This window comes from Saimiri boliviensis, chromosome 2 (assembly GCF_048565385.1).
Source record: "Saimiri boliviensis isolate mSaiBol1 chromosome 2, mSaiBol1.pri, whole genome shotgun sequence".
Classification (NCBI taxonomy): Eukaryota; Metazoa; Chordata; class Mammalia; order Primates; family Cebidae; genus Saimiri; species Saimiri boliviensis.
Genome location: NC_133450.1, coordinates 198,428,656 through 198,572,834, shown reverse-complemented (window position 1 = coordinate 198,572,834; position 144,179 = coordinate 198,428,656). Strand labels below are relative to the sequence as shown.

The following is a 144,179-nucleotide window of genomic DNA, read 5'->3' as shown; positions in this document are numbered from 1 at the left end:
GCTAATAATTACTCAGCACTCAGGACATCCTGACACTACTCAAAGCTCTTTTTGTATATTAATTTTTAATCCTTAAAACCACTCTATGTGGCAATTTTTAGTATAACTGCCATTTTACAGTTGAGGAAACTTAAGCAGAGAGGTTAAAATAACTTGCTCAAAGTTAACACAGCTGGTAAAATAAAGAGCTGGTATTCAACAGCAAGCACACTGGCTTCAGAATATCTACCTCTGAAGGTTGTTGTGAGGATTAGATGGGTTAATATATGTAAAATGTTCAGAATATGTAAAATGACACACAGACTTTATCTATTACTTAATGTAATAGATAAAGTGCTTACTGTTCAAAAAAGCTGAAGGCCACAAATTAGGTTGGAGCTAAGGTTTCCCAGGTCAGCCTGACTCAAAACCCAAGCTCTTCAGGTTCCCATTCTCTCTCCCAGAACTGAGAATAGACCAGCTGCATCATCAGCTTGAACTGACAAACCCAGAGACAATTCCTCCTCATAAACTGTCCTTATAGATATTCTCACGTCACAGGCATAAACAGACTGTATGGATAAGCTAAGAAAGTGTTAGCTAATAATGGAGTCTTGAAAGCGGTCTTTGGTTTTCTTTTCATTTTCAGTTACTTCTTTATTTCTACCTCCTGAAATTATTTCTGCAGTGCCTTTATAAGTACTTATTTGATTCATACTTGAATTTTTTTCCTGTTTTGGCCTGAGTGCCTCCGTTCCACATGTGGTCAGTTTCTTCATAGAAGAAAAAAATGTCAAGTTTTACATCATCCTTTCCCTGGAAGGATAGCTCCAAGCTGTCTTCTACCTATGGGAAAGATAAAAACCTTCACACACTGAAACAAAGGAAATACATTTTTTAAAACTTTTTTTTTAAATAAAGAAACAGATTCTTATATTTTACATATACAGAGTATTCATTCGAAGATGTACTTTTTTTCAAATTAAAGCACCTCTGAAATTGAGATGCATCAGTAACATATCATTTAATTTCTTAACTGCATCTAAAATAATGTTGTTTCTTACAATTGATGGTAACTCAGAGTAAATGACTTATGGTAATTATCACTGCAGGAAAAAAAAAAAAAAAAGAAATATCCTATTCCAGAGCAGCTTTCCGACTAAAGAAGGAAAAGAACCAAGGAAATATTATTTCCTTTAATAACCAAATAAAATTATCAGGAAACAAGTCTCTCATAACAATCAATAAATAAATACTTAAGTAAAGAGGTATTCCTCATAGCCACATAAATAGGTTAGGTCATTATATTACACACACGGAAAAAAGAAAAAGAATTCTAAGTTAAGATTAAAAAAAAATAAAGAATTCTGAGAACATTTCCCTAAAGAAAACTTACCATACAAATAATTACATTCCCATTGGACTTGGTACATCTGTCTGCCACAGCACTAATCACAGAATAATTATTTATGCAGTCTTTCCCCCTCCCAATTAGAAAGTGAGCTTCTCAAGGGTAACAACTATCATTTATTCATCTTTGTGTCACAGGTGCAAAGGACAGTGCCAGACTTAGGTTTGCTGAATAACTAGAGCTCTGTTACTTGACTTTGACCTCAGTAAAATATTTTATTTATATTTTTTAGTAAAATAGAATAATTATTTATGATGGAAGAAAAAATTTTCTGGTGACTAAACATATTTTTACTTGCTTACTGTAAGATAACACCTTTCTGGGAAGAAGCAAATTAAGAACAAAATGATTGCAAGAGATCATGGGCTTATGGCATAGGAATCAAACTGTCTAGAGGGAGATTTCATTTAGACTACAATGACTTATCCCTGGTTGACCTCTGAGCAAACTACTATAACCTAGGACATGTAAGATGAACAAGAAATTGAAGTACTTACTTAAAATGATTCAAATAATTTCTACCCCTTAGCAATCAATGGAATATTTTATGTTGATAATGACATCTGTAAAATTAAACAACTCATGAGAAACAATGTAACTTCAGGTAGGGTGGGTGGGATTCTTACTTATTATATTAATTGTATATCATATATATAGATTTTATATTACATTGTTGCCTAATATAATAGCAATAAATTCACCAATAAGAGTTCAAGATCCTTCTTTTCTCATCATTATTAGTTGGTGCAAAAGTAATGGCAAAAACCACAATTACTTTTACACTAACCCAATAGAAAGCCAGATTTTCTGGCTTTTCCCTAGATAGTGCAGGAATTACAAGTGGTAATAGGCTTCTGCTGAACTCATCCTAGTCAGTACTGAGTGATAAAATTATGTATGCAGCATTCTTAACCAAATCTGAGTTGTTTAATTTAAGCTTTACAATTGAGATATGTTACATATGAAATGAAGCCACCTTTTGTTACTGACCTTCCCAAATTTGTGTTTGAGTGGAAGTCCTGCATCCTGAAATGCTAAAATAATATCAGATTTGTAATCTTGTATAAAAATTCCTAGGTCGACATCTTTGCTATAAGGAATAATGTTGCATTGTCGATACCATCCTAAAAAGAAGATTAAATTTTTTTAACAAAATTTAGGTTGGAAAAAAATAGTTATTACAACAAATAATATTTGTAACAATCACTTTTTTTCTTTTTTAAAAAAGACAGAGTCTCACTATATTGCCCAGGCTGGACGCAAACTCCTGGCTCAAGTGATCCCCCTGCCTTGGCCTCTCAAGTAGCTGGGAGTACAAAATGGATTTTATTTCATAGGATTAGACTTAAGGTGCTTTACCAAAATTATTTTTAAAAATTAAATCTCAAACTAAATGACTTTGTTGGAGTAGACACCTGAACCTTCTATCTATGTATCTATTTTCACTGTCTGAGCACTCTCAGCTTTCTCAAAAACTTTCATGATATATTTTAGTTTCTGAATAAACCATTAGCTTTAATAATAAGTTGCGGGTGAGAATGTTTAATTAATCTCTAGTGATAGAGGGGGCCGTTAAGATATGCAAAATATATTTTTGCATATCTTTTGCTTAACCAATGTATTTTTCTTGAGTAATCATTTGTAGAACCTAGCAGCTCTCAACAGTGACTACCTAATGAGTCATATGAAACAGAAAAGCAGTAACAGCTTCAATTTTCAACACACTGCCAAATGATATTTCTAAGTGTCTACCATGTATGTGTTCTCAGTTAGTTGCTATAGCATTGTTTTAAAGAAATAAAACATATACCTTAATATTATTAAGGACTCCTGGGTCTCCCGTATGATCTTCCTAATCATTCCATTTCAATTATTTCAAAAGTAAATACATGACTACGATTATCCTTATAGACATTGTTACTGGTTAATATTGTTTGGAATTCTAAAATAATTCTATTAAAGAATTATAAACCATTAAAAATAGGTTTCTTAAATATCATCTAATACAACTCCCTCACAAATGCCCTTAAGTCAAAAAAAACATGGGACTAAAAACTCAAAACAAACCATGTCAAATGACTAAGAAGTATCTTTGATGATACACATTATAAAACAATTTTGTTTTTAAAAAATTAAACCTTAAAGCAAATATCACATAATGTGAGATATGTACTTTTTTTTTTTTTTTGGCTTATTCTAGTAGTAAGCTCCTTGGCAGGAAGAACAGTGCAAATTCTCAACAAAGGCTAATAGATAGGATAAGCATATATCCCAGTTTATGCCTGAACATAATTAAAGGTGCTTCCTTTCACTCTTAAGTCTCTTAAAGTGAACAATAAATTAGATGGCAACCCTATTAAGGCAGGAGTTGAATTAACTTTTGTACAAATATGGTTATAATAAAGAAAAAGCAAATACAGCTATAATTAACTATCATGATAATCAAAAGATAACAAAAACAAAACAAAATTTAAGATTATAAATAATTCTAAATTCCAAAGAAGTTTAATTTAACGGACAGTGGACAGAGACCCAGAAATCACTCACAGATTTTAATAGCAACTTGTTTAAGGACTATATAAAAGTCTGTATATTCATGTCAGACGAACAGTGATATCCAATTAGTGATACTAACAATGACCTAGGAAAGGTTGATGGAAGACTTTAAGACACTCCCTTCAATGTTCCTCTTATTAGAAACATTTGGAGCAATGCAAGCTGTTTGTATGGCACATAAGTAAAGAAACGAGGGTTTTAAATAATTATTTTAAAAGGCAATAACAATCTTTGGGATGAAATAATAAAATGCTAATTTAAGGCTTATCCGAGAATCAACTATAGTAGTCCCCACTTAGCCATGGTTTTGCTTTTAGGAGTTTCAGTTACCTGTAGTCAACCACAGTCTGAAGATATTAAATGGTAAATTTCAGAAATAAACAACTCAGAAGTGTTACATCAAATCTTTCAGGACTCAGCCCTAGCCTCGGCGAAACATTCCTTGATTTGCCCAGAAGTTTTCAATAGTAGTCTAACACTACATCGTAATGTTACATCCTTCATCTTAACATGCAAGCATTTTATCATCTCACATCATCATAAGAAAAACAACACTGAGTACAGTAAAATAATATTCTCTGAGAGACAGAGAAATCACACACAACTGTTATTATACTATTGTTAAAATTGTTCCATTTTATTTATTGTTGTTTATCTCTTACTGTACCTAATTTATAAATTAAATGTCATCATAGGTATGTATGCAAAAGGAAAAAGCCGTGTATATAGGGTTCAGTACTATCAGAGATTTCAGGCATCCACTGAGGGTCTTGGAATGTACCACCCATGGATAAGGGGGCACTATTGCATAGTCTACGTGTTCTGATACAAATTTTATACATGCTATTTATAATTTTTAGCAAACACAAACATGGCCTAATATTCTTTTTTATATTTCTCAAATTAATTTCTTTAAAGAAATCAATAGATCCTTGCTGCATGCACTCATGTTTATTCTGTCTATAAATATGACACTTCAAATATCACTGATGTTTTGTCATCTCAAGCAGTAACTCCTAAAGACAGAGGACAAAATGACAAAAAGACAAATGGAAAGTCATAAGAATTTTACCTAGACAAGTCCCACTGCTCAGCCAGAATGGTACTCCCAATTTGTTTAATGTTTTCGCTGCTAGCTGTAGTAATTCCTTTGCACTTTTCCGAAAGGCCATGGCTTCCACAGTGTTATCATCAAGGTACTGCTACAGATATAATAAATAGTCAGTGATTACAGCCATTTCTAAATTTCTAGGAAACTTTCTGTGGCATCTGAATTAAATTTGAAAATTAACCCCAGGCTGGGCATAGTAGCTCACACCTTTAATCCCAGAACTTTGGGAGGCCAAGGCAGGTAGATCACTTGGGGTCAGTAGTTCAAGACTAGCCCTGCCCAGATGGCAAAATCCCATATCTAGTAAAAATATAAAAATTAGCTGAGACTGGTGGCCTGCACCTGTAAGCCCAGCTACTCAAGAAATTGAGACAAGAGAATCACTTGAACCCGGGAGGTGGGGGTTGCTATGAGCCAAGATCACACCACTATACTCCAGCCTGGGCAACAGAATGAGACTGTCTCAAAAAAAAGAAGAAGAAGAAGAAGAAGAAAAGAAAAGAAAAAAAGAAAAAAAAAGAGAGAAAAAAAAAGAAAATTAACCCCATATCATCTTTTTTCTATTATAAAAATCCCATTTTATAGTTACTTGTTTGTCCCACATTAAAATAAGCATGTAAGAGTAAATTCTAGGAGAAATTAAAAGGGAAAGAATAGAACCAGGATTTCCAAAGGATGAGACATCCTTTTATCAGCTCCCTCCTCTACATCACAATTTAGTACCTGGACAGTCAGGATAAAATAAGGCTAATTATGAGAGCTACAAACAGCTGAAACAAAATGAACTTAATAATGTTTTCACCATTCAGTGATTCTATTAGTCTTTAGAGACTGTGTAGTAGGGTAGAAAGAGCCTGAGATTTTGAATCAGATGATCAAATCTTGTATACTTCTTTTTAGCTGTGACCACAGGCATAATCATATCAGAAGAATATAAGCTCTATGAGGAAAGTGAATTCATTTTATTATTATGTCTCCAGTGGGTAGAATAGTGCCTGAATATTTGCTGAATGAATGAGAGAATGTAAGAATAAACAAATCTCTCTTATATCTAATTTTCTCATTTGTAGTTTAAGGGTAACTATTATACTTTGCAGGATTGCTGTGAAGATTAAAGGAGAAAAATGTCTTGCAAATTATAAGGTCATAAAATATTATCATTTATTCATCTTGCTTTTCTGATTCTCTTCATTTTTAGAGTATTCTGGAGCTGAGGAAAGCACTGTAAATTCTATAGGGATGCTTCACTACTTATGGGACAAAATTTAAACTTCTTGTCCCGGTGGACAAAAACACTGTGTTCTGGTCCCTGACAACTGGGGTCCAGCCTCATTTGCACAGTCCTCACACTTCATATCATAACTTTTAAATCCCCAAATATACCATAATAACTTGTAACTCCTCAAATATACCACAACGTTTCAAGCCTCCGTACTTTATATACGCTGTTTCCTTTGTCTGATATGCCCCTGACCAACAAAATCTTTCAGGTCTCAGCTCCAACCTCTGAGAAACATTACTCGTTTTTCTCAGGAAGACATATGTATTTATTCTTCCAGTTCTTATTAAGGAAGTGTTTCTCTTCAACCTTTATAGAACAAAGAATCATGTTTGGTTCTAGACATACAAAGACAAATAAAATATCTTTTTCCTTAACAAGCTTATAATAGTTACTACTTGTAAATACCTTTACTATAATTCATATCATATTTAATCCTAATCATCAATTTATTTATATTCCCTCCAATAGACTGTAAAGATGGTTCTCTGAGGGCAAATACACATCTCTTCATCGCTGTATCTACAGGTTTAGAATAGGACCTGGCACACAGTATCTGAAAAACACATACTGATGAATGCGCAAATGAATAAATGATTGACTAAGCCCCTCCCATGCCTGCAACATTCTAAAATATCCTGTGATTCTTTTACAATACAGCAGGCAAGAATATAGATCCCAGATGGACTATATAGATCTTAAGCAAAAAGTACCCTACCTTCAGGAAGAAGAGTTTCTTGCAGATAAGTCACTGTCTACAGAATATACAAATTACACAGGATCTCTTCTTTAATTTGAACACAACCCTTTCCTCAAAGCCATAAGTGCTCTTACAACATGTGACTGGAATGAGAGACATTCTAATGCTTGCTATAGTGGGAAAAGCCTGGAGTTAAGAGGTAGAGATCTAGGACTCAGTCCATGCTCCACTAACAATGACAGTGTAACTGACATCTTAAAACATCCCTTTTCTTATCTGTTAAAGAGAATCCTTGCTTTATTACACAGAGTGACCGAAAGGATTAAATAGCAGATATGAAAATTTTGTGCTCTACAAAAACATCAGGTCTGACAGCTACCTCTTGCTGGTATTGTCCCCATATCGACATACTCCCACCCCGATATACCTTTCCTAACATGACACTGTGACACTCTCAGAAATTCCACCTTCTCTTTCTTTCTTTTCTTTTTTTTTTTTTTGCCCAGGCTGGAGAGCAGCAGTAGTGCGATTTTGGCTTACTACAACTTCCACCTCCTGGGTTCAAGTGATTCTTTTGCCTCAGCCTCCCAAGTAGCTGGGATTACAGGTGCATGCCACCATTTCCAGCTACTTTACGTATTTTTTGCAGAGACAGGGTTTTGCCATGTTGCCCAGGTTGGTCTCAAACTTCAGAGCTCAGGCAATACACCCGCCTCGGCCTCCCAAAGTGCTAGGATTACAGGTATGAGGCACTGCACCTGGCCAGAAATTCCATTTCTTAGAACTGATCCTAGTATGTGTTAAACTGCATACATGCATACACCTATATACCGTAAACATCTATTATAAACTTTATATACAGTATACATACTTTTTTTCGTTTAAAAATAGCTTGTACAAGATGAACTAAACACTTAAATGTAAAACCCAAAACTACAAAAACTCTGGAAGACAACCCAGGCGATACCATTCAGGACATAGGCACAGGCAAAAATTTCATGAAGATGCCAAAAGCAATCGCAACAAAAGCAAAAACTGACAAATAGGATCTAATTAAACTAAAGAGCTTCTGCACAGCAAAAGAACTATCAACAGAATAAACAGGTAACTAAGGAATGGGAGACAGTTTTTGCAAACTATGGTTTGCAAATCATAGATATTAGGTCTAATATCCAGCATCTATAAGGAACTTAAATTTACAAGAAAAAGCAAACAACCCCATTAAAAAGTGAGCAAAGGACATGAACAGACACTTTTCAAAAGGCATATATGTGGCTACCAATCATATGAAAAAAAGTTCGACATCACTGATCATTAGAGAAATGCAATAAAAACCAAAACGAGATACTACCTAATACCAGTCAGAATGGCTATATAAAAAATAAAAATAAAAAACGCCAGATACTGTTGAGATTGTGGAGAAAAAGAAATGCTTATACATGGTTGGTGGGAGTATAAATAGTTCAAGCACTGTGGGAGACAGTGTGGTGATTCCTCAGTGGCCTAAAGACAGAAATATCGTTTGACCTAGCAATTCCATTATCAGGTATATACCGAAAGGAATATAAATCATTCATTCTATTATAAAGACACATGCATGTGGGTGTTCCCTGCAGCGCTATTTACAATTCCAAAGATATGGAATCAACCTAAATGCCCACCAATGATAGACTGGATAAAGAAAATGTAGTATATATACACAATGGAATCCTATGCAGTCGTAAGAAAGAACAAGATCATGTTCTTTGCAGGAACACAGATGGAGCTGAGGCCATCATCCTTAGCAAACTAACACAGGAACAGAAAACCAAACCAAATACTGCATGTTCTCACTGGTAAGTAGGAGCTAAATGATGAGAACACATGGTGGACACATAGAGGGGAACAACACACAGTGAGTCCTTTTGGATGGTGGAAGGAGAGAAAGGATCAGGAAAAATAACAGGTACTAGGCTTAATACTTGGGTGGTAAAAGAAGCTGTACAACAAACCTCCACAACACAAGTTTACCTATGTAACAAACTTGGGCCTGCACCCCTGCACTTAAAATAAAGTTAAAAATAAAATAAATAATTATATAAAAATCCAAGTACAAATCTTAGAAATACTATTCCTCTAAAAAAGACTAAATTAATATTCTAATTTAAATATCATGTTTATTTAATTTTTCCTGTTCAGTCAATAAATGGGGACACAAAGCCCAAGAAGAATCTTGGAATCCAAAACCACAAATTTTATGTCAAAGAATAAGATGACAGAAGGTACCAACTTTTATTGTAGCTAAGAAAACTAAGGCTCAGAAAATTGTCCAAAATCTTAGAGCAAATTAGCAGAAGTAAAACAAGAATGTTGCTCTCTAGATATTCCTGGGTCAGGTGTACAGGTATTCCAACTTTCCTTTTGGTTTTTCACTGATATTCCACAGGCTGGGGCTCATTAATTACCTTGTAATGGTTTTTGCTGAAACAAAATCAAATTCAGGAATATGTATATTATTCTAGTTTCGAATTGCATAGTAGATTAAGAAAATAATTAAAAGTAAATAATGTCTCCTTCCTTTCCTGAACTATTCGATACTAAAACCAGCAGATCAGGCAGAGCAAGAAAGGTATTTGTGCAAAGGGATTGCCTGGTATGGGGTGTCAGAGCCTGGGCAGGTAATGAGGGAATCCACATGAAGACAGTAGGTGGGTGTCCAGGGTGAGAAGTCAGAGCCCAAGCAGGATGAGGAGAGCCTCCCTGCAGAAGAGCAGCCAGGTATGGGAAGTCAGAGCCTGAACAGGGTAAGAAGAGTATCTCTACCTGGGTGCAGCTCAGCAGGGGATAGCAATGCCCAGGTAGGGTGAGAAGAACAACCATGTGGTGGGGCTAGGGAGGGGAGGACACGTTACATACAGGGAGACTGAACAAATAAGCAAACATTAAGGACAATGGGAGTCAAGTTTCTCATTATTTGAGAAGGGAGTCACAAATATGGAAATGAACTCTATGGTGTTTAATTGGAACTTACAACTTGACTGGAGATATCAATGTGAATTCACAGGTTTCAATAGATAGATACAGAAATAAATACACACAAACATACACACCCTGTCCCTGCCCACTGAGAGAAACTGTCTGCAGCAAAACCCAAATAGCAATGGGTATACCTGGCATCTAGGTCTTGGCTTCTAAAAGGAAACAGGACTTAAAGAAATGCCTGATTTCAGGGTAAAGGTAGGAAAATTACAAGATGAACCCAGAATAACTTATAGTGCCAAAAAGTAATAAAGTGTTCAAAAAATAACTGAGACAAGTCAAAAAGACACAGAAAGCATTGTGAAGGAGTTTCAACTGGCCAAATATGGAACAACCTGAAGATCAAACTAAATAATGAAAATAATGGACCCATTGCATAAAATAGAAAACAATGAATGTATACTGATATGAACAAATAAACTGAAAATGTAATGAGGAAAACAATATTTACATCGTTTTAAAGTAACTTCTTGCCAGATGCTTATTATTACAAAGTGAAAAACAGAAACTTCATAGTGGTGAAGATATGAAATTTCACAGACAGCATTTTAATCAGGTGAACAATGTGAATATCAGTAGTAATGGGACAAAACAAAATTATGCTGTGCCCAATGAGACGTAATGAGAACAGGGCACCACTTCTAACCTTCTAAAGAAGTATAACCTAAATCTAACACGAGGAACCCCCAGACAAACCCCAAACGAGGGACGCTGCACAAAACATCTGGCTTGTAATTTTCAAAAGTATTAAAGTCATGAAAGTAATAAAAGAACTGAGAAACTGTCCCAGACTGAAGAAGACTAGAGACAGGAAAATTAAGACAACATGTGATTCTGAATTGAATCCTTTTATTACCAAGGTTATTACTGGGACAATTGACAAAGCTTGAACAGGGATTAAATAGTAAAAATGTACATGTTAATTTTCTAACTTTAATATTAGGACATGTAGAGAATGTTCCCCTTTTTTAAAAATAAATTTTTTGAAGTTGTGGGGCATCTGGTCAACATGTTACTACCAAGTAGTTCAGGAAAAAAAGCTATTGGTAGTGTACCTGCAGGCTTTATGTATTTAAAAATGTTTTTAAAAAAATTATTTAAAAAAAAAAAAGGAGACTGCTTTATAAGGTATATTAGATTAATTCATTGATTTACACCAAGCATTGTATTTAAGACTGTTTGGCGCCATCAAGTGTTCAAACACATGTACGTTCATTTTAATTTGAAAACTGACCCTACTGGATCTTTTCTTTGTACGGTAGATACTGGGCCAACACAGGCAAATAAAAAAAGGAACATGCCTGTTATCAAGAAGTTCATAAAATTTGGTAAGAGGAAAAGATAGATATTCATAATTCACTGTGATAATTGCATAACAGAGATGACAACCAGAGCAAACTCCCTTAGGACAGGAAGAGTCGTCAAGTTTAAACATAAAACTCCATCTCTTCTACGTCCTGTTACTATGTGGTGGGGATATGTCAGGCAGTACTTTTCTATTAAAGTAGCCCCATCCACACGTGGTTTTTCAGCTTTTTATTCATGAGGCTGGCTGCATAAATTTCCGAGCTACACAATGACTTAAGGAAACAGGGCAAGAAGGCGCACTTGGGCTGTCAGGACTCAGCTTTAGGTGCCAGTATACTATATTAGAAAAATCTGATTTGTAGGTCTTGGGCACTTGACAGTAACATACTTCATTGTGTTTCTTCCCTCGTGGATATAGCTCTTTTTGGCAGGGAACCCCAGAAAATAAAGAGCAAGTGAAAGAATTAGGGTACCAAAACCCCACTGTAAATTTGCCTGTTTTTACTGTATCTCTGTGTTTCATGTCATCTCTTAGAGCTGGATTTTCATGCCTTTCAAAATCATGTTTATATTCCCAGGGCCAGAAGCCTGGGAATATTTAGCTTTCACTAAATGTGTATTGAATTGAAAGCTGCAGTAGGAGAATAAAGTTTTAAAAGTACTTAGTCTTTGTGTAGCATTTATCTTCAAAAACCTTCATAAATGCAAAAAAAAAAAAAATTCAATGCCAACTCTGAAACAAACTATATTTTCATGAAGTCTTTTCTAAATCTACATGATCCATCTTCTATAGTGGCTTTATCCTACTTGGACTGAGAATACCCCATCTTTTACAAAGTTAATGGGCTATCTTAACTAAAGGCAGAAGCCAGTGCTAAATTTATTAAGGTTATTCAAATAAAACAATAAATAAATACCAATTCACTTAGCAAGTAGTTTTTTAAGGTTAATTTTTAATCTACTTTTTAAAAAAACTGAAAGAAAACAAGCCAGAAGAAAATAAACACATCAAAAAAAAAAAAAAGTTTACTTTTCCATTTTCCGTAAGTCCCTTCAGCTTACCATCCTCAAATATTAAAAATAATCCCAACATTTTCTTTAATTTAAAAGTACACATTTGGTTGTCTCTAACCTGAAAGAATGCTCGAGCTTCTTTATACCTACACTCAATAAACCTAGAGTGTGGCATTTCTTCTACAAAGTGCATTGGATCCTTTGGAATGAGAACTTCCAGTCCATCAACAGTAACTTGCTGTAACTCTGGCCTGAAAACAAAAGTTAAGATTTATTAATGGGGGGTCAGGAGAAAGAGGAGGGAGAGCAATAGGACAAATACGTAATGCATGCAGAGCTTAAAATCTAGATGACAGGTTGATAGGTGCAGCAAACCACCATGGCACATGTACACCTATGTAACAAACCTGCACGTTCAGCACATGTAACTCAGAACTTAAAGTAAAATAAAATAATAACAATAATACAAAATTTATTAAAAGGATTTAACCCAGAATACTGGCAACCTCTTAAAAATATCAAACATTAGCAAAATACCTAAACATCAAGGATCTTTTCATCAATTACTTCAGCTATCAATTAGCAACTTTAATAAGACCTTGAAAAATCTAACATCAAACAATGGTTGAGTTTTAATTATTTTGGTTAATGTGTTTATATATTTATATATTTGCAATTGTTCATACATACTTTGGCATTTTAAGCAGAAAGAAAAGTTATGTGACATAATTTTTAATTATCAGTTTACTTTTAGAGAAGCAAATGTTTTTAACACTTAAGTCACACAAGTTAAATACAATGGCCTGAGAGTCTCATTAATGGGTAAAATGCTAATCTGCAAATCTATCTTATGCATTTTGCATCCCATACTCTAAAAATATTATTTGAGAGTTTTCCATTCCCATTCGTATAAAATTTTACAATGCACGGACAGTTTTTATCTGTTGTCACACATTTATGTTTAATAAGTAACTGACAATTTTGAACTTTACTGAGTTATAAAACTTTGAAATAAATTCACAAAGCTTTAAAAAACTAAAAGATAATGTCTCCCTAAAGAAGGTTATTTGAAATACAGAATAAGAAAAAGAAATGCAAAAAACTGGCAAGAGAACAGTGAGTATTAAGATTTTGACTAAGGCCAGGCATGGTGGCTCATGTCTGTAATTCCAGCAGTTTTGGAAACCAAGGTGAGTGGCTCATGAGGTCAGGAGTTTAAGAACAGCCTAGCTGACATAGTGAAACCCTGTCTCTACTTAAAAAAAAAAAAAAAAAATTAGCTGAACATGGTGGCAGGTACCTGTAATCCCAGCTACTCAGAAGGCTGAGGCAGGAGAATCGCTTGAACCCAGGACGTGGAGGTTGCAGTGAGTTGAGATAGCACCATTGCACTCCAGCCCAGGCAACAGTATGACTCCGTCTCAAAAAAAAAAAAAAAAAAAAAAAAAGATTTTTGACTAAAATAAGAGGAGCCAATAACAAAAACAAAAGCAAAGTATTTTTCTCCATCTCTACTCATTTTTTTGGTCATTTTATTTTGAAAATATGGCTTGGTTCAGAAAAATTTTGAATTTTCATACACAAAAAATGTAGAAGACTTCAGTTTTGAATATCTTTTTCAGTCGTTCTGAAATATGTGACTTTAAGTACTAGTAAGAAGGCAATATCACATGATTCTAGAGAGAAAAAGAGAGAGAGAAAACGTGTGTGTGTGTGTGTGTGTGTGTGTGTGTGTGTGTATAAAGAAGGCAAGAATAAACATACTCTTACACTTCTCAAGTGTAACAGATAAGCATTGTCTCACTAGATGTTGCTGAGAAGGAGTTTTTAATGTGAAAATCCTTACAGATATTTACTGCTACCTTTACATCAAGATTCTGCTATTCAAAACAGATTGTAACATCGTTATTACTGATTTCAAAAGGAGAATAAAAAGGACAATTCTAGGTTAGAAACTTCATACTCCAAGTATAACTTCAAGAATGTTTTTAATCCTGTAATTTTTACTATTACAAACTATAGCTAATCAAATTTTACTTAAGATTTTTCAAATAACTGTTTCTCAGAAGAAGCATTTTTATTATTGTGAGAGCCAAAGATAAATTTTGGCACACAGTTTTAAAAAATATACAGGAAAGTACATATAACACAAAGGTACAAAATAATGAATTATTAAGTAAACACCAAAGTCTCCACCACAGAAATGAAATTCTGCCAGCTTCCCTGTAGTTCTCTGTCTAGACTTCTCTATCCAGTCTTTTCTGGTAACTCTTCCTTAGTCTTCTTAATACTTTTACTATAAAGGTATACATCCATGAACATAATTTAGCCTGTGTTTGAACTTTTATAAAAGTAATCATAGTATTTACATTCTTTTGTGCCTTGTTTGTGTCATTCAGCATTGTAGGATTCATCCACAATGTGCACAGACTTCTAGTTTATTTTTCTCTGCTGTGTAATACTTTACTATATGAATACCAAAAATTATTTATTCTTTTATAGTTTTTGTTTTGTTTTTGAGACAGAGTCTTGCTCTGTTGCCCAGGCTGGTGTGTTAGTGTCACAATCTTGGCTCACTGCAATTTCCATTCCTCCTGGGCTCAAGTGCTTCTCCTGTCTCAGCCTCCCCAGTAGCTGGGATTACAGGTACCCACCACAACGCACAGCTAATTTTTGTATTTTTTGTAGAGATGCGGTTTCACCATGTTGACCAGGCGGGTCTCAAACGCCTGACCTCTCCTGCCTTGGCCTCCCAAAGTGCTGGGATTACAGACAGGAGGTGCTGCGCCCGGCCGATCCTTTTATTGTAGAAGGACATCTGGGTGGCTTCTAATTTGGAGGCATTAAGAACAATGTTATTATAAACACTTAGATAAGTTATATAGTAGATTTCAATACTCAAACATAAAAACACTGCAAGAATTCATGACTGAACAACACTGATTTCACATTTCACTTTTTGACTCTGAACTTACCTGTCAAAAGCTCCTGGATAACGACCAAACCGTAACTTTCGGAAGGGAACAAACTTCCTGTCAATGTGTTCTTTGAGTCTCAAGTGGCCATGCCAGAGGTAGTTGCCACTCCTATCATGAAAGACTACCAAGTGGATCGCATGAGTGGCCAATCTGCAGATATAGTGCAGGGGGATTTCAGTTCCAGAAAGTGAGTCTATCCCATCTAGGCGGGGATCTTTGCTCTCAATCTTTATGCACTGAAATCCCATATTCTCAGCTATCCGAAACCAGCCTTCCTAGAACCAAAGAAGCATCAAACATCAAGAAACAACATTTAAACATTGAATATTTACAGTCAAATACTAGGAGCAAAACTAAAGTAATTCTTATATTGAACTGAGCCATATTTTTGTGCAAATCTGCTCTGTAACAATATTTTTAAATGAGGGTGATGGGCAGAAGGTAGTGGTGGGAGAATAAAGGAAAGCAGCAAAAATACAAAGTATGTAGAAGAAAAGATACAGCCAAAGACTCTTTTTATGGGCTGGGCACTGTGGCTCACTCCTGAAATCCCACCACTTTGGGAGACAGAGTGAGGCAGATCACTTGAGCTCAGGAGTTTGAGACCAGCCTGGGCAACACGGTGGAGCCCCATCTCTACAAAAAACACACACAAAAAATTAGCCGAGTATGGTGGCATGTTCCTGTAGTCCCAGCTACTTGTGGGTCTGAGTCAGGAGGATCGCTTGAACCTCAGAGGTCACGGCTGCAGTGAGTCAAGATCGCGCACTGCACTCAAGCCTAGGTGTCAAAGTGAGACCCTGTCTCCAAAAAAAAAAAAAAAAAAAAAAAAGACTCTCTTTATGAAAATTAATACAAATCCCTTCCTTGGAATGAGAATGCTCATGTTAGTGTTTCTTGAGTAGTTTCTATAAAGTAAATGTTGATTTAAGAACAGCGCTTAAAATTAAACTTGGAATTCTTAATTTAACTTTTATAACCTTTATTTTCAGAAGTACTTCAAAAAAACAGTTCTTTCATCTCATAGTTTATATCCCAACACCTTAAAGTACTACCATAATAGAACACCACCATAATGCAAAGCATTAGAAAGTAAACAAACATAACATAAGACAAGGTTCATTTTCCAACATCATTTGTTTCATTATCAAGTGTAATATTCCCTTTTTCCCTTTTCTTTTTTGGTGCACCTAAGAAGTAGAAAGCACTGATTGAGGGTGGGGTTAGCCAATTCAGAGAAAGACTATTGAATAGAATAAAAGAAAGGCATTATCAGCTGATAAATCAGGAAATATTTAAAATGCTAGCCAGATCTTGAGAGGAACGTGACCTTGGGTTATAGGAGGAAAGACCGGCAGAGAAAATAGGCAGAATTATGATATGGTTTGCTTTCTTGTAACCATCAACAAGAGAAGTAAAAAAGAAAATAGTTGTTCTGATCAACTGATATAAAGGCCTAGGTCAAGGCTGTGCTGCAAAAGTCCACTCCCAGTTTGCCTTGGCAGAGGTTTGCTCATTTTATGGTAATGACATTAATAAAGAAAAATCACATGCAAATGGAGCCTTTCATTATTAGATCTAACAATCTAATTAGCTCCACACTGGGGGATGTTTTCGAGGGTACAATTCAAGGGCTCTTGAATCTCCTGAATAGTAGGACGTCATATATATAAAAGGATAAACTTGAACCCATGTGCTGATTCTGGGCATGACTGAGCTTTTGCTTCTTCCTCTGACTATGGTAGTATCAGTTTTGCCAATTGTAGCATATTCCCCTTCTTCTAAAATAATAGTTCTCGAGGCAAGTGGGACTGTACCCAACAGACATTTTAGAAATTTGTGGGGATATTTTTAGTTTATCATATTAATAAATTGGCATTTAGAGTCCTAGGCCAAGAACACTAGACATACTATAATTCAAAATATGAAAATCTATCCTGTGTACTAAATTTCAAGTGTCCTGTCAGATAATCACATAATGAAAAACTTGTTTATAATTGTCTGAGCCTTTATTTTTCAGGAATACAATAGTCATGTCAATGTAGAGACAATTTTACTTTTTTGTTGTTGGAAACTTGCTCACTACTTTGGAAAATCATATTACCAACAATAATGCCATTCATAGTATAAGTTTATATTTGTCGCTACTACATTCTGTGATCCTACTTCTAAACACAAGCATCTGAATTACTTTATTATGTCTTTCAGTATAGTCATGCTGGAACATCTGCACACTGAAATACACATCATTTCCTTTTATTTCTACGTTATATTATAGTTAAGACATTATATTGATTTGGGGAATTATGTATATAGGAAGGTTATAATTTCCATGAACTTCATTTGGGGAAAATAAAGGGATATTATAAAATATTTTTTGTAAAAATTATTTATGAGCCTTGTAGGCTTTTTCAATGAGATACCAAACAGTTCAACAGAAATGACCTAAAAATACTGATACTGAGGAGTCTCCCCAGGCAAAAAAAAAAAACAGCATCCTTCTTCTCGTCTTCCTGCTGTGAACATGGATGTGATATCTGGAGTTATGAGAGCTATCCTGTGATAATGAGGGAAATGAGTAAAGAATTTCAGAGATACAAGTTCTGACATCAGTGGCTAGCTAAACTAATATCAATAGCCACTAACCTTTTAACCTCTCATTACATAAGAAAAATAAATCCCCTATTTGCCTTAGTGATTAATTGTATTGTTTTTTAAAGCTGAAAAATATTCCTGATACAATTTATGAAGTGTTTTAAGAAAATTTGTTAATGTTTTACTTTTTTTTTTTTTTTTTTTTTTGAGACGGAGTTTCGCTCTTGTTACCCAGGCTGGAGTGCAATGGCGTGATCTCGGCTCACCGCAACCTCCGCCTCCTGGGCTCAGGCAATTCTCCTGCCTCAGCCTCCTAAGTAGCTGGGATTACAGGCACGCGCCACCACGCCCAGCTAGTTTTTTGTATTTTTAGTAGAGACGGGGTTTCACCATGTTGACCAGGATGGTCTCGATCTCTCGACCTCGTGATCCACCCGCTTCAGCCTCCCAAAGTGCTGGGATTACAGGCTTGAGCCACCGCGCCCGGCCAATGTTTTACATTTTAAACTAGCCTAATACCATACTATTTTGTAAAAAGAGACATATTCCATTATCTGAAAGCAAATCACTTACCTCATTCTTCCTTAGGTGATACTGCAGTGCAAATGTAGTAAAGTCTCTTGGAACACAGAAAAACTTGCATTCTGAAGTGGAGCCATAAGAAGTATTTTTGACTTGTTCAAAGTTCTTGTTAATCAATTCCAATATCAAAGGATCAATAAGAAACACTGGTACATTTTGGCTGGATGTTAGCATAATAAATTTTTTAACTGCACGCTGTTTGAAAGAAAAAGAATTTTCATAATTTCAATAAACCAACAAAATAGCCTATTTATTACATTTTTATTCATTCATTGTATAAGAATGTATAGTATTTAACCAATAGATACATGCTTATCATTGTGCTAAAAAATATAAACAATTAAATAACACATATGGTCTCTGGTCTCAATAAGCAATCTTCTAAGAAAGATGAATACTTTCAACATAAGGTAAAATATGCTATAATAAAAACATTTACAACACGTGGGCTGGGTGTGGTGGCTCACACCTATAATCCCAGCACTTTGGGAGGCTGGGGTGGGTAGATCATGAGGTCAAGCAATCAAGACCATCCTGGCTATCATGGTGAAACCCTGTCTCTACTAAAAACACAAAAATTAGCTGGGTGTGGTGGCACACGCCTGTAGTCCCAGCTACTTGGGAGGCTGAGGCAGGAGAATCACTTGAAGCCAGGAGGTAGAGGTTGCAGTGAACTGAGATTGTGTCCCTGCACTCCAGCCTGGTGACAGAGTGAGACTTCGTCTCAAAAAAAAAAAAAAAAAACCAAAAACAAAAACAAAGCAAAACGAAAAAAACATATACAACATATTATAAAAGTACAGACCAGAAAGCTACAAATTTACTGTACATCAAAAGGATAAGAAATTTCAGAGGAAGTGGTATCTGACATGAAAATGTGGGGCCTTACAAAATTATTCTCTTAGTATTAGCTAAATCTTTTCAAGTAAAATTCAGAGGAGAACTATTTGTCAGCTTTTAAAAATCAGTATTGTTAATCTTTCAAAAACAAAACACAGTTGTATGTACCATTTTTCTTTATATCTGTAATGCTACTTAATAATCCTTCGAAGCAAAAGACTCAGACCGAAATACACTGCCTGCTTGATGACTGCCATATATAATGTGCTTTTCTAATGCTGCAATATTTCAAAATATAAATCTGCTGGATAGTAAGTCGGGTCCCCTACTGAAAGAAAAAATTTCAAAAGCAGAATGAAAACAGACTAAATCACACTTAGGAGTAAGTAATACCTAAGAGCCGCAAAGATAAGTATCTGGCATACACTACTGCCTAAAAGCCTACTTCAATGAAAGCAAGACTTAATTTAAAAAAATGTTTGCTGATCAAAAAGGTGCTTCATGAAATTAAGAATACATTCTTATTCAGAAAATCTAAAGGAACTCATAAAAATATGTACAAGATAAATAAATAGATAAAATATTAAGAATTTTAAAGAAAGGATGAGATAAAGCTAGGAATCAGTCTCATTATTTGTTTTTAGTATAGAATATTATGCAAATGCCAGGAATGCAATAATCACTGCCTTATAGCGTTTTATTAATTCAGTGTGGGAAACAGCTAAGTAAAAAGCCTGAATAAACAATGTTACACCAAAAATTCAACTTAGATGACACAGACAAATTTCTTTAAAAATGCAACTTAACAAAACTATCATAAGATGAAACAAAAAATTTGAATTGCCCTATACCTATTAAAGAAACTGAAATTGTTAGAAAAAAAAACTGCCCTCAAAAGAGCAAGGAAAAACTTCAGACTTAAGAGCGTTCACTGGTGAATTCTATCAGTTTTAAAGAATAATATCAATTCTACAAAAACTTTCTTAGAAAATGGAGCAGGAGAAAATACTTCCTATCTGATTTTATGAGGCCAGTGCAACACTTAATAGCAAAACTTCTCATGCCTGAAATCCCAGCACTTTGGGAGGCCGACGCAGGTGGATCACCTGAGGTCAGGAGTCGATACCAGTCTGACCAACATGGTGAAACCCCATCTCTACTAAAAATACAGAAATTAACTGGGCGTGGCGGCATCCACCTGTAATCACAGCAACTTGGGAAGCTGAGGCAGGAGAATCACTTGAACCCAGGAGGTGGAGGCTGCAGTGAGCTGAGACTGCACCACTGCACTCCAGCCTAGGCAACAACAGAGACTGCACCTCAAAAAAAAACCTGACAAAGACATTACCGAAAAAAGTATAGACCACCATCCCTCATGAACACAGATGCAAAAATACTTAATAAAAAATAAGAAAATCAATTCTAATAACTAAAAAAAGATTTAAAAAGGAAAGTAAATATCATGACCAAGTAGTATTTATCCTACAAATGAAAAGGTACTTTAGCATTTAAAAAATCAACCAATAAAATTTGACAAATCAACAGAATAAACAGGAAAAACTAATATAATTTAAATACATAAAAAGCATTTGACAAAATTCAATATCTATTCATGATTTAAAACTTTCAGCAAATTAGGAATAAAATACTTCCTCAACTTGACAAAGGGCATGAACAAAAAATCTATTACTGAGTTGAATGAGTTCTTCATATATCTTTGATACCATTCCTTTGTGAGATACATGTTTTACGAACATTTTCTACTCTGTGACATCCTTATTCATTTTCTTAATGGTGTTTTCTGATGAGTAGAAGTTTAAAATTTTAATAGTCTAATTTAGCTATTTTTTTGTCTTTTAGGGTTATTGCTTTCTGTGCTTTATACTAGGGAAAAAACAAGAAAGAAGTGGTTTTGGAAGAAAGATGAGATAACAGAACTACTATATAAAAGGTGTTTAAATGTTTGTTGAATGGATCTCAGCTTGGTGTTAAATACAAATATAATGAACACACCACTTCATTATCATTATTAATATAAATCAGAGTACATCAGAGTCAAGGAGAGATTCTATAACTCACCTTCTAAACATATCCTCCAAGTTGTTTTCAATACAATCATTAATGCTCCTGGAAAACATGTCCAATTGATTCTAAATCCAATTAATTCTAAATCACTATTATCTGATCTTCAGTAATTCATTTTGTTTATAAGAATGAAAAACATCTTGTTGAAAAGAAGTTAGGCTGAGACCATAATAGCCTATTCATCTGTCTCTGTATTAAAATTTTATTAAAACCTAATAAAATTAGGCAGGACTTGTTCTTAGTAAAAGGCTAGTTCCTAATTATGATCATTTTCTTTTCTAAGTCCTCCCAAGTCATCTGTTTAATAACTCATTAAACATTGAGCCCTAGAATTTTACCAGGGCTCAATATCAAACTTATTGATGAGATTTCACCTTTTATTCCTTCTAAAACTTTAGAGTGACAGTATGTCAGTGCTTCTCCCTTCCTGTGATTTTGCAAATATAGTGATTCATTGACCACATTCACCATTTTTTTTAGTCCCCTCAATGTAAAAGAGTATAAAGAGAACTCACTGAATGTGGTAAGCTGCTCTTCAACTTTTTGCTTGTGTACCATGGAAGTAAAGACTTTGAAAAAAATCCATTATTTTCTCCCACCTCAAGGATCATCTCTTGAATGAAAAGGAGAGAGTCAAGCTACCCTTTTCTATTAAGCTTTACATTATTCACAAATTCCATTTTAAAATGTATCAGTGAACCTGTACCTACTCTGACTGCTCTATTTATGAAAAGGTTTGGGAATGTTTTCAGAATGTTGTTGGTTAATACTGATAAAGGAAAATCTTTTATACTACCAAAGCTACTACAGCTTTAAATTTTTTTCTGAAATTGCTCTTCAGTGTACAGATGAAGCCTCCTAGTAAATGGCAAATCTGAAAAATTTATGTTTCTCCAAGTATCATCACATCTTATAATGTTAAAATTTATGACAGATCACCCCTGTTGCCTTTGGCTGTTAAATACTGAATTTTGAATCTCAGCCAATTATTTTAACCACAGGATGATAAATCTGGTCCAAGTATTATGTGTATTCATTTCCTAAGTAAGGTTGGGATGGAGGTAGAGAAGGGCTACAGAGAAGCATAGAAAATACCCCTTTTTAATTTAATCTAAAATCTTTAAAACTGACTGGGTAGTATAAATTCCAAGTATATCATGCTTACCTTTATTTTCAGAATACCCTAAATTTACAGAGTAAAACGAATGCTATTTTTAACAAATTAAATTTTACACTGATACTTATAGAGAGCTGAGGAGACTGATAACAGGATATCCCAGACTTTACTTTTTAAACAGCAGTTCAAATCTACTTAGTGTTAGCAATGATCTAAAAAGACCACTGCTTGTGATCTTTTTTCAGTGATCTGAAAATTCACTTCTAATTTAAAGCCTTCCACATCTCTGGTTATAGAGAAGCCAAAGACTGAAGTGTATCAAGAAATATCTGGTCATTCCCATAATGTTTACTAATAGAATAAAAGTTGTTTTTTATTAGTAACACAGCAATGTTTTTCTTTCTAAATTTAGTTTTAAAACATAGGAAAATATATTCAGTCAATGTGCAGGTTCTGAAATTTGTAAAACAAGGATATATTGTATATATTGCTGGTTTCCCCTCATCTTATAAAGAAATTATGTTGAATAGATTTTTATTCCTGATCATTACTTTTCCCTTACTCAAATAAATCTGAATCACATGTTCATTTATTTAGGGAAATACCACAGCTCAGTGAATGAGGGTTTTAGAGGTAGACAGAATCTGGTCTTAACAAATTATTGGCCAACTAACCTTAATCTCTCTAAGTAAACTGAGAGTAACAATATTTACTCACTTTTAAAGTTTCCTTAAGAACTAAGTAAGATATTGCACATAAAGCACTTAGTAAAGGGCCTGTTCCTTACCTGCTACTACTAACCGGACCCCCACCACCCAAGGTAGCTATTATTATCGTCGTCATTCAACAAATAATTATGGAGTAAATGAATGAACTAAATGAACATTACGATTGAAAAAGTTCTAATTTATTCTACATACCCACTGTATGCTATCAAATCCAATTCGGCTTCCTTTGGATTTTGACAAACCAGCTGCATTCTAGGAAGATAACAAAAGAACTTTTTAGTAAATTCAAAGCCCAGCATGCAACATTACATTTCAGTTAGGCATGAGATTCAAAATATAATTAGCTCATAATCATTAAAAAGCATTATCCAATTATCTATTTTTCATGAGCTAAGAATTCTACATTTTTATGATATAAAAATCCAAGATGGAAAACATGAATAGATTTGTAGTAAGTTAATTAAGTTATTAAATAATAAGGTAGACATGGCCAACATCTCTGAACCAATTAATTTCCATCAATGAATGGCAAACTCTTTGGAATTAGGGTTTGTCTGTTTAGGTCTTTATCTGTAATTTCAACATATCTCTATATATAAAATCAGTGTTTGTAGATCCTAGCAAAGCGAGAAAGTACAATAATATTTATTGAGGAGCTTGTGTCAGGTACTGTGTTTGATACTTCCATATATGAGTTATATATTCTCACTGACCCCTCACAAAATTCTACAAGGTAAACATTAATTTTGCAGACAGCACCAGTATGCATACTTTACCTAACATACATCATAATTTTGAATTTTGAAGTTTTTATAAAAAACATTTCAGGTCTAGAGCATCAGAAGAAAGAAAATTATTATGAGTTTTCATCTGATAAGCCCCAAAATACTTTGAAGTAACAGGAGAAAGAATGTGAGAAAAAAGGAAGAATATTTCAAGCTTAAAGAAGATCCAAGTAAGTTTCATATGCCTTGTGTGCATACTTTATCTATAAGCTATAGATAGGAGGATGCTGAAGAACAATTAGAGTAGCCTCATCTTAAAAATAAAAGTGGTCCAAGTTCCTAAACTCGTTTCCCCACTAAACCTCACATTCAAGGGCAGAGACCAAGTCCAATCCATCTTTGTATCACCGGTAGTACCTAGGATAGTGCGTGGTGATTTGTATAGCTTAGTAAAGGTTTGTTAATTGGAAGGAGAAAGGAAGGGATGGAGAGATGAATATACTAAGTAATTAATGCAGAGCCAGATTTGGTCTCTCCTCACAAGCTCTGCAACTTAGCCAATTACATTTTAATACTGAGGGATGTTTGAGAAAAATACAACTGTAATCTTCAAACTTGAAAAGAGACTGCAAACATTGTAACACAGCTACTTGTTCACCTTAGTCCTACGTTAGATTAGAATAAATTTCTGAGCTGTTTAATTTGTTGAGTTTGAGATAAGCAAATTTCTAGTGAACTAACATGTTATTTTTATAATAGCTTTAGTAAGATATAATTCACATACCACAAAATCTGCCTTTCTAAAGTGATTTTTAGTATGTTTAGAGTTGTGCAACTATTACCACTATCTAATTCCAGAATATTGTAATCACTCCAAAAAGAAACCATGTTCCTGTTAACTGTCACTCCCTTTTACTCCTCCACTCAGCTGCAATCATAGCGCTAATTATCTTCTCTGTGGATTTGCCCATTACGAACACTACATAAAAATGGAATCATACATGTAGCCTTTTAAATCTGGTTTTTCATTGAGCATGATGTTTTCAAAGTTCATTCATGTTGTGGCATATAACAGTACTTCATTTCTTTATATGGCTAATATTCCATTGTATATTCGTTCATTAGTTGATGAACATTTAGGTTTTTTTTCCAGCTTTTGGCTATTATGAAAAATACAATCACAAATATTCATGTTTTATAATCACTCTCTTGTATACACTGACAACTTATCTCTGACTTCATTTCACTTGCTCAGCAAAAGCCCAACTTTCTACTTACTTGGCATCTGCAATTGTGTAGCTAATGTGGCTGCTAACTGATACTACTTTATTATTATCATTATTACTATTATTGAGACAGGGGCCTCTGTCACCCAGGCTGGAGTGAAGTGGCATGATCATGGCTCACTGCAGCCTCAAACTACCAGGCTCAAGTGATCCTCCTACATCAGCCTTCCTAGCAGCTGCAACTATAGGCATGCACTAACACAGCTGGCTAATTTTTGTATTTTTCGTAAAGACAGGATCTCACCATATTGCCTAGGCTGGTCTCAAACTCCTGGGCTCAAGCAATCCACTTGCTTCTACCTCCCAAAGGGCTGGGATTCCAGGTGTGAGACATCACACCTGGCTGATGTCACTTTAAATTCATGACTACTAATCTCAAATGGGGCTTTAATTCTGCCCAGAAATCAGACTACATTCCCCTTGGGTATTACCTGTCTCATTCTCCTAGATTACTTTTTTCTCTTCTTGTCTCTAACATCCCTATCCTATCTTTCAACTATGGCATTGCTTTCGATTTCACTGAGAAAAAAGAAATTAGAAAATAATTTTCAAAAGCCCCACCACATCTTCCCACCTACTATGTAAGAATTATATCCATATAATACACCTTCCCTTCTGTCATAACAGATGAATTGTCTATGTTCCTATCTAATGCCAGCCTCTCCACGTATGCACTAAATCCCATCCCCCTTGACTGGACAAAGACATTGCTCCAGCAATTTTTCTTTCTCTGATGGATCATTCCCATCAATATACAAACATGATTATTATTTACTCCATCTTAAAACATATACTTAAAACAAAAAACAAAAACTTCTTAACTCCTCTTTTCCCAAAGAACAACTTTCTGTCCCCCACTTTACAGCAAAACTCCTAATGGGTTGTCTCTTCTCATTGCCTCCAATTCCTCTCCTCCCATAAATTCACTTCAGCTTAAATTCACTCTGCTGAGCATTATCAAGATCACCAATGACGTGCACACTGTTCAATCCAATGGTCAATTATTAGTACTTATCTTATTTCATCTACCAAGAATTGCTGACAACTTCTGTCTCACTGAAACACTTCATTCACTTAGCTCTCTGTATCACCATATTTCTGGTTTTTCTCTATTTCTCTCTTCCAACTTCCCCGATGTGTTGGAGGGTCCCAAAGCTCAGATGTTGAGACTTTCTCTCTCCCCCTTTAAAAATCTATATTCCCTTCATTTGTATCTCATCTAGTCATATGGCTTTAAATACTATCTATGTGTTTCCAATACTCAATTGATACTCCCAACCCATTCCACCCAGACTTATATACCCAATTGTCTATTCACCTTCTTCATTTGAATGTCAAATAGGCACCTGATATGCTTTGAATCTGTGCCCCACTCAACCTCATATTGAATTGTAATACCCAGTCTTGGAGGTGGTGCCTGGTGGGAGGTGACTAGATCATATAAACAGTTTCTCATGACTGGTTTAGCACTATCCCTTTGGTGCTGTTCTTGTGATAATGAATAAGTGAGTTATCCCAAGATCTGTCTAGTTTTTTAAAAGACTGTAGCACCTCTTCCCTCTCTTCTTCCTGCTCCAGCCATATGAAGTGCTGGCTCCACCTTCAACTTCTGCCATGATTCTAAGTTTTCTGAGGCCTCCACAGAAGCCAAGAAGATGCCAGTAACATGCTTCCTGTACAGCCTGCAGAACCGTGAGCCAATTAAACTTCTTTTCTTTATAAATTACCCAGTCTCAGGCATTTCTTTATAGCAATGTGAGAACAGGCTAACTACAGAAAATTGCTACCAGAAGAGCAGTACTGCTGTAAGGTATCTGAAAATGTGGAATTAACTTTGGAACTGGGTAATAGGCAGCGGGAGAGTTTGGAGGGCTCAGAAGACAGAAAGACAAGGGAAAATTTGAAACTTCCTAGAGACTTGTTGAATCTCGTTGAATGGTTGTGACCAAAATGCTTATAGTGATATGGACAATTATGTCCAGGCTGAGGAGGTCTCAGATAGAAATCAGGAACTTAACGGGAGGTGAAGCAAAGGTCACTTTTGTAATGCCTTAGCAAAGAACCTGGCTACATTGTCCCTGGCCTTTGAGATTTGTGGAACTCTGACCTTGAGAGTTATAATTTAGGGTACCTGGAAGAAGAAATTTCTTTTCTTTTTTTCTTTTCTTTTTTTGAGACAGCGTTTCACTCTTGATGCCCAGGCTGGAATGCAATGGCACAATCTCAGCTCACTGCAACATCCACCTCCCAGTTTCAAGCAATTCTCCTGCCTCAGCCTCCCAAGTACATGGGATTACAGGCACCCACCACTACACCCAGCTAATTTTTGTATTTTTATTTCACTTTGTTGGCTAGGCTGGTCTCAAACTCCTGACCTCGTGGGAGGCCTGCCTTGGCCTCCCAAAGTGCTGGCATTACAGGTGTAAGCCACGGCAACTGACCCGGAAGAAGAAATATCTAAGCAGCAAAGAGTTCACAATCTGGCCTGGCTGCTTCTAACAACCTATGCTCATACATGTCAGCAAAGACATGACAAAATTGGAATCTATATTTAATAGGGATGCAGAGCATATGAGTTTGAAAAATTTGCAGCCTGGCCATGTGATAGAAAGGAAAAGTCCATTTTCAGGGGAGGAATTCAAGCAGGCTGCAGAAATCTGCATTAGCAAAGACAATGTGAAGGCATTTTAAAGACCTTTAAGGCAGCCCCTCCCATCACAAGCCTGGAGACCTAGGAGGGAAGAATAGTTTGGTGGGCCAGGCCCAGTGCCTGTCACCCTGAGTAGTCTCAGGACACTGCTCCCTGCATTCCAGCTGCTCTAGCTCCAGCCATGGGTCAAAGGGGAAAAGGGGGTGAAAGGTTCTTTGCTAAGACATGACAAAAATGAGCTTTGCTTCACCTCCTTTTGCTTCAGAGGGTGCAAGCTGTAAGCAGGTGTACACAGTGTAAGAGTTGAGGCATAAGAGCCTCTGCCTGGATTTCAGAGGATATATGGAAAAGCCTGGATGTCTAGGCAGAAGCCTGCTACTGACGGAGCCCTCATGGAGAACCTCTACTAGAACAGTGCGGAAGGGAAATGCAGGGTTGAAGCCCCCACAGTGAGTCCCCACTGGGGAAATGCCGTCTAGTGGAGCTGTGAGAAGAGGGCCACAGTCCTGCAGACTCCAGAGTGGTAGATCCACCAGTAACTTGCATGGTGCACCAGGAAAAGCTGCAGGCACTCAATGCCAGCCCATGAGAGCCGCTGTAGGGGCTAAACCCTGCAAAGTCACAGGGTCTAAGCTGCCCAAGGCCTTGGGAGCCCACCCCTCATATACGTCTTCCCTGACATGAGATACAGAGTCAAAGAGATTATTTTGGGCCTTTATGACTTAATGAGTAACCTACTGGGTTTTGAACTTGCATGGGGCCTGTAGCCCCTTTCTTTTGGCAAATTTCTCCCTTTTGGAACAGGAGTATTTACCCAATGATGGTACCCCCACTGAATCTTGGGAGTAGCTAACTTGTTTTTGGTTTTACAGGCTCATAGGTGGAAGGGACTTGCCTTGTCTCAGATGAGACTTTGAACTTTTGAGTTAATGTTGGAATAAGTTAAGACTTTGGAGGACTGTTGGAAAGGCATGATTGTACTTTGCAATGTGAGAGGATCATGAGATTTGAAGGGCCAGGGGCAGAATAATATGGTTTAGATCTGTGTCCCCACCAAATCTCATGTCAAATTGTAATCCCCAGTGTTGGAAATGGGGCCTGGTGGGAGGTAACTGGATTGTGGGGGCAGTTTCTCCTGAATGGTTTAGCACCATTCTCTTGGTGCTATTCTTGTGATAGGGAGTGAGTGAGTTCTCCTACAATCTGGTTGTTTAAAAGTGTGTAGCATCTCCCCATTCTCTCTTTTCCTCCTGCTCTGGCTATTTGAGGTGCTGGCTCCCCCTTCACCTGCTGCCATGATTGTAAGTTTCCTGAGGCCTCCCCAAAAGCTGAACAGATGCCAGCCTCATGCTTCCTGTACAGCCTGCAGAACCATGAGCCAATTAAACCTCTTTTCTTTATAAATTATCCTGCCTCAGGTATTTCTTTATAGCAATGCAAAAACAGATGAATACAGCAACTTAAACTTAACAGGTACAAAAGAAAAAACAACCTGATTTTCACCATTCCTCAAACTGCTCTTCCCAGTCTTATCCATCTCAATAAACAGCAATTTTGCCATTCCAATTACTTAAGACAAAAATACTAGAGTTATCCCTGATTCTCTTCTGTCACTCTAATACCCTACATCTAACCCATCAACAAATCCTGAAAATTCTTCTACTTTCCATTTCTCACCAACTCTATCATCAACTCTCTTGTCCAAATCATTATCATCTCTTGTGTAAATTACTAAAATAGCCTTCTAATTGGTCTCTCTGTGTATTAATCAATTTTTGTGCTGCTGTCAGATCATGTAACATAGCTCAAAACCTTCCTATGTTTGCCAGTCTCACTCAGGATAAAAGTCAAAGTCCTTATAATGGTTAACAAGACCCTACGTAATTGGAAACTCTGACCTTACCTATTATTCTCCCCATCACTCATTCATCTACAGCCACATTGATCTCTATGCTGTTCTCAAAATGGCTAGACATATTCCTGCCTTAGGGCTTTTGTACTTTCTTTGTTTTCTACCTAGTATGCTTCTACTCTAGACTTCAAAGTACTCATTCTCTTTGAACAGTCTGTCTTCTATTTATAACAAAATTTCCATCCTTCTTTACCTGAAGAACTCCTACTCATCCTACAAGACCAACTCAAATTATTATTTCATGCATGAAATATTCAATAACAGCCTTTCCAAGTATGTTATTCAGCAGTCCCTCTTCCCTGTAATCTTTGTACTTACCTAAGCTTGAAGGATCAAGGTTAGGAATACTGGATGTTCCAGTTTTACAGGGCCTGAAGATTATGCCATTTCATTAGTGCCCTCCCCTGCCAACACTTTTTTTTTTTTTTTTTAAGATGGAGTCTCACTCTGTCAACCAGGCTGGAGTGCAGAGCCGTGATTCGACTCACCGCCACCTCTGCCTCCCGGGTTCAAGCAATTCTCCTGCCTCAGCTTCCTGAATAGCTGGGATTACAGACATGTGCCACCATACCCAGCTAATTTTTATATTTTTGGTAGAGATGGGGTTTCGCCATCTTGGCCAAGCTGGTCTAGAATTCCTGGCCTTAGGTGATCTGCCCACCTCAGCCTCCCAATGTGCTAGGATTACAGGAATGAACCACCGTGCCCAGCCATTGGCCCTTCTTAAAAACAATGTAAAAATATATTTTACAAATGTTACAAAAGCAAATAGCTTTGTAAATATATTCCTAAGGCCCTTAAAAGGTCCCCGGAAGTGAGGGGCCCTGAAGATTAAATTTCATTATCTTAATGTTTAATCCATCTTGGGAAAACAAGAGTTAATGGCACTCAGTGGCAGCTATAATGGCTGCAACTATAGCTATAGAAGAGTAATGCAGTCACTGTCAACCAATGACCCTACAAGTAGAGAACCAAGAGAATAAATAATCTGACCTTTCTTTCTTCCTAGTTTCCAATCTCCAGCTGTATCCCATTAGCTGAACCCAATTGGAAACCAAAGGGCAAGAGAGCTTAGCTAATATAAGCCATAAAGGTCAGCCTCCCCAAGCACAGAGTATGCTAAATAGAGAATTTGGAGAGCTAACATCGAGCATACCCAGCAAGCTATGCTAAGAAGTTTGCTTCTTATTCCATAGGTATACTATGCAGAGAATAACTTGGATCAGATCTGCATCTAAGAAAAACATCTCTGACAACAGTACAGAAGAAAGATTACAAAGGCTAAATACTAGGGAACAGAAAAGTTATAAAGTGTGATTTGAAAAAAGAAGTAACATATATTGTTGTGGTTTGTTTCTTTACATTTCTTAACCTCTCTCCCCTTCACCCCTAAACTTTCCCAATTTGTGAGTTTTCAGACAGCAAGGATTGAACTTCATTCATCATTTTGTTTCATAGTCTATTTTGTGCTTGGTACATAGTAAGCTTTCAACAAATACTTGACAAATAAACAGCAAAATGTTCTGAAAGAAATGCCATATAGTTAAAGTCAATAGGTTAAAAAAAAAAGCCTGAAGATATTCTGACACACTGCCTATGGAATATTTGGAGTAAAAATTTAGGGGAAATGAATAATTGAGTAAACAGATGGAATCAGATGCCAACAACAACTGGTAGAAAAAGTCTGGTAGCAACTGAACTCTAGTGATAACGGGGCCAAAGAAAGATATACTATCAAAGAAAAAGCATCCAGAAAATAGGAGGTAAAGATTTAAGAGAAAGCCCTATCATTTTTGAAAGGCAGTATCCAACCATGTTTCTTACAGAAACCCCTAAAGCAACTTCTTAATTCAGTATGATCATTAATCATGCTCATATAGAATCAAACAGTAGTACTTTTAGAAAAAATTAAGTCTTCAAGAACTAATCTTTTTCAATTGCTTATAAACTTGCAAATAAGGATCAGAAACACTGACCAGTGCAAATTCCACAGCCCTCCAGGTAGCCTTGCACTTCTGCCTCTACACATTTCTCCTTTCAGTAGAAACATTCCTCTTACATTTACTCCCAAGCTACTGAAGTTCTTAGATTGATTAGTGAATCACTCATTAATGTGACTTGAAATGGTAGAAAAGCTGTGATTCTTAATAATCAAAACTGGCCAGAAAACCTACACAGCCTAATGTTTGAGAATAAATAAAAAGAGTAAAAAAAATCCTTCAATTCTAACGAAAGAAATCATATCACATTTTTCCTGGATAATAGCAGGAGTGAGAGAGTGTGGTAGAAAAAGTGGGGCAGTAGTATTTATTAAAGTTTACCATATTAGATCAAGCTATCAAATATAATATTCTTCCTCCAGAAACGACCTATATATTATCCTTCAGAGCAAAATGGAAGGAGCCCAAAAGTCAAGAAAGATAAAGGGAAAATCGTATTTCTTGCATAATTTTAGCAAATAACTGACCAACTAAAAATATTCAAGTCTTTGTTGCACATGATCTAAATGGCTACAAGACTAATTTCCATTTCTAATAATGACATATAAAATTGTTCACTGTGAATGATTACTGCCAAACTTGAAATCCAGAGTCCCCTTTCAATTCCCTCCTCCCTCCTTCTAACCAAACATACATAGGCTACTAAATATAATGCAAAATAAGATACCTTAGCACCCAACTCTATAAGTGGGCTCCTAAGTAATACACACAGCTGATTACTACAGGCACTGGTGCTGCTTATTGGACTAAGTCAAGAACAATAAAAAGGCTTGAATCAGTCAGTGCCCAATACAAACATAGTTCATTGGCTTTGTCTTCCCTCCACATAGGCATCAATATTTTACAATTTTCTGTTGTGCTACAGCATTCCTTAATGCCATCTCATTTCATGTCTTATCACTCTTATTTCTTTTGAACAAATTTATATTTACATGTTGGAGTAGCTGTATGCATAAATACAAGTTTTAGGACCTGATTGGCAATCTTGAACTTAAGAAACTCAACATACCTCAACCCCAGTTAACTTGGTTCATGAAAAAGTCAAAAATATAAGCTTATAGGGACATTACAATAATTTAATACAATTTTATTTATCAAACTGCAATGGGAACCTTAAAAGTACTAGAAAATATAAGTTACTAATCTACCATGTAGCAGACAGTAAGTCAGATATATCATATATATTATGTTAACCAGCAATGTTGCTATTAGACCCATTTAAAGAAACCGGGGCTCAAAGAAGGTAAGTGACTTGCTGAAAGCCAAACAATTACATGAGGAATTGAACTCAGGACTATGTAGCCCCCAAACTAAAAAATTATTGCCTCTGCCATGTCTATCAAATTATGTGTTTCTTGAGTAGGGCCTGTGTTCTATTTATCTCTGTATTCCTAAGTAAACTGTGTAAGATGAGTGATCAATAAATACCGATTAAACGAGCACACGCAATTATGATCATACTATCCTGTTCAGTGCAAAAACAACAGTGAACAATGAAAATTCTTTGGGTCCTAGAAACATGTCCTTTTCATGTTGGTGTGAGCTGCAAGCCAATTATTTGAAAGCTGAAGCCCACAGACAGTGCTCACAAAGCCACCACGCCAAAGGAGTTTGTATTTCAAAGACCTGAAGAGTTGTTTTGGAATCTGAGGAGTCAACTCTACCCATCTATGAAATTGTAGCAGACCCAGTAAATATACTAATTATTTATCTTCAATGCTAACATGATAACTGGATTACTTAAATCCCATTTGGGGGATCAAAAAAAGCTAGGCTTGTCTAACCAGGTAGGACCAAGAGAAATTCTGTCGTAAGGCCCTAAAAATGGTCAGAAGTAAGACTCCTTAAACTCCAAAGTAGCAAATATCCCTTCTACCCTAACCAATGAGAGATATTAGAGTATTATTTCCTGAAAAGCCTTAAAAGTTTTGCAGTCCTTCTTACCATAGTGCTGCAGGAATTTACTGCTACTAAATTTGGGTTGGGATCAAAGATAAAATCAATTTTTCATCCCTTTCTCTAACACATAATCTTAAGTGTCTCTCAAAATCACCTTGAAGTTCAAGGATGGCTTAGAATCTTGGTTTTTATGTTGATGATGCTAACCTATAATTGCACACTGATCAAGACTATGATTCTGTACTCTTTGGTTACCAAATCAAACATTTAATTGAACTAGAAATAATTTTTACATGACTTGACTTTATTTATCTGAGAATATCCCACAAAGCACTACTCATTGAACAAAAGAGTAATGCAATTTAGATATATTCAGTAAACAAAGTTAACTATAGTTCAGGGTCTCTTCCTATGTCAGAAGAAAATACATTAGAAAACTGAGGATGCATCTATACTTAACTAAAGTTTGAGTTCAAAAATGCTGTGTATAACTGAGATCTAGAAGTTTAACAAAACCCCAAAAGCTTAAAAATTTTCCACAACGACATTGAAAAAAATTTAAAAGTTGGTATCCTTAGCATCTAATTAGTCTATCCTTACTATGCTTATTTTACATACATACATATTTATTTATTTTTTGAGGCAGGGTCTCCCTCTCTTGCCCATGCTGGAGTGCAGATGTTAGCTCACTGTAACCTCAAACTCCTGGGCTCAGAGGGATTCTCCCACCTCAGTCTCCCAAGTAGCTAGGACTACAAGCATGCACCACCACACCCAGCTAATTTTCTTATTTTTAGCAGAGATGAGATATCACTCTGTTGCCCAGGCTGGTCTCAAATTCCTGGGCTCAAGTAATCCTCTCGCCTCAGCATCCCAAAGTGCTCACGGGCAGGCACCTTGGTCTCCTTACTATTTTTAAATAAAGCATTTTTTTTTCCTACTGGCATAGAGAAACCACTTGTATTCTTTACAGATAATATCCTGTTTTCTTACACTATAACATACAGGAAACATCTATACTCCCATCAGCATCTGTCCCAAATTAAATTACAAATACTAGGCAGGAAAAATCTACCTCATTCATTGTTTCTATTGCCTTGTTTCTACAAATTGTGACTTCTAAATAACAGTTTCTAAATTGAGTAAATTTAAAAATTCCATTTTAAATGATACAATTACAGGGTTAGAAATGGTTTAATATAATTTCTATATATTTTTTAAAAAAATTTTTGAGACACAGTCTCCCTGTATCGTCCAGGCTGGAGTATAGTGGTGCAATCACAACTCACTGCAGCCTCAACCTCCCAGGCTCAAGTTATCCTCTCACCTCAGCCTTTTGAATAGCTGGGACTACAAGCACATGCCACCATGCTTGGCTTATTTTTGTATTTTTTGTAGAAATGGGGTTTCACCATGCTGCTCAGGCTGGCTCAAACTCTTGGGCTCAAGTGACCTACACACCTCAGCCTCTCCAAATTCTGGGATTACAGGTGCAAGCCACTGTACCTACTCCATATAGTTCAATACAATAAAAATAACCTGTGATATTTTAGAACTTAGATGTTATAATGTCTACCTATTACCAAAAGTAAACATAAAAAACAAGAATCTAGTATGAATAACAAACTTTACAAAATTAATGGTATATAAATGTTACCTGAACTTCAATTACATACTACTCTATTCAAAAGATTATATATTTTTTTTTAATGAGTAAGGCACTATTACTAATGTAGTTTGTATGGTATGGACACAATACAACAAATACTATTTTTCATTATAAAATTTAAAAATAATAATAGCCAATTTTTACTGGTCTCTTTCTGTATAACATACATTGTTCCAAATGTTATATATATATCAATTCATTTAAGTTTTACAAGTCTACAAGGTAGTATTGTTATTCTCCCCCATTTTGTAGATAGGAAACAAAAGCATTTAGAAGTCAAGTAATTAACTCAAGATCCCACAGCTAATAAACAGTATAGATGAGATTTAATTCCAAACTGATGTTCATGCTCTCAACAACTATGTTACATTGCCACCAAGGGAAAAGGGTCAAGACAGCAGTTCTTTATTACAATTTAATATATAATTAAGATGGGATTTTAAAATCAATGGACAATTCAATAAGGGATACTGAGACAACTGGTAAACCATTGGGAAAAATGTAAGTTAGATATCTAATTCATACCTCATACTAAAATAAATTCAATTTAGCGAAAATATTTAAACATTAAATAGACATAAATACAGTTAAATATTCCCATAATCTTGAGCTAGTTATAACATAAAAATCAGATGCCCTAAGGAAAAAAGATCGTGACAACTGTCTACTTAGAAATTAAGTACTAATTTATTGAGGGAGTACATCATGAATATAAAGTTAAAAGGCAAATTACACGTCAGGAAAAATATTTGAAATATGATAAAGATTTAATATCCTTCAAACTATAAAGAACAGCTACGGAAAAAGACAACATCATCAGGAACATAATGTGAAAGATATAAATAAGAAGAAATAAAAATACAACTAAAAAGAATGAATACACATGGAAAGATGTTTAACCCCACTAGTAATCAAAGAAATGACCTCTAATGGAGTTGAATAGCTTTCAGTTTCTGAATATTATGAACACTAAAAATTAATGAATAAGGTTTTGGGGTAGACTCCTCAGGTTTACATTCCATCTCCCCCACTCAATAACTGTGATATGGGGAAAAGTAGTAAATCTCTCCAAACCTCAGTGTTTTTGCTGGAAAAACAGGGAGACCGGGATTTACTCAACTTGTTGTTATAAGAATTAAATGTATGTAAAGTGCTTAGCAAAGTGTTTACTCAATCAAGCATATCAAAAAATGTTAGCTGCTATGGCAGACACTACAGGTAAGCTGACCTGACACCCATTCTGAAACGCATTCCCTTTTGCAATCTCTATTACAGAGGCTGGAAAAGCTAAATGGAAATAGTAACACCTTACTTCCCCAGATGTTCTTATATTTGGGAATCTGCTGACCACTGTCACAGAAGTGGAAGCCTGGTAGATCACTCTGTTACTTCTTCTAGCCTTGACTGTAGCACAAGGAAATACCAAGATAATTTTAGAGGTTCTGGACTTACAGATATGGACAGACAACCCTCTATTTGTTTAAGCCAGCCATCTCTAACTGAAACACATCCCATTATTATTGTTACTCCTATTTATGAAAAGGTATGAAAAATCAGGCATACTGCTTATCCTTAGGAAGGATAACTTTGCAATACATAACAAAAATCTAAAATGTGCATTATTAGATCTAGAATTTCAACTCTAGGACTTTATCCTAAGAAAATAATCAGGAAAGGGTTGAAGATGTCACAGCATGGAAAAAATGGAGCTAGGGAGATTAGAAGTCAGCTCTGCACATTAGACATTGGGTAGTTTGGATACGTAAATGATTTAACGTCTCTGTTAAGAGTTCTGGTTTTCCAGGCCAGTTGCAGCGGCTCACACCTATACTCCCAGCACTTTGGGAGCGTGAGGTGGCAGAAGTGCCTGAGGCCAGGAGTTCAAGACCAGCCTGGACAACATAGCAAGACCCTGTATCTACATAATTTTTTTAAAAAATTAGTCAGGAGTGATGGCATGTGCCTGTAGTCCTCCTAACTACTCAGGAGGTTGAGGCAATAGTACTACTTGAGCCCCAGAGTTCAAGGTTACAGTGAACTACGATTATGCCACTGTACGTCAGCCTGGGTGAGAGCAATATCCTATCTTAAAAAAAGAAGAGTTTCAGTTTTCTCATTTATAAAAATTAGGTCTAAAACCTCATGTAACAATGCTGCATAATAAACTTCCCCCAGTCTTATGGCTTATAAGCATTTATTTCCCCCCTCACAAATCTGTGAGTCAGCTGGGCAGCCACGCATTGGTCTGCTCAATACATTTTTCTTTTCTCCTATAGGTCAGGAATAAAAACTAAGTCAAATCAAAACAGTGTTTGAAGCTTCTGGATATGTCTGCTAACATTCTACTGTTCAAGCCCAACATAAAAAAAGGCAGGGAAGCATACTCCCTTCTAGTTGAGAAGGGGAGCAAAGTGATTGATTCTGATGAATAGTTCTAACTAAGAAACGAGGATAAAAACATGAAAAAAGAAACAAAAACCTTTTTTTTTCCACGATTGTTTTTAGGATTAAACTGAGCATGGAAACCATCTAGTACAATTCTCAATAATGGTAGTAATTATTATAATAAACCCTAGAGGGAGTGTTTGGCAACTTTTCTTTTTTCTTTTCTTTTTTTTTTTTTTTTTTTTGAGACGGAGTTTCGCTCTCGTTACCCAGGCTGGAGTGCAATGGCGCCATCTCGGCTCACCGCAACCTCTGCCTCCTGGGCTCAGGCAATTCTCCTGCATCAGCCTCCTAAGTAGCTGGGATTACAGGCACGCGCCACCACGCCCAGCTAGTTTTTTGTATTTTTAGTAGAGACAGGGTTTCACTATGTTGACCAGGATGGTCTCGATCTCTCGACCTCGTGATCCACCCGCCTCGGCCTCCCAAAGTGCTGGGATTACAGGCTGAGCCACCGCGCCCGGCCATTTGGCAACTTTTCAAAATGTAACAACATGGTACCAACTTCGGAATTCCTTATCTGGTATATTCTATGGAATCTTCAGAAGCTATTGATTTCCACATCATTGTCTCTTCTTTATTCCTATAGATACAGATGACTTTCGCCAAGATGGCAAAATAGAAACAGCTCAGGAGCACAGCTCCCAGTGAGAGAGACATAGAAGGTGAGTGATGTCCACATTTCCAATAGAGGTACCAGGTTCATTTCAATGGCAATGGCTGAACAGTGGGTGTAGCCGAAAGAGGGCAAACCAAGGCAGGACGGGGTGCTGCCCCACCTGGCAAGTGCAATGGACCATAGGATCCGGGACTTCTCTCTCCCCTCGGCACTCCGGTTCAGATACTGTGCTTCTCCCAAGCCCTCTGAAACCCAGAGACCAGGAGATCCCTGCCAAAAGCACTGTGAGTTATCAGCACAAATCTGAGCGGCAGCTCCAACAGGCACCACAGGTTGTCAGCACAAATCTGGACGGGAGATCTGACTAGCACTGGGAGCCCCTGCCGGACAAAGCTACTTGCCCCCCAGAAAGAGGGAGAGCTGAAAGCAGGGAGACAGGTGATACAGCTTGGCAGATCCCACCCCAACAAAGCCCAGAAAACTGAAGCCCTCTCGCTTGAGAGTTTCACAGCCAGCACATCAGTTCAAGCTTGACCAGGGACGATCAAGCTCGGTGGGAGAAAGGGAGTCCACCATTGTGAAGGTGGGGCTAATCGCACCTGAGTAAACAAAAGCCAGAGGAAGCCTATATAGCAGCCAGGCTGAGGCCCAGGCAGCCCAGCAGCGCCTCAGCAGGCAAATAAGGAACAGACTACATCCTCAAGCAGCTCCCTGACACCTGTGGAATAAATTTTAAAAAAAAGCCTCATACAAGAGAGCTCAGGCTACACTAGGTGGGTACCCTTCTGAGACGAAGCTACCAGAGGAAAAATCAGGCAACAATCCTTGCTGCTCCGCAGCCCCCATGGGTGATTCCTGGGCAACCAAGGCCTGGAGTGGACCTCCAGCAATCCTACAGCAGAGGGGCCTATTAGAAGGAAAACTAAAAAACAAAAAGAAATAGCCTCAACATCAACAGAAAGGATGTTCACTCAGAGACTTCATCAGAAATCACCAACTTCAAAGATCAAAGGTAGATAAATCCATGAAGATGGGAAGAAACCAGCGTAAACAGAATGAAATCATCGAAGACCAGAACACCTCTCCTTCTCCAAGGGATCACAACTCCTCACCAGCAAGGGAACAAAACAGGATGGAGAATGAGTTTGACAAATAGACAGAAGCAGGCTTCAGAAGGTGGGTAATAACAAACTTCTCTGAGCTAAAGGAACATGTCCTAACCCAATGAAAAGAAACTAAAAGCCATGAAAAAAGGTTAGACAAAATACTAAATAGAATAACCAGCTTAGAGAAGAACATAAATGACTTCATGGAGTTGAAAAACACAGCACGAGAACTTCATGAAGCATACACAAGTTTCAACAGCCAAATCGATCAAGCAGAAGAAAGGGGATCAGAGACAGATGATCAACTCAATGAAATAAAATGAGAAGGCAAGATTAGAGAATAGAGAATGAAAACAAATGAACAAAGCCTCCAAGAAATATGGGATTATGTGAAAAGACCTAATCTACGCTTGATCAGTGTACCTGAATGTGACGGAGAAAATTAATCCAAGCTGGAAAACACTTTTCAGGATATTACGCAGGAGAATTTCCACAACCTAGCAAAGCAGACCAACATTCAAATCCACGAAATACAGAGAACACCACAAAGATACTCCTCAAGAAGAGCAACCCCAAGGCACATAATCATCAGATTCACCAGGGTTGAAATGAAGTAAAAAAAGCTAAGGGCAGCCAGAGAGAAAGGTTGGGTCACCCACAAAGGGAAAGCCACAGTGGATCTCTCAGCAGAAACCCTATACACCAGAAGACAGTAGGGGCCAATATTCAATATACTTAAAGAAAAGAAATTTCAACCCGAATTTCATATTCAGCCAAACTAAGTTTCATAAGTGAAGGAGAAATAAATACCCTTATGGACAAGCAGTTGCTGAGAGATTTAGTCGCTACCATACCAACCTTATAAGAGCTCCTGAAGGAAGCACTAAACATGGAAAGAAACAACCAGTACTAGCCACTGCAAAAACATACCAAATGGTAAGGACCAATGACACAATGAAGAAACAGTGTCAACTAACAGGCAAAACAACCCACCAGTAACAAAATGGCAGGATCGAATTCATACATAACAATATTAACCTTAAATGTAAATGGTCTAAATGCCCCAGTCAAAAGACACAGACTGGCAAACTGAATAAAAAGTCAAGACCCAACAGTGTGCTATAGCCAGGAGACCCATCTCAGGTGCAAAGACACACATAGACTGAAAATAAAGGGATGGAGGATGTACCAAGCAAATGAAGAGCAAAAAAAAACAGAGGTTGCAATCCTAATCTCTAATAAAACAGACTTTAAACCAACAAAGATCAAGAGACAAAGAAGGGCATTACATAATGGTAAAAGGATCAATGCAACAAGAAGAGCTAACTATCCTAAATATATATGCACCCAATACAGGAGCATCCAGATACATAAAGCAAGTTCTTAACGACCTACAAAGAGACTGAGACTCCTGCACAATAACAGTAGGAGACTTTAACACTCTACTGTCAATATTAGACAGATCAACACAAAGAAAATGTGGCACATATACACAATGGAATACTATGCAGCCATAAAAAACAATGAGTTCGTGTCCTTTGTATGGACACGGATGAATCTGGAAATCATCATTCTCAGCAAACTGACCCAAGAACAGAAAACCAAACACTGCATGTTTTCACTCATAGGCGGATGTAACAATGAAAACACATGGACACAGGGAGGGGAGCATCACACAAAGGGGTATGTTGGGAGGCAGTGGGCTAGGGGAGGGACAGCAGGGGACAGGGAGGTTGGAGAGGGATAACACTGGGAGATATGGCCGATGTAGGTGAGAGGGAGATGGAGACAGCAAACCACCATGGCATGTGTGTACTTATACAATAATCCTGCCAGATCTGCACCCCAGAACTTAAAGCACAATTTAAAAAAAAAAAGATCCAAGAATTTAAATAACCATGATTAATTTTATGTATTGCATACAGAAATGTGCTAGAAAAATATACAGCTAAAATGAATTCTAATAATAAGAAAGGAGGAATAAAATTACCTTTGCTGACAAATAGTGCTTGTAGTAGTACAACTGAAACAGCAGAAATGCAGAACTTGTCAGTGTTAAAAGGGCCAAAACCACGTTCTTATTGATTCTACTCATTAGTCTATGGTGCTCACTTGGTTGTCTTTTGAAAGTAACTCAGCTGTTTTCATCTTTCTGGATTTGGAAAGGAAGATAATTTTGTTTTCTGTGAACAAAAAAGATATTTCTAAAGAGACAAAAACCTCTTTAATTTTTCACCTCTAATAACCAACAACAGAACAAAGAAAAAAACTAAATTTCTACAGGCATTCTTTGATCTGGTCATTTTCTATACTAAAGAAATAAATGAGATCAATGATGAAAGAACAAAAATGTTTATCATGGTATTTTTTTTATAACTGCAAATAACTGAAAACATAAATAGATATTTATAAAAACTGACCAACAAAGCTTGAGAGGTGCTTTTCTCCTCCAGTTTCTGATTCAGTAAATCTGGTATGAGACCTCTGAATTTGCATTTCTGACAAGTTCCCAAATGATGCTGATGCTGCTGACAATGCTGAGGACCACTTTCAAAGAAGAAACTGAGAATGTTTTTTGTCAAGGAACGTGGCCTGTAAGGCAGCTCTTTGATGCTTTTTGAGTTTGTGTTTGATCTAGAATGTGGTCAGTTTTTCTTAATACTCCAGGTATGTTTTCAGTTTTTTCAACTGTAAATAATGCCACAATAAATATTTTATTCTTTTATCTTAGGTCTCATCTCTGATTAATTCTTTAGGTTAAGAAATTTAATACAGTTCTACTTCTTCCTAATTTGTCTCCACTGTTTACTTTTGGATAAATATATTTAGTTCTTCAAGTGCTTACATTTATTCCTTCAATCTTTCAAATATACTAATACCTATTACTCTCGATATCTTTATACGTCTTTTGTTCTCCAGCCATAAAATAAGAAGAATCAAAAAACATGCCCTGAACTGCAAAATAAAATAGGAGGCTGAGTAGCAGATTGGCAGGCATAAAGAGAAAATGCCTCTGAAAATGTATTCAGAGTAAGACAAAAAAATAAACATTTTTCAGCTATTCTCAAAAGCCAAAAATAACCCAGTAGCAACAGCTACTATCAAAACGTTCCCAAATACTGTTGGTCTTTCTCATTGTCCATTTACTTTCCTTTCACTTCTAACTTTTCACGACTGTCAGCAGCTTGGAAGTAAACATTAGACTGAAAGGGGTTAAGAAGTCTCTTTATCTGCTTACCATTCACGCACTTCTTAATCCTTTGCAATATAACCTCTACCTAAACATGCCAACAATTGAAGATAAAAAGCTAGTGAAATTTAGTCTCTCCAGTAGATGCTCCAGAAAAATCATAAATAAGTGACTCCCTTCTGAATGGCGATGGTTTAACAGGGTTTGAAAAGAGAGTGGCTGAAATGAAAGCTCTAGATAAGGCAGGTTAGGAAGAAGGGAGGTGAAGACAGGAAGGATTGTCTTTGGGTTGGTAAGAGTGTAAGTGGTTCTATTTGTTTTCCTTATTGATTATGTTATGTGGACATCAACTGATTTCATAATAAGAAAAAACTACTAAGATTTTTTAAGCTTTAAAAACTTTCCTTATTGTTAATGTTATGTGAACATCAATTGATTTTGTAATAAGAAAAAACTACTAAGTTTTCTTTAACTTTAAAAATTCTTCTCTCATCCTAAATGAATGACCAATATTCATTTACTAGAGTCCACATGCATTATAAGGTTTTATTATGCTAATGTCTCTCCATTTCTGGAGTAACGGAAGTTTTTATTTTTTTAAGAAATGGAGTCTTGTTCTGTTACCCAGACTGGAGTGCAGTGTCACAATCATAGCTCCCTGAGGCCTCAAACTGCTAGTCACAAGCAATCCTTCCACCTCAGCCTGTTGAGCACCTGGGATTATATGCATGAAACATTATGTTTGGCTCCCAAGTTATTTTTAAGTGACTTCCTCAAGAATTCAAGTACTTAATTGCTTTGTTGCAGACACTTGGGTATTTATCTTAATAAAAACATACAATCAAACACAGGGCTTAGAGTGTATCATATACTTAGTGCAACACTGAAATTGTGAATGTATGTATGTATGTAAAATCTGGATGAGAGTTCCTGAAAATATTAATAATGCTTATCTCTGGGTAGGGATAATTAGGAGTGATTTTTACATGGTTCTTTATACTTTTCTATATCGTTCCAATATTTTTATGGACATATATTATTTTCATAAGGAGCAATTATTTTATCTTAAGAGAAACAGATAATGGGTGGTGGTAGTGGCTTAATAATTGCCATATTTGCTAAACAGGATCTAGATTCTTGTCACTTAAAAGTATGGTCCCAAGAACATCAGCATCTCACTGGAGCTTGTTAGAAATACAGATTTTTCAGGTCCCATTTACTGATTCATAATCTACATTTTAATAAAATCCTCAGATGATTCATATGTACATTAAAATTTGAAAAGCTCTGATCTAGATGCTAAGGGTTTTACATGCAGAGAGGATAAGAACAATGTCTACCTTGTTCATCGTTATATCCCTAGCACCAGCAGTGCTTGAAACATATAAATATTTATTGAATAAATAGATATGTAAATAATATCACTTCTGGGTAGACAATTAGAAAGGAAATGGAGATTTTATCTATTTGAATTATTTATTTTCTGCCAGTATTCCCAGAAGTAGGTCCTTATCATTTGCTGCAAATGCTGTTAAATTAGTTTGATAACGACGGTGGGCCCCTGATAACCCATAATTGTATGTAACATTTTTGGAAAAGGACTCCTTGCTCTTAGCTCTGAGATCCACATGCCTCCTTCCATAATTTCTCTAACCTCCTATCTATGAGTATAGACTTTACTCTCTCTACAATCTTTCCCTCAAAACAAATCCATTCTCAACATTTTAACTACCACCTGTGAGAGAAATCACTATTTAAATTACAGTCTATGCACTCAATCTGCCTATGTTTTCAACTATTTTTCCTGTCCCTCACCTCAAATTTAACATGTTCAAAATTAACAATTTTTTTTTTTTTTTTTTGAGATGGAGTTTCCCTCTTGTCCAGGCTGGAGTGCAGTGGCCTGATCTTGGCTCACTGTAACCTCCGCCTCCTGAGTTCAAGCGATTCTCCTGCCTCAGCCTCCCGAGTAGCTGGGATTACCGCTGCCCGCCACCAAGCCTGGCTAATTTTTTGTATTTTTAGTAGAGATAGGGTTTCACAATGTTGGCCAGGCTGGTCTCGAACTCCTGACCTCAGGTGACCACCCACCTCGGCCTCCCAAAGTGCCGGGATTACAGGCGTGAGCTACCGCATCTGGCCCAAAATCAACAACTTTATTCTCTGTCAACTATCTTCTTCTCCCCCTCCAGAAGAAAGTGCCTCGCTCTCCATCCTCACAGCCTCTAGTTTTACAAGCTTTAGACAAGAGGGAGCAGCTGACCCAACATCACCTTACGGAGAACAGGCTCTAGAAGAATTAAATGACAGCCAAGAGGCTAGTTATTGGCAACATCAGCACTCTACGATCTAAATTACGTTATAACACTATTGCATGCTGGAATTCAATCGAATTCCCATTTTTGCCAACAGCACTTAAACTTACTTTTTAGAAACCCAGGTTAAAAATATTATCACCTAGATCCAAGAACTCAAAATCCTGTGTATTGTTCTTTGGGCATTTCCCTGGTTCCTTTTTTCTTCCTTGTCAGAACACCCTGCATTTCTTTCCACTTGGGGTTCTTTCATCATTCAATGCCAGCCTTCCCAAACCCTCTACCCTCACTAAACATACGTCCACAAATAGAATATAACATTCCTGCCCCTGATATCTTTGTCCATGGCCCAACAGAGATGTTTTCCAATCACTCAAACCCTATTCATCCTCAGAGTCTAGCTCAAACACAGCCTTTTCTACTGAGCGTCCATCTGCCCAATGTCTAAGGTACTGCTCTATCATTCACTTTGATATTACTTCATAGATTGATTTTTTACTCACTGGAAACGTGCTATCTTCAAAAGCATGAAGAATCTGATATATCATCTAGGTCCTTGGCTTTTTTTTTTTTTTTTTTTTTAACATCTGAGAAAACTGAATCCAAGAGAAACGGGGGTTACCTCATGCTAATTGAGAAATTAGAAATTTCAGGCCGGGAGCGTTGGCTCACGCCTGTGTTCCCGGCGCTCTGGGAAGCCGAGGCGGGCGGACGACCTGAGGTCAGGTGTCACCAGGGCAACCCTGCTACTACAGGAGTCTCGATCGCCCTCTAAACTTTCACCTGTCCCAGGAGGAAGATTTTACCTGATGACACGCCCAGAAGTGTGGGAAGCACTGGCCAAGTGGAAGTCTACCACGCGATGCTGGTGAACTGACTGGAGTACGCAGCCCGGAGCGCGCTCAGCGTGTGGCCGGCCTCCCCGCCATGGGGTAGGCAGGTGCCCAGAATACTGGAGGATGCCCGGTAAGGGCACCCGAGCCACCAGCGGCACCTGTTTGAAGGCGCCCACCTATCCCCAGCTACGGAGCTGAGACTCCCACACCTTACCTCACTCAGCAGCAGCGGCAGCCGCTCCGCTTTACGGCATTCACAGCAATCGCTGCAAAAGCGGCCGTCAAGTGCTGAGCCGCGGAGGCTGGCTGGGTTCCGGCCGGGAAGTTCCCACAGTCCGGCGCCCGCCGCGGCTCCTGTGTGATTTCTGTCGCATCCTCACCGCCAGAAGTTTACTGAGCCCTGGCGATTCCTCGCTTTTAGAATCTAGCCACTTTGCCAAAGCCCTCTTATCTCTTGTCTAATTAACAACTACAGCAGCGCACTGAGGCAATCTCAGATTTTAAGAAAAGTTCTCAAACGTTTTCGGCAGCGGACGATGAACTGCAGGCAGCAGCTGAGCTGTTTTCCAAAGCCTATGAGTTCAGATAAGGCAGGATGCTCATTAAATGTGAGCTTCTGATACACGTATGATTTTTTAGTGCGTGTGCTTCGCTGAGAGGGATTCAGCATAACTCCCTGAATTTTGGTTTGGATACAATTAATAGAGATAGGGGATAGAGTGGAAAATAGCAGCTGCGTTCACTACTGCTCATGAAGCTGAGGTGCCTCTATGACATCCAAGATCCAGCGGCCTGTTGCCCTCCAGTTTTCAGGCAGGATATAATTTTGAACCTAATTCTTTAAATTTTTCTTTTCTTTTTTTTTTTTTTTTTTTTTGTAGAGACGTTGGGGGCTAGCAGAAGAGGGAGCGGGGAGGGGGGAGGGTTCTCACCATGTTGCCCAGGCTGGTCTCGAACTCCTGGCCTCAAGCAGCCCTCCCACCTTGGTTAACTTTTAACGGTGTAATCCAAAAGATTGTTGTTAAGGCTCAGTTATTAATCTTGTTATAAATTTTTGAAAACCATAAACCATTAAACCAGTTACTGTAATAATTTATTTCTACAAAACAGAAAATACTCCCGTCATATATTTGTTTTCTGAGCTTTTTTTAAAAAGCAAAATTCTATCAATACAGGAAGAAAAGGAAGTCTTCCCCATTTCCTAGAGGTTATCACTTTCACCAACTTTTTGTTTTTCCTTATCAAATAATTCCTTTGTACATACCAGCTTACTGTAGAAGTCCTCCTATCCAACACGCTCAGAACTGGTACTCGGTAGGTTAATTTTTTTTTTTTTTTAAAAAGTAGGTTACATCAAGAGAAAAGTCATCAAAGCCTAATGGTATTAACAGAGGTGCTAACGTGATGGAACATGGGAAAACTTGAGCATCGCATACCTGCTATTGATTGAAACACGTAAAATATAAAAATTCTGGAGTTTCTAATGACTCCTTAAAAAATAAAATTCAAGGCCGGGCGCGGTGGCTCAAGCCTGTAATCCCAGCACTTTGGGAGGCCGAGACGGGTGGATCACGAGGTCAAGAGATCGAGACCATCCTGGTCAACATGGTGAAACCCCGTCTCTACTAAAAATACTAAAAATTAGCTGGGCGTGGTGGCGCGTGCCTGTAATCCCAGCTACTCAGGAAGCTGAGGCAGGAGAATTGACGGAACCCAGGAGGCGGAGGTTGCGGTGAGCCGAGATGGCGCCATTGCACTCCAGCCTGGGTAACAAGAGCGAAACTCCGTCTCAAAAATAAATAAATAAATAAATAAATAAATAAATAAATAAATAAATAAATAAAATTCAGTCGTGATTGAAGGTTGCCAGGTTGAAGATTAAATATTCTGAAACCTGATAAAGGGAAAACATCAGGCATTTATCCTGCCTTTCTTTTGTGAACGGAATTTCAGTGTAACCAAAATACTTATAAGAATTCCAGCTAATAAATGGAGAATGATAAAACAATCACAATTTTGCAACTTTTAATGAAATAATAGAAAGGGCAACATCAGTAGATGCTAAAATTAAGGTGAAAGGTTGCTGGGGAACTTCATAATAGACTGGCAGCACCTGAACGCATTGATGAATCTTAATCTCACTAAGTTTGGGACAAGCATATATTATGTACTTCCTGATGCGATGGAAAGTATGCAGCCACACCTGTGAAGGATTCTTGCCTAAAAATTGAACCTGTATTTACTCAAATTCTAGATCTAACACAGGATATAGAGAAGCAACCAGTTAAATTCGGAAAACAGGACGTTCTACAAGACAAATGCCTCAGTGTTTTTAATCAATGGCATTTAAAAGCAGAAGAGGGAACTACAAAAAAAATCAAATATTTGAGAGGTTTAATGAAGTACAATGTGTGGACCCTGTCTAGATGATTTGAACAAGCTAACCATAAAAAGATGTTTTTGAGACAACTGAAATTTTAGTATTGACTGATCCATTAGATAATAGTACAGAATTACTGTTAATTTTGCAAAGAATGTTAACAGAATGTGGCTGTTTTTAAAAAGCCATAATTGATTCATTCAGCATACTTAAAGGTGACATTTTAAAACAAAATAGATGGCACAAAGATGGAAAAATGTTAACAATTGACAACCTAGGTGATGAGCACAAAGCACTGGCTTTTTACTTGTCTGTATACTTGGAAATTAAAAGTAACAGGAAAAGGGAAAAATTATCAGGTTCTTAGAAGTAAATACTTCTCAAGTGTATAACAAATCTAGTTCTGAATAAATCTTTTAAAAAGGCAGTTTCAGTACAGGGTTACAATGGCCAATCTTCTGATTTGAACTAAGTTCATTTTAAGTATGGACCAATTGATTGGAGTATCTCACTGTTTTTCTTACAAAACTACAGACATAATGCATCATCCATCATTTCTTGTTTCTGTTTCTGTAAAATGGATGAGGAATTTAAAGATACAAGTGAAGGAAGATGAATGTGGAGTCCTGGAATTTTTTTTTTTTTTTTTTTTTTTGAGACGGAGTTTCGCTCTTGTTACCCAGGCTGGAGTGCAATGGCGCGATCTCGGCTCACTGCAACCTTCGCCTCCTGGGTTCAAGCAATTCTCCTGCCTCAGCCTCCCGAGTTGGGATTACAGGCAGGCGCCACTACACCCAGCTAATTTTTGTATTTTTAGTAGAGACGGGGTTTCACCATGTTGACCAGGATGGTCTCGATCTCTTGACCTCGTGATCCACTTGCCTCGGCCTCCCAAAGTGCTGGGATTACAGGCGTGAGCCACCGCGCCCAGCCGAGTCCTGGAATTTTAATCAAAAATCTTCTCCATCACTCAATTACTTTGGCCACAACTAACTTCTCAGCAATTTGTTAAACACTTCATCTATAATAGTTCCCCCACTTTCCTTATAAGTAACTTTTCATACTTGTTTCATATTTATATATTTACATTATATAATTGGTTTACATATTTACATAATTACAACTATGACTGCCACCTGCATAAGCAGATTTGGGAACAAACATAACTGAAGGTAAATATACAACTCAACTGGTGGCATTACTACTTCTCAAGCATACCGAGAGGTCAAATGTGAGCCCTCAGCTCATGGCAGACGTCAGTCAGTATGCTTTAATCTAGTTAGCAAATTCAGTTGAAAGAGTGGGTATAAGGATGCATAAAACAGCCTCCCTTATAAGTAAATATTCATGTTCTATAAACCACTCAGCTCTGCACACATCCAAGCACCCTAGCCCACTCCTAACATTTGTAGGGTCTGGGGCAAGAATACAAATGGAAGCCAACCCTGACATATTTTCAGTGTCTAAACAGCTGAGTGTTAAGCAACAAATAAGATGTTATACTCTTCTACTTCAACACGTATTTATTCTCAGGGAACAGAAATCTAGATTCAAATATGCAATCTGCAGATTCTTCAAATGTGTACCAGAAAGTGAAAGTAGGTTGGCCTGCCCTCCCCTGAGCCCCTGGATCTTTTTACTTCTAGCTTCAGCCTGCCACGAGGGGCCTGTCATGCATGCATGTGGACAACTCAGTCTGCACAAAAAGCTTCATCTGCACTTCCCACAAACTGCCAGCCATAGGGGTATATGCATCTGGATGGACTTGGACAAGAGACCTGCACATATCCTCGAGGCAAGCTTCAGGCTGACTGGGCAAGAAATTCTGGGGTCCTGGCTATCTGATAGCAGTATAGAAGTCAGTAAAGGAACATGCATTCCAAATAGGTGTAATCTGTTGGCTCCTCAATTTTTCATCTCATGAAGAAAGGTGCAGCAAGAGTGTGGGGATCAGATTAGTTAGCTTGCCTTAGGTAGGTAACAAGGGAAGGGTTCCGGAGAACCCTTGGCCCATGGGTCCATACCCTATCCCCACATAATATAAAAAGCAGCCTGGGAAAAAACTCAAGCTGCAGGCACCAACAAGGGAACTAGCACAGGGTGTTGTGCCTGGAGACATGCCCATGGCTGCACAGATAGAAAAACCTACAGCCCATTTGGATAAAAACTTGCACAAACCTCCAGCTCACTCAGATAAGGGAACAAGGCCTGGCATAGAAATGACTTTGTCCTTTGTATAATCAGCAGGTTCCCAGGAAAGTTTCTTTTCCTTTTGTAGGCATGGGCACAGTGGTATCCAGTAGGTTCCAGTGGGTACTCTACTTTCCTTTATTAGGACTCTAAGTCTGGATTCTATGCATTGTCACCTCAACCCCTGATTGGTCCCGAGCCACACTTTGACTTTAGCTTCTGATAGGTCCTGGGCCAGGCTACGCAGCATCTGTGAATCATCGTTTCAGCTCCTGACTGGTCCCAGGCCAAGCTGAGTCACACGTTCACCAAGACAGCCCACAGACTAAGCATATTCTTTAGTCTGCGGGCTGTCCCCTCCGTCCATAAAAACCCTGGACTCCAGCCTCACGGTGAGTGCTCCTGTTCAGGACCCCTTCTCTGCTGGCAGAGCTTTTGTCTTTCACTTACTAAACTTTTGTTCTAACCTCACCTTTGTGTCCACACTCCATAATCGTCTTGGAGGTAGGACAAGAACCCAGGGTGTTAGACAATGAAAGACTGTTTCAATAACATAGTATAGAAGTGGGTAAAGGAATATGCATTCCAAGTAGGTATAATCTCTTGGCTCAGTTTTTCACCCCATGAAGAGGGCACAGCAAGTGTGTGGGGATCAGGTCAGGGTCCCCTCTTACCCAAGTATAAGTGCATGCACACACTCATGGTATCATACTCTATATATTGCTCGATGACTGTTTAATCATATCACGGTTAAATACACTTCCGTTAACAGCATGTCCTTTAACAGCTGTGTAAGAGCACATGGAAATACCACAGTCTAACCATCTGCTGTTGTGCTGACCTTGTGCAAAAACAAACAAACAAACAACAACAACAAAAAAAAACAAGTACCATGCACTGTAAGTGTAAAATGGGGTTTAGTAAGGAAAGCTTGGGCAGAAAAGTAGAGTGTATATAATAGCCTGAGCTCTTATGCCACAGAAATCCCAGCCAGGCACAATTGGGCTGGTATACCAAGGAAAGGGCTCTAGTTAAGTAAGCCAACTGTCATAATGGTCTATATAACATTTATTGGGGGAGGGGAATGTGCAGAATATACAATATCTACACCACTGCTTAATAATGGTAATTTGTTGCTGCAGCAAGTTAGAAGAGGAGCCTTCAAAATTCTGTTATCACATTCTTTGGTTGAGGCAACTTAGGGCTTTTTAACCAGTTCTTTGCCTTGCCACCAAAAAAAGAAAAGGAATTTACCTCCAAGGCCATCCAAATGTGTATGTCTTCGATTAATAATTAGGTTGCTACTATTTGCTATGATAATACTGCAATGAATATTGGCTTTTTTTGGTGAGTATATATGTAAGAGAAATACTTAGAAATTAAGGAGTATGTGCATTTAAAAATCTTGGTATTGCCAAAATTGTTCTCCAGAAATGCAACCATTCACTTTCCATCTTCTATAGTGGTTTCTCAATTTTTGTTCATTCTTCTTCCTGTGACAAGACTATCTAGTCTCCTTTCATTCTTCTTACATAACTTCTTAGTTACAGGAGCTTCAGTCTCCCTGATTTTTTTTTTCTTCTCAACTGTTTTCAAGTTAGAACAGGAATTTAAAAAAGGTTTAGGTTCTGCTTCTCTTAGTTACCATTTACCAAAATGTAAGCCAACATGTGGCAAGATCCAAAGAAACCAAATTCATAAGTTATATTATAGTTAACTTATATAGCATGTTGCATTTTCCATCTGTAGGTACACTGGTCAAAACAGTGGCTATTAGCAATATGCAACTCTTCATGTTTAAATTAATTAAAGTTAAGAATTCATTTACTTAGTGCACTAACCATATTTAAAGTGCTCAGTAGCAGCCTACGGCTAGTCACTATTGTATTGGACTGCACAAATAACTTTTCATAATTGCATAAAATTCTGTTGAACAGTAATGCTCTAAAATCTTAAGCGTTTTAGGCAAAGGAACTATGACTTTTTTAATATTCTCATCCCCAACAGCATATTGTATTTATACTTAAATAAAAGTTAATAAAATAAAGCAATGAAGCAAAAGAAAGCAGGAAAAATGTTTTTAAATTTTTAATGAGATATTCCAGATGCTTCTGTAAAATCTTAACTGGGACATTCTATACAGAACATAAAATCATTTCAAAATACAAGTTACTCCACTTTGAATATCCTATTTTTAAATTTAAAAAAACATTTAAAAAAGGCTTTGACTTGTTTCTAAGGAAAATGAGGCAATGTGCTTATTAAAATACTATTGTGCAGCACTGAGTATATCCTAAGTAGTTCATTAAAGGTCTTCATCCATAACACAAAGGCTAAACCTGAGGAATTAGAATTTTTATTATCACAGCTGCATAGCAAAACCATGTCCAGATAATAGACATACTAAATCTGTAGATTCAGATAACCTGTAAACCATTTAATCCAATTTAAAGCAAAACAAATATGTCAGGAGAGATACCAAGAGATATCCAGGTTAACTAACATGGTTTTGAAATGCTTCATCTTTTTTTATTAAATAACAATGCAATGAAGTTGTCAAATGTTCCGTGGTTACATTTTATATAATTTATCCAGTGACAACAAACTGCCCAGCCATTTGGTTGTTTGGAAAGAATTGTTTAGACCCAATTCACTCTTTGCATGTGGCACTAAGCAACGCTAACTTCAAAGTGCAAATGCCAGCAAGGAAATGTAGCTTAATCCCTTTGTTTGTTTATGCCACTATTCTACACTGACACACCAATGCTGTGAGAAAGCTTTTTTTTTTTCCTAGCGAAATAAGCTTGAGAAAATATAGAAAGGCCACAAATCATGCACAAACTAAATGAATATTAATGAGCATTTTAATTGGGGTTTTTTTTTAAGTCATGTTTGAAATCACTGGTGATACCACATTAAGCACATGCTTTATCAAACTAGATGCAATCTAGAATTATCCAAACACTTAAATATCCACTATTATCCAAAAAGAACACTTTACATTTACAAAGCACTTTACTGCTGCTGAAGCAATTTCACATACTCCATTTCATTTTATTCCTCACAACAGCCCTGTGAGGTAGGCTGTACAACTTATAATTATTTTATAAATAAGGCAATAGAGGCCCAAAGATGATAAACGATTTATGTAGAGGTCATAGGTCTAGTACATGGTAGAGCTAAGGTGATTAATTTTAAATACTGCAATAAGCCAAAATCCTTTTTATATTGTATCCAGGGATTTTTAAGACTTGTGGATTTTAATATAAATTATTTCAAAACTTTAGCTATTATCTGTCTTATAGTATGAATTAGTTATAAAGTTGATTTTAAAGAGTCTCCCTTAATAGGTAAAATAGACTCAGTGCTTTGGTACCTTAGATACATAGGAAATGTTAAAAATCATGCATTCTCATGGCCCTTATGTTCTCCAAAAAGTTCCAATACTAACAAAAATGTGTGTTACCACTTACTATTTGAATTATTTTAACACTAGCAAAACTTAATAAGCTCCAGGCCAAAGCAAACACATTCACCTGCCTTCTGCCTCACATGCTGTGAAATCCTCCACATGGCCGTTCCCATGGACCAGCTGACACTGAATGGGTACCACTAAGGAAAGGAGTCAGTTTAAACTCACTTCGCTTAAATGATGATGAATCTGAAGTCAGTATCTTATATTCACCCAGAAATTATATTCTTTTATTTAATAATTAAGTCATCTGAATAGAAAAGTGTACTCTGGCAAATTCTGGTATTTATTTATAAGTGAATACTAACTTTGATATGGCATGTCCAACAGTATCTTTTCAATGAAGACAACATACATCAAATGTAATCAATTTAAACTCCAACTAATTAAAAATGCCTAAACTGTTTAGGTTAATCAAATACTCCAGGTAACAAAGCTATTATATGTGACATATCAGGATCACAAATAACTGAAGAATGTGCATACTGTAAGATACACATAAAACTAATCTATACTGAATGTGAGGTAATCTTGCCATGATACTTCAGGAAACATTCATGATCTCTTATAATACTCCAATGCCAACATTATGAAATGTATATTTTGGTTAAAAATAAACATTATGATTATCTGCATACTGAGTAAATTTATGTTGACCATACACTTCCCTAAAAGAATATATCTAGAGTAAACACAAAATCAAAGAAGAAACTTTTTCAGACTCATTACATGTGACTATATAAAACAGAACCATTTATATGCAGTTAATTTGATTTTTTCTAGCAAACTATAAAACATTTTAAACTTCTGACTTATTAGCAAAACATTTTTAAGATGCAAACTCTGTCACACTACTCAAAAAGCTGCAAAACTATATGCACAGTACATCAAACTTCATTGGTTTTGGTTAATGTGCATACAAAGTAATCATCACATCTTTGCTGCCATATCACAAACACTCAAATATTTGTTGTATGAATTAGCCAATGAATGGAGACTGATCTTCTAAAAACAAATCACGTTTTAAAAAATAATTATTTTAAAATATAATTAATTTCTTAAGCCTGGAATCACATATTTTATAGTAAGAAGTCTACACTTTCCTCTTTAAATAAATACTCTTTGAAATAATCATTTTCCATATACTTTTCCAATTGTTTTCGTAAGAAACAATAAAATTACTTAATTATAATTTTATGGACAAAGTATATAGAGAAAAATTAATCATTCTAGTCATGAAATAGCGTATCTTAGCCTAATTAAAAGATTCCATTCCATTTACTTTTATTATTTATACCACCAAGGATCAGTCACAAAAATTCAAATTATACATATTATTCATGCTTTAATTTCATAAATAAGTAAATAACAGCAAACCAATATGTCTCTTTTCATAAAATTACTGTTTTCAGTACAGAGTAAATAGGCCAAGTCTAGCTGTACAGCAGTAGTTCACGATTTGTCAGGATGATACAGATGCCATCAATGCAATCCATATACAGACAGGCATGTCTTTAATACTTACAATTAGTTTACCTTATGCCTGGGACATTCAAATAATTGCTGTATATTAAATTTCTCTATGCATTAGTTATTAATGCTTGGTATCTACATATTTACCAAAATTTAAAGATATAATGTGACATGGTCAGCCATCAGAGTCAAAATGAATTGTCAAAAACTTTTTTCTATAGTTAAGGCAGCTCCTTCATTTCTATATCCAGTTTAATAAAACGGGTTTGGAATTCAGTTGCTAAAAGAGAAATGCCATACTAAATCCATGTTTTTATAAAACAACTGCTTTACACCTGTGATATATCCATTATAGTCAACCTCTCAAGCATTTCTTTTATAGAAAGCAATCATGTTTGACCTGTGGAAACAAAAACTAAATAAGTAACAAGGGATGTCTGAAAGGGTTTAATATTTTCTATAATGTATTAAACTGAGCAAGAGCTCAGTATTTTTAAATTCAAATGTCAATGAGAATATTATATATTATGGTTAATAGTTACCTTATTTTAAGATTATTTATATAGTCACTATATTTGATTAGTTTTTAGTTTGGAATGAGGATGACAAACTTTTTTCAGTTTAACTTAACAACAAATAAACTAAAAACATCTTAAACCAAAAAACCCCACATATCTTATTCTTTAATTTTAGAGACCTTTAAGAAGGACAGTAAGAAGAAATCCTCAGATTCTTATTTTCAAGTTAATAACTGCATAATTTAATATCAAGTAATATATGTGACAAGAATTTGGACTCTGGATTTACTGAACTTATACTATTACTACAAAGCCTCTTAGAGATGAAACCTCTCCACTGGAGAGGTTTTCCAAATGAATATTAGAAAATTTTAAGTGAAGAGTTTCAAATGACGACATGAGCACAAGAATCATGTACACTCCTCCAGCCCCTGATTCATATATGCTTTCCCCCACGCCCCTGCAGCAAAGGGCCCTCACCACTTTAACATAATGCCCTGTAGCTTAAACATCAGTTGACACTGCATGGGTCAGGGACCAAGAGTATGCTTAGAGGAAAAAGGCACTGAATTAATGAGAAGAAACAATTATATAAGACAGTAGTAAAAACTTTTTATACAAGAGCATCTGGCCTTTTCTGTACCATATTTGCTAAAATTCACTTAAAGCAACTCAACTACTAAAAATTTCTGCTTTCAGGTTTGAGTCTATGAAGGGCATTATAAATTTCCATTTACTTAGATCCTGGAATAGCCCCTCTATAGGAAACAGAACGTCTGAAAATTTCATTCAAATTCTCTATGAGGAACAAAAACCAAAATTATATTTCCTTGGAGAATCGAAAGAATATCTACTGGCATATTTCATTCTCTGCCTTGCAGTCTTTAAAATTACCAACATGTCATTAGATAATAGTGCAGATATTAATGCCCTCTGGAAAAACAATACTCTAATTCAAATAAAACTCCTCATTTACATTTGTTTTATCAAGGGAATAAAACATCCTAGCAGTAAGCAGTAAATTTTTAGAGAGAATGAGCTATTATTAATACTATGACACAGGTCTTTATGTAGAAAGCAACTCAAATGTAGGCAGTAATGGTCAATCCCTGGAGGAAGGTTATCATAGCACAATATATTTAAAATGAGAATGAAAAAAAACAACGAGAAATGAAAAGTTTCAAAAATTAAGAAAAACAAATTCAGACCTCTTAAAAATGCCCAAGGAATCATTAAATACTGTCATTTTAACTTTTAGTTTAGCTCAAAGGATGTGAGTTACAAATTACAACTGACTTTTTAAGAATAGTTATGTTCTGCTTAATAACCATGGGTTTTGCCCCAAGTCTGGGAAAGACATCTATGTCAATTTTTGAAATAATTAACATTTCTTTAAAAAGAAAATGTAGCAAAGGATGGACAGAAAAATAACCTCTGAATGAATGGTTGCTTGAAAAACCTGTGTGCCAATTAAGTCAAAGATATGCAGATTTTTTTTCAAAACAATTGCTTAAAGCATTCCACATGTTATTCAAAAGAATATATACATTGAGTATTTAGGTACCTCATTTTATAACCTATCCTTCTTAGATAAAAATTGAGTAGTATGTTTTTCAATCCTCTATGTAACTTTAATAAACTTTCATTGCTATTAGAGATGTTAAAAATCAGCATAATTATTACCAGTTAGTGCCACATTCAAGTGGGAATTTTACCAAACTACTAAAGGTAAGATTAAACTGTTGTGTCTAGAAACTTCTTATCACAGTATTTTGGAAAAAAGAAAATGATATACAATCTACTAAATAAACAAAAGAGGATTCTTTTGTAAAACTTATTTTAAAAAGAGGAAAAATAAACCATTTGAAAACCTTTTTATCATTCCCAACATATGATTTTAATTTTTATAAAACCTTAGAGGACTATGTATTTTTAAAGCTTCTGTGTAAGAACTAAATAATAAGTAGTAACAGGGTTTTAAAAAAAGACAAAGTGGGCCGGGCGCGGTGGCTCAAGCCTGTAATCCCAGCACTTTGGGAGGCCAGGGCGGGTGGATCACAAGGTCAAGAGATCGAGACCATCCTGGTCAACATGGTGAAACCCCGTCTCTACTTAAATACAAAAAATTAGCTGGGCATGGTGGCACGTGCTTGTAATCCCACTTACTCAGGAGGCTGAGGCAGGAGAATTGCCTGAACCCAGGAGGCGGAGGTTGCGGTGAGCCGAGATCGCGCCATTGCACTCCAGCCTGGGTAACAAGAGCGAAACTCCATCTCAAAAAAAAAAAAAAAAAGACAAAGTACAGAAGAAAGAAGGCATGACGTAAAAGCTTTTCTCCCCAGGACTTAGGGTTGCCATATGTAATTAAACATATTAGAACAGTCAAAGTAATCCAAGAAATATAAAAATGACTTTTTATGGTAATTAAACACTGCCCTTCCCTCCATTTACTCTTCAATCCTCAGCTTCTTGCTTGGTATCTGCTTGCTTCTATGATACTGCACAGCAGGTTCCTGCAAATGCTTCATACTTGGTGTTTAATGATAACAAATTCCAGGCCTCAAAGCAGAACACAGCAAACCTGATTTTCACTACTCACAAATTCCTGTGATTAGTAACTGCACAGAAAAGGCCACCCAATCAAGTGGGAGGGTAAACGTATTCTGATTAGACATTACTGAGTAACAACATTGTTCAGGCTGCTAGCTGAACCAGTCATTCCATTTTCACTTTTCTGAAGTGTTCTCACAGCACTTGGAACCTGCATCCCAGTACTCAAAGAAAGTCCACCACACCATACCTAAGAAAAGACAAAAAACCTGTCAGATTTCAAATCAAATTAGAACTTTAGTGATTTTAAAATTTCCATTTGTGGCAAAATGCCACACATATGAGCATCAATCATTCTCAAACAGGTAACCATCATATTTGAGCTGAGGGGAAATGGAAAGACTAACTCAGAATTATTTAAGAACCACAGAGGCAGAGGAAGTCTTGCTGGTAGCTGAACCAACTGAAGCTGCACCCAAGAAAGGAACTCAGGGCTACAGAAATTGAGAAACTTAATTGGATTAATCTAGGGAAAAGATATTACCTATCATTACTGATGCCAACCTTCACAACCAAGGGAAGCATACAAAGCACCAACTTACTTCCCAATTATGCTTTTGGTTTTGATAATTAGATATGGCCTGAGACTATAAAAATCTAACACCCCTCTGTTAACAGTAAAATCTACTGTTTTCTTCCCTACCTTGTTAACAACAAGAACTCTTTTATAATTCTTTAAGAGGAACTCCTGACAAAAATGCAAATCACAATATCGAGATGTACTTCCCATGTTCTATTACGCATCAAAAATGTGAATGACTTTGTGAAAGATAAAACTGCTTTGCTTGTAAACAGAGCAGCAATGATTCAATGAAGTGAGAAATAAGATTTGGGACACAGTCAAAAGAATTAAAATATGAAAATATGGATCACTGACACTACATCAACTACCCTGTATGTATTAATAGCAGACACAAGCTTAAAGGGCAATGTTTTTTTAACGTATCCTCACCTTCAATTATATCCTTAAGTGTTCGATATTACTAAGTAACTAGATTATTGTACCCAAGAATCTACTGAACTGTGAAATTCATAGCTATATAATCAACATTCTAAATTTTCAAAACTAGCAGGCTCAGTAATGATAACTCCCAAATACAAAAGCAACTTTCTGATTGTAAAACTACTACATTATTTTTTGGAAATTATTTAAATGGTTTAGAAAAATATTTACTCAAAATCTAGCATGATCAATGCAAAAAGAAATCAATGGAAGTCAGTCTTTTCAATAAATGGTACTGAAACAATTGGATAGACACACAAAAATGAACTTCAAGCCATACTTTATACCTTACACAAAAATTAACTCAAAATAATCATGAACCTGAATGTAAAACCTACGACTGTCAAACTTCGAGAAGAAAATATAAACCCTTTGTGACTCTGAGTTGGGCTAAGTGCTACCCATAAAAGGGAAAAAAGATTACTAAATTGGACTTCATGTCGAAATGAAAAACTTTTTGAAACATTCAGAATATGAAAATGCAAACCATAAACCAAGAGAAAATATTTGCAAAGCATATATCTGATAAAGGATTCACATCCAAACTGTATAAATCTCTTAAAAATAGGAAAACAAGGCCAGGTACAGTGCCTCATGCCTGTAATCTGAGTACTTTGCGGTGCCAAGGCTGGCGGATCATTTGAGTCCAGGACTCTTAGACCAGCCTGGGCAACATGGCAAAACTCCAGCTGTACCAAAAAAAAAAAAAACAAACCTTTTAAATAGCTGGTGTAGTCCCAACTATTCAGGAGGCTGAGGTGGGAGGAACACCTGAGCCCAGGCAGTTGTGGCTGCAGTGGGCTATGATTGCACCACTGTACTCTAGCCTGGGTTACAGAGCGAGACCCTGTCTTAAAAATAAAGTAGAATAAAAAATAAGAAAACAAATAAGTCCTAAAAAGCAAGCGAAGAATTTTAACCGCAACTTCAAAGAAATTATATGAATGGCAAATAAGCACATGAAACATCATTTGTCATTAGGAAAGTACAAATAAAAACACAATGAAATACCACTACACACCTATTAAAATGGCTTACCAACAACAAAGAATCTGTTAATACCAAATAATAGCAAGGATATGACCAACTCTCATATCATTGATAGGAAGGCAAAAAATGGTACAGCCACTTTGGAAAACATTTTGGTAGTTCCCTATGACATTCAACATATACTTTCAATGTGATACAGCAACCCTATTACTACTGTTAGGTATTTATCCAAGGAAAAATCCCATATGTAAACGTTTATAGTGATTTTATTCATAACTGCTCCAAACTGGGAAAAACCCAAGTGTCTTTCAACTGGTGAATGAATGAATTGTGTTACATACATATATGAAATACTCAGCAATGAAAAAGAGAATAGTGACACCACAACAAAATGGATGAATTTTGAATGCATTATGCTACAGAGTTGAAAAGCTACATACCATACAATTCTATTTATATGATGTTCTGGAAAAGGCAAAACTATAGGGACTATGAACTGGTTACTGATAGCTAGAGCTCGTTGTGTGGAGGGTCCACTATAAAGGAACACAAAGGAATTTTCTAGGGTGATGGAAATGTGCTGTATCTTCATTATGGTGGTTTTACAATTTTAGGCATTTGCTAAAAAACACAGAATTGCATCATACTATAAATTATAATTCAGTAAAACTGACTTAAAATTAATCTTGTACACAAAGCATTTAACAAGCATTAACGTAATCAAAAAAGCCTTCAATGAAAGCAAAAATTTTTTAACAAGTTTAAAATAACTTCTTGCAGAATCTTACGACATTTACTAATATAATTAGAGTATTATTTGGAATGAAAAACAAAAACTCAGTACATACACACGATATAGCTTCAAATTAAAAATTAAACCTACTTTTTGTAAAAGTACATCTAAGACTTGGAAAACATTTTTCTGCATTCCACATGGTAAACAATTTGTCCTTGATGGAAAAGTATCCAAAAATGCATAATATAGCAGAGGCTTATACAAAGTCAAAAAAAAAAGAAAAAGAAAAAGAAAAAAGAAACAACCCTTCCAGTATCTTTATGTTTCCATAAGCAATAATTTTAGTCACTAATCACTTACCTTTAATGTAAAAGTAAAAGTAGATGTCCTGGTTATTAGTATTGTTTTAAACTTAAGAGTTTAATGTATCTAGAATAAATAATTATTATGGATAATGAGATTTTAAAGCACTGTATTTTAAACCCACTCAAACTCTGAAAACTTTCTCCTCATAGTTGAGAAATTACAATTAGGGATGATGATACAAGAACACACATGCAAAATATTGTAAGTTTGCATTTGAAATACACCATCTTGGTTTACAGAGGTAGCCTCCAAATTTAAGAAAAGTTCTAGCCAAAGTAACAGAAACTTTAACTGGATCCCAGAACTCCCCACAGGAGCCTAACCTATAAAGAAATGCAGAGGGCTACCAGTTGGAAAAAAACAGTAACATTTGCTTAAAAAATTAAATTCAAAGCCATGTTTCATTTTGTGCAGAGAAACATGATTTTTTTTTATCAGCCTGAAATTGAGTAGACCTGCAATCACATAGGATGTAATTACTGTGTGGTGTGCATACATATATTCAGCATAGCACACTAAGACAGTCATCTAATATTGTACAAAGATGACAATGCACTATGATCTTGTCAATATGGAATTCCATAGGGAATTCAAGAGTGTACCTAGATCCTTACTTCATACCAAACACATCAATTCTACATTGTACTTGCATTGTAAATGCAGTCTATATCTAAATATGCAACATGTACCTTTTAGAAGACAAGAATATTTTCATGACCTTGGGAGTGCATACTGATTTCTTAAACAGAATGCAAAAAGTGCTAGCTGTAAATGAAAAAATTGATAAACTCAACAAAATTAACTTTTTTTTATCAAACAATACCAACAAGGGAAAAGAAAAGCCAGAGTGAAGAAGATCCTACAAATTAATCCATAATAGGAAGACAACCTAATAGAAATGCAAGCAAAAGATCTGAATAGCCAGTTCACAAAAAAAATACCCAAATAGTCAACAAACATGTAAAAAGGTGCTCAACAGTGCTAATACCCAAGGAAATGCAAATAATATATTAGCCACTAGAAGGACAAAAATTTTTTGTAAAGGTATTACCAAGTGTTGACAAGGATTTGAAGAAACTCAAATTTTCACATACTGCTAGTTGTAAATTAGCATAACCAACCACTCTGGGAAACTGGCAGTACTATTACAGTTGATTACACACGTACCATACATCTAGCAACCCCAATCATAGGTGTATACTTAATGGAAATATACACATACATTTATCAAAAGACTGAACAAAAATATTCACAGCAGTTCTATTTGTTTAAAATCACAAATGGAAACCACCCACATACACAACTAAATTAGAATGTATAAACTGTGATACAGTCACAGAACAGGAAACTATACGGCTATAGTTCATGAGAATGAATGAACTAAATAACCACATAGAATATGGATAAATCCCACAAACAATGTTGAGTCAAAAAGATACTGTATGATTCTATTTATATAAAACTGAAAATGAAGTAAAGTAAATTTGTTTGTTTTTTCTTTTTTTTTGAGCCAGAGTCTCACTCTGTCACCAGGCTGGAGTGCAATGGCATGATGTCGGCTCACTGCAACCTCCACCTCCTGGGTTCAAGCGATTCTCCTGCCTCAGCCTCCTGAGTAGCTGGGATTACAGGCACACACCACTACACCCAGCTAATTTTTGTATTTTCAGTAGAGACAGGGTTTTATCATGTTGGCTAGGATGATCTCGATCTCCTGACGTTGTGATCTACCCACCTTGGCCTCCCCAAATGCTAGGATTACAGGCATAAGCCACTGCACCTGGCCAAATTTGGGGTATTAAAAGTCAGTACAGTGTTAACGCTGGAGAAGGGCCATCAGGGACTGGAAATGGACAGTAGAGAGAGCCTCTGACGTACTCGTAATGTTCTAGGTGCTGGTTACATACTGGAGTGCAACCCTACAAAAACTCACCAAACTACATATTTATGATTTGTGTACTTCATGTATTAACTTCAATAAAATATACCAAAAATATATGAAAATCACAGATTTGGGAGGGGTGAATTGGGGAAAGGGAGAAGAATATGAAGGAAAAATAAAATATTCTTTTCCAAATACATGGTATAGAATATTCTCCTTACAGTTGCCAAACCAAGTACATTAGGTATATATAAAATATAAAACATACTAACCATGAAACCAGGTAGTAGTGGCTGAGTAAATTTTGTCTTAAAGGAATATAGCAACTGTTTCGAGTTTGCATCATAGAATGAAAGTTGACCTAAAAAAGAAAGAAAAAAAGCCTAATTAAACAAAAAATTGTAACATTTAATTCTAATGTATAATCATGTAAAAAAGTAATAATATATAAGTTGGCATTAATTTCTGTTATAAACTATGAGAACTGGATTAATTATTCTCACATGAAAATCAGAAGGACACATGCTTAAGTTTTCAAAGCCCAATCCAATTTTCTTCCCCTGGTTTTCAAGACCTCCATAATATCTCTATAATCTGGTACTATTCTACTTATTTAATGCAAACTATTTCTTTATCATTATTTAACAATGGCTTCATAAGTCCAGTATAAACCAAGACCATTTCTTCCTCCTTATTTTTTCTATAACCATCCTCTCACCCAAATGCTAATCACCAATTAAAGTTTACTCTAGTAAACCTTGTCTTCTACCTACCTGAAGCCATACTCACACTCTAGTCTCTGAAATCACAGTATAATTATCATTGCTTCAATTCTGTTAATTTTTTTTTTCAATAGAGGCAGGGTATTGCTATTTTGTATAAGCTGGTCTTGAACTCCTGAGCTTAAGCAATCCTCTCTCTACCTCAGACTCCCAAAGTGGTAGGATTACAAGCATGAACCACCATGCTTGACCTGCTTTGCTAATTTTTAAAATCACCTCACAGTATATCTTTCAATAGGATCATGCCCTAAAAAAAAGCTGTCTGACCTCTTAAACTGTCCAACCTAATGGCATCCTTACAACTGTTATCACTTCTTAAAACTCTTCTCTGATGACCACTCTCTTGGTTTGTATCATAACTCTGGGGGTAACTTCACAATCTCCTCCTTTTCTTCCTATTCTAAATGTAGCTGCTTGGTCCACACTCTTTTTTCTTTATATAATGCTTCCTTAATAAATCAACTGCCACCAAAGAGGAAGATAAAATAAACTAGTATGTATGCACAATATTATGTAGGTTGCTTAGTATTTTGAGGTAACGTACGCAAAGTACTCAGTACTCTGATCACAAAGTTAGTAAATAGCAGAACAGTAATGCTTAAATATATTGTTCTGTATAATCTTCAATAGCAATTCTGTAATATTGTCTCAAATATTTACCATCAGCTCTACTTAACTGCCGAGTTCTGGCACTGAATTTCAAAATGCTTGCTAAACATGCCATATGGTTATCCTGCTGGCATTTCATTTCCCCAAAAAACTTTATGCTCTCTATTCTGTTGACACTGTAATCCTCTTGATCACACTGGCTGGAACCTCAAAGTCATTTTCAACTTGTCTCTCCTCAGCTGATCCATATTTAGTTACAAAATCCTATGAATTCTACTTCCACACTGTCAAATCCACTCTTAATTCTCCACTGCTCAGATCCTTGTTGCCAGTTACTCAGCAAACACTTATTAAGGGCTTCCTATGTGAAAAGCACTTGCCAGCCAATAAGGACTTAATAGCTAACAAAAGAGATACAGTCCTGCTCTACACTGTTTGAAGACTGCTTCCTGAAAAGTCTTATGCTCTCTATGCTTTCAATCTCTTCCAGCTTAAGCCATGGACTTTAATATTTCTAAAACTAGATTATTTTATGACTATAGTGTTCTAAAACATGCAGAACCACCCCTCCCCAATACTAAGGACCACTCCATTATTATTTTTCAAGGCTCTCAGAATCTGATCCTATTCCACAATACAACTTCCCCTTGCCATATGTTATGCTCTAGGCTAAAAACTGTATCTCACTACTACCTTTGTGGACTCACATAGCATGGGAAAAGAAAGAAAATAAGCAAATGTTGTCTTGGTAGTTGAAAAAGAAAAAGAAAATGTGTGCTAATAAATTTGCCATTTATCCTGAGGAAAATGATTTATCTGATTCAAAGTAGGTTACAAAACAACACAGCAAAACTAACATGTCATCACTAAAAAACTACTTTTTCTCCTTTTTTGAGTAAATTAATTGATAGCTCATGGAATTATTTGGGCACAATATTACTAAAATAACAAAATTTAGTATTATTAGGTTAAGTGTCAACTTGGAGATAAAACATCTAGGGGATTACTTTAGTTCAATATGATGTCATCTTCAAATTTATTATACATTAGATGACTGTAGAGAACATGCTTAAGAAATAACTAATTCAGTGGGATTTAAACTTTTCTCGAAACATAAATATCAAGTTAATTTTCAGATGATTTTAACAGGAGGGGAAACGTGGCCAAATCTATTAAAATGAAACTAAAAAAGGTAAATGTAATAGCCATCATTTACGTTATACATAATATTGAGTTATTTTTAAAAACTCTAAACTAGCCGAACGTGGTGGCTGATGCCAGTAATCCCAGCACTTTGGGAGGCTGAGGCAGGTGGATCACTTGAGGTCAGAAGTTCAAGACCAACCTAGCCAACATGGTGAAACCCTGTCTCTACTTAAAATACAAAGATTAGCAAGGCATGGCGGTGCATGCCTGTAATCCCAGCTACTCAGGAGGCTGAGGCCAGAGAATTGCTTGAACCTGGGAGGTGGAGGTTACAGTAAGCTGAGATGGTGCCACTACACTCCAGCCTGGGCAACAGAGCAAGACTCCATCTAAAAAAAAAAAACCCAAAACTCTAAACTGACTAATAAAAGAAGAAAAATAATTTAACATAATGCCATGAAAAAAGATCTAGTGGACTAGGGTAACTACAAGCTCAATACTGGTCAGCAGTGCTAAGTCATATTATTAGAAGTAGCACAGCCAAATTACTGCCCTTTGCTGGTCAGAGGTCATGTATTCCACTCTAATAACCAACCTTTAAGAAAAACACTGACATACAAGACAGGCATAGGAGATGATAAAGACTTGGAAAAATTAAATTTTAACAGGAGCAGCTAATAACAGAGAATATATGGTCTGGAAAAACAAGGCAAGAAAAGCAATGTTAGTATACCCGTAGTTTTTAATAAACAAGGATTATCATGCAAATATTAATGAGGAAATACAATTCTGTGTTTATTCAGATGGCAAAATTTAAGAGCAACAGTCTCCAGAGTTATAGGGGACAAAACGAGTCAACTTAAGAAAAATATTCTAACCAAGAGCTGTCCAACAATGAAATAGCCTGCTTTCTAACACAGTAAACTTCACATTAAAAGTTCTTCAAGGGGCAGTGGGGAGGGATAACATGGGGAGAAATGACAGATATAGATGAAAGGGGAAGAGAGGCAGAATGTTCTAAACTATTATTAAAACCACCTGGTTATGTATGCACCTATGCAACAACCCTGCATGACCTGCACATGTACCCCAGAACCTAAAGCAAAATAAAAAAAAATTTTTTTAAAAAGCTATTCAAGCACAGGAGTGCCAACTACCTGCAAAGATAATGTAACAATGATTTTATGCTGTGTGTCAGATGGAGTAACTTCTTTTCTTTTCTTTTTTGGATTAGACCACAATGTGTTAATAGTTCTGTAATAAATTCTGATATTAGGGGAAAACCCCTTTGGCCCTTATAAAAAAGATATCATGAGTCATTCTGAAGAACATCTTTAAAGACAGCATCTTGAAAATTAAGAACATTCCATTCATATCAAGTTTGATGGGATTTGGCACAATAAAATTTGCTGTATAGCTTATATTTACTATGATAGTAGAAAATATGGCTCTCATATCTTCTTGAATTTTAAAAAAAATTTTCATAGGCACACAGTAGTACATAAAATGTTTTCATATAGGCATGCAATGTGTAATAAACACATCATGTAAAATGGGGTATTCATCCTGGGTTGGGTAATTTCTAAGGTCTACTTCAACTAGAAAATTCTGACTACCACTCTTTGGAGGTAGGTAATAAAATGGTAAGGAAGGAATTAAAATGGACAGAAGGAATGTTAGTGCTGAAGACTAAAATTAGCAAAATCTTTCAGGTTTAGTATATTATAAATGAGTGCTTTTGTGGGGCTCCAGGCAGACATCACATATACCATTCTAGTCAATTCTAGAACTGTGATTATGATTGTGATCAAAAGTCTACTTGATCAAAATGTCCTTACCACAATACAAATGGAAATCCTGTATAGATGCTTACCAGTGAAAGGTACTGAAATTCAAGCAACTATGATGAAATAACGTATGAAAAAATAAACTTACCCCCATCAAAATCACAAAATACACCTATTTTTTCAGGAACGGTAACATCCAAAGCTTTGACTTTATTATTATGCTTTGCTGCAAATGTGTTTTGTAGCCAGTTGTTGACATGGATACACCAACTAGTGTTTGTCTTTCCCAACTGGTCAAATTTCCCCAACGTTTTGTATGCTACTCCTACACTGTAGGATTTACAATCCTTCTGGGCCTTGACTTCCCAATAATGTTGTCCACTTTCAATAGCAGTGTCTCCTACAAAAGATCAGAAAGGTAGATTTGACTCTTATCTCTTCGTTATGAGTCACATAGTTTTACCTATCACTCTTCCCAAGAAAAGACACAAAAATTTTATTCAAGTACTTTTTCTATAAGAATAATCATGTTAACACACAGACACTAAATGCAAAGTGCTTGCTATAATTTTACCTTTATGTTTAGTGCTATTCTTCTGAATATAAAATGCTTCTGAGGTTTTCTTCCTTACTATCTCCCCTCCAGGTTTATGTGTATAAATATGTGGGAACACTATTTAAGCTAAAGTAGAGTTTTAAAAGTATCAATATTAGTAAGACACTCTGAAAACTCCCCAAAGTAATTAGGCTTCAATTGAGAAAAACTTCTTGCAAAGATTTATTCAATATACAGGCAGTCACTTTAAGTGGAAAGTCCACCAGTGTGATTTTGATGCCTTTAATCTGAGATAATAAAGAACAATTATGTTTTATCCTACCCAGCACTGTGTATGATTCTCCAGTAAAACGATCTCTACTGCCTCTTACTGCTGGTGGCCTGGAGCCTACAGATGTTCGTTTTGGGGATGGTGTACCACTTCTAGATAAGCAAGAAGAAAAAAGAAAAACAAATATTTTATATTGTAAATGTTTCATAAACTAAAATTACAATTCATGGAAGAAACCTCTGAAAAGATTTCTAATTATGCTATAGAAATAACAACATTCAATTTAATCTAAACTATTATTAAAGAGCACTGTCAATTATAAACACTGAAATGTAAGAAGCTATCAATACAGAGCAGGCTGAAGACACTAATGGCATGCAGACTGAGCAAGGCTTATATAAAGAACACACAGCTGAAATAAGAAAGGATGCGACAAGACTTACTAAACAAAACAAAAAGAATTCAAGAAAGATAATGAGTTACAGCTTTTTTTTGCAATTAAACTTAAAGCAAAGATAGGTTTCTTCTTATAATCGTAACTAAATAACCCTTTTTATAAACAGTGAGTATTTTTGCTCTGAATCTTACCTTCTTAAAAATAGAAATGGTGGCCAGGCACGGTGGCTCACACCTGTAATCCCAGCACTTTGGAGGCCAAGGCAAGTGGATCACCTGAGGTCGGAAGTTCAAGACCAGCCTGACCAACATGGAGAAACCCCATCTCTACTAAAAATACAAAATTAACTGGGCATGGTGGCACATGCCTGTAATCCCAGCTACTCATGTGGCTGAGGCAGGAGAATCACTTGAACCCGAGAAGCAGAGGTTGTGGTGAGCCAAGACTGCACCATTGCACTCCAGCATGGGCAACAAGAGCAGAAACTCCGTCTCAAAAAAAAAAAAAAAAGAAAGAAAGAAAGAAAGAAAGAAATGGCAATTGTCCAAATCCATGTACAGGATAACATCAAGTATTATGAAGCATTTCTCCTACTAGAATAGACAAGATCCACCTTGACTTCCTCTTATATCAAATTATATGATATATGGAAAACTTGAGAATATTGGGATCTTTACTAACTTTCAAAAACTCAAAATAGATTAAGTCCCAAAGATGTTTTCAAAATAACTTTTTAATTATATTGCATTACTGCATTTAAAAAAGATTTTTTGGTTAAGATTATCCTAAAGTTATTATTTAGAGAAAATGGGATAACTATATTCTCACCACTAATTAGCAATAAAAATATTTTTTTCCAACATAGCACTGGAAGTTTTCTTCCTAAGAAAAGATCAGTTTAGAAGATTTTAATATAAGCTATCAATACTAGAATAGAAATGCCTGACAAAGGCAAAACAAGAATACAGATAAAATTTAAAGTCATTTCATATGATTCATTTCATATAATTCAGTGACTTCATTCTGCATTATTTAAATGTCTTGCTATCAGCAGATTTATTAGACAATTTCAAAGAACTCAGGACCACTTCAACTGTCTTTTTAGTGAATAATATTAAGTAGCAAAAGTATAGGTCTAGAACTATAACATTAACATGACTTAGTTTATTTCTTCCCAAAGGATTTCAAAGGTCCTTTTTGTAAAGGTATTTATTTAAAAATACACTTAAAAAGTGACATAGGTTCTATTTGAACAGACAGCATGAACAAAGGTGAATGTGGACAGATTAAAAATTCTGTGAAACTTATACTAAGGAAGAAAGTAGTTTCTTGCCATTGGGTAGGGGGACAGCAAAACAGAATGTGAGGGGGGGAAAATTCCAGAATAGTTGTTGAAGTCTTCTCCAAAATAAAGGATAGAAACAAATAAAAATTACTAAACATTTATACTCTTTATCCTGAATAACAAAAATATATGTTTTCACTTCTTCAAGGTTTGGAATGGCCACGTTTTCTAAGCGGATACTTATACAATACTTGCAAGAGTCATTAGTAAGAAAGTAAAACTGCAAATATTGTCAACTGATAATTCAGGAAAAAAGAACTACATCATAATTTTCTTTCTGATTCATTTTATACAAGCTGATAGAGAATGTTAACAGCCTGATTACAAAAGGTCTATGTGTTTTCAAAAGTTTTATCTTAAGCTCAGGAGAAAATATAACATTGCATTTGCCCCAAAGTTAAAAAAAAAAAAAAAAAGTACATGTAACTCTATATTCATGATCTTGCAGGGGGCAAACAATCTTGAAATCAGCAATTTTAAACCATTTCCTGAACTCAAGGGAATCCACAGATGCCACATAGGTACTATGGGAAGAAGCCAGCTTTAGGGCTTCTTCCCTTTTTTAACCAGCTATACTTTTCCCTTTTTAGACTAGGCTTCTGAAAGTACTTCATTAAAGAAACCACACTGTTGTTTTTTTTTTAAAAGTGTCAAAAACAATATTTTAGATGCAACATTGAAGGAAGACAGGAAAAGAAAGAAGGTAAAAGTAAAATTGTTTCAACATGGTATATAAATTATAACAAAAAAGCTTTTAGGTCTCCAAAACACTTATGTAATAAAAGAACTCTGTGGATTGAGGTTATCTGAAATGAAAGTACATTCTCCCTTAGGAAAAAAATGGGTGCAGAGCTCACCAAAGATTACCCAATTCATCAAGTTACCAATTCATAAATTGACTGCATATCAATCTTCCTCCACCCAAGTTATTCAATAGCAAATATTGGTAATTATACAAAAATGAACCCACTTTTAGTTAATAAAAATGTCAGTATTTGTGAAAAATTACTTTTGTAACTAGAGAGGAAGATGGGATACAATAAGCTCAGAACACTAGCTCTTCATTATAACTAACTTGACTTCTAAGCCCAGTGCTTTCTAGCAGTATTGCTAGTATTCTCCTTACTACTAACAGTCATGACTATGGTTGCTATTCAGCTGAGAAACAGAGCAAAGAAAGTCAACATGATTTTATTTTGGGTAACTAGGTGAGAATCAAATGAAAGGAGATGAGAGGTTAAAGTAAATGTGTAATCAGGAGTGAGAAGGAATTCAATGAGCCAAACCAGTGGTTTTCCTACATAGCTGCATGTCAGAACCACTTGGGAAACATTAAAAAATGCAAATTACCAGGACTTACCATAAACTACTAAATCAGACACTGGAGGGTAGGCTTGAGAAACCCATGTGTTTTTAAAATAAGAATTTCAAGACTTTGCTGTTCAGCTGGGCTAGGAGCCACTGAGGTAAAACAAAGCAAAACTCTCCTATCAAGGAGCAAGGATTAAAAGGGTGATGAAAAGACAGGTTTTACACAATCTATCATATGACACCCTTAGTCCTTGTTTGCTATGGCAAGTGAGGAACTTGGCTATGGAGTAGCTGAGGGAAGGGAAATAACTGTTGCTAGGAACCACATCTCATCTCTGCATCCTCAGTACACAGTAGGTGTACAATATCTGACTAGAAGGAGCTCATCTGAGTAAACAGATAGTAAATTTGTGATGTTACCAATTAAGGACCATCTGTATCTTCCTGAGTAAATATGTGATATTGTCAATTAAGGACCATCTGTAGCTTCCTGAGTCAAAGTACTAAATTGGAAAAACAAAGGCCTTTGGCATTTTGTAATAAATGATTGTCAATTGAAAAGGCACAATAGAATGAGAGACAATCAGGAAACTTTTCCAAAATACACTGATGTTCACCTCCTCAACTGGCGGGTCAGAGGGTCTGCTGAGAGAAAACATGCATTCTGAAAAATATTTCCCAAGTAACTCAGGGCAACAAATAGAAAGTGAACGTCATATAAATAAATAGAAAAATTTCACTTAGCACTGCTTCAAAATGTCTTAAGAGCTATTTTGATAACCAGAAAAACAATTTTAAAAAATTTATAACTTACCAGTAGTAAAGAAATAATGGGAAGCATGGAGAAGAGAAAAACAGACATAACTAACTATTGACATTGGCAGTTTAATTTCAGAGTAAAGTTAAATAAGGAGAACTCTTCCATTGCTGCATTCCAGGCTTCCAATCCTAAGTCACTTTTGCAAGAAACAACTTACAATAAGTTTTACATCAAGCATGATAACCTCCCATCCCCTCCCTCACCCAGGGTTAAGAACACTCTGGCCATTTAACTACCTGAATTTAAGTAAGGCTCCTTAGCTATCTCTCGTCTGCACTGTTTTACCAGCTTCTCAAATAATCTCTTTGCTATCCAATTCATCTTGTTCATTATTACAAGATAAAGCTAGCTCTGATTCCTCTAAAAATCTTCACGTACTTCTATACTGCTTACAAGTAATGACTTAGCACAGCATTCTGGTTCTTGATTTAGTCCCAATCTCCCTTTCTAGACTTTTCACCCCTAGAGAGCACTACACAGCTAAATAAACCAGCCAAAATGTTTAAACTCACACCATCTGCTTCAGTGCCTTTCCTCTGGCTGTTCCCCCTTTCACTGCAAGTCCAACCACCACACATTTTTCCACTTGCTCAAGAACTAGCCTAAATATGATTTCTTTAATGAAAGTCCCCCAAATCCTACCAGGCTAAATAACCAGTCTGAGCAGTCCAGCTCCAGGCCCAAATTCTATGTGTGATCTTTCAGGCCCAAGCATAGGAAGGTGTTGGTGAGGCAGGGTGGGGGCACAGGGTAGGGTGAGCTGCCCTCCTAACACCAGACTTGGTGCTCAGCTAGTGCACTGTACTTTCTAAAGAGTTGCAATTCCACACTTCTCCCCACCACAATCATACACCATATCTGCATTCCTAGCCAAGGCATCTCTATTCAGAGGTCCCCTTATCAGAGGGAGGACATAGGCCAAGATACTTTTCAGGTGCCTTTGTGTAAAACTCCTTTAGGGCAGAGGCCGGGGGACGAGTGATAGTCTAAAAACATTCTTCTACACTCCGTTTTAGTATTTTCCCATTTTAGCCCCTCACTTCCCACCTTCTTGGTTCTCAGGTCCATAAACTGGCAGGAGCCTTTTGTTCGGGGCTTGCTGGCATTGAGAAGATCCACTAATTGTTATCTGTGTTGATTTACGTGACCTTCACCCAGGGCCATTCTGTCGGGAAAAACTGAACACTGGGGAAGTGAGTACCCTTCCCTTTGTGGCCTCTTGCGTATACTATCACAGCACATCAATAAAGGCTTGATGATTAGTTAGGCTCACTATCCTACCTGACCACCTAACACCTGGCAGCTCTTTCTTCCTCTGAACACCTTTATTCACACTTAGCATTGCACATATATCTACCTTGCATTATTGCTACTTTTACATACATCTCATCTACATAAATTAGGGCAAATTTCTTGAAAGAAGAGACAGTGTTTAATCCCTATAAATCCTGTAACATCCAGCAGATATCCTATGGTGAGCAAATATTTATGGAAAGAATATATAAATGCGTGTAACATTTGACAAGTAGCCTATATATAAAATACTCTTAAAAAGTAGGGAGGGAGAAGGAAATGACATAACCTTAAATCATAAATATGCAATCTAAAAATTTCCAAGTGACCAAACAAAATTCCATAGACTATTAAATCCAGCATTTTCCAATTTATAATACACCATAAAATCGCTTTTACCAATAATGAGTAAATCAACTGAAAAGAAGAAGAAGCTAATTTTGAGAAGAGAATACATTCTGGTTTCTGGTAAAGATTATGTAGTATCTTCAAAATAAGCACATTATTACTCATGCAAATTGAAACAATTTATCTTTCTGGCACTGTCTTTAGCAATGACCTTTATTTTTTGTTCTTGTTCTTTTGAAACTGCCTCATCACTATAAAATAGAGAACTATTCAAACCTGCCGTGTGTCAAATAAAAGCAAAGCGATAATGTTAAACTAATGAATATTATTCAGTACAACAAGAAAGATGCCAGGTATGAGTAAAAGCAGAAAAAAATCAGATAAGGGAAATAAATTCAAGAAAGACTTTAAAGCAGAGCTTATTTTGTTACCACATACAATATAATCCAAATAATATGCAGCACACTACAATGTAAATTCAAAACGTAAGCTACCAATACAGTCTACGCAGAGCAGTGTTTTAGCTTATGAATGCTGCCGCAATGGCTTCTGCATAGTGGTTAAAAGAAAAAATCAAAGTTGTTTTAAATCAGCCAAGCTAGATTATACTAAATCCTAGAACTAGACAGACATAGATCATCACCTTGTATGTTTCTTCAGTGAAGTAACATGGACACTGTCAGATAAAAACAGGCAACTGTTAAGAAACTGTTTTATAACTTTAACAGCTTATAACAAAATCAGATTAAAGGCCTGGTGAGGAATTTTTTGGGGTTCATTGTTGTAACTCACATGGCATTTATCTTCAATTTGACCAAAAATTTCTTCTACTAAAAAAGAAAGAGGCTCCCAAGCTTTGATTTTATTTAAATAAGTTAGTTATGACAATAACAAAAGGTCCTTGAGCTTGCCTCTTAGGTTCATTGTGCTGCTGATGAGAGGTTAAGACCCTAAAGCTGTACCTGCTAAACGCTGTCACTTAGTGCAAACCAGACCTGCAGGTAAGATAGGTGATCTGTAAGTCTAAAATTCAGGAATTATACCAGAAACAACTTCTAAAGCAAGTCAAGTTGCTGCACATGTAACTTTAAAAAATTGGAATACTGAAATGAAAATGCGTAAGAGGATTAGGAATGAAAATAAAAAAGTAATAAAAACGTTAATGACATTCAACTATTGACAAATAGTATTATATTCTTCACTTTGGTGCTACTAATATACCATAAATCTCATAGGTATATTGACTAAGAATTTCAATTAAGTTACTGCTACGTAAGAACCAGTATGCAAGCATTTGTTCATACGACAGATTTAATGCCCTAGCTTACCTGCCCTTGTTCTCTTTTCCTTTAATTTTACTTTCTTGGCCTTTTCCTCCAGTAGGATCCCACTCTACACAGGTATCTTCAACTTTCAAGTTCAAATGGGATGAAGAGTTATCCAAATTGAAGTTAAGTGCTATTTAAGACAATATTTCAATATATTTTTAAAATATAGCATATCTCCACTTTCTGAAACACAGCTATCACCACAATATATTCCTACTCAATTCAATACTGAATACAGAAAATAAAGTTCAAATTCATATCTTAGCTCTTAAAGTTCTCAACAATTAGGCTATAATTTATACTTCTTATCTGCTTTTCCATTATTCTTCTCAATATATCCTACACTCCAACCAAATACAATGTACTTGCACGGCTACTGGCATTTCTGCTGTTCATTCTACTAAAAGCTCAATGAGTACACAGTAACCTCCATTTCCTTTTATTAGTATATCAGTTGACTGTTGTAACTAAATAGGAAGGGGACCTGGAAGAATTAAGGAAAAGGATAAAGCTACACAGTGTAAAAAATTACAGAACCTGGCATGCACATTTTCTCTGATGTTCTAGTATTTAATAATTTCACACCTAAACTCTCAGTTTCAAAATAAGACAAGCATGGAGAAACTGAGGCCATGATGGCAGAACAAGAAAACTGACCCAGCTGATAGATGATTTACATGGCAAAGAGTACAGAGGAAAAAGCGACCACATAAATGAAAACAAACAAACAAAAAAACTCATAAAACAAAACTATGCTTTCCAGATTATTTTATATGTTGAGGAATTATCTATACTTTTCACAAGACTTACTCAGAACTGCTAATTTAGGAAATCAGTGAAACAAGTTATAAGCTTCCCTTTTTGGAAACTGAGGGTAAATCATTAGAATGTATTGATTCGTGGCTGATCCAAACGTACCATTCTTTATATCTTAAAATATAACTCTCAGAATCTCAGTCCTGCAAGGTATCAGCTATTACACAGTTACTAACTAATCTACATATATATTCTATTTCCCTCCAAAAGTTCAAACTTCTACTAATTATTAAGAAATAACAGTATCCCTTTATAAAACTCGATTTCACTTATAGATATTACTTAATTTAGCTAAGGCTTCAGTGTGTCTGTGAACTATGCATCATCAAACAACAAAATAAACATATAGAGAGCCTGTTAATGAATCAATAATCCTTTTATCCCCTACTGTTCTATAAAGAGCACTTTAATTTCAACTATGCATTGGAGCTATTGTTCATTGCTTTTATTTATGAAACAAGATTCTGAATACTAATCTACTGACCACACACTTCCAGTAAATGTCATACAATACAAGGAAGTTCACAGCTTTCAAAATCTGCATCTAAACAGAAATAAACTTATAGAAAAAAGAAAGAATACAGCAATAATGCAGATTCTTAACAAAAATGAAAATGGAATACCTTAATAGGCAGGTTACCAGACGGTTAGGATTAAGTTAACACTGATACCCTGCATTTCCAAGAATGAACTGCCTTAATAAAGTTAACATCTATATGTGAGCTATTAGGTAATGCATGTGACAGCACCTACATTTTTGAGAAAGAAAGTTGGATTTAACTCTAAGGTGCCATCAATTCTCAACTGCTTGCTAAAATTCTAAGGCTGTTTTTTTTTAAAAAAGAAAGACAGCCTAAGGCTCTCCCCTAATGTTTGCTATGATGGAGAGAAGCGCCACCTTCTGATGTCAAAGGTGGCAAAAAGAAAGTACCACTCCAAACCACTTAAGACCAGAATTATCAAATGCCGCAGCATCCAAACAAAAAGGCATGGGTTTCAATCCTAAGGAGCATCATTTTCATATCTCTTTCTCTTTTTGGATATTATCCCTTTATAGGACCTCGGTAGAGTTATAGACCTTCTCTAAGGTAACACAGATAACACTCTGTATTAAAAAAAAAAAAAAAATCTAGCCTCAAAAGTGAGGTCCTCTCTCTTGTATAAGCCCTATAATAAAACTAGATACTGGTTCCCTTATCTTTAAAAGTCTGTGAAAACAAAGCACCAAATATCAGAGTACAGATATGTTTCTTATGTTTTACTTGTGCCAGTGGCTGCTTTCTTGATCAAATTATATCATAGCTGCTATCAATTAAAGTTGGAGAGTAATTTATGATTTAGTAATATAATATCATTTACTTTCACAAATAATAAATATAGCTTAAATATTCTGGTGTTAAGAACAGAACTTATATTACTCATTACTTTTGAGAATTTCAATGCCAGAAGAAATAGTGCTACATATGTTGACAATGTTCACTATTTTCCGTACCAAGAACCTTACGTGGAAGGATATGAAATTTTGGTAGGCTCAAATATTTAGTCTCTACCTTTTTTCCTTTCTCTCTCTAGTTTTTTGTACATGTACTAATTTCTACTGGTTGGTTGAAAAAGGCTGCAACAAGCCAAATTGGTAAACAATTGTTCAATGTGTCATTTGTAAAAATGTGCATCTTTCCTATGCAGCTCTTTGAGATGGCATTTTACTCTTGTTACCCATGCTGGAGTGCAATGGCACGATCTCAGCTCACCAGCTCACCGCAACCTCCACCTCCCAGGTTCAAGCGATTCTCCTGCCTCAGCCTCCCGAGTAGCTGGGATTACAGGCATGCACCACCACACCTGGCTAATTTTTTGTATTTTCAGTAGAGACAGGGTTTATCCAAGTTAGTCAGACTGGTCTTGAACTGCCAATCTCAGGTGATCTGCCTGCCTCAGCCTTCTAAAGTGCTGGGATTACAGGCGCTCACTGTGCCCAGCCATGACTATATTTTCAAATGGTAAAAACTTTTAAAGAAACCACAGTAACATCTCAGTTTGATAACAAGTAATACAGAGTAATTGCATTTCTTGGCTAAGTTACCTATAGTTCTCAAATAAAAAATTTGCTAATCCAAACAAATTACTTCAAGTTAGATTTTATTTTAGACCTTTGTGATGCAAACATTTTTCTGAGTTTGTCTCATCAATAATTTATAAGCTTTATATTTTGTTTTAGTCTGATACGATTTTTTTTGTTATCCTCCAAATCCTGTCAAATTTTGACAGGTAAACCTAGTCAAATGCTATATGAATTACAGGTCAATGGAATGCCTTAAGCCCCAAGTGCCTACAAGAATGTGTAGAGTCTGGTTCCAGAATTAAACCCAGTCAATAATCATCTCATAATTGTGAAGTCTCCAGCATAATGACCTTCAAATTGGTAAATACCTAAAAAATCCTCTGTATTCAAGTCTGCTACTCTAGGGAGTTTTCATTACATCCAAATTGCTTGCAGAGACTAGAAGAACCTAGGTTCCAGGCTCATAGTAAGGGCTGGCACAGAACTCAGAAGTAGATTCTTATTCACACCTATCCAAATTAGGTCTAGGGATCATGGTAAAGTCATTTAACATATAAAAACTTTATTGTTTTCATCTGCAATATGTATATCAATAATATCTAGTACACTGATTTCTCAAGATGATTTTAGTAATCTAATAAAGAACTGAGAGTGCTTTGCAACCATTAACATATATAAATGTTAATTACTACATAAGATTCAGGAAAACAGAAAGGACCTGAACTAAACCAAACAGATACTTTCCCGATATTGATTCATAATCCATTCTATGAGAAAACTCTGGGCAAATCTCGGTGACACTTACCTATTAGTAACAAGATTGAAATTTGTAAATTAATCATCCACCACAGAATACAATACCATCATCTGAGTCTATTTTATCTGTATGAACATAATCACATAGGAAAACCCAATTAAAACCTCTACTGTACTTCTATTTTTCCTTTCTTAAAATTCTTACTGTTGAGAAAGCTTCACTAGGGGAAGTGGAGAAAGAATTCAGTATCACCTGAAGTGCTTCCTGTTACAAAGTTATGAATAACTTCAGATGTTAAGCTTTGCTTTATGCTGTATAAATAGCTCCTGATCTTACCTTTGGTCTCTAGAGTCACTGGATCAGAATACTCTCCAGCCACAGCCTTGTTACAAGCTCGAACTCTGAAATTCATATACTTTGAATCAAATTTTAAGCCTGAAAAAATGAGAACATGATTTTCAAACATGAAAAGTAAAGAACTCTATTCCCAAAAGTATGAGTATGAGCCTTCAAACATTAAGTACTGTGTCACTGTATTCAGGAAGAGTATAACTTTATGTTAAAAGAGTGATATGCTTAAAATAAGAGGAATCATAATTTAATTATTATTTTCTTCAGAAGAAAAACATAGTTTATCAACTTTTATTTTTTTAATTTTTATTTTAAATACACATATTTTATTGCACTTTAGGTTCTGGGGTACATGTGAAGAACATGTAGGATTGTTGCATAGGTACATACATGGCAATGTGGTTTACTGCCTCATCCCCATTACCTATATCTGGCATTTCTCCCCATGTTATCCCTCCCCAACTCCCTACCCCCCGCTGTCCCTCCCCTAGTTCCCCACAACAGACCCCAGTGTGTGATGCACCACTCCCTGTGTCCATGTGTTCTCACTGTTCACCACCCGACTATGAGTGAGAAATGCGGTGCTTGATTTTCTGCTCTTGTGTCAGTTTGCTGAGAATGATGGTTTCCAGGTTCATCCATGTCCCTAAAATGGACACGAACTCAACGTTTTTTATGGCTACATAGTATTCCATGGTGTGTCTATGTGCACATTTTCCCTGTCCAGTCTATTATTGATGGGCACTTGGGTTGGTTCCAGGTTTTTGCTATTGTAAACACTGCCATGATGAATATTCGTGTGCATGTGTCCTTATAATAGAACGATTTATAATCCTTTGGATATATACCCAGTAATGGGATTGCTGGGTCAAACAGAATTTCTATTTTTAGGTAATTGAGGAATCACCACACTGTCTTCCACAATGGTTGAACTAATTTACACCCCCACTAACAGTGTAAAAGTGTTCCTATTTCTCCACATCCTCTCCAGCATCTGTTGTCTCCAGACTTTATAATGATCGCCATTCTAACTGGTGTGGATGATGTCTCAATGTAGTTTTGATTTGCATTTCTCTAATGACCAGTGATGATGAGCATTTTTTCATATGTTTGTTGGCCTCATATATGTCTTCTTTTGAAAAATGTCTGTTCATATTCTTTGCCCACTTTTGAATGGGTTTGTTTGTTTTATATGGTAAATCTCTTTCAGTTCTTTGTAGATTCTGGATATTAGCCCTTTGTCAGATGGGTAGATTGCAAAAATTTTTTCCCATTCTGTTGGTTGCCAGTTCACTCTAATGATTGTTTCTTTTGCTGTGCAGAAGCTCTGGAATTTAATTAGATCTCATTTGTCTATTTTGGCTTTTGTTGCCAATGCTTTTGGTGTTTTAGTCATGAAGTCCTTGTCTATGTCTATGTCCTGAATGGTTTTGCCTAGGTTTTCTTCTAGGGTTTTTATGGTGTTAGGTCTTACGTTTAAGTCTTTAATCCATCTGGAGTTAATTTAAGTGTAAGGTGTCAGGAAGGGGTCAAGTTTCTGCTTTCTGCACGTGGCTAGCCAGTTTTCCCAAAAAAAAAAAAAAAAAAAAAAAAAAAAAACAAAGGAATGCTTCATGAATTTGCGTGTCATCCTTGCAGAGGGGCCATGCTAATCTTCTCTGTATCATTCCAATTTTAGTACATGTGCTGCCAAAGGGAGCATCAACTTTTATTTTAACCAAGTGATTTAAAAGTACCCTTTCAAGCCTCATTAAAAGTAGTATTTCACTGAAAGAGAGATGGTACAATTTACAATAACATATTCAATTTAAAGTGGACACCCTAATTTTTATATTCATGAAACATTGTTTTTTTATGTGAAAATGAATTTAAAGAGGAAGTAAAGCAGAGATTAGTAACAAGGATTTTGAAGTTAAGTCTAGATTAAAATCTCAGTTTAGAAATTACTAGTTATGGGACCTTCAACAACTTGACTGAGCTTCAGTTTTCTAGCTGTAGAACAGAAGTGATAAAACCAACTTCATAATTGTTGTAAAGATAAATGAGATTAGGCTGATTAAATGAGATGTACTATATGTAATACACTTGAGCCCATCTCCTGACAAATGGTAACTGCTGAATGACAGTGCTCCTAATATCACTGTTCACACATAAAAAACATTGAATAACTCAGGCAATATTTAGCCATTTCAAATATAAAAGTCCACTATAAGCTGGGCACGATGGCTCACGCCTATAATCCTAGCACTTCGGGAGGCTGAGGTGGGCAGATCACGAGGTCAAGAGATCAAGACCATCCTGGCCAACACGGTGAAACCCTGTCTCTACTAAAAATACAAAAATTAGCCGGGTGTGGTAGCACGCGCCTGTGGTCCCAGCTACTCAGGAGGCAAAGGCCGAAGAATCGCTTGAACCCAGGAGGCGGAGGTTGCAGCGAGCCGAGATTGCACCACTGCATTCCAGCCTGGTGAGAAAGACTCCGTCTCAAAAAAAAAAAAAAAAATCCACTATATATTGAGACAGCCTCTTTCAAAAAGCCAACACGAATTTCTAATATTATACCAAGTCACAGGTCTTTATTAATATGAAGGTAATCTTAAAACAGTAAAAGCAACAGTATTCACGTTATTAGTGAAATGGTTACCGAAAATATCTAAAAAAACAAAAAAACAAAAAAACAAAACCAATAGCTTTTTAAGAGTCAGAAATCCAAGGTAAAAATTAAATGTTATTCTGAAATACTGTTTTCAGAATATCCTTTCATACTTGTTTTACATATATTTTGTTATACTATGTTACAAACGTCCAAAAGTAATAAAAACAAAGGTTTCCAGCGTGGGTAACTTGGTAAAACCCTGTCTCTACCAAAAAATACAAAAACTAGCTAGGCATGGTGGCCCACACTATAATCCCAGCTTCTCAGGAGGCTGAGGTGGGAGAATCTCTTGAACCCAGGAGGTGAGGTTACAGTAAGCCAAGATCCCACCACTGCACTACAGCCTGGGCGGTAACAGTGCAAGACCCCTATCTCAAAAAAAAAAAAAAAAGGGTTTCTTTGATGTTTCAACAGAAAATCATTTCCATAATAAATATCTAAAAACCCGGTATGGCTAAAGAAACTTAAAAAGTTTATCCTTTAAAGTAACTCAAAATATTTTTCAGAACTACATTTATCTTCTGGGCATGAGATTCCTGAAATGCATTCATGTTACCTGATAGTGTATACTCAGTACCCTTAATATTATCAATTATCTCCCAGCATCGCTCATCCTTTACACGTGGAAGTCCATCAAAATTAGTCTTCCTATGTTCCAGTATAAAATGGTCAATCTTATTATCTTCTTCTGGCATTCTCCAAGCTACTGTTACAGAGTTATCTGCCACCAAACACTCTACTGGATCTATCTCTGGAGCTTTGGGGACTGCAAAGAAAAAAAAAAAGGACTCGTTCATTCCTCATTTATTACAGCAGTAATCAAATATTTCTATCATTCAAATTGCTTTTTCATGCTGCTTTTAAACTGCTCAAAAGTAGATCAGATTAAGCAAAAGGATATCCTGTAAATGTAAAATAACTATTTTCAAAGTACATGCTAAGGATCAAGAATCAAGAATGACTTGATACTTCTGAATATATTGTACTTTTAATATGATATTTCAAATAGCTTAGGAATACAAATTATATCAACACTAACAAACAGAATAAATTGCTTTGAATATAATGATTAAAATAATTCAAGAGTATATTTTCACTCTTGCATGTATTTTTAAAATCTCTACCTAAGAATTGTAATTTCTCAGGACTAAACAAAAATTAATTCCCCAACCCTGCAAAATACTTAAAGATTTTTGAATGTTTCTCTCAAGATTCTACATTTCATTAAAATAAACTGAAGTAAATGAGCCACATTTAACATGTATGTACATTAATTTCTTTTTCATGAAAGACATATTTCATAGCTTTTTAACATTAACACACGTTCCACTGACATAACAACTGTAGAACATGGTCCTCCAGTGATACAGACTTGTCTGAACTGTGTAAAACTATGCAGTCCAGCAGGTATCAGATTTAAACATTTTATTACTAAAAATAAAATTCAAAAGGTTTATTCCTGTTATACAAGGCTAAACATTTAAAATCAGTTAATGTATTCTATCACATTAACTGCAGAAAAATTATACAACCATATCAGTAAATAAAGAAAAATACCAATTATAAAAGAAAAAATAAAACTCTGTGTGGATGACATGACTGTCTATGTAGAATATCCAATGAATAAAATTCCTGGAACAAGTGATCACAGAAGGGCTAAAGGATACAAGGATGAATAGATGGAACAGAAGAGAATTTCAAGGCAGTGAAACTATTCCTCATGGTAATATAATCATAGACATAAGACATTACACATTTATCAGAACCCACAGAACTGCTTAACACAAAGGGTAAATGCCAATATAAAATATAAACTTTAACTAATAAAGTATTGCTGTTGACCAATTGTATCAAATGTACCACATTAATGCAGAATAGCAATAACAGGGGAAATTGTATATGGGGGAGGTAGTGGGTTTATGGTAACTTTCTTTACTATCATGCTCAATTCTCCACAAATACAGCTCTGTTCTAAAAAACAAAGTAAAGTTGGCCCTCTGTAGCCACAGATTCAATCAACCTTGGATCAAAAGATTATTCAGAAAAGGTAAAAATAACAATACAACAATAAAAAAATTAAAACTACAGTGTAACAACTATTGACACAGTGGTTACACAGTATTAGGTATTATGAGTAATCTAGCGATTACTTAAAGTATACGGGAGGATGTGCATAGGTTATATGCAAGTAACCATTTTTTACAAGGGACTGGAGCATCTGTGGATGCTGGTAATTCAACACAGTGCTAGAACCAATCCCACACAAATACTGAGGGATGACTCTTGCTAAGTTTTTTTTAAAACCACAACAATAACAAAAGAATTACATATAAAAGTTAAGATGTAAAGCAATATGAGACTCAGTAAAATAACACCAAGATGAAAAAAATTTGACTTAGAAGTATGATCGATTTTCACTAACTACAGTCTCCCCCAAGTTAAATTCTGCATGTGTAATTGTACAAAAAATACTTAGAATAGGATATAACTTATTAGTAAGACAACTGACAACCAAAGAAGCATTTATTATTTGTCACTGACATCAGTTTCCTTCATCTGTCTTGTAGGATTTTTGTCTTCATAATCCGTAACATTTGTTACTCTCTATTACTGAAACGTAAGAATTATAGACTACTATTCACTGCCAAGAGAAGGCACTCATGAATTTAATATGCTCTGCTATGCCTACATGGAAATGTAAAGGCCTATGGTCTATAGCAATTTGAAAACTTTGCTGAGTCGTAAATCTGCAACTAAAAGTCCCGAGAGATTGATATAAAAAAAGTCACTTAATTGGTGAGTAGGCCTAGTTGTCTCCCTACTATTTACAACTCCATTCAGCTGCTATTCTAGTAAGACTGCACTGGCAGGCAGATTCTTCTTTCTTGTGAATAATGGTCCCCAAAAGAAAGCTAACTGATAAAATGGAAACTGAAGTTAAAAAGAAGAAAAAAAAAAACCTAAGAAAGTGATGACATGTGGGAGGGACAAAGAATATTTAGATAATTTAAGAGTGGTATGTCAAAATTAAGGTTGACTTGGATGTAACATGTGGGAAGTTCACTCTAGATTCTATATAGAAGAAAACAATTCACCAAATAAGGCATACAAATTCAGGGAAAGACGAAAGGTAGTGTACTTATAACATAAAAATATTACTTAGGAAATGCAGAACTCTTTGGAAGGAAAGCAATCCACACATCTACCTACATATTTCCATAAAGCAACAGTGACTAACTAGCAATAGTGCAGAAATTAATTGAAGAATTTACTAAATGCTTTCTTTGCATCTGAATGTAAAAGGATAAGTGGCATCAGCATTGCCAGACTTACTTCTTTTCTTAGCTCCAGAAACTCAGAAAGGAGAAAGGATATAAAGTCAAAATTTCAATGCATACAAAATGGCTAAGAGTAGATAATGACTTCGTAATTATCACTGATCATCATCACTACCACTGTTAACACTCAGATATGTCCATAACTAATATTATTACACATAATATACTATACAATAGATTATAGTGGCATTTATGGAATTAAGAGATAAAGATATTTCTTCATTTTATAAGTTAATTTGATTCAATCTTATAGAAAATGTTTATGCTATAGATTATTAAAAATTAGAGATTTATATGCACTCTTCATGAATTTTTAAAACCTATTATATTTTTCTGCAGGGCACAGTGGCTCATAGCTGTAATACCTGTACTTTGGGAGGCTGAGGCGGGAGGATCACTTGAGCCCAAAAGTTTGAGACCAGCCTGGGCAACAAAGTGAGACCCTATCTCTACAAAAAAAAAAAAAAGAAAGAAAAATTTAGTTGGGTTATGGTGGTGCATGCCTGTGGTCCCAGTTACTCAGAAGGTTGAGGCAGGAGAACTGCTTGAGTCCAGGAGGTTGACTCAGTGGTTGTGCCACTGTACTCCAGCCTGGGTGACACAGCAAGACCCTGTCTCAAAAAGCTTTCTTCTTTTTTTTTTTTTTTAATTATACCTCATTCCTTTAGACTGTCTTAACAGTTTACCGAAAGGGGAAAACCTAACTGTTCATGCAATCTACTTGACTATACAATAAGCATGGTATTGGTCTGTTAAGCTGTCACTGAAAGCCCAAAAGAAGGAAAGTAATGGTAAGAAGACTGCTTTTTAAATTGTTGTTTTTTAAAAATCAAAGTAGTAGTAATAGCTATGTGTATGTTCACTCTGTCAGAATTTAGAAGTGATGGAAAACCTAGATAAAGAAAAATGAAGATGTATACACTGGATGTTAGGGGGGAAAGTACTGCTTACAACAGAAAACATTATGGGGAAAATGTTATTAGTATTAGTGATTCACATGAGAAAACTGAGAAGGGGGTAGAAAAAACAGTTAAAGTCTCAACTGCTATAAATCAACATGTAAATTCTCCAAGTACGAGTAAAACAGTGAATTTGAAATAAATACAAAGTGAAAAATACAATTTCAAAGGCATCCATGAAAGAAGATTTTCTTCACAAGTTAAATAGAAAAGTAAAAAATAATGGTAGTAACAACAATAGCGATCATTTATTGAGTGCTTTCACTTTAATCCTTACCATTACAATATCATAAATTTTATATTATCATTATCTTTATTAGGGGCTCAAAGATGTCAAAGTAACTTGCCCAAGACTACAGAGCTAGACAATTAAAGAAACAGTATTTAAATATAGGTAGTCTGACTTAGAGACAACAGCCTTTACTATTCTTAAAGAAAGGCATTCTAAGCTAAGGCCATATATATTAGCATATAAAAATATATAAAATCTAACAACAGTAGCATGGAGAAAGATACCTGAATAATGATGAAAAGAAAAAAACATGTTGTCAAAGTTAAGCTATTTGGCCAGGTAGCAGAGTGATTTACAAAACTAACACAAAGGGATGAATGATAGAAACTGAACTGACCTGGGAACCTAAAGACAGAATCTCTGAAAAGTTCAGACTTTGCCTTATTGATAATTTAATAACCTGGAAAGTAGAGTCTGTGTTTGTTAAACTAACTTTTTTAGACCTAAGTATGACCAATAACAAGAACACAAATGTAAACATGGAAATGATGGCTGGGTTCAGTGGTTCACTCCTATAATTCTAGCACTTTGAGAGGCTATGGTTAGAGGATGGTTTGAGACCAGGAGTTTGACACCAGCCTGGTCAACACAGCAAGACCTCCATCTTTACAAAAAAAAAAAATAAATAAAAATTAGCTGGGTGTGGTGGAATGCACCTGTAGTCCTAACAACTCAGGAGGCTGATGCAGAAAGATCGCTTCAGCCCAGGAGTTAGAGACTACAGTGAACTATGATGATGCCACTGCACTCCAGCCTGGGTGATAGAGAAAGACCTTGTCTCAAAAAATACGGAAGTGTAAATGATGGGAACCTCAGAAATAAGCAACACTGGGCCGGGCGCAGTGGCTCATGCCTGTAATCCCAGCACTTTTGGGAGGCCAAGGCAGGTGGATTATGAGGTCAAGAGATCGAGACCATCCTGGCCAACACAGTGAAACCCTGTCTCTACTAAAAATACAAAAAAATTAGCCGGGCGTGGTGGCCTACGCCTGTGGTCCCAGCTACTCGGGAGGCTGAGGCAAAAGAATCACTTGAACCCAAGAGGCAGAGGTTGCAGTGAGCCGAGATTGCGCCACTACACTCCAGCCTGGTGACAGAGCAAGACTCCGTCTCAAAAAAAAAAAAAAAAGAAATAAGCAACAATGTCATCTTAAAGAATTCATGAAAACCAGAACAAGAGATTGGGTACAATCTGAAAAAAAAACTTCAAAAATTTCAAAAAGAAAAAGAACAGGACTTATATACTACCAAAGACTGTTATAACTACCATACTTTGGAGGGATCCTATCATAGAAAAAAAAAATATGGCATAAAATGATTTTATTGTGTTGCATTGCTGAGCTTTTATAAATAAGGCAGTGCTTCTCACCTTGAATGTGTACAAAAATCGCCCTAACAGTTACCTCAAAGCCAACATTAAGCTTCTTGAATCAGAATCTGCAGCTGATTTGCATGCACTTTAAAGTTTGAGAAGCAACTGGTCTATATCTTCTGATGAATGCATTCCCTTTACAACATTGGCTTCAAGTTACTGTCAAGCTTCTTGAATTTTTTTAGTGATGAGAAGAATTACTATTTCCTGAAATTGATCTTGTCACATAGCTAGCCAGTTGTTGCTATTAGGAAAGCCTTTCTGATATTATTAAACTGAGTTTTCTACATAAAATTCTCCATTCAGAACTGAAAGGGAAATAAACTATCTCAAATGCTTGAGATTATAATCCCTTGGCCAAATTTGTATTTAAAATTGAACTTATTTAAGGGGTACAGCAGGATGTCTGAGAGTGCAGCTCCAAGTGGACTCGGTCATAGGAGTGTCCCCACACCTCCAGGAGCTTACCAGGTTCTCATCATGAATAATGGAGAAAAATCCCCTTATGCTTCCATAGCAGGGGAAGGAGAAAAAGAAGTATTTTGAAATACATCAGAGCTTCTGTTCCCTTAAGAGAAACTATTTATCAGAGTCTAATCTGCTGGGGTTTTATCATAGCCTAAGTAACCTGGGGAAAGGGAAATATCCAACTCCAATCAGCTAACTCTATGTGGGCAAAGGGAAATACCCAAACCAACCCTAGCCCACTCCAGCCATCCTGTTCCACCTAAAAATTCAGGAGTGATGACTGGAGAAAACTTGAGAAGTCCTTTGTGAAGTTCACAGTCCAGAGGCACAGGCTCACAAAAAGACTGAGACCTAATTATAGTGTTACAGAATGCTTCCCCTCCCACACACCTTACCACCACATTAATGAAGGCCTATTTACATTTGTTTCTTTAACCCAATACCCATCTGGCTATCAAGAAAAAATTACAAGGAATACAGAAAGGCATGAAAACCACGGTCTGAATAGGAGAACACACATCAGAACCAGACTCAGATACAGCAGAGATATTGCAATTATCAGACCAATAATTTAAAACAGTTATAATATTCCAAGGGCTCTCACAGAGAAAGCAGACAGCATAAAATGGAGAAAGTCAATAGCATAAAAGAACAAATGGGCAATATAAGCAGAGAGAGAGAAATTCTAAGAAAGAACCACAAAGAAAGGCTAAAGACAAAACACTGTGACATAAATTAAGAATAAGTTAATGGACTTATTAGCAGACTGGAAAGAATCTCTTGAGCTTGAGGAACTCTCAGAGAAACCTGCAAGATGAAACAGCAAAAACAAAAAAGATTGGAAGAAACCCCACAGAACAGAATATCCAAAATTTACTATGGAACTACAAAAGGAGTAAATATGTATAATGGAAATTACGGAAGGAGAAGACAGAAAGGAAAAGAAGATATATTTGAAACAATAATGACTGAGAAATTCCCAAATCGACATCAGGCAACAAACTACGGATCTAAGATGCTCAGTGATCAACCAAAATAAATGCTCCCGCCATACACACCACACACACACACACACACACACACACACACACACACACACACAAACTGTATCTAGGCATATAATATTCAGACTACAGAAAATCAAAGGCAAAGAAAACACTTGAAAGAAGCCAGGTGGGGGTGGAGGGGACGGGATCTTACCTCTAGAGGAGCAATTCTGTCTCCCTTGAAATTATCCTTTAGTAGTGAAGGATAAATAAAAACTCTCTCAGACAAATAAAAATTGAGGAACTCTGTTGTCAATAGACCTACTATGTAAGAAATGTTTTTTAAAAGTTTCTTAAAAAGAAAGAAACAAAGAGCACTGGAGAAGTATAAGTGAAGGTAAAATAAAAACTTATTTTTCTTATTCTTGACTGATCTAACCAGTAACAGTTAATTCAAAATAATAAGGGCAACTATTTATTTGAATGTGTGTGGTGTATATATGTGCTTACATATACTGCTGCATAAGTGAAAGAAATGACAGCAATGATACAAGTGATGGGAGAGAGGCAGAAAATCACTAAGTACATAGTTGAACTCAACAACTCCAGGAACCAACTGCATATAATTGTATCTACAGACTACTTCATCCATCAATAGCAGAATACACATTCTTCTCAAGCTCCTGTAGAACATTTGCCAAGACAAAGACTACATTCTGGGCTATAAAACACACATTAACAAATTCAAAAGTCTAGAAATCATACAATGATTACATTAGAAATCAATTAACAGAAAAAGATAGATAGCTGGAAAGTCCAAAATACTTTGAAATCAAACAACCCACTTTTAACCAAGCCCGGTGGGTCATGCCTGTAATCCCTGCACTTTGCGGGGTGTGGAGATAGGGGGAATCACTTGAGGGGTGAGAAGTTCAAGGCCAGCCTGGCCAACATGGCGAAACCCCATCTCTACTAAAAATACAAAAATTAGCCAGGAGTGCTACAGTCCCAGCTACTTGAGAGACTGAGACAGAATTGTTTGAACCTGGGAGGCAGAGGTTGCAGTGAGCTGAGATTGACCCACTGCACTCCAGCTTGGGCAACAGAGCAAGACTCTGTCTCCAAAAAAAAAAACAAAAACAAACCAAAAAAGCACACTTCTAAGTAACACATAGTCAAAGAATAAATCACAATAAAAAATTTTAAGATATTTTGAACTAAATGAAAATGAAAACCCAACTTATCAAAATTTGTTGAATGCAATGAAAGCAGTACTTAGAGGGAAATTTGTAACACTGAATGCACACATGGTCATGAGCCATGTAACAACATTTTGGTCAATGACAGACCACATATACAAAAGTGGTCCCATAAGATTACAGTAACATATTTTGTCTGTATTTTTTTCTCAGTCTAGATATATAAATTATTGCCATTGTGTTACAATTGCTTAAAATATTCAGTGCAGTAACATGTTGTACAGGCTGGTAGCCTAGCAGCAATCGGCTATATCATACAGCCTAGATATATAGTAGTCTATACTATCTTGGTTTATCATGTTTGCACTTTATCATGTTTGCAGTAACAAAACTGCCAATCATCACATTTCTTAGAATGTATCCTCACCACTGACAAATGATTTTATGAGAAAAGAAAATCTAAAACCAAAAATTTAAGCTTCTACCTTGGTAAACTAAAGGAAAAAAAAATATATTAACCAAAGCAAGCAGAAGAAAAGAAATAATAAAAATTAGAACAGAAATCAGGTTGGGTGTGGTAGCTCACACCTGTAGTCCCAGAGCTTTAGAAGGCTGAGGTGGGAAGATCACTTGAGGCCAGGAGTTTGAGACCAGCCTGGGCAACACAGTAAGATCCCGTCTCTAAAAAAAAAAAAAAAAAGTTTTAAATTAGCTGGGCATGGTAGCACATGCCAGTAGTCCTAACTACTCAGGAGGTTGTGGCAGGATGATTCCTTGAGCCCAGAAGTTCAAGGCTGCAGTGAGCTATGATTGCATAACTTCACTCTAGCCTGGGTAACAGGGCAAGACCCTATCTCTAAAAACAAACAAAACACAAGAACAGAAATCAATGAAACTGAAAAGAGGGACATCAACAGAAAAAATCATGAAAGCAAAACCTGGTTCTTTGAAAGATCAATGAAATCAATAAACCTCTAGCCAGACTAAGAAAAGAGGACACAAATTACTAGTATCAAAAATGAAAGAGGGGACATCACCACAGATCCTATGAACATTAAAAAGCTAATCAAGGAATTCTATGAACAACTCTATGTCCACAAATTTGATAACCTATATGAATGGACCACTTCCACCAAAGACACAATCTGCCAAAATCCACAGAATGAAAACAGACAATCTGAATAGGTCTATATCAATTTAAAAAATTGAATTGACATTAATAACCTGCCAAAACAGAAAGCACCAAGCACAAAAGTGTTCACTAGTGAAGTCTATCATATTTTTCAAGACAAAAGTATACCAGCTGTCTTAAATCTCTTGCAGAAGAAAAAAGTAGAGAGAGTACTTCCTAACTCATTCTATGAAGCCAGCATTACCCTAATACCAAAACTGACAGAGATATTACTGGAAAAGAAAGCTACAAGCCAATATGTCTCATAAATCAGATGTAAAAAATCCTCAACAAAATATTAGCAAACCAAATCCAACAACAAAAAGAATTATATTATACCCTTGACTAACTGGTATTTATTCCAAGTATGCAGGCTGGTTCAACATTTGAAAACTCATTGTAAACCATCAAATCAATAGGCTAAACAAGAAAAACCTCACAATTATATAAATAGACGCAAAAAAATGCATTTAACAAATTCTAGCTGTTATTCAAAATAAAAACCCTCAGTGAAATAGGAACAAAAGGGAACTTCCTCAACTTAACTTGTTAAGCAATAGCTACACAAAAAAGCTTACAGCTAACACCATACTTAACGGTGAGAAACTCAAAGTTTTTCCACTAAGTTCAGGAACAAGGTAAAGATTCCCCTCTTTCGAGTGCTTCCAACATAGTACTGGAAGTCTTAGGTAATGCAGCAAGACAATAAAAGGTATTCAGACTGGGAAGAAAGAAAGAAAACTGTGTTTGTTAACAAACGACATGATCATCTATGTAGAAAATCCAAAAGAATCAACAAAAAACTCCTGAAACTAATAAGTGATTACAGCAAAGTTGCAGGATACAAGGTTAATATACAAAATTCCATCAATTTCCTGTATGCCAGAAATGAACAAGTGGAATTTTGAAATTAAAATCACAACACCATTTACAACAGCACACCAAAAATGAAATCCTTTGATATAAATCTAACAAAATATATTCAATATTTACATGTGGAAAACTACAAAGCTCTAATGAAAGAAATCAAAGAACTAAACTGTAGAGATATTCCATGTCCGTTGATAGAAATACTCAATGTTCATCAGATGTCAGTTCTTCCCAACTTGATCTACAGATTGAATACAATCCCAATCATAATCCCAGTAAGCTATTTTGTGGATATCAGATGACTCTAAAGTTTATATGGAAATGCAAAGGATCCAGATAAAGGAAACACAATATTGAAAAAGAAGGTCAAAGTTGGAAGACTGAAACTAGTCAACTCTCAGACATACTATAAAGCTATAGTTATCAAGACGTGGTATTGGTGAAAGAAGAGACAAAGGAACCAAAGGCATGCTTCATGAAAGAAACAATAAGGATAGGCTAAACATTATTAAAATTAAAAATCTTGCTCAGTAGAAGATACTGTCAAGGGAAAAAGAAGCCACAGACAGGGAGACAATATTTGCAAAAGAAACATCCGATAAGGACTACAAAGGCACCCTTAATATTCAACAATAAGAAAAGTAACAACCCAATGTAAAAAAAAAAAAAAAAAAAAAAATAGGCCAAAGACCTTACAGACATCTCACTAAATAAGACATACAGACAATAAACATATAAAAAGATCCTTCACATAATATGCCATTAGGGAAACTGAAATTTTAAAAAAATACCACAATATCACCAATTGATGAAAATGTAGAACAACAGAACTCTCATTCATTGCTGGTGGGAATGCGAAATCATACAGGTACTTTGGAAGACAGTTTGGTAGTTTTCTATAAAATTAAACAGACTTTTACCATACTATTCAGTAACTGGCATTTACCCAAAGGAATTGAAAACTTATGTCTACACAAAAATGTGCATACAGATGTTTATAGTAGCCTTATTCATACTGCCCAAACTTGGAAGTAACCAAGATGTGCTTCAGTATATAAATGAATAAATAAATCATGGTGCATCCATACAACGGAGTATTATTCTATACTAAAAAGAAATGAGCTATCAGGTCATCAATACACATGGAGGAAACTTAAAATGTATATTACTAAGTGAAAAAAAGCAATGTGAAAAGGCTACCTACTACATGATTCCAACTATACAAGATTCTAGAAAAGGCAAAACTATGGAGATAACAAATAGATCAGTGGTTGCCATGAACTGAGGGTAGGGAAGGATGAAAATGTGAGACACAGAGGATTTTTAGGGCAGTGAAAATACTATTATAATACAATGGTGGATACATGTCAGTATATATCTGTCCAAACCCATAACATGTACAACAGGAGGAAACCTTAATGTAAACCATAGACTTTTGGGTGGTAATGATGTGTCAATGTAGGTTCATCAATTGTAATAAATTACCACTCTGGTGGGAGACGTTGATGGTGAAGGAAGCTATACATGTATGAAGGTATATGAGAAATCTCCACACCTTTCATTCAATTTTACCGTAAAACTAAAATTGCTCTAAAAATAAAGTTTATTTTTAAAAAGCTATAAATATAAGAAAATATGTGTATTTTTTATATCTTGAAATAGGGAAAGTCTTTCTAAGTAAGATCTTTATAAAATCTGAGTCACAAAAGAAAAGTATGATGTTATAACTGCATTAAAATGAAAACTTTTTGCTAGGAAAAAAAATCACCATAAATTCAACAGACAAATGATCAAGGTGAGCAAGGATTTACACCACATAGAACAAAGGTTGACTTCTTTATTAAAAGGTCCTGCCCTACGTATCATTTAAAAGATTAACAATCCCATGAAAAATTGACAAAATTCATAAATAGGGAGTTCATTTTTAAAGTGGCTTACGAAAATACGACAAATCCACAAACTCATTCAAGAAATGAACATTAAAACAATCATAACACATTTGTCACCTAGTAGAATAGGAAAAAAAGAAAATCCTGACAGCAGTGTTTGCAGCGGTATAACCACATAGGCATTCAAATATTTTCCAGTACATATAAACTGTGAAATCTCTTTGACAACTTAAAACCTACTCAAATTTAAAATAAACATGCACTTCCACTTCCAGGAATTTGTCCTCAAGAGATAGTGAGTGGCACCTCTCTGCAAATATATACAAGAATTTGATCATTTCAGCACTGTTTCTAATAAACTGACTATAAACCTAAATACTCATCAAGAACTAATTACATCCCTACTATCTAGTCATGAAAAAAAAGTGAAGATCTACAGTGATCTGGAATAAACTCCTACATACTGTTAAGTGGCAAAGCAATATTATATAACAGTGTATATGTATGCTTCATTTTTTTGAGTTCTTGCTCTACTATAAGCTTCCACCTTTTTAAAGGAGGTGAATTATATGTTAGGTTTAATCACATGAAATTGCCAAAAACACCAATTATATGATTCTGTCTATATGATGATACTTTTATAGGCATAGACTGTTTCTGGTAAGGTAAGTACATGCTAGTTAACAGTGCTAGCTCCTAGGGAAAACTGAAGTGTGAGATGAGAGGGCTACTTTTTAGTTTACACGCTTTTATACTACTTTAACTGCTTACCACATGCATATATTCCTTTTTCCAATAAAAATACTAAAGTGACTTTAATATGTAAATAGATAAGCAGGAAAGGACAACTTTCCTCTCTAGGTTGCTGAATTTTTTCTTTGCTCTCTGCTCAGATGGAAATTAGATTAAGAATGTTTTACATCTAACAGCTGTATGAAGAAGGGTGAAATTCTAAAGTTTTAGGGTCATACTGGTGGTAAGCAGAGACATATAGTTAATGTGACTTCTAAACATACTTCCTATTTTCCTTTCTTAAGTAAGAGTTCACATTTGGAGATATGTTTCCTAGTCTGAAATTTAAGTCCCTATCTCCCACAGGTGAACAGAAGAGTGTTCTACTTAAAAGTAAACCTCAGTTAACTGTAAACTGTGAAACTTTGATACTTTGATACTACCATCTCAAATTTTCAAAACTAAAATAAAATCCAGCTTCTTACTAATAAATTCTATATATCAGACTGAAAAGACCAAACCATTTTAAATTATATGGTAACCAAAATAAAACTTTCAAAAATGTTTACTCCTGCTTTAATATCAGTTTCACTCTTAAGTAGAGCCCTGTGAATGAAAATATAGAAATTCTGAAAGGCCACTGTTTTGGTAAATAGGCAATGACAAGTATACTTTCTTCCTCTACAACTACAGTTCCTTCTCTCATCTTTTCCTTTTATGAACTCCTCTAGAACTTCTAATCTATGTCACACAAATTAATACTTCACTTGTGCTACTCTTCCTAGGTTCCAATACAGTGCTACAACTACCAACTTGTTTTTCCAATCATATTTAAAGTCCCTTATCATTTCCCTATTCAAGGAAAAAAGGAATGGTTTCATATAATCAACATTCTCTATTCAAAAACAGCTAACCTCCAAAACAAGTATTTGTAAGTAAAACATGTCACTTTCAAGAAATTCCTTGATCCTCAAATCACCATATCTAAATAGTTTTAGTTATCAGCAACATGATGCTCAGAAAAAACCTAACCAAAGGTTGTAAGCCATATTCCTGACTTGTCCCTAGCAAACTCATGTTGAAGTTTGGTCATCAACATGGCAGTGTTGGGAGGTGGTGCCTTTAAGAGGTGCTTAGGTCATCACAACGGACTAACAACTTTCTCAAAAGACTCTGTAATCCCAGCACTTTGGGAGGCCGAGGCGGGTGGATCACAAGGTCAAGAGATCGAGACCATCCTGGTCAACATGGTGAAACCCCGTCTCTACTAAAAATACAAAAAAAATAGCTGGGCATGGTGGTGCGTGCCTGTAATCCCAGCTACTCAGGAGGCTGAGGCAGGAGAATTGCCTGAACCCAGGAGGCGGAGGTTGCGGTGAGCCGAGATCGCGCCATTGCACTCCAGCCTGGGTAACAAGAGCGAAACTCCGTCTCAAAAAAAAAAAAAAAAAAAAGACTGGGTGGCCAGGCGCAGTGGCTCATGCTTGTAATCCCAGCACTTCGGGAGGCCAAGCAGGTGAATCACGAGGTCAGGAGTTTGAGAACAACTTGACCAACATGGTGAAACCCCATCTCTACTAAAGATACAAAAAAATTAGCTAAGTGTGGTGGTGTGTGCCTGTAATCCCAGCTACTCAGGAGGCTGAGGCAAGAGAATCATTGAACCCGGGAAGCAGAGGTTGCAGTGAGCAGAGATTGCACCATTGCACTACAGCCTGGGTAATAGGGCAAGACTTTGTCTCAAAAAAAAAAAAAACGACTAGGTCAGTTCTTATAAAAATGGATTCGTTCCCATGAAAGAAGGGTCTTACAAAGTGAGGCTGCCTCTCTTGTTTTGCCTTTTTCACATGTGTCTGGTTCCTCTTCTGTGCTCCATCATGTTTTGTTGCAGCACGAGGCTATCACTAGAAGCTGCCAGACACTGCTGCCCAGTCTTGAATTTCTTAGCCTACAGAACCTCTTTTCTTTATAAATTACTCAGTCTCAGGCCTTCTGTTAATGGCAACACAAAACAGACTAAGACTGGTCCTTAATTGGCTCTTGTACATATGTGAATAATTTGGAACTCGATCACAAATGGTTTTGGCTACTGCAATATCCTCATATTAATACTTTATAAAACAATGTTAACATATTACTAAAGTTCCACCTAAGCCAACAATCACAACAATAATAACACCTAACATTCACTGAATTTTAACCATACGCAGGTAGTATTAGAAATACTTTAGAGGTATCAATTTATTTAATCCTTATAAAAACCCTAGAAGAATAATATCACATTTGAAAGATGTTAAAAATGAAGCAAGTTAAGTAAATTGTTCAAGATTACATAGCAAGTTAGCAACAGGATTCAAACCTGAGAAGTCTGGCGTTGAGACTCACTGTTAACCATCACACCATACTGCTTCCCTCTGCCAAGCTAACAATAAAAGATCCCTTGATAGGATTCTTAAAATGCAATTTTTACTACCAATAAAATCTCTAAAAATAAAATCTAGCAAATTTACTTATTCCTTAGCTGAATGAAAAAAAAAATGACACTATACTTCCTTAATATTTACATACCAATGTTCATTGCAAAAACAACTTTTTAAAAAAAGTTTTTATACAAAACTTTACAAGTAATACATGTATTTACCTGGCAAAAACTTCAAAGTTTGCAGCATTTGTCTTTCCTGTGAGAAATCCACCATTAAATGAGTCATGTTGTCACTGACCTTTGGTTTCAAAGAAAGGCGAAAGGCTGAAGCCATTGTGACTCTATGGTAAACACAAACATACTTTTTAAAATAAAAAAATAGGAAGTATCAAATCATATGTAATTTCTAAAATGAAAAGACACAAATTATATCACTAACAATTTCAGAGACTATAACAAAAGTAAAAGTGAAATAGAAATTTGCTCTTATAGTCTTTTCAAAATTAACTAGATAAAAAAAAACTACAAAATGTCTTTTTAAAGATATTTAAGACAATTGGTTAGCAACTTTCCTCCAGTCAACTTTTATTAAATTGCACATATACAAATAACATAAGAAACATATCCAATAAAAATGATCTTTACCAGACCCCACATTCGCCTTAACCTCTGTACACTCAATCTTACTGACTTCCTGATGCCAGCCTTACTCCTTTTCATATGCCAGATAATGAACTTAAATTCATTTGAATCACACCCTGATTCAAACATCCTCCCTAGTCTTAAGAGCTACTCCGTGTACCCTCAAATAAGAGTAGAGGCAGATTTACCTAATACTGTATAGTTTGGTAGTTGCTAAACATAGGCCATGGATAAGTGAAATCACTATCAATGAATACCATACTAGGAGTCACTCTGATCAATCAACATCAGACACAGGAAAACATACTATAAGAAACAACCCTGTGAAAAACTATATTCCATAGAAATAATAGGAATTCAATAAACATTTACTAGGTAAACCAAAAAAGAATGAAGCCACTTTATCCAAAGTACACAGAAACTGCAGTCCATTAAAACTGGAGATTAAAAGAAATCCTCCTATTCTATTAATTTTATCTCAAATTTCAATTTTTCTTATTCCAATAAATTTCCACAAGTATCACAGAGTAAGCCCCTTACTATCTTTGGTTCAAAAATGATGAGAAGTACTACAGGTGAACACTGTCCTCCTAGTACACAATTTGGAAAAGGAAGGAAACAGAGCTGGTGGACAAAGAGAATACTTGGCCTTGTCAACTGTACCTGCCAAATCAATTGTATCTGCCAATTCTACCCAAGAGGTCAATGAAATGAAAGATGTCTAACTTGTATTCACTTATTTTGGGATGAAAAACTGTCAAACTGTTTCTGTCTTGAGTTATTTTACTTTATTTTAAAACTAGTAATCATTTAATAGTAACAATGAGTAAACAAACAGTTGATGTGTTTATTAAGAAGAAAGTGCTACACTGAAATATAATTTACAAAAAAGGGAACTCACACTGACTCAATGCACTATATGCCAAGTATAATGCTGAGTATTTCATGCATATTACACTAAGCTGTTTGGCTCTAAAATAATACAATTTCAATAAAAAGGAACAAATACGAAGTCCTTCAGATGTTATTCTTTACGGCCCCAAGTATCCTTTGATTTGAGGACATCTGAAAGAGCTGTAGGTACTTAATAAATGCTCGCTGAATCAGTGAATAGGTTTGAACCTACTTGGTTTCTTCAAAGCCTGATCAAATATTTAAATGTTTACTCAGAAATATTGAGGAAAAAAAATCTTAAAAGTATTTTAGAGAATCTTAAACCTCAAACCTGTAAGACTTGATCACCACGACATCAAAGAAAAAAACACACTAGAAAGGCTTATCAGAGCTTAAAAAAACCAAACAACCCTTATTTCCTAATGAATGAAAACTTAAAAGTTTCCATGAACCAATTTAGATGTGCAGCAATGCTACAATCTTTCAGAAGATTGAACTTTAATTTTTTACTTCATATATTTAGACATGTGCCTCAAAGCCCAAACTAAACATCTAAAATTCTTTAGATAATCCTCTATACTACAGGATCCACGTGGCTAGGTATGTTTTAATTCCCCTTGATTTTCTTAGTTCATTTCTACTAGTGCAAGGTGAATTCAAGGATCCATTCCTCTTGATTTTTGCAAAAAGAAAACAACTACAAAACATATGAACACTTTCAATTTCCTCAAACTACCTAAGTTGAGCCTTTCACAACCCCTGTCTTTCAAGAACCAATAACTCCTGCAATATATCTCAACTAATCATATTTCAGTATTATTAAGTGCCCAGAAGTACACGCCAGCAATTCTATCAAGTTGTAGAGATGTGCTATTCTCTTATTTCTAACCTTAGTTTTCTCTCCTAATTCTGCTATTCCTCTGCGTAACTTCTACCATACAAAAGATAATGAGTTTTCAGATATTTTCATTTTTTATATTTAATTCCTTGCTCAGATGTGTTACACAATCTCCCTTAAAATCCATCTCTGTCCTTATAAAAAGATAATCCTAGGTCAGGCAAGGTGGCTAGCATCTGTAACCCCAGCACTTCAGAAGGCTGAGGCAGGAGGACGGCTTGAGCCCAGGAGTTTGAGACCAGCCTGGACAACATGACGAAACCCCATCTCTACAAAAGATACAAATAAATTAACTGGGTATGGTGGCACGTGCCTGCAGTCCCAGCTCCTTGGGTGGCAGAGGTGGGAGGAGCCCTTAAGCCAAGGAGGTTGAGGCTGCAGTAAGCTGTGATCACGCCACTGCACTCCAGACTGGGTGACTAAGCAAGACTCCGTCTCAAAAAAAAAAAAAAAAAAAAAAACCTTTCTTTGCTTGGTGAAAATAGCTAAAGTAACTATTTTATTATGACTGCATGTTTAAATTATTTTTATATTTTAAATGGCAGTTATGGAATTCTAAAAGCTCACTGTTGAGGAATACCAAAAACTACATCAGAGAAACCTGAACGTTATTATAAAGCTAAACATCAAATTTAAAAAATTAAGTTGAAGGGCTGGGTGCAGTGGCTCACACCTGTAATCCCAGCACTTTGGGAGGCCAAGGTGGGCGGATCACTTGAAGTCAGGGGTTTGAGACCAGCCTGCCCAACATGGCGAAACCCTGTCTCTAGATAAACACACACACACACATACACACACACACACACACACACACACACACACACACACTCACTCACTTAGCTGGGTGTGGTGGTAGGTGCCTGTAATCCCAGCTACTTGGGAGGCTGAGGCGGGAGAACCGGCGGAGACTGCAGTAAGCCAATATTGCACCACTGCACTCCAGCCTGGGTGACAGGGGGAAAAAAAAAAACTAAGTTGAGACTCAGAAATGTTCCTTGGGCAGGAAATAGAAACTTTGCAGGGGGCCACAAAAATGCTATAAGCTTTAAACAAGGCAAAAAAACAAAAACAAAAACAAAAACAAAAAACAAAGGAGTTTGCCTGAACCCTAATTCCTGAGATCACCTGGATATCAATAAAATCAAGCCAAGAGGCTGGCTTAGAGCTAGAAGCAAAAAAACACAAGCTTCAGTAAAGAATATAGCCTTGAAATTGGTTATAAAATTAAATTCTGACAAACAAATCTGGGCAAAGAGAAAGAGTTCAAGGATACACACAAGATTCTGTGATGCAAAGAGCCGTATAGAATCTTGAAAAATGCAGAGATTTTGTAAGGTCGTGATTAGGAAGTAACTTCTAATTCAGAAAATTAGGAACTAGAGCAAGATGTAGTATTATAGGTAGCTAAACAGGAAATACAATATAGCCAGGGAGGAAGACGGATGACTCATAGCAAATTCCTGACACAACCCAAATCTACCTTATCCACAAAACTGACCTATTCATCATCCACTCCTCACACAGCTAATATTTTTCACCTTCAAACTTTCACAATCATCTTTCTAGATCCAGGATTGAAAGGAGTGATCCATGCCTTTAGCTACTGTCTGATGTAAAATATATAAAATATATATAAAAATTAATATAGGACTGAGCGCAATGGCTTATGCCTATAATCCCAGCACTTTGGGAGGCCAAGCTGGGCAGACAGCTTGAGCTTAGGTGTTCCAGACCAGTCTGGGCAACACACCAAGGCCCTGTCTTTACAAAAAATACAAAAATTAGCTGAGTATGGTGGCACATGCCTATAGTGCCACCTACTCAGGAGGCTGAGGCAGAGCCCAGGAGGCAGAAGCTTCAGGTTGGAGTGCCACTGCACTCCAGCCTGGATACTAGAGCAAGACTCTGCCTTTAAAAAAAAAAAAAGAGAGAGAGAGAGAGACAGAGAAAGAAACCCAGAATTAAAATTTTCAGCCAAGATTAACAACAGAGGCACTGTTTTCCACATAATCTACAATGAAAATTTTTATGAATTATCTGATGAAGAATAACTTAACCTAGGATTTGGAATGGTACTTTATAGAGCTGCGCCTTTCAGAGAATCTCAAGATCCTCTGAAGAAGAAGTCTTGTTACAATCTCAATACAGACAATGCTCAGTGACTAGACAGGCAGATCCAAACTGTTCCTTCTGTGTTAATGCAATCCAAATGTTGCCCGCAACTCCTTTAGGACTCTATGTTTGTTACAACAAGTACTAAATACCTTTTCTCAAGCCTGGCTCTATCAATGAGAAAGACCTTTTAAGCCAAAACCTTTAATAATTTTCTCTTCCCATAGATTATTAACTAGATAGTAGTGGCATTAGAAATAGAAAGAGATGGCACCAGGAACAGGATGGAATGAGAATACAAAGGTGTTAAACAGGAGGGCAATGAAGTAGGAGAGCTTTAGCTCTTGAGGACTACTTAAAATCAGTGAGTTCACAGAAAATAAGACCCACTTATATTTAAATTTAACAACAAAAAACACATTCCAGGAATATACATTTTTGAGTTATTCAAAATAGTCCCCTCTCCATTAGTACAGCTAATTAAGAACTGTTCTAAAACTAAAACTAACTACATTATTACACCAGAAATGAAATTCTTCTGAAGCACATAATTATCCACAACTATGCTTTTAAAAAAATCTTATTGATACAATGGTTATTCCAAGAAAATATAGAGAGGATATTTTATTTTGTACTTGGTCATTGGGTATTTTTATCTTAACTAACACAATTCTAATAAAAAATTATTTCTGAATTTCATTTCTGACTTCAATATTGATACTTAAGTAAAAATGTGTTTTATACCATACCTATCCTTGATCTGTCTGGCAGCCTTGGAGCCAATCAGGGAGAAGAGAAAGAAGGCAGTTAGTGCTTTTCATGCAAGTTTCAATGGCAGTGACATGCAAGAAAAGTTAGGATATAAACCCTGCAATAGATTAGTTCATATTCACCAAAACGTAAACTATAGGAAATGTATGTGTATAGTTCACATAAGCTTTCATCATGTGATGTTACAACTATAGTAGAAAATCCAGATCCCACATAGGTCACCTTTTTGGAGGAAAATTTAACACTTCAAATTCCCAGTGACTATAAATGTTTTTTTCTTACCTTAAGATTATCAAAACACACCTCCACTTTCATTCAGTCTGATAACTTGTCAACTAGAGCAACCAACCTCCTTCATGGGACAACTTCCTTCATGGTTTTCTTGTACATGTCAAATTTACTCTCTAATTTTTCTTCAGAGATCTCTTTCACTACTTCATAATGGTTGTTTCAAGTTTTCTCTATATGCCTCTATAGGGCAAGGAATTCTGAGAGCTTGCCTGCTAACAAATACAAGTAGGCTGCAATTCTACAAACCTTCACTCCAAAGAAAGTTGTAATGGCAGAAATCCAGACACAAAGAGACCAGAGAAATACTTCTAGCAATGGAGTCTTTCTCCATGATGATTTCATAGATGCTACCAACTTAAACCTATACATAAGGTCTGTCTTTTGTCTTTTTTTAATGCAAGCAAAAGTTTAGAAAGGGAACTCAGCTATTTACTTGGTGTTGCATGGTCATACAAAATAATAAAAAACAAGCATTTTTTTGGTCCCTTTTACATTTACATACAATATATCCAACAAAAGCTTTTCTCCCCACAGTAACCAGTATAGTTAACAATTTATCACACATAGATCAGGCTGTTTTGATCAACACTGCATTTCCAGTGCCTAGCAAAATGCTCAGGACAGAGTAAGACTTAATAATAATTAAATTTATTTGAATGTTAATTAGATAAATGTAGCAATATATCTAACTGGTCTCTCTTCAGTTCTAACACTGTTCCTATTTGTTATTGGTCATTTTTATAACGGCCCTAAAATATTCTGGTCTGAGTAACCTTTCTACTCAAAAATACAGAACTGAGATTTAAGAGATGAGCATATTATACAGCAGGTGTCCCCAAACTTTCTACACAGGGGACCAGTTCACTGTCCCTCAGACCGGTGGAGGGCCGCCACGTACTGTGCTCCTCTCACTGACCACCAATGAAAGAGATGCCCCTTCCTGAAGTGCGGCGGGGGGCCGGATAAATGGTCTTGGGGGGCCGGATAAATGCTCTCAGGGGGCCATAGTTTGGGGACGCCTGTTATACAGTTTCAGCACTACTATTAATCAGTTAAGACCTTGTATACTAATCATTCTATTCCTCGTTTTTTTTTTTTGTTTTTTTTGTTTTTTTGAGACGGAGTTTCGCTCTTGTCACCCAGGCTGGAGTGCAATGGCGCAATCTCGGCTCACCGCAACCTCCGCCTCCTGAGTTCAGGTAATTCTGCGTCAGCCTCCTGAGTAGCTGGGATTACAGGCATGCGCCACCATGCCCAGCTAATTTTTTGTATTTTTAGTAGAGACGGGGTTTCACCATGTTGACCAGGATGGTCTCGATCTTGACCTCGTGATCCACCCGCCTCGGCCTCCCAAAGTGCTGGGATTACAGGCGTGAGCCACCGTGCCCGGCCTCATTCTATTTCTTTACTATGGAATTTTGTTCCTTAATGTTTCTGAAAATCATTTCCAAGGCCTACATTCTACAGCAAACAAGCAAAATTCTGTGGCATCTGTGTGTATCTTAAGTCATGAAACTACTTTAGTACCAGAGATAGAAAAATTCTTAAAACGTTAATTATATTGATTTTTTAAATTACTGTCATTAAAGCTAGAATTACAAAATAAAGATTTTAGTGTAAGTGTTAGGGAAGGGGAATAGAGGACTCCTCTCTGTACCTGATATGAAACAAGTACTACTAGGATTACGCTTTGCCTCTCCATTCCCTTATTTCTCCTAGAAAAAAATGGTATGACTTATCTGATAATGGGTTTCAAAGGAGAAACTAGAAATTAGTAGCTCAGGACCTTCTGCTTTTTCTGGCAGCTTGCTTGCCCACAGTGAACATATATTCTGTTCTTTCCCTCTGTGCCCAGGCCATAGCTTTCACTGAAAGATTCTTCCCCTGCCCTTCACCTGAGGTAGCCCTTGCTGATTATAGCTGGGCGAATTTGTCTAATTCTAGGAATTTATTATAGGAACCTTGCCCAATAACAGCCATATTTCCCAATATCCTTTTATCATTATTTGGCCTCTTATCAGTTTTGTTTTATCTTATTTCCTAATTGGTTTTGAACTTAGTTAGAGGAATATTATCAATCACCCTCGCATAACCCAATGATATAAAGACCATTACTGTTTTTTAAATTGACCACGATGATTCAATTTTGTGTCAAGTGTTAAAGAATTTAATAAGGTGAAATTTTTTTAGTGTGTGTGTGCACATATGCGTGCATACAAAGTTTCCATGGTATCACTTCACGTACCATGCCATTTGTGAAAAACCAGGAAAGGAATAAATGAAAAGCCAGGTAATCTAGGAAAAACTGTTGTCCATGCATTTATATAGAATACACCCAGCTGGTAAAACAGAAAACTCTCATGGCTCCACTTTCACTTAGGTTCAAATTTTACTACATATATATTGCATGAATGCAAGAGAGGTTTAAGAAGTTATTCTAAGCAATGATTAGAAGGCTGAGTTTCAAATTCTGAAGATATTTCTCTGAAAGGTCCCAATTTCAATAAATCTCTTAAATTGGAAAATAATTTTTTTCTAGAATTTTTTTCTCTCAAAACAGAAAGATATCCAAAAGATACACAATACTATACAGCTTGATTTCTCTAAGTTTCTACTTCAGGAATGGTGAATTTTTTCAACTACAAACCTGGCAAAAAGGATTTCAGTAGCAGATCTTAAGAGTGATGTTGAGTAAAGCAATATGACTAAGCTTCATGGAAGCTTTTCAATAATACACAGTACTATAACCTAAAAATAAATCTGAACATTCACTGGAGCTTCTTCATAACTCACTACGTGGAATTATGTAGGCTCAAATAAATGTCTTGGCAACAAAGCAGTGGTAAATCTCAGAATCAGTTGGTACTAATTAAACAGATGTTTGACAAAATTCAGCATTACAATTCTATTTAAGGAAGTTTGGTCTCTGGTGACACATTTCTATGACTGATTAAAGAAATGGAATTCTAAGATTTAGTTTAAAAACAATTAACTTAGAGATGGAGAGAGGGAATGAGGGAAGAGAGAGAGAGAGAAAGGTAGGCAACATCTCTGATATGAATGCAGAGAAACTGTAATACAAGTATAATGTAGAAGTAATCACAAACCAATCTTCATAACTGCAAATTAAATTTAAAGATGTTAAACCAGATATTTTTCCAATTATAGAGAAATGAGTTAAATAGATCTTTTCTCAATCTCTCTTGTTCTTAATCTGTAATGGGTGAATATAAAATCTATTTTCTTCTGTGAATTTATCAAGCACTTTAAAGATAAAGTATCTTACTGTTTCTATCTTTCTTCTTTAATATCATAACTTCTCTTTTTACAGAAAGGAAGAGGGAAAAATAGCCTCAAAACATTTTTTTTTTTTAGGCAAAAAATATACGTCTTTGGAAAAAAAAAACAGATTACACACCAGCTGATTCCATACACTGGAAGTTTTGCATCTGGTAGACATATATTTATCTGTTTATAAAAGGAACTATTTTTCAAAAAGCATGATCATTTGAAAGAATCTATCACAAAAGCCACAGTAAATAACTTAAAATACACTTTCAAATACAGCACTGCAGGCAACTGTTTTGTGATTAGGCACATTTGTACAACAGGAGATTGTGACAGAAACACCCAGAAATGAAATTAAGGTGAAAATTACAGTTTGACCTATGCTTAACAAATATTTAGATTTGTTTTTTTACATTGCCCTCAAACTGAAACATTCATGCTTTTGTTGAAGTTCCTCTACTGTCTCCTAATATTCTACACTTCAGCCTACAGAGGGAGTTTCTGGCAGTATTTCTTCTCATTTGAAAGTACTAAGATAGCTTCTACCTACTTCCCCTCTTACTCCTGCCAGTGGTCAGAGCCTAACACTCATTGGACAATATTCTACAGGTGAATCATCCATTGTAAGTGAGATGTGGGAAATACACTAAACCCATTCTCCCTCTTCATCTGTGATCAAATGCAGAAGACACTGTTCCCCTTTCACCTAACTCTGTACTTTTTACTCCTCTATTTTAGGGACCCCCATGAGCAGGAAACCATTTTCTCCCTTCTAGTCTGACAACTGGAGTACGGGTGGCAAGATTGTGATAGCAAGTTATTTATACTGACTTGGAAATTGTCCCACTGACCCAGCTCTCTATATAGAGAGCATTCAAGCCTAAAGTCAGGGTGGGAATAGAAATATTAATTCTGGTAAAGAACCCAAGCAGTGTTCTTCAGGCCAGCTAGTAGCAGAGAACCCACATTTGGTGGGATGTTGCCAATCGGTAAGTCCAGGAATAAAGCTATGATTGATCTGGATCCAATTTGCTGGTGATCCTTCTGCATCAATTTACTAACAACCAAACTTCTAGCAGTTAAAAAAATTAGTGAAGGTATGTTCTAAAATCTTTTTGCATTTGTGCTAGTTTTATTTGTTTACTTTCAGAAAGTAAAAGGCTAGTACACAGCACAGCTTCACATTCAGTTCTCATATGAGATACTGCAATGTGATAATTTAAATATTAGAACTTAAAATACTTTTGAAGATAATGAAGTATGAAAAGACACACTGCCTCTATTTTAGCCTATGCTATTCTTTTTGTCTCCATAAGCCATTCATATTAATCTCATTTAAGCACTTTAATACAGGATATTCACAAACAGTATACTTTAAAGGAATTTCTTTTCCCAGACATCTAACAATATACTGCTAGACTGACAATCTCCAAAGTCATCTCTACCTATTCAGTCAGCAACTAGCTGTCTGTGGCAGGCCTGTAGTTGATAGCTGGCTAGGAAAGTTAACTTAGTTTCTGACATGGAATCAAATCATTATCTGGATAGTATTTGAATATATGAAGAAAATAACTGCAAGCAGCTCTCAGTCAAGCATTTTTCCAGAATGATAAACCCAGATTTCTGGCTAGGAAACACTAAAAGATACAGTAATCGCCACATAACTATGTTTCAGTCAATAATGGACTGCATATGCAATGGTGGTCCCATAAAATTATAATACTGTATTTTTACTATACCCTTTGTATGTTGAGATACACAAATACTTGCCACTATATTGCAGTTGCCTACAGTATTCAGTACAGTGACATGCTACACAGGTTTGTAGCACCGAAGCAACAGACTATACCATACAGCCAAGGTAGGTAGTAGGCTATACTATCTAGATTTGTGTCATTACACTCTAGCGTTCCCACAATGATGAAACTGCCTAACGAGATACATTTCTTAGAACACATCCTCATCATTAAGCGACCCATGGTTGTAATTCATTTCACCACATCTCCAAATGGTTTAAGCTACTAACTAGTACTATAAACTGCTGCAAGACAAGACCAAAATAGTAAGAATAAGCAAAGTAGCATATTAAACCACAATGTGACTTATTTTATCAGAACCTTTCTAATTTATAATCTGTCAGGACAAATTATAACAGAAACAAAGCTGGAAAGAACAAAGGACAGTGAAAGAGAAAAGGGTAGCACTTGGGAGAAAGAAGACAGAAGAACTCCGAAAATGTCAATAAAAAGAGAAACGTGGGAGAAATAAACTTTTATCAGTTTTTCCAAGTATCCGTCCCTTCTTAAATCAACTGGATTCAAGGCATTTTTGAGTATTAGTGTCCATATTTTATAGTTTTCTTGTCTTCTTCCTCACTCTCAGGCTGTCAGTTGGTAATTCTTGCTGCTATGACTATGCCTGTCATTAACAAATGCCCTGTTCCACTAAAAGGAGAATTTGTTGACAAACAGGAAACAGACTTCCTAGGCTCAGGCAATCCTCCCAGCTCAGCCTCCAAGTAGCTGGGAATACAGGTGCATACCACCATGCCCAGCTAATTTTTTTGTATATTTTGTACAGACAAGGTCTCGCCATGTTGCCCAGTCTGGTCTCAAACGTCTGTGCTGAAGCAATCCACCCACCTTGGTTTCCCATAGCGCTGGGATTACAGGCACGAGCCACCACACCTCACCTGGCCAACATATCATACTTTTAAAGTACTTTTAAGTATGGTACATTTCTCTTATAATCCCTTTATATAATAAGTCCAACTATGTGCATAAGTAAGCTTCATTACAACTCACCTCCAAATGTAAAGAATTAATTCATATACTGACTTACAGCAAAAGAACTTTTGTTTTGATTCATTTGTTTAGAAGAAGAAATCAATGTTAAAGTTCAATTTTAATATTCAAAGATGTAAGGTGGTAAATGTTACCTTCTCCAGAAAGTTTTTTCTACCTTCAAGTTTACAGAAAATCATAAAATGAAAACAATCACTAGGCATAAATCAATTATAAAGCTACCTTTCTAACACCAATACAGCTCACTATACACTTCACAAAGGTGAAGTAAATAACATCAACATCAAATCTTATCTTGATAACTACACAGTAATATTTTGCTAATTATATAGCTTAATTTCCCACTTTTTTCACATCATTTTAAAATATATTCTCCATTTCTGAATTTTCATTTAACAAAATGATAATCATTTAAAATGACCCTACTTAAAAGCAGCATTGAATTCAGAATTTACAATCACTTAAACACCAGGATCTAAGTTAAAACATTAGTAGGCTTCTTGCTCTACTCTTTACATTTTTATACTAAGCGCATCCCTTAAGTAAGGATATACATTTCATGTTTTAATAAAACATTCACTTACTTAAATTAAGTAGAGGGGCATTTATCTGCAGTAAGAAGTTACACAGTCACAGTGCTCATGTGCATAAAGTTAAGGAGGCTTTCCCAGTCAGTTCATAGAAGGAACACAAACACACTTTTTAAACATGTTTGTTGATGACCCCAAAGACACATAGTTCTAAGTGTTTGCTTTGGAATCAATAAACAGCTAGCATTTTACTTATCAAGAAACCTCAAACCTTTATTAGTATCAGAAATGAGTAAAGAAATCCAAAACTAAAGAAAAACAAAAATGCCTTTTTAAAAATACAATTTTCCTTGTTAAGTGTATTAATGCAGTTTTGGCATACCTTTGAAAATTCTTCAGGTTCCTTTATATCTAACGACCTTGTTGCAAATTCTAGTAGTTCTTCAGAGTTCTCCAGGGCATTATTACATTGACTAATCTGACTCTAGGGGGAAAAAAAACACACTAAATCATTAAAACGAAATTTCCTATTGCCATCAGAATCTTAAATATATATTGTTACAATGAACTTACAAATAATTTTAATAGCAATAATACAGCAAAAATAGTTCAGTGAGCTATTGTAGCACGATAAGACAAGTTTTATACATATAAAACTTGTTATATTTGTTATATATATAAATATAAATAACAAATTTTAATTATCCTAATACTTTGTACCTCTTTCCATGATTTATCAAAAACAGCTTAACTGCATACAGGTAAAGATATACTCATCATTTAAAACAAAAAAGAAAATAATTATAAATAACTAAAGCCAAATTAACTTAAGCACTCTTCACAATTAAGATAGGAAAATATCTTCAATTTAAATCAAAATATCAAAATAATATATCTACAGACAACATCCTCTGTAATGAAGACTAAAATTCTTGGTGGTAGTTAACTATTTAAGCTGCAATTTGTAAATGAAGTTACAGGTACATTCAGTTTAGCACAATCTTAGTACTTCATTCATCAAACTACACAAGTAATGCATACTACTATAAATGCTAATTTATAGTTTCTAAGACTGGATAGCATAGGAACTACTAATGCAAGTTCCTAGAATTCAAAAGAAAATTCCAAAGAAATTCAAAAGATGACAGTTGTTATAGTGATGTGCTCTGTCTTTATTGCTCACATATGAATTCTACCTAATACAATCTTTCTTATTCTGTTGTTCCTATGTGTAACTTGAAAAGATTGTTAGTTTACCTTCAAACAAATAAACAGATCCTATTTCTAAGCTTTTAAATGTACCAAAGATTTTTCTTCAGAATATTTATTAATATCAAATCTGAGATTCAAATCTACTTATTTTTCCCTCAGGATTAGGACTAAAGATAAACCATGGCTGATTTTACTGGTTTCTGATGTGTTCTACTATTTGACTTTGGAAAAGTTGAATAGTTCAGTCACGTTTTGGGTTAAAATAGGGTTTCATGTGTTAGTTTAAAAACCTAACCACAATTTTGTAAAAATACTGCCCCTCTTATGGGGCAGTAAATCTCATGAGTCCCAAACAAGAATTAACCAACAACCATTTGGAATATCCCATTTGGAGATTTGCTTTATTCAAAAGGTTTAAGCAAAATGGTAGGATCAATGGGGCAGACAAAGTCAATGTAGCATTAAAGCCAAAAAAATGAGAACAGGAAATATACCTCAAGGAAATATTAAAAGTCCAGACTGAGGTCAAAGTTTTAGATAAAGTATTTTATTCTAAGAAATGCTATAGATTTGCTTTGAGGTCAAGAGGAAAAGCAAAAACAGGGGCAGGTTACAGAGGAATGCAATTTAAGAGCAGTAACTTACCAGTTATTCAGAGATATTATGAATAATTTTGTAAACCTAAAAAAAAGAACAGATTCTCTACAAACTTCAACTAAAGATGGAAATGGCCTTAGTAGCCAAGTCTGACTCTTTTTCATATTTGTTTTTTAAGCTATCCCAAGAAAACTTTATGGCTCAATTTCCATTAGGTTGCTATCATCACAGCTTTTCCTTTGAATCATAACACAATAACAAGTTCAAGAATGAACAGTTTTGTTCACCAAGTTTATGATTCAATAGCTTAGTCTTATTTTATAACCAACTACTGTCCCTTTACTATTCCCTGATCTCCCCTAGATCCCTACCCCTGTAAAAAAAATTACCAATATTTCTGTGGTATTGAGAAGACATAAATATTAAGAATTACACAGGATAATAAAATATAAGATAAAAGATAAAAGTTGAATGGAATAACTGGAAAAAATGTAGAGTTGAAATGGTGATAAAGCAATAGAAGATCGTGCTAACACCTTTGCTATCACCACTTCGGAACAGAATTTAAATTGTTTCTTCCATTTTCTGCAACATTTTTAATTCCCCATTGATAATCAATAGCTAATAATGAATTTGTTAGAATACTTGATCAAAAAATCAGAGTAAAGTCGTCCCATTTAAAAAGAGCCCAAATACAATTTTAATAGATTTCCATGAATCCGATCAGATCAGCTGAAAAAAAAAATCACTGTGTTCATTATTTTAATTAAGATTCACAAAACCCAAAGTGAACAGAGTTTACCTGAGGCTTCATGACAAAAAAAGTTTAGATAAATTTATATGACCCAATGATGTACTGTTGGGAATTTTGTCAAAAGCAAAAATATAAATTCATCAGTTTACAAGAGCAATAAATTCAGCCCAGTCTAAGAAAAGCAATGTATACTTTACTTGTGTACACATATATGCAGCTCTGTATAAGGTTTTCAAAAAACAAGTTCTAAAAAAAAAAAAAAAAAAAAAAAAAAAAAAAAAATCACTTGTCCTAGAAGTCTGAAGACATATTTTAAGTCCAAAATCCACAGTGGGTGAAGATTATCTAATTCTGAAAATTTAAGCACCTTAAATTAAAAAGGAAAACTCTCCTACAAGATCAAAACCCACATGCCATAATGTGAATGTTATTGGAGCTCTCCTCCTTCAGCCCTGACTCTGCTTCAATATAGTAAGACTCTAAGGGAGTTCTGTTCTTTCATTATCTCAATAAACTTCAAATCATACACCTGATAAGGAGTTAATATACAGAATGATTAGAAAACTCCTACAACTTAACCACCACCAAAAACCCCACAAGTAACCCAATTAAAAGATGGCCAAATAACCTGAATAGACATTTCTCTGAAGAAAATACATTAATCAGTTTGCCAGGCACAGTGGCTGATGCCTGTAATCCTAACAGTTTGGGAGGCCAAGATGGGCAGATCACAAGGTCAAAAGAGTGAGACCATCCTGGCTAACACAGTGAAATCTTGTTTCTATTAAAAATACAAAAAATTAGTCAGGCATGGTGGCACACACCTGTAATCCCAGTTTCCCAGGAGGCTGAGGCAGGAGAATCACTTGAATCCAGAGGCACCACTGCACTCTAGCCTGGGTGACAGAGCAAGACTCCGTCTCAAAAAAAAGAAAGTACATTAATGGCCAACAAATACATGAAAAGATGGATGCTCAACATCACTAATCACTAGAGAAATGCAAATCAGAACCACAATGAAATATCATATCATACCCATTACGATGGCCATTATCCAAAAAAAACAGAAAATAAAAAGCATTGGTGAGGATATGAAGAAATTGGAAGCCTTGGGCTCGGCAGAAATGTAAAATGGTGCAACCACTATGGAAAACATTGTTTAGCGGATCCTCAGAAAACTAAAAAGATAATTACCACATGACTCAGCAATCCTAAGTATACGTATTCAAAAGAATTGAAAACAGGATCTTAAAGAGATATTTAAACTCCCATGTTCACTGCAGAATTATTCACAAGAGCTAGAAGGTATAAGCTGCCCAAATGTCCACAGACATACAAATGAATGAAGAAAATGTGGCATATACATAAGTGGAAGATTATTAAAACACAAAAAAGAAAGAAATCCTAGCATATGCTACAACATGAATAAATCTTGAGGACATTATACTGAGTGGAAATAAGTCACAAAAGGACAAATGCTATATGATTCCACTTATATGAGACATGCAGACATTCAAAATCATGGAAACGGAAAATAATATGATGACTGCCAGGGGCTCCTAGGAAAAAGAAATGAGTGGTTCATCAAGGAACATAAAGTTTCACTTGCACAAGATGAAAAAATTCGGAAGATCTGTTATACAACAATGTTAATATATTTAACACTATCAAACTATACACTGTACACTTTAAAATAGTTAAGAGAATTGGCCAGCCATGGTGACTCACGCCTATAATCCCAGCACTTTGGGAGGCCAAGACAGGTGGATCACCTAAGGTCAGGGGTTTGAGACCAGCTTGGTTAACGTGGTGAGATCCCATCTCTATTAAAAATACAAAAATTCGCCGGGCGCGGTGGCTCAAGCCTGTAATCCCAGCACTCTGGGAGGCCGAGGCGGGTGGATCACGAGGTCGAGAGATCGAGACCATTCTGGTCAACATGGTGAAACCCTGTCTCTACTAAAAATACAAAAAACTAGCTGGGCATGGTGGCACGTGCCTGTAATCCCAGCTACTTAGGAGGCTGAGGCAGGAGAATTGCCTGAGCCCAGGAGGCGGAGGTTGCGGTGAGCCGAGATCGCGCCATTGCACTCCAGCCTGGGCAACAAGAGCGAAACTCCGTCTCAAAAAAAAAAAAAAAATTAGCTGGGTGTGGTGGTGGGCACCTATAATCCCAGCTACTTGGGAGGCTGAGGCAGGAGAATCACTTGAACGCCGGAGGCGGAGGTTGCAGTGAGCCAAGATTACTCCAGCCTGGGTAACAGAGGGAGACTCTGTCTCAAAAAAAAAAAAAAGTTTAAGAGAATAAATGTTTTTTAACCACAATTTTAGAACACTTATGGCCAAAACAAAATGCCATTCTTCTACAAGGTAAGGGTATAGTCAAACTCAGAAATTCACTAATTTTTGCTTACCATAAATCGAGCATTAAATAGACTAAAGTTATTGTTCATATTTAAATAATTGTATGATCTCACCTGTAACTCTTGGGATTTACGAGCTTGTTCCTGCTTGATACTGTTAACCATGCTTTCTTTCACTTCATCCAGTATAGAGTATAAACTATCAAATTCTTCATCTAACTCTGAGAGTATGTTAGATGAATTTTCCTGTTTAAATAACAAAACAATTTTACTGAAGAGCTATCAAACATTTAAAAACTAAAAAGTATACTCAAGAGAGAATAAATTTATATTATAAACTATGTGGGCCTAATACAAAAATAACATAATTCTAATATTTGACTTAAGCCTTTAAAAAGAGATAAATGAAACAAACTGCCTGCTAATGCTGACAGTACTATTTCAGCTATACTATCAGTTAAGTTACCTTTTATAAACTAGACCATACTCTCTTCACTTCACTGTTTCCACAGGACAACATGAAAGGTTGTTTTAAGGTTCCCAACTTCACCCAGATCTTCAGTCTCTCAGGCAGACTCTAAGCCAATGGTTCTTAACCTCTGGTGCATATCAGGATCACTGGTGAAGTATTTTAATAAAATATTCCAGAGATTTTAATTTAGTAATTCTGAGGAATACTTTACACATAAAGAAATGAGGCAGATTTGTCTAAAATTTTAAAATCTTTCAGGGTCTCTAAAACACCGTATTTATGTAAGATAAACAGAAATTAAAAGATTAAGCAATTATTTATTGGATCCTAAGATATTTATCAAATATTGAATCATCTAATGACTACAATTTGTAGTCAAATCCTGTATTTTATTAACTAAAATACAGATAAGTTACTGGCCCAAAGCCACACAACTAGTTACTAGTAACATGGGCAGTAAAGCATTTCAAGTCTCTTGACTTCTCAGAGTTCCTCACTGCCTCCATAAGTGGGATGCTGCTATTTCAACAAAAAATAACTTAAAATATTTGTAAAATCCCTAGATAAGCAATATCCACACTTGCAACAATTATGAGATAGAAGAAATTATCCTAAGACATTTTTCAACTTGGATGAATCATTCAATTAAGACAAGGGAAGGCCAGGTGCGGTGGCTCAAGCCTGTAATCCCAGCACTCTGGGAGGCCGAGGCGGGTGGATCACGAGGTCAAGAGATCGAGACCATCCTGGTCAACATGGTGAAACCCCGTCTCTACTAAAAATACAAAAAATATTAGCTGAGCATGGTGGCACGTGCCTGTAATCCCAGCTACTCAGGAGGCTGAGGCAAGAGAATTGCTTGAACCCAGGAGGCGGAGGTTGCAGTGAGCCGAGATCGCGCCATTGCACTCCAGCCTGGGTAACAAGAGCGAAACTCCGTCTCAAAAAAAAAAAAAAAAAAAAAAAAAGACAAGGGAATGGGCACTGGCTAAGAGAACTAACATATATATACAATCTACTGTAATACCGTATGTCCAAACTTTTGCTTATAATGTTTATAAAAACTAGACACCTCACTGGTACCTCACCAAAGGTGGTGGTAATCATTTTACTAGTTCTATTTGCAGAGGTAAGAACAACTACAGAAGTGGAATGTGCAGTGCGGAAGGGAGAAGACCTAACTCAAATAGCACACTAGCCACTCAGTAACAGCATGACCTTGTACTTACATTCCTAGACCTCAGTTTATTCATTAATAAAAAAGAAATGGGCCAGGCGCAATGGCTCATGCCTGTGATCCCAGCACTTTGGGAGGCCAAGGCAGGCAGATCACCTGAGGTCAGGAGCTCGAGACCAGCCTGACCAACATGGAGAAAGCCCATCTCTATTAAAAATACAAAATTAAGCATGGTGGCACATGCCTGTAATCCCAGTTACTCAGGAGGCTGAGGCGGGAGAATCTCTTGAACCCGGGAGGCAGAGGTTGAGGTAAGCCGAGATCACACCATTGCACTACAGCCTGGGCAACAAGAGCAAAACTCCATCTCAAAAGGAAAAAGAAAAAGAGAAAAGAAATGGACTATTTTGTCTCAATCACCAGATGGCAGCTTGTTGCCTTTTGCCTACTACTAAGCCCTCATCTTCAGAGACAAGGGTGTAATTTAACGCTCCCACTCCTTTTTTTTCCCTAGAGTTAAGGTAGATTTCTAATAATTTATCAATCAGAAGAATGGTTTGGGCTAGCGCTACATAAGATCTCTCCTTCCAGATACCAAATGTGATGTTCTCTTGTCCATAGATCAAGAGCTTTAGAGCCATTAGCTTTATGCTTATTTAAAGGAAGCTGACTCACCAAATTTTCCAATAAAATAGTTCAAGATAGCTAGAATGATGAAGCTTTTTGTTTTGTTTTGTTTCGTTTTTATGAGACAGAGTCTTGCTCTGTTGCCCAGGCTGGAGTGCAGTGGTGCAAATCTTGGCTCACTGCAACCTCCACCTCCTGGGTTCAAGCATCTCCCATCTCAGCCTCCTGAGTCACTGGGATTGTAAGTGCCTGCCACCACAACCAGGTTAATTTTTATATTTTTAGTAGAGATGGCATTTCACCATGTTGGCCAGGCTGGTCCCAAACTCCACCCACCTCTGCCTCCCATGAATGTTCTTTTTGCTAAAAATCATTTTGGTTATACTGGGTCTTTTGTAATTCTATACACATATTAGGATTTTTTCTATTTCTGTGGAAAATAGCATTGGTATTTTGATAGAAATTACAATAAATGGGTAGATTAGGTAATACAAACATTGTAGCAATATTAATTCATCTAGTTTATAAACGGGATATTTTTCTATTCACTTGTGTCTTCTTTAATTTCTTTTATCACTGTTTTATACCTTTTAGTATATAAATATTTTATTTCATTAGGTAAATTTACTCCTTTTTTTATGCTACAGCAAATGAGATTATTTTCTTATTCAAATAGTTCGTGTATAGAAGCAATACTAATTTTTGTGTGTTGATATTGCATTCTGTAACTTTACTGAATTTGTTTATCAGTTCTAATAATTTTTTTAGTAGAGTCTTTAGAGTCTTCTATATATAAGATCATGTCATCAGAAAACATAATTTCACTTCTTCCTTTCCTATTTGGATGTCTTTTCCTTGCCTAAATGCTCTAGCTAGGACTACTAGTACTGTATTAAATAGAAGTGGTGAGAGTAGGCTGGGCACAGTGGTTCATGTCTGTAATCCTAGCACTTTGGAAGGCCGAGGCGGAGATCGCCTGAGGTCAGGAGTTCAAGACCAGCCTAGCCAACATGGCAAAACCACATCACTACTAAAAATACAAAAATTAGCTGGGTGTGTTAGCACACCCCTGTAGTCCCACTACTCAGGAGGCTGAGGCAGGAGAATCACTTGAACCTGGGAGGCGGAAGTTGCAGTGAGCCGAGACTGTGGCATTGCATTCCAGCCTGGCCGACAGAACGAGTCTCTGTCTCAAAAAAAAAAAAAAAAAAAAAAAAAAGGCGGGGGGGGGGGGCGGTGTGTGAAAGTAAACATCTTTGTTTTGTTCCTGACTAGAGAATAAGCTTTTGACTTTTCACCTTTGATAAGATGATATAGCTGTGGGATTGCTATTATATATATGGCCTTTACTATGTTGTGGTACATTCCTTCTTCACCTAATTTGTGGAGAGTTTTTATTAAGAAAGGATGCTGAATTTTGTCCAATTCTTTTTCTGCATCTACTGAGATAATCAGGCATTATTTTTGTCTTTAGTTTTGTTAATATGGTATATCACATTTATTGACTTCTGTTGAACCATCCTTGCATCCCAGGCATAAATCCTACTGGATCATGGTGAATGATCCTTTTAATGTGCTATTGAATTCAGTTTGCTAATATTTTATTGAGGATTTTTGCAACTATGTTGATTAGGAACATTGGCCTCCCTTTTTGTAGTATTCCTGGTTTGGCTTTGTTATCCGGGTAATGTTGAACTTGTAAATGGATTTGAAAGTACTCCTTCCTCTTTGATTTTTTAGAAGAGGCTGAGAAGAACTGATATTAGCTCTTTAAATATTTGGTAGAATTCAGCAGTAAAGCCATCAGGTTGCAGGCGTTTCTTTGATGGGAGACTTTATTACTGATTCAATTTCCTTATTCATTACTGATCTATTCAGATTTTCCATTTCTTTCTGATTCAGTCTCAAGAGGTTGTACATTTCTAGCAACCAGATTATCTTGAGCTCTCTTCCACAATCAATACGTCATTACTTTCAACATAGATTATCTGCCCAAACCTGGAACTATTTTCTTAAGTATTCCTCTCCCTCCTCAGTGGGGACTTTACCTTTTATTTTTAAGTTACTTTCATCTACTTCTACAAGTAGACCTCTTACCATTAATATTTTCTTTTCTGGTTTTTTTTTGAGACACAGTCTCATTCTATCACCCAGGCTGGCTAGAGTGCAGTGGTACAATCACTGCTCACTGCAGCCTCGAGCCCCTGGGCTCAAACAATCCTCCTACCTCAACCTCCTGGGTAGCTTAGACTACATGCATATGCTACCACAACCAGCTAATTTTTGCATCTCTCTTTTTTTTTTTTTTTTGGTAGAGATGGGGGTCTCGCCATGTTGCCCAGACTGGTTTCAAACTCCTGGGTTCAACCCATCGACCTGCCTCAGCCTGCCAAAATGCTGATATTACAAGCATGAGCCACCATAGATGGCCATTTTTCTTCCATCGTTTATTATAAAAGAAATGTTTTACTTGCCAGCACTTTTCAAAAAGTACAATTTGCTCTTAATTGAAATTAGAAAAAATGTCAAATGGAAAAGGACAAAAGAGCACTCTGGTATTCCCCAATAACTATTATTCCAGAGTTTTCCTTTTCCCTATTTTGATTTTTCCATGGAGAAAACAGGAATTGCAAGGTAAACATTTTTACTTTATCCGCTATTTTAAAACTGTGCTCTCACCTCCATTAGTTTATAATCCAAAGTTCATAGAGTATATTTATACTTCATATTTGACTCATTCATTGTGACATATTTACACAAAATTTTTCATTAAAAAAATCATACCTGAACTCCTTTTAGTGTATGATTTAGTGTATCAATAAAGTTCTGAATTTCATCATTTTTATTTGCCAGAGTTGAAATGATCCTTTGTAGAGCTTCCTAGAATTAAGAAAAACATTAAAATACTACCTTTCAATGAAAGAAAGTTATAAAACTCATTAACAAGCATTCTCTACACAAACTTTATATAAGAGCATATTGTATAACAAAGAGAAACAATGTAAAATTTCTCATTGTTCAAAATTTCCAAAGTCTTATAATTACAAAAGGTGAGGTAGATACTTCTACTGTATTGAGCTCTCTTATTCCTAATATAAAACTTAATCACCATCATACTTTTCAGACTGAAAATGATCAGTATAACGTAATATCAATAGAATTATTTTAGGTCATAGGCCATGGCAATGGAATACAGCAAAATCTTTAAATGTTGTAAAAACAAGTGGAAACGGAATACAACATCAGGATCCAAAGAATAAAAGCAAGGAGACACATATTCAACAATATTTTATTTATTTACAAAAATAAACATTTTAGAGATATGAAACGAGGTAACATGCATTTAGAATGACACATTCATTGCAACATTTATAGATGCTGTAGAACTAAAATAAAGCAATTTTATTAGCAAATAGCTCAGACTTTGATAATGCTTCCTATTTAGATAAAACATTTTGTTAATTTTTTTCTCTGGTTCGGTATTATCCAATAAAATTTTCCACTATGATGGAAATGTTCTATAAATGTGCTGTCCAATATGGTAACCACTAGCCACAGAAAGTTAATGAAGTCTTCAGATGTGAGTAGAACTGAGGAACTAAATTTGATGTTTCAAACTTTAATTAATTTCAGTTTATACAGCCACATAACCAATGCTATCATACTGGACAGTGCAAGTCTAGTTGCAGTAACTCTTCATTGATAGCAATAGCAAAAACCAAACAAGGTTATTTATAGTCTCAGAAAAAAATCTAATGCAAGTTAATTTAATGCTTTGTAATTTTCTCAGAGGCAAAGGACTTTTTTCTGTAAGCACCTATGAGCTTAAATATTTTAATAAAGCCTGTAAGATTTTGTGGAATAAGGATTATCCTAAAAATATAATGAGATATTGATAAAGGATTATACATAAGGAGCCCAGGAAACAGTCTGAAGGAGAATAACATTTTATGTTTTTGATTTTTTTTTCCCCCAAGACAGAGTTTTTTAATCATCTCCCAGGCTGGAGTGCAATGGTGCAATCTTGGCTCACTGTAACCTCCACCTCCTAAATTCAAGCAATTCTCCTGCCTCAGCCTCCTGAGTAGCTAGAATTACCGCTGTCCGCCACCAGGCACAGATAATTTTTGCATTTTTAGTAGAGACAGGCTTTCATTATGCTGGCCAGGCTGGTCTCAAACTCCTGACCTCAGGTGATCCACCCGCCTCAGCTTCCCAAAGTATTAGGATTACAGGTGTGAGCCACCATGCCTGGCAACATTTTATACAAATGTTCATAAAGCATTGTAGTAGTGTAAAATACACACACACACACACACACACACACACACATATATATTTTGAGATGAAGTTTCACTCTTATTGCCCAGGCTGGAGTGCAATGGCGTGATCTTGTCTCACTCTTGGAGCCTGTAATCCCAGCACTTTGGGAAACTGAGGTAGGCAGATCACTTGAGGCCAGGAGTTTGAGACCAGCCTGGCCAACATGGTGAAAACCTATCTCTACTAAAAATACAAAAATTAGCCAGTTGTGGTCGCACATGTTTGTAATCCCAGCTACGCAGGAGACAGAGGCAGTAGAATTGCTTGAACCTGGGGTGTGAGGTTGCAGTGAGCTGAGATTGTGCCACTGCACTCCAGCCTGGGTGACTGTAGCAAGACTGTCTCAAAAAAAAAAAAAAAGAAAAAGAAAAAGAAAAAGAAAAGCATATTGAACCTATCTCAGGGGAGTACTTGGAAGATTTAAGTCCTTTGATCTCCTTTTCTTCATTTCTATATTACCTCCGTTGCTTCTCCAATGTTGCTTCTCCAGTTGTGTCCACCTCTCCAAGTCTTGGTGCACCAGTTCTTGGGAAGAGGATAAACACTTAATTCTTGGCGTCATTGGTCTTCATAGTGTAACTTCATTGTGTTATTGTATTAAATTACCAATAGTAGTGACAATGGTAAGAAACAGTGTAAGTGAATACAACAGAGAGCTTTTAGGCAGCCCTAAGGATGATAATAATAATCTCCTTATCTCCAGGAACTGTGAGACTCAAAGTAGAACTGCTATAATTAAAAATTTTTCGACTAGGCACGCTGGTTCACCCCTGTAATCCCACCTCCTAGGATACTTTGGATGTTTCTTCACCAGCCGGCAACTTCTGGGGCTGGCAGTGTCTCTGAGTTTCACTCATGTCCACCGGGCTCGTTCTGCCCACTTGGCCCTGCAGGCTGTGCTCAGCTCATGCTACTGGCCTGGATCCCACACCTACCGAGGGTGAGCTAGGCGTGGAGCAGTGAGGGGTGTGTGAGCGAGTTAGTGAGCGTGGGGTCTGGTCACTGTGCACAGCCAAACACACTGGCTGCTGTAGCAAGGTAGGCAGCTTCAGGCACTGGCACAGTCACCAGCTCCATGAGGGCTGCAGCTGGACCAAGCATACTGCAAGCAGCTTCCTCTGTGGGTGCCTGTGTCTGGATGAGGGGAACATGGTGGTGCCTGAAAACTCAGAGATCCCAATAACTGGGGAGTCCCCAGGGGTTGGGGGGCAGGGATGCTACAGCTCTCTCGTTCCTTCCAACCACAGCTTGGCCAGTGGGAAGGGCAGAGTGTGTTTTAGCTTGTTCAGTCCCGCCACCTCGCTTGGGCTGATGGCTCCCATGCTGGTCCAATCCCATTGTCACTTCCCGTCATGTGGGGCAGCTGCCTGATGCTGGAGGAAGGTGGGAGGGTTATAGTGTTACAGCTCTGGCTTTAACACTATAACCTGGAATTCCCAGGTCTGGGCCCCTAGAAGTGTTGCTGCTCTTCACTCCTGCAGTTGGTATCACTGCCTGCAGCTTGGCGAGCTGGCCAGGAACATGTTACAACCCCGTTTGCTTCTGCCGGCAGCTCAGCAAGGTAGCCAAGGAAGTGTTACAGCCCTTTCCGCACCTGCCTTTGCAGGGTTCCTAAGTTATTGTCCTGCATCCAGTAATAATGAGGTCACATGGACAACTGGATGGTAAGCAAGGCAGAGAAGAGTTTTATTAAGCAATAGAACATCTCTCCGTGGACAGGAGACCCCAAATGGGTAGTCCTGATGAGTGACTGAAGTGGGTTGGGGGGGATGGGGGAGGGTTTATTGGCTCAAAATCGGGAAGTGTATGCTGATTGGTCCATGGGCAGGAGGAAGTGTGTGCCGATTGGTCCATGGGTGGCCTGGAAGAACCACCATTTGATTGGCTGAAAGGCACAAAGGAAATTCTCACTCAGGGTGGTGGATTCCACCAGGAACCGGCTGCCCAGTTCTCAGGCTTCAGGCAGTCTTCCACCTGAAGGTCAGGTTTCACCAAGGACCCTGCCACTATCTGCCTAGGAACAGGTCTGCTATCACTAGAACCATTAAGGAGGTAAAATCTGTAGAACTTTATCACTGCATGTAGAGCACAAATTAGAGAAAAGGAGCCTAGCTTTCTGTCTTTGCTCTTGATTAAATTTGGAGGACATGGAGGGATAGACTGAGGTAGAAAATCCATTTCGCTACGATATCTTTTAGATCTTTTCTGCTCTCTTCTCTGCCCTGGCATATTGCCTACCATATCTAGAAACACTTTTTAAAAACTGCTGGATTTGGCACCTATTCAGCCAGACTCTTCTTGTATACCTCCTAGATTAGACACATACTATCCTTACATACACCTTTTACTTGACTCCTATCACCCTAGACCAGGCATCCCCAAACTTTTTACACAGGGGGCCAGTTCACGGTCCCTCAGACCGGTGGAGGGCCGCCACATACTGTGCTCCTCTCACTGACCACCAATGAAAGAGGTGCCCCTTCCTGAAGTGCGGAGGGGGGCCGGATAAATGGCCTCAGGGGGCCACATGCGGCCCGCGGGCCATAGTTTGGGGATGCCTGCCCTAGAGAAAATTTTAGCTTTATGTCACATACACAAGCTAGGGTCAAGTTTCAGAACTCAGAGCGTGTAATACTAATTCTTTAGTTTTCATATATTTTGGTGCTGGTGGTAATTTTGTCTTAAATATTCTGATTCCTTGCAACTTGTTTTCTAGTTCTACTGAGCACCAAGTTCCTTAGTGCTTTTTATCTTTATGCCTTTTCCAGTTAGTTCCAGCCAGTCTCCATTCTTGTGAGGGCCAGAATGGTTGAAAACCTAGCCCCCTCCCTGATAAATTTTTACTGTTTTAGAATGCAAATTTTAGCTCTTGATCAGTCTTTCATTTGCTCATCCTCTCCACAGCAGTTACAGATTAAAGGGCAAGTGGATTAGAGCTTCTGGAGCCTATGTCTCAGTAGTCTGCCCTTGGGAAATTTTCAGGATGTTTCCTTCTTCCATTAAGTTTAGAAAAGCTTAACAGAGAGGCAGCATTTTATCTGTATTAGCCAACAAGGTCACACTGGTTGCTCTGACTTTCTCATTCTTTATGATCTGAATAGTTGCTTCTTCTGCAGCCATGTTTACTAATGCATTCGGTAGCTTTTAAAATATAGATGATCTTAAATGCTAGGGTTCCAGAGCCCTCTACAGCTGGCTTGCCCATTCTGACAGCATCTCAGTGGTGTATTATAGCCAAGACTCTGAAGCTGTCCCTACCTAGAGATTGGAGTCTATCTCCTTAAAATAATCTAGGCCTTTGGTGTTTGCAGTTTGGCATTAGGGTAAAGCAACTTTTCTCAGAATGTGGACCTTTTATCTAGGTGTGTATTACAGACTCTTATGCTGTCCTGGAACTCCCTGTCAAATTCAAGAGCTGTAGAGTGCTCTCTCTTCAAAGAATGAGGCTGTGTTCCCTAGAAATACTATGTCAGCCTTTAAAGACCTTTCTTTCTCATCCACTACAGTATTTTTACAGCCTTAGGCAATCATATAGAATATCATTCTCCTGAAGGCTTTAACACAGATTGTAGAGTTTCTTTCCAGAAGTATGGGCATGAATACTTTTTAGGCCAATACAGTTGAAAAGGGTCTTAGATTCTGTGACAATAGAATTTTGAATGAATTTAAGGGGAATGGTAAAGATAAGATTAACTGTAATCACCAGGTATGGTGGCTCATGCCTGTAATCCCAGCCTCATCTGTATTAAAAACACAAAAAATTAGCTGGGCATAGTGGTGCATACCTATAATCCCAGTTACTCGAGAGGCTGAGGCAGGCGAATCGCTTGAACCTGGGAGGCAGAGATTGCAGTGAGCTGAGATCATGCCACTGCACTCCAGCCTGGGGCACAGAGTCAAACTTCGTCTCAGAAGGGAAAAAAAAGATTAACTGTAATCTAAGGGTGGTATTTTGGAGGTATGGGACAGTATCATAGAAAATGGAGGGTATTATTCTGTTGATTCTTTGAATTTGTATAACCTATATGTCAGCTGTTCTCAGGTGCAGTCTTTATGTTAGCTGCCAATCCTGAAATGGACAGGTGCACTTTTTGTGATCCCAAAAAAGTCTTTTCTAACCAATAACAGGAGTGAACAGTGTAAAGTTCACAGGAGAGAGGAGTGTATTTGTTCCTTTTGTTGTGGTATTAGAAGGACCCCAAATGGTGTTACGTATGCACCAATTTCTTTTGAGAGCTGGTGGTTTTAAAATGTCTTTCACTTTCTAGAGTTAGTATTTATGTAAATAAAACTGAGAAATTAGTGAAATTCAGGTAAAGAAAGTAGTTGGTTGTAACATTTTAACTTATATCCACATAGAGCTATTATGACTCAAGAATCTGGCATAACATAAACATAAAGAAATTCTGGTCTTTTGAGAAAAAAGTTCTGAAATTTTTTTTCATGTTTTACTTTTAATTACAAATTAGTAAGATTAATAGAGGATCTCTGCATTATTTCCACTCTTAGAAATATGTGGTCTGTCTGGATGACACAGAGCTCTATGCCTGTATTTTCTACGATGGCAGCTTCTGGCCATATGTGGATATGTGGTTTTTGAGCACTTGAAATGTGGCTAATTTGAACTGAGATATGCACAAGTGTAAAATACATGCTGAATTTTTAAGACTCAATACCAAAAAAAGAAAAACTCATTGTTAAATATTGACATGTTGAAATAATATATTTTGAATCTATTAAACAAGATATTAAAATTAATTTCTCCTGTTTTTCCTTTACTTTTTTGATGTGGCTACTTTTGGCTCCTCCTATATTTCTATTGGACAGTACTACTCTAAGGAGAATGAAAACCTTACAGTTGGTAAAGCCTGTATTCTGATATCTAACATCACTATTAGACCAGAGTCTATTAACTTGCAGCAGGTGGGTAGCTCTTAAAGGATCAGAGGACTTAGCTTGAGGATCGGATTCAAAATTAGAGCATTTAGATGTCTTTGACTATACTCAGTAAATAACAGGAGCATTAAAAGGTAGGCTTTGGCTGGGAGCAGAGATCATACCTGTAATCGCAACACTTTGTGAAGCTGGAGCCCAGGAGTTTGAGACCAGCCTGGGCAACATAGTAAGACCTCATCTCTACAAAAAGTCAAATAATGAGGCAGGTGGATGGCTTGAGCCCAAGAGGTTGAGACTGCAGTGAGCTTTGATTGTTGTTACTGCACTCCCACCAGTGTGACAGAGCCTCAAAACAAAAAAAAAATGTAGGCTTCTCATTAGAATCTTTGGAGCTCAGGGCTTATCTAGTTGGGGCAATAAGCTAGAGCTATCTTCAGATTTTTGCTATGTAATTTCTCAAATGCAAAGCTTGAACTAAACTTAGACCAAAAAAAAAAAAATACATAAATGGGAAACTATTTTATACTAAGGAGATTTTTTTTGGACTCTGAACTGTATCTGCCTTTTCTTTTTGGTACCAATGTTTTATAATTTTTCTGGTGGAACTTTTTTAAAGTTTTGTTTTTGTTTTTGTTTTTGAAATGGAATCTTACTGTCACACAGGCTGGAGCAAGTGGTGCAGTCTCGGCTCACTGCAACCTCTGCCTCCTAGGTTCAAGCAATTCTCTTGCCTCAGCCTCCACAGTAGCTGGGATTACAGGCACCTACCACCATACCTACATAATTTTTGTATTTTTAGTAGATACCGAGTTTCGCCATGTTGGCCAGGCTGGTCTTGAACTTCTGACGTCAGGTGATCCACCCACCTTGGCCTTCCAAAGTGCTAGGATTACAAGCATGAGCCATCATGCCTGCCTTTTTTTTTTCCAGACAGAATCTCACTTTGTTGCCTAGGCTAGAGTGCAGTGGTAAGATCTCGGCTCACTGCAGCCTCCACCTTCCAGGTTCAACTCAGCCTTCTGAATAGCTGGGATTATAGGTGCACAGCACCACACCTGGCTAATTTTTGTATTTTTAATAGAAATGGGGTTTCACCATGTATCTTGTGACATTAAAATTATTACTACTGTCTTAGTAAAAGTTACTATCATATCTCAACCTGTATTTCAGCCTTCACTGTAGCAACACTACTTAAATCAGACCCTGATAACAATCTTTCTTCCCAACAATCAGTCCTCTATAAACTTCACTTAGGGTAATGATAGCATCACTCTTCCTGATCAGTATTCTTCAATGGTTTCCCACTGTACCTTGTATAAAACTGAAAATCTTTAACATGACCTCTAAGATCTCAAATCATCTGTCCACTGCCTACCTCACCTACTTCATCTCCCCAGACTTCCTCTCCCTTGTTACACTCCAGCTGCATAGCCTGCTATGAATAATACATCTAATTTGACTTGCTTCCTAAGAAGAGCCTTCTCATTTATCAGTTCCTCTACCTATAACCTCTATCCTAAAACATATACACAATGTACTGATAAAACAGATTCCAAAAATGTACTTATAGAATGAGCCCATGTTACATATATTTGCAGGGGTTCTAGATTTTTGTATCTTAATTTTCTGGAATATTACTATAGAATTTTTTTTCAACAAAGCCTTATGGGTGAAGGAGGGCAAAGACAGATTTCATCTGCCCCATGGGATTCAAGCCTCCCATTACCTTCCAAACACTGATGGATAAAGTAATAGATAAACATAGATGAATAAAGGCAATATAAATTATCTGAGGGTTATCTAGAAAATTATATTTTATAAGACTCAGGTGGTGATAACTAAAAGTTCCAGGTGACGCAGGTCTGAAGACATTCTTTGACAAATGCCAATTCTGCTAAATCATAGTAAAATAGAAGATTTTATTTACTATAGGAAATAATCATAGGGTTCCTGCAACCTGAGGAAAGGGACTGATCAAACTAGCATGTAGCATTCGTGACATAAATTGGCATTTGTGCACAGGCAATCTCAGCAATTGTCTTTTGGTGATGTAGCACAACCAGGCCCTCATAACAACAACAACAACAAAAAAATACAATGATTTAACTATGGGTTTAGACTAAGGCAACTGCTACACCAACAAGAAAAATCATTATATACACCCCAGCCAAGCACAACTGCAACCATCATCATGGAATGAATCAAAGTAATCTAGGATACATAAGACAGGAGTTAGTCTCTTCAATGCAGCACAGCTTAAAGTTATGTTTGTAATCACTATCAATTAAGTAAAAGGATAATCAATAGACTGAGCAAAGGAGCACTTTGGTAATCTTAAGTGCCAAGCACTATTTAAAGCTCTACATATTATTAGTTCATTTAATCCTTTCAAGAATCCTATGAGGTAAGATACTATTATTATCCTCATTTTCCAATGAGGAAGCTGACACATGGAGAAGTTAAGCAGCTTGCCCAGAATATCAAAGCTAATACGTTACACAGCCAGGATTCAAATTAAGACAGTTTGATTCCTGAGTCTCTGCTCTTAGAGGACTACATTGTACTACCTGAAAAGGTAGCGATCAGAGGTTCACGAAAAGGTCAGAACAGCTAAAGGCATCCAAAGGACTAAGAGTTTAGTTCCACATTAGAAATCTGGAAAAGGGCTGGGCGCGGTGGCTCAAGCCTGTAATCCCAGCACTTTGGGAGGCCAAGGCGGGTAGATCATGAGGTCGAGAGATCGAGACCATCCTGGTCAACACAGTGAAACCCCGTCTCTACTAAAAATACAAAAAACTAGCTGGGCGTGGTGGCGCATGCCTGTAATCCCAGCTACTTAGGAGGCTGAGGCAGGAGAATTGCCTGAGCCCAGGAGGCAGAGGTTGCGGTGAGCCGAGATCGCGCCATTGCACTCCAGCCTGGGTAACGAGAGCGAAGCTCCGTCTCAAAAAAAAAAAAAAAAAAAGAAATCTGGAAAAGATCAACAATCTGGAAATCTGAAACTGATCAACAGATTATAACCCCAAATCAGAAGTCATCGGCCTAACATCATTAGAGAAATGGGTTTCCCAGCAGCGTCTTCTAAGACGAGGAAAAGACATCCAAGTCAAATTCTATAGCAGTATTCCAGAAAATTAAGATACAAAAGTCAAGAACCGCTGCAAACACCACAAATGGATCTATAAGTTAAGGGGGTCAAACTATTATTATAGCCAATTTAGTCAGTATTTCATCAAGCACTTTCTATGTGCCAGGCACTGTGCTGCTAACATGGAGTATCTTTTTAATCATCACAACTGATTTTAAAAAAAAAAAGCAGTATTAGTTCACATTGTACAGTTGGATAAATGAAAGATTCGAGATGCTAAGAAACTTGTTTTAGGGCACACAGCTATCAACTGGCAATCGTGATTCAAATCCAGGAGGTTGTCCCCAGAGCCTCTGCTTTTCAAATCCAGGAGGTTGCCTCCAGAGCCTGTACTCTAGACTGCTTAAACTGTTGGGGACTATACGAAATAATCATAGGGTTCCTGCAACCTGAGGAAAGGGACTGATCAAACCAGCATGTAGCATGCCTGAAAAATGTCCAACTGCCACCAGTAATAGGCTACTTGCAACACCCCAAACCGAAGACCTGTCCTTTGAATTAGGTCACTTCATGATGAACCCCTCCATCGACTCCAATGGGGATGGCACCAGGTTCAAAAGGCTGAAAAAGAAACCTAGAGCCAACAAATGAATATTAAAAACCACCACGGTATTTTATTGAGGGATTACACACAAGGGATAGAGTCCAGTGGTGGCAGGCTGGGCAGGAGAACTGCCTTATGTACAGAAAAGGTCCAGTAGCAGTGGGCTGGGCAAGATCACTACACAGCCCAGTGACGCTCAGAACACACATTCAGGTGAGTCTGCCATACAGGGTCATTCTAATAGTATGCTTAAACTATTGCTATTAGGTAGCTTTACCATACAGTGATAAGGAGTTGAATCCAGAAAGCTCTATCCAGCTCTTAGCTAGATAAACAGAATCTCACCAGTTGTTTTAACAAAAGTATCATGCTAAGATGTGATGCAAGAAGGTGAAAAAAAGAGAACAGAGAAATTCAGGAATCTAATCATCATAAAATAACCAAATGGTGGAAGGCTATACCCTCTCTAACAGTGAAACATTTGGGAACACTACCTGTATACAGATGTAACCAAGACAACCTACAATCAATTCTGATTGTCTAGCTTACCAGCTGAGAAAAATCTAAATGCTAGTAAAAGAGCTGACTGAGGAATGCTGCCTTTCTGCCCTTAACCCAGTTTAAGATATCACAGCAGAAGAGGAAGTAATCTCTTATAAGAGGAAGTAATCTAGGATGTGAGGGGAATAAAGCAAATCAGAGGATAAAGAAGCCTTAACCATGTTCAGTGGCCTCTGAACTGGCTGTTTCACCCCAGAGTCAAGGAGGCTCATATTCGTCCAAAGAAACCAGAGGTTCCACCATTTAATGAAGGAAGGTGGCATTGGAGTGGAGATGAGAGCATCAGTATAAACTAATAACCTTTCTCAAGGGCAACCTGACAATACATATCAAATAGAATTTTTAAAGTATATATACACTGACTCAGTAATTCCATTTCTAATTTATTCTAAGTGAATAATTAAGGATGTAAGCAGAGACTTGGCTGTAAGGATGCTCATCTGTGATATTTATAACATTAAAAGGTTGGGATCAACAAAATGTACAACAAAAGGGTACTGATTAAATAAAATGAAGTAAAACATGCATAGAAAAGAATTCTGTTGAATCATTAAAGTATTATAGAATAATTAATATGAAAAATATCCATATTATGTGAAAGACAGATTATAAAGCAGCATATATAGTATGATACCATAATTAAAAAAGTTTTTATATACATATCAAAAAAGTAGATGGCTATATAAATGTTGAAGAGGTTATTTCTGGGTGGCAAAACTGGGTGGTTTTAATTTTATTTTCATTTTATTTATATTCCCATTTTCCTACAATAAGCTTGTATTATCTATATTTATAATGCAATAGAAGGGCAAAACCTGGCTATTTTAATACTTTTTCAATAAATTAGTTAAAAAATGCAATTAACTAGCAATTAACAAGCATCAATATCTGAAACCAGATTCTATCAGAACCTTGTGGCTGTGAGAAAGTGCCAACAAAGGGTGAAAAACATATTTTAAAAAGTCTGGAGATAAAATCCACCAACTTAAAAATATTGTCCACTGTAGGTTAGAGGGGAATATCTATTCAATATGTGTTTACTGCATGAATAATCCTGCTTACATTCAGCCAAGCATTGCAAACAAGCACTGCGATAAAAATTAAAAACAAACGAACAAACAAAAAAAAAAGATCTGCTTCACTATCTTTCTAATTATTAAAAACCGTCAAGTTCGATTGAAAAATGAAGATATCTGTATTATATACAGTGGTCATAAGTATGTCAATATGGTGTTCATTTCTACTTTCTTGCTCACAGTTCTACTTTAGATAGCTAAGGCATTACCTCAAGAGTTGAAAAAAGGGAAGAGAAAGATAAAAATAAGACAGACAGACACACATACAACATAAAAATAGTGATTTTAGGCCAGGTGTGGTGTCTCACGACTATAATCCCAGCACTTTGGGAGGATTACCTGAGTTCAAGACCAGCCTGGCCAACATGGCAAAACCCCATCTCCATTAAAAATTTAAAAAATTAGCTGGGTGTGGTGGCGTGCGTCTATAATCCCAGCTACCAGGGAGGCTGAGACACAAGAATGGCTTGAATCCAGGAAGCAGAGGTTGCAGTTAGCTGAGATCACACCACTGCACTCCAGCCTAGAAAGCAAGACTCTGTCTCAAAATAAATAAATAAACAGTAATTTTATTTGAGGCAACAAGAGAGACCAAATTCTAGGTTTTTACCTAAATCATGTTCTTTATCATCTATCAACTATTTTTCATTTTCAAAAAACAACTTTAGATCAGATGTGGTAGCTTATGTTTGTAATCCCAGCACTTTGAGAGACCAAGGTGTGCCAATCGTTTGAGCCCAGGAGTTCAAGACTAGCCTGGAAAACATGGCAAAACACTGTCTCTACAAAAAACCACAAAAATTAGCCAGGCATGGTAGCATGCACCTGTAGTCCCAGCTGCTCAGGAGGCTGAGCTGGGAGGATCGCTTGAGCACAGAAGGCACAGGTTGTTGTTATGAGCCATCAGCCTGAGCGAGAGAGCCAGACTCTGTTAAAAAAAGAAAAAAAAAAAGAAAGAAAAAGAGAGAAAACCCTACTTTATAGGGCTTATCCCTGTTACATTTTAAGTTTTAATTACTTTAATCATAGCACCATTTAAATGCAAAGAATTCAGGCAAGAAGGGTGGTAATGAAAAAACTTTGAGTTGTGAAGAAAAACTTGGTTTGAATCCAGACTACTATTTGCTAGCTGTGTGACTGTGAACAAGACACTTAACTTCTCTGGGCTTCATTTTCCTTAACAGTGCTACGGGAATAAGAACTGCTGTGACAGTCCAATGCAATACTGGATGCAGAACAGTAGTCAAATTTTACTTCTCTTTCCTCAAGAAACAATTTTTTTTTTAAACTGAGAAGAAGTAACTTTGGAACATGCAACTGTTGGTTGGTTATGGATGTGGTGGGGACTCTGAATTGGTAAGGTAAAATATGAACGCAAAGAATAGCACATAGCTTGGAGCAAGAAACTGGGATATGGAAGCCAAATGTAGATAAGCTACTTGTTGCAAGTTGTCATGTTTAAAACTCCTCCTGCTCCATTCAATCTCCCCACTCTAGTTTTGTCCAGTCAGGCCTCACCTGTCACTCACTACCCCTTTCCAAGTAGAAAGAATATGCAGGAAAAAAAAGTGGAGAAAAGCAAACAAGTAACAATGTATGCTCTTGGTGACTTCCTTCCTCTGGGCTCTCATCTCTTTTCCTTTCCACTCTTTCTTATTCCTACAGTAAGTACCTTTCTCAGAGTGATCTCTATGCATGTGAATGATCTGTAAAAAAAATTTAACTTAAACTATAAAATTCCAACCTCCAAGATTCTAAAAAGGTACAAATGTCTTATTTGTTTCAATGTTTTCTTTGAAGGAGCACATATTTCATCAGGTAAAGAAACCTTTGGGATTTTATCTTAAAACCATTTAAAGGCATAATCAAAAGGTTTGAGTATCAAACAAAAGCCACCTATCCATAACACATCCTGTTCACAAAAGTGTCCCAGAAACTCAATATAAACAAAATCCCTCTGTTTATTTCTAGGAGTTAATACACTGGTTTTCTGTATCCAACAGTATGCCTTACATACCCGGGGTTATTATGTTTTCTTCCTCTACTCACAGAGCATCTGTTGCTGACATTAACACTGAAGTCCAAGTTATTCTCACAGACAAAAAAGCAGCTGGTCAAGCTAATCCATTTGTTGACTAGCCACCATCAAGCCTCTGTAAGACTGTCTAGTTAACTTAACCTATATTGTCAGAGTGCATGAGTCAGAACTTCCAATCCTCTTTCTATTAGAATTTAACAACTCTTCTCTGGCACCACCGTGTGAATCGTTTCTTACAGATACAAAAGCAGAAAACATGCTTTAAAAGTAAAAATGTCTAGACTGAATTAAAAAAAGAGAAAGTTACTTTGAGGTTGGGATTATTAAATTAATAACAATAGCTAACAGATAGTATTTTTGCATGCTAGGCACTGTTAAGTGACTTTTAAAAATGAACACAAGGTCGGGCGCCATGGTTCGCGCCTGTAATTCCAGCACTTTTGGAGGCCAAGGCAAGAGGATCACCTGAGGTCAGGAGTTTGAGACCAGCCTGGTCATCCTGGTAAAATCCCATCTCTACTAAAAACACAAAAATTAGCCAGATGTGGTGATGGGCTCCTCTAATCCCAGCTACTCAACCTCTTGAATCCAGGAGGTGAAAGTTGCAGTGAGCCAATATCGTGCCATTCTACTCCAGCCTGGGCAACAAGGACAAAACTTTGTCTCAAAAGAAGAACACAATCTTCACAATAATCTTGTGAGATAAGAACAACTGTTATCTCGATTTTACAGATGAAGAAATGGAAACACAGAGCAAATTACCCCAGCTCATACAGCTTATAAACAGAACTGGAGACCTGGCTCCTGAGCCATCCTCTTAATAATGTAAAGCCCAAATCCCAATTCTTAACAAACATTCAGGCATATATTCAGGCCTTCCTCACACTCTGCAGTACCTATTTTTATTATACTCTACTGACTGAAGTACTACCCTTGCTACTATTTTCAATGTACATTCCAAAACAAAAAATAGTCTCTAAAAATTATGTCTGGGTGTACTACCGTCTTATTTAAAGAGAACAATATCCAGCTTAGATCATTAGAATCTGAGACTTGGAAGTGATTCTGCGGCAATTCATATAAGAAAAGGAAGTTCAGGTTCATAGCACTAAATTGGTTATGCACATTAGCCCCAGATATTCTTTGTTTTGTTTTTTGAGACAGAGTTTCGCTCTTGTTGCCCAGGCTGGAGTGCAATGGGGTGATCTCGGCTCATTGCAATCTCAGCTCATTGCAACCTCTGCCTCCCGAGTAGCTGGGATTACAGGTATGCGTCACCATGCCTGGCTAATTTTGTATTTTTAATAGAGACGGGGTTTCTCCATGTTGGTCAGGCTTGTCTGAAACTCCCGACTTCAGGTGATCCGCCCTCCCGGGCTTCCCAAAGTGCTAGGATGACAGGTGTGAGCCAGGGCACCCGGCTGTGGACATTCTTTTTACAGCTATAAACCAAAGGGTTTTTTTTGTTTGTTTGTTTGTTTCATTAGAAAGATTTGGTACCATCAATGAAATTCAACGTATTTTCTAATACTGAAAAGTTGATTCTCAAAGATATCACAAATAAGATACATTAGTACTAATAACAAAGAGCAGCTAATTTTAGTACTAATACTTCGTAAACTTTAAAATACTGTTTTCATAATAAATTATCAGATTTTTACTATAACACTATAAAATACTCTTACTTCTGCATAGATGAGGAACAGATTAATCACAGTTACGTGACTTGCTTCTCCCCACAGATCTAGTACATAGCATCCTGGAACCCAAGTCTCTGGACTTTGTTCCTTCACTTGACCTCTGCTAATGCCCATTCGAATATCGTAACTTTTATCTAATAAGCTGAGAGATGTTTTATAAATTTAGGCAGAGACAATGTTTTAAACCTATACATACTCAAAATGCAATTTTTTTTAACATGTCTTATGAATAGTCGTGGAAATAAAAATTGAGCATGACAAGGTGAGTTTCAAGACTAACACATACAACGAAATCATGTGCATTTTTGTTAAATACTGTAATAGTCAATGCTCAACACATCACTATTCTCTCATGCCCTCAGTGAAGTGATCCTCAAGGAGGTGAATCTAGACAAAATTGTAGAAAACGTTGCTCTAAGTCTTTCTGGTCCTAATAATAGAAAAGAATAGCCTCAAAGGTATGTCTTTGTTTTCCCTGCTACATTATTTTCTTTTTTCTTTCCTACCCCGAACTATCTTTCAATTATATTATAGTCTAACAAAGAGAACAGGGTGGTTATTCCCATATGGAGATTATGACTGAATAACTCTCACTTCTAACTAATGTATTCAAGACATTGGCTTTGTTCTCCAAACATTTCTTCTGAATGGAACCTTTACGATTATATAACCTTTCCTCAACTGTTCGGAAAGTATAAGTAACTGTGCCCAGCAACACCAGCTGGTCAGAGAGTGAGACGGCTGCCCTAACAATCGAAGTCTTTTCCCTCCATACAAGGAACACCAAGACCTGCTTGGGGAAGCCTAGGGAAGGGGAGCGGGTGGGCGGTACAAAGGAGATTCGGTCCCTGACCTACAGAGCACGGTGCCGGGAGGAGACTCGGGCGAGGGAAAAGCCGCAGCTTCGGCGTCAACAGGGAGACCCCAGACAAGGCTGTGCCTCGGTTTCCTCATCTGCTGAGGAGGGATACACCCCCACCAGCACGCACGCAGGCTGCGGGCAGCAAAGTGGGCCTAGAGCGCTGCAGAGGGGCTGCTTTTAAAAGGCGGATGGCTCCCTGTTTCTCCTCAGCAGTCAGGAACCCCGGGAGAGCACGGGGCAGAGGCCAGCCCGAGTTACAGGGCGCGGTCCCCGCAGCCGTGTGGGCGCCTCCTCGCTCCCGCCCAGAGAGCGGTCGGGCGGCCTCGCCCTCCGCAGCCGCAGCAGCAGCCGCCGGGACGCCCGGCCCGGCCCGGCCCGACCCGGCCGGACCCACCCCGCGCACCCGCCGCCTACCCGGGCCGGGGGCCCCGCCCACCCTGTGCCTGCGCGGCTCGTCCCGCTGGCCCCAGGATCCCCTCCCCCGCTTACTTTCTGGGAGTCCATGGCGAGGGGCTAAGCCCGCTGGGCCCGAACCCGCGACGACCAACCGTGCGAGGAGGCGCAGCGAAGTCGCACACCCCAAGACTGCTACTCACGCACCGACCCAGCCCGCACGGGCACCGCCCGGCCCCACCCGTCCGCGCCCAGCCCGCGCGCGCCGCCGTCGCGCCGCGGTTGCCAGGGTGAAAGGGCGGCCCGCAGAAGGGAGGGGCTGAGGAGCGCCCCGCGCCTGCGCGCAGCGGCTGACAGGACCCGGGGAGGAGCGGCGCGGGTGCGGAGCGCCGCCAGTCTGCCTCCCGCTAGCGCTTCTGCAGCCTGCGCTCCCTTCCCCCATCCTTTTTCCTCCAGCGACAGCGGTCTCTGCGGCCCTGAAATAGGCCACTGGGCATCCAGCAGCCGGCGGGTGGTGAGGGCACGGGAAGGAAAGAGTATCTGGTGCTGGAGGCCGATCGGCCCACCCTGCACCCCGCACGCATCTGAAGCCCCTCCCCACACTCGCCTTTGAGGAGCAGCCAGGATCGAGCGAACCCAGCGGTCCAATGAGAGGAGAAGGGCTGGGATGGGATGTAGCGAAAACGTGGGAACGGGCGTTTAGAGGATGTAGTGGAAACGTGGGAGATGGGATATAGGATGAGAGTGGCAGAAACGTGGGTATGGGATTAACATGAGCTTTGGGGCCTGGCACAGCTTTCCCAGGCACCCTCCCTGGCACCTTGCTACCTGTGTGATTTTGAGCAAGTCACTCTCCCTGAGGCTGTTTAATCTTCTGTAAAACGAGAGAAATAATGCGAACTTTGCAGAGGATTGTGAGGATTAAATAACGTATGGTATGTAATTAGTACTGAGTAAATTATAGTCATTCTCTCTCTCTTTTTTTTTTTTGGAGGCGGAGCCTCGCTTTGTCGCTGAGGCCGGAGTGCAGTGGTGCCATCTCGACTCACTGCAACCCTCCGCCTCCCGGGTTCAAGGAATTCTCGTGCCTCAGCCTCCTGACTGGCTGGGATTATAGGCGCACCCTCCACACCTGGCTAATTTTTTGTACTTTTAGTAGAGACAGAGTCTCGCCATGTTGCCTAGGGTGGTCTTAAACTCCTGAGCTGAGGTAGTCCTCCCACCCCAGCCTCCCAAAGTGCTAGGATTACAGGTGTGAGCCACTCTGCCTGGCCCATTATAGTCATTGTTAGTGGGGAGTTAGAACCTGCTTAGTGTGACGTGAGGTGGCAATAAAGACTTTAGAAAATGTGGCATTTAGTAGGCTTGAAAAAGTTCTTCCTCAAGCAGACGGGCCTTATCTTCCATTTGGATGACTCTGGAGAGGCTCACAAAAGTTCTATTGGACAGTCATTTATGATGAATGAATGAAAGGGAAATATGTATTAAGTACCTATTCTGTACCAGTTCTACAAACAATTCAGTAGTGGACAAGGCCCTGCTTCTCTCACATAGCTTACAATCCAGTAAAGGAGGCCAACCAAAAAAATAAAAATTAAAATTAATGTGCTAGGTGGTTATAGGTGCTACAATTAAAACTTAGGCCAGGCATGGTGGCTCACATCTGTACTCCCAGCACTTTAGGAGGCCCAACAGGTGGATTGCTTGAGTCCAGGAATTTGAGACCAGCCTGGGCAACATGGCAAAACCCTGTTTCTCCAGAAATTTCTTTTTAAAATTAGCCAGGCGTGCTGCTGCAAACCTGTAGCCAGAGTCAATCAGGAGGCTGAGGCGGCAGGATCACGTCAGTCCTGGAGGTGGAGGTTGCAGTGAGCCCAGATCACGCCACTGCACTCCAGCCTGGGTGACAGAGTGAAACCCTAGTTCCTACATAAATAAATAAGGCAAATTGATTCAGAAAATGGAAAAGTTTAGTTTTCCATAGGAACATCAGGGAAGGTCTCTCTAGGAAATGCCCTGAGTATAAAATGAGAAGATGAATTGTACAAGAATCTAGGGAAGAACATTCTAGACAGAAGGAACAACAAATACAGAGGCCTCGTGGAGGGAAGGAGCTCTGTGTTTGAGAAACAGCATTTATTCTACAATGTTGTCATTACGTCTCCTCATGGATTCCTCTGACTATACTGTGATTTTCTTGAGGGCTGAATTTCTTTTATCCCATGTCTGTATCCCCAGCTCAGAGTCTGCCACATAGTATGTACTTAATATATCCTTTTTAACTGGACAGAGATGTACAAGAAATGAAATGAAGTTTACAAAAGGGAAAAAAAGAGCTTGGTTAAGGCTAGGTGGGTAGTGCTTAGAAAGCCAGGGTCCAGGGTGGGCCTCTGTGGGCCAGCTGAAAGGAGTAGTGGCATGCAATCCTGCAAAGACACACCCGTCTCTTGGTACCAAGAAAAGAGAGCCTCCTATTCAACCCTTCCCAATTCCATGAGGACCAGCAAGTGCAGCCAGATGCCCAGCCATTAGCCCACTGCTGCAGCCACAAAGGTCATTCCCCACACTGTGTACTGCAGCTGAGTCAGTTTCCCATGAGGGAGAACATCTAAAGTCTAATCACCAGACTGCATGCTTCCTGGCTCTGCCCTGCTTGCCACTATGGGACCCACCACTAAGAAGAGGAGACAGGGCTTGGCGATGCCCCCACTTCTCTTGCTGCAAGGACTTCACCTCATTACTGTCAGAGGGCAATTCCTGGGCACTTTATGACCGACAGGCACCACAGGAGAAAGAAGAAAGAGGCTTTTGGGGACAGTGCGTTGCAGCTGAAATGTGATCTCCAGACTCTGTCACACGGCCACACACCCCGGGAGCTCACTCCTGGCTCCTTGCCTCCAGCTTCCCTAATTCCTTCCCTGTAGCCCAGCCAGGAGACTGCAGTTTTTGACAACATCTCTACCCCATTTGACTTCTGCCTTCATCCGATCTCCGTCTCTGGCCAGTCTGGCTTTCAGCTCATCCTGGGCCTTTTGCTTCCCCTCGTTCCCATCTGGAAACAGCTGTCTCCTTCTGACTGTGACTTCCGTCACCCCTAGTTTATGCAAGTTCTCCCATCACAGCCACTTACCAAGCTGTGCTCTTAAGTCTGCCTCCCAACCTTTCCCAGTACCTCTGACCTATAGGCAAGTCCTTTGCCTTTTCTGTACTTATTTTTTCATAGCCAACTTCATTTAGAAATTTTCAAAAGTAGTTTAGCAAATCAAATAAAGCATTTGTTCTTAAATGTGATCCCTGGACCAGCTGAATCCACATGACCTTGCAACTTGTAGGAAGTGCAAATTGTCCAGCCTTATAACTGGACAAACTGAATCAGGAACTCTGGAAGTAAAGTCCAAAAATCTGTGTTTTAATGGTTCCTACAGGTAATTCTGATGAATGCTAAGCTTGAAAGCCATGGAACTGAGAGAAAGCAAATTGTTTACAAAAAAAGGGGGCCAGGGGAGGATTTCAGAGGCATAAAAATACCACTTCGAAACCTAGGTTTCTGATTCTTAAAGAGCCTATCTAGTCATAGATATTTATCCAATTGAGGTTTCTGGGCCTCCAGGAACTGCTTTCTGAGGAAATGTCAAGTTAGAATAGCCTCCTAGAGAGGCTGATGTAGAGTGTCTGGGAAAACTGTCTCTCCCAGAACCAGGTTCCTTAGCCTCTCTGAGTGGTGCCAGGTGCTGCCCGCAGCCCTGGGCTGCCTTGTATGTGCCGAGATTCTTCCATCTCGTTGTAGAGAAATTTCTTTCCGGCAATCTTTCCCTTTGGGAGTCAGTAAAGGGCCATAGGCATGGAGTCAGCAGTCTGAATCTAAATCCAGCACCGTAGCCTTCAGTGAGTCACTTAACCTTGCTAAACCTCGATTTCCTCATCTGTAGCATAGGGATCAGAATAGTAGTAATCCCCTTTTAGGGTTGCTGTGAGGATTAAAGGAGATTATGTAGGTCAAATGCTGGCTAGTATTATTGAACAAGTGGTAGCTGTTACTAATAATTACTCTCTTACTCATCATGTCCTTCTGTTTTACCCTTGCACAGCTCTTTTTCCTTCTGCATCTTTAGGGCCTTAGCAGACCTTTTCTCACCCCATCTCCCCTTTTCCCTGTTATACCTGTTTTTTCCTGAAGCATAGTCACTAGTCAAATGCTGCCCTTTGTTGAAGCCCCAAATCTTTGCCCATTGCTCCCTGCTACTGGATCTGGCCTGAGTCTTAACATTTGCTACCTAGCCTGGGAAGACTCCAAGGCCTCTCTAGGTCTAAGTTTCTTTATCTGTAAAATAGAAATCGTAAAAGTAGCACCTACAAGAGTTGTTGAGCGGTGAATGACATAATTCATATTAAATTTTGAGCACAGTGCCTGGCATGCAGTGAGCATTCAAAATATATTAGCTATTATCATCTCTTTCTAACCATAGAAGCCTAATTAATTCTGATTTTTTTTTTTTTCACAGAGACATGGTCTTGCTATGTTGGTCAGGGTAGTCTCGAACTCCTGGCCTCAAGCAGCCCTTCCAACTTGGCCTCCCAAAGTGCTGGGATTTTAGGCACGAGCCACCATGTCTGGCCTTGTTTTTCCTGCCCTCTTCTGACTAAAAACCAAACTCACCCAAAATCCCTGGAACCCCTTGGAAGTCAGAGCAAAAATTTCTGATCCTAGGCACTCATTATAGACAGAGTCTCTTAGGAAGGTGATATAGTTTAGCTGTGTCCCCAACCCAAATCTCATCTTGAACTGTAGCTCCCACCATTCCCATGTGTTGTGAGAGGGACCTAGTGGGAGGTAATTGAATCATGGGGGCAGATCTTTTCTGTGTTGTTCTCGTTATAGTGAATAAGTCTCATGAGATCAGATGGTTTTATGAAAGCGAGTTTTCCTGAACAAGCTATCTTTCGTCTGCTGCCATATAAGATGTGCCTTTCGCCTTCTGCTGTGATTGTTAGGCCTCTGCAGCCACATGGAACTGTGAGTCCATTAATCCTCTTTTTCTTTAAAAATTACCCAGTCTCAAATATGTCTTTATCAACAGCGTGAGAACAGACTAATACAGAGGGAAAGAATGGTTCTTCCCTGATGTAGGCTGGCACTCTATACTTGAAGAGCTCTAAGACAAGTGGTAAGCAGTCAGTGGACACAAACCTGACTAGTGAAACCGTGTGAGAAGAGACACAACCAATGCACCTGTGAGTATTTAGCCTGAAAGGAAAAACTCAAAGTGGATATGATCATTGACTTCACATTTCTGTGGGGCTGTTGTATGGAAGAGGAAGTTAACTTGTTCTGTAGCATCCCATAGGATAATTAGACCCAATCGGTGGAAGCTACAGGAAAGCAGATTTCCGTTTAACAAAATGTCCTACTTTCTAACAGAGCCATACAAAGGTGAAATAAGTTGGTAGTGAGATCCCAGCTGGTGCAGGTATACAAGCAGGGGCTGGGCATTTGCTTAGCAGAGCATTCATAATGGCATTCAGGCACTGGAAGGGTACCTGATGGAAATAACTTTTTTTTTTTTTTAAGGCAAGTCTGGCTTATTGCACACCCAGGCTGGAATGCAATGATGCAATCTCGGCTCACTGCAACCTCCACCTCCCAGGCTCAAGCCATCCTCCCACCTCAGCCTGCCGAGTAGCTGGGACCACAGGTGCATGCCACCACACCCAGCAATTTTTTTTTGTATGTTTCATAGAGATCAGTTTTTGCCATGTTGTCCAGGCTGATCTTAAACTCCTGAGCTCAAGCAATCTGCCTGCCTTGGCCTCCCGGACTGCTGGGATTACAGGCATGAGCCACCGTGCCCAGCAGAAATAACTTTTAAGATTTTCCGGACCTGTGAAGTTACATCATTCTCTAAACTGGCGGGCAAAACCATTCACTCCTTTCTGACTCCGTTTTGTAATTATACTCACGTTTGGAAGGCTCTCTGAATCTCCTCTCCCCACCCTCACTCCCATGTAGTTCATTGCAAGAAGTCCCATTCCTTCCTGAGGGAAGACCTGAGAGGGATAGTTAATTAAACCCTAGCCATTATGATGTGATTGTGTCACAATACCTTCTCCATGTGTAATGGCCTAGTTTATGCTGGCACTAGAGACACTGAGATGATTAAGGTCTAGAAGGCACAAGTGCTTTCAATATACCCTGCATGGCTCTGGTCATGCCTCTGAACTCGTCATACTCAGAGAATGATCAAGGACAAAGCAAATTTATCTGCCTGCCAATCTCCTCATTGTGAAAGGATGGTGGCCCCCAGCCAGGTTTCTCCAACACAGAGGAATAGACTGAATGTTCCTAGGAAGAACACTGCTCAGCAGTCCCTGTCCCTCTCAGTATCCTCTGAAAATGTTAAGGACCACGTTGAGATTAGGGAGATAAAGGGCCATCACAAATTCTCTGCACTTCTATTTCATTGGCTAAGCACCCAGACTCTGGTGCCAGACTGTCTGAATTCAAATCCTAAGTCTTGCCAGTTGTGTCTTTGGGCAATTTCTTATTCTTTCTGTACCTCAATTTTCTCATTTCTAAAATAAGAGTATTAACAGTATCTACTTGATAGGTTTGTTATGAAGATAAATGACTTAATGTATATAGGATGCTTAGAATAATGTAGACATATAGAAAAATACATATTTAGCTATCTATATGCTATTATCCTTTTTTTTTTTGAGATGGAGTCTTGCTCTGTTGCCCAGGTTGGAGTGCAGTGGCACAATCTCAGTTCACTGCAACCTCCGCCTCCCAGGTTCAAGCAATTCTCCTGCCTCAGCCTCCCAAGTAGCTGGGACCACAGGCATGCACCATCTCACCTGGCTAATTTTTGTATTCTTAGTAGAGATGAGGTTTCACCATGTTGCACAAGATGGTCTTGAACTCCTGACCTCAGGTGATCTACCTGCCTCAGCCTCCCAAAGTGCTGAGATTATAGGTGTGAGCTACAAGCCTGGCCTCTATTATCATTTTCTAAAATAAACTGCTCTACTAAGTAGAGCATCAGAAAATAATAGTGTCTGTGAGCCCTTTGGTACTGCAATGTTATTGCTGCTGGTAAAGATGGTACTATGTCAGCATTTCTAGGGAAAATAAGCCTCTTGAAATTCATCCTTCATTATAAAGGTCAATCTGTACTTTTCTGTGACAAAAGAGTTTGAGGGAGAAACGTGATAGTGCTTATGCTAGAAAGGAAGGACCTAAGACCAGGAGACAGAAAGGGAAGACTGGACCCTTTCCAAGCCAAAGAAACAGTCTGAGCAA

The 144,179-nt window shown here is 37.1% G+C and overlaps 2 protein-coding genes and 1 non-coding gene across 14 annotated transcripts in view; all 3 read right to left on the bottom strand.

Annotated features, from left to right (window-relative positions):
* Positions 1-46,197, bottom strand: part of FKTN (fukutin) — a 67,642-nt gene extending 21,445 nt beyond the window's left edge. For 2 of the 7 annotated variants that reach the window (XM_010335994.2, XM_074395121.1), the window contains exons 1-9: positions 45,924-46,197; positions 41,603-41,795; positions 23,494-23,553; positions 18,523-18,726; positions 15,352-15,629; positions 12,495-12,627; positions 5,019-5,148; positions 2,381-2,514; positions 698-825 (exon numbers count right to left, since the gene is read on the bottom strand). In XM_010335994.2, the coding sequence (XP_010334296.1) occupies positions 698-825; positions 2,381-2,514; positions 5,019-5,148; positions 12,495-12,627; positions 15,352-15,629; positions 18,523-18,726; positions 23,494-23,553; positions 41,603-41,707 (1,172 nt within the window). In that variant the 5' untranslated portion in view covers positions 41,708-41,795; positions 45,924-46,197. Of the gene's footprint in view, positions 1-697; positions 826-2,380; positions 2,515-5,018; positions 5,149-12,494; positions 12,628-15,351; positions 15,630-18,522; positions 18,727-21,971; positions 22,836-23,493; positions 23,554-41,602; positions 41,796-45,923 lie in introns of those variants that run through there. The other 5 variants (XM_010335997.2, XM_010335995.2, XM_003925257.3 and 2 more) reach the window with 5 other exon arrangements.
* Positions 46,198-53,360: 7,163 nt separating this feature from the next.
* On the bottom strand, positions 53,361-137,176 carry FSD1L (fibronectin type III and SPRY domain containing 1 like). Of its 6 annotated transcripts, XM_074395118.1 has the most exons (15): positions 136,976-137,154; positions 120,123-120,218; positions 115,177-115,308; positions 113,524-113,619; positions 110,519-110,620; positions 103,202-103,224; positions 98,126-98,247; positions 82,765-82,974; positions 79,538-79,636; positions 75,567-75,696; positions 74,882-74,914; positions 68,776-68,876; positions 68,046-68,297; positions 63,846-63,934; positions 53,361-58,786 (listed from the first exon to the last, which is right to left on the bottom strand). In XM_074395118.1, the coding sequence occupies exons 1-15, from the start codon at positions 136,988-136,990 to the stop codon at positions 58,661-58,663; spliced, it is 1,626 nt and encodes a 541-aa protein (XP_074251219.1). In that variant the 5' UTR covers positions 136,991-137,154; the 3' UTR covers positions 53,361-58,660. The 6 variants fall into 6 exon arrangements, with proteins under 6 accessions (XP_074251219.1, XP_039330952.1, XP_074251220.1 ...); XM_039475018.2 differs by lacking the exon at positions 113,524-113,619 and having other exon boundaries at positions 136,976-137,176; XM_074395119.1 differs by lacking the exon at positions 74,882-74,914.
* On the bottom strand, positions 81,148-81,254 carry LOC120366440 (U6 spliceosomal RNA). The gene has a single exon (XR_005581106.1). It is a non-coding gene; the product is annotated as a U6 spliceosomal RNA (small nuclear RNA).
* Positions 137,177-144,179: the final 7,003 nt, after the last annotated feature.

Bases quoted from the DNA above. Each gene is read 5' to 3' on its own strand.
- FSD1L (XM_074395118.1), bottom strand. The intron at 113,620-115,176 runs GTGAGATCATAC...CTTTTTTTTGAG, and splicing joins GTAAATCCCAAGAGTTACAG to ACGGAGTCTTGCTCTGTCAC. The intron at 68,298-68,775 runs GTAGGATAAAAC...GATCTTTTGTAG, and splicing joins AGAATCATACACAGTGCTGG to GAGACACTGCTATTGAAAGT.